The sequence below is a fragment of the Myodes glareolus genome, chromosome 9 (genome assembly GCF_982192425.1).
Source record: "Myodes glareolus chromosome 9, mMyoGla1.1, whole genome shotgun sequence".
Lineage (NCBI taxonomy): Eukaryota > Metazoa > Chordata > Mammalia > Rodentia > Cricetidae > Myodes > Myodes glareolus.
The window spans coordinates 69,409,135-69,525,212 of NC_142034.1; the positions used below are offsets into that span (position 1 = coordinate 69,409,135).

Genomic DNA, 116,078 nt, shown 5'->3' on the forward strand with positions numbered 1-116,078 from the left:
TGCCCTGCTCCTCACAATGTGTTCCAATGTGACGCTCCCGCAGGTGCTCCCTCTGGAAAACCAGATGAAGGACGCCCGCCGCTTCCCAACCATTCTGTCTCTGGGGATGTCAATCATCACCACCCTATACATCGCCATCGGGACCTTGGGCTACCTGCGGTTTGGAGACGACATCAAAGCCAGCATCACTCTTAACCTGCCCAACTGCTGGTACCTTCACGGCTCTGGGTGGTCAGGATGGAGAGATGGAGAGATGTGTAGAAATGTGTGGCTCCTGCTCTGCCTGCCAGAGCAGGGCGACCCAGGTCTAGAGACACTCCCACTGGGAGAGGTGGAGCCAGCACTGGAACCTGGGCTACAGAGGGGCAGCAGGGTATCTTAGCACGAAGGCCACACAACTAAGAGGAAAGGACAGCAGTGAGGCAGAGTCCTTGGTCACCTCAGGGGAGGAGAAGGGAGTGCTGGGAGAAAGCATAAGGCTTCCGTCTGTGGTTCGGAACCTTGTTCCCCTTCCCAGGCTCATGAGTAAGTCTCTGCTGCCACTCCAACACACACACACACACACACACACACACACACACACATACACGTCAGGGAGTATTGAAAACTTGAGACAGAGCCATGGAGAAGGTTCAGCAGGTAAGAGAATTGATACACAAGCAGGAGCACCCTGAATCTGATTGCAACACTCCCCCAAAAGCCAGCATGTGACACGTGCCCATAATCCTAGCACTGGGAAGGTAGAACCAGAAGCCCCCCCAAGGTTCACTGCCCAACTTGGGCTGAACTGGTGAGCTCCAGATTCAGTGAGACACCTTGTCTCAAGAAATAAAGTGCAAAGTAACTGAGGAAGGCATCTGATGTCAACCTCTGGTCTCTACATGCAGGTGGTATACACACTCACATGCACAAATACAACACACGCGCACGTGCAACACACCTGCACAATGCAACGCACATGCATGTGCGCACACATACATTACACATACATGCACACATACAATACATGCATGCGCGTGCACATACAATACACACACGTACACACATACAACACACACATGCACACCACACCACACAAACACACACAGAGGAAGGAGTTCAGGTCCCTTGAAGCCTCACCGTTCCTCCCTGCCCTCAGCTTCAAACCCGCCCTGATCCTGCTTCTCCTTCCATCTCTCCACACAACCCCACAGATAATGTCTTTCCCTCTCGTTTATTAAGAACTTGGCAGTTCTCCAAACCAGGCAGAGCACTTGTGGAGGGCTCCCGATATGCTGAGCACTTGGGGTGCACGGACAATTACTATAGACTCTAGTCACAAAGGACTTTAGACCCAGACTTTAGGACCCTAGCTACTTTCCTGTTGAATCTTCCTGGGAGACCTATCTAGCGTCAGCCTGTCTGTCCTCAGGCCTGACCTGACCACACGTCACAGAGTGGCCTGTGGAGGCACCATGGGTGCACACGCTCAGAGCTGCTTGCCTCGCATCTTCATGACCCTTCCCTCTACTGCCATCAGATCCCTGGTGCTTCTCTGTTCTGTCCACTCTGGTGAGACCCCTCTGTACTCCGAGAAGGCCCCACACCTTCATCTTCAGAGAAGACACAGACCCAGGGGACTGTCCCGAAATCAGAGGCTGCTGTCCCCAGGAGGCCAGGTACGGGAGTGTCAGGCCGTGGAGAACACGGCTGTGTGTTTTGCAGGCTGTACCAGTCAGTCAAGCTCCTGTATGTCGTCGGCATCCTGTGTACCTACGCCCTGCAGTTCTACGTCCCTGCAGAAATTGTCGTCCCCCTTGCTGTCTCCCAGGTGTCAAAGCGCTGGAAACTGCCCGTGGACCTGTCCATCCGTCTCGCCATGGTCTGCCTCACTTGTGAGTAGAACAGAGTCTCAGGGAGCCTCCTGACCATTTCCTGAGGGGTGTGTGTGTGTGTGTGTGTGTGTGTGTGTTCAGTCATACGTGTACATCCATGTAGAGGCAGAGGACAGCTTAGGTGACATTTTTCAGGCACTACTACCTTTTATTTTTAAATATGGCCTCTCATTGGCCTAGAACTCTCCAGTTAGGCTAGGCTACCCAGCCAGCAAGTTCCAGAGATCGGCTTGGCTTGTCTCTGCCTCCCCAATGCTAGGGTTACAAGTGTACCCCGCCAAATCGGATTCTTTTTAACCTGTGTTCTAGGATCTACCTCAGGTCCTTGTGCCTGCAGGGTAGACACTTGACTAACAGAGTCATCACCCCAACCTCCATTTAATCCAGTCCTACATGTTCCCTAATTAGACAAGTATGTTGATGCCCAGCCAAATGACAGATTCGCTGATAGCCAGTATATTATACAGTGACGGCACAGAGGGGGTGCCAGGCACTGTGGTAAACCCTCCCTGGCTATATTTCATAATATTATATTCAGTCCCTATGAGAAGGCTCGTGAAGTAGGACACTGTCACATAACTAGCAGGTGAGTGTTGGGAGCTGGGGGCGTGGCCCAGTTAATAGAGTATTTGCCTAGCATTCATTCATTCATTCATTCCCCAGTACCTCATAAAGAGGGTGTGTTGGTGCAGGCCTGTGATCCCAGCACTCTAGAGGTGGAGCCAGGAGGGTTAGGAGTTCAAGACCACCCTTGGCTATATAGCAAGTTTGAAGCCAGCACGACTTATGTGAGCTACTTTCTAGATAGTTAATAGTAGCAGTAAACGGGCCAGTGAGATGACTCCATTGGTAAGGACATTTGCTGCCCAGCCTGACAACCTGAGTTCAGTCCCCAGAAGTCACATGGCAGGAGGAGAGCATCAACTCCTAAACGTTGCCCTCAGACTTCTACACATGTGCTGAGATACACTCCACATACATATACTCAATAATTAAAAGGAGTTACATTTGGTAAAAATAACATTAATAAAGAAAAATAAACAGGTCATGAAAGCCAGCACCTCCCACCTCCAAGGCCGACACAGAAGGTCGGGAGCCAGGGAGAATGCTCAGACAATGGGTGCTGTTTGTCCCTGAGGATTTTGTGTAAATTTAGGTCAACATTTAAAACAAGCACGATACCCATGCTCAGGCAGGCAACCCTAATTAAATCCACAGGGTCGTCTTTAAAAAGATATGAAAGGGGGGGTTGTTGAGAAAAAGAGGCCAGGGATAAGTGGGAGGGGGACAAGAGAGGGTAGTGGGGGTGAGTGTGGCCAGCATTCCGTATATACCCACAGGAAATTATCAAAGGATAAAAAAATGAAAATATGCACAAAAATCATTTGATGGGGAGAGCAATCAGCACACACAAACACACACACACACACATGAAATAGTAAATCAGAAGATTGTATGAAGCTATTGACATTTGAACAGAGGTTGAGTAAAAAGTGTGATCTAAACCGAGTTTACTGACTAGATAGTGCGTTCTGAAACACAACCACTGCTCTCTCTCTCTCTCTCTCCCTCTCTCTCTCTCTCTCTCTCTCTCTCAAGCACACACACACACACACACACACACACACACACACACACGCCCACACCTGTCTGCAAGGCCATCCCAGCAGGAGGCTAACCATTGTCATACTGGAATCAAGGAACCATTTGAACCTGGCCTGCCTTCCATTTCCTTTGGTTTTGGGGGAGGGTGGGTACTGCTAGAAGCCCATGTATATGAGTCAAGCCTGCTTCCTTCGTTATCTGCGTGTCCAGAGCCATCACTTGGGCTCTCCTGGATTCAGTTCACAAAGGAACATTGTGTTTTCTCTTGATAATATCTCCATCTTCAGAGCCCCAAACACAGAACCTAAGTGGGCAGAGAAAATCCGCAACCCCTACAACCGAACAATATGAACACACAGTGTTATGGGGAACCCACCAAAGATGACCACTCGGACACAGTAGCCGATTGAAAGCTTTGATTCTAGTCCACTGGGACTATACTGAGGTATTCGGGGACCCAATGTAGCCCTGAATACTTAGAGCAAGAGGCTTTTAAAGGCAAAATCCTCATTCTGGGGTCTTGCTCCGGAGTTGAAGTGGAGAGGAGAGTTACAGAAGCAGGTAGTTTAACGGAACTTAAGTTAAGTCAGCTGGGGCATCTTGACTTCAGGTTCCTAGAATAGAGCTGGGTTCTCCACCAAGGAAATCAGACTCTAATTAAACCTGAAATAACTTCAGCAAGAACAGTGGAGGAACCTCTGCACTGTCTTACCCTGTCACCCTTGATCTCAACAAGAGGAATGAGATGCAGCAACCATTTATACGGCTCCCCCTAGATGAGAGCAGGTGCACTGGGAGCTCTCCACTTTTTCCTTTCTTTTTAATTTTTTACACTCATTTATTTATGTATCATTCGCATATGCGTGTTGACACATGTGTCTAGGTCAGAGGACAGCTTTTACCGTGTGTGTCTGGGAATCAAAATCAGATCATCAGACTTAGCAGCAGGTGCCTATACCCACTGAGCCATCTCCCATTGGTTTGTTGTTGCTGTTGTTGTTTGCTTTTATGGGGTCTCAATATGTATCCCTGGCTGGCCTGGAATGCACAGATTCACCTGTTTCTGCCTCCCAAGTGCTGGAACTAAAGGCATGTAGCATCACACCCTGCCTCTTTTTCTTTACTTCTTTCTTTCCTTTTTATAAATCTCGTACAGCACAGGTTGGTCTCAAACTAAACTATGTAGCCAAAGAAAACCTCCAGCTCCTAATCCTCCAGCCTTCACCTCCAAAATGCTGGGGTTGTGGGCGTGTCACCATGGCAACCGGGGATAGATGTCGGGGATAGAACCAGAGCTTCATGCACGCTGGCCAGGCATTCTACCAACTGAGATACATCCCCAGCCCTCAGCTTTTATTTGCAAGACTGGATGTCGGTGGGAGGTTTGGTTTCTTTTAAAGGTGACTTCAGGGACAACCTTTAAAGGCGTTGATGCTAAAGATGAGGTTCTCCATCTGTCCCCCTCCACCTCCCATAGGCATGCTGGCCATCCTCATCCCACGCCTGGACCTGGTCATCTCCCTGGTGGGCTCTGTGAGCAGCAGCGCCCTGGCCCTCATCATCCCGCCCCTGCTGGAGGTGACCACCTACTATGGGGAGGGCATGAGCCCCCTGACCATCACCAAGGATGCCCTCATTAGCATCCTAGGCTTCGTGGGCTTCGTGGTGGGGACCTACCAAGCTCTGGATGAGTTGATTGAGTCCGGGAACTCTCTCCAGGTTTCCAACTCCACTATGTTTATTCAGTGACAGAGCCTTCCCTCACCCACGGTGACTTATGTGGTTTCACTTCGCCTTTTCTCTGGTCCAAGACACGAAAAATTCACCAGACACAAGGTGCAGCTGGTCATTTTTTAAAAAAAGGACAAACCTTGGTCTTGGTCATCCTCTAGTTTTCCACCCAGTGGAGAACTCTTCCAAGGAAGCTTTTAGATCCCGCTCTCATTTTTTTGGTCAGTAGTGGAGCTATGCAAAGAGCAGCCACTAGGGGGCAGCAAGGGCCAGCTTTTGGTAGAAGAAACTCTTCCTGTTCATTTAGTAAATAGGTCACATCCTTTTCCTGTCAGTGACTGGAAACACGATGCTCACCTCAGCATCAAGATAGAGAAAGCCGAGGTGAGTCCCATGCTCAGGTAAAAAGGCACCGTCTGTGTTACAGAGAAGGACGCTGAACTTTCTAAACCACTAAAGTTTTAGCCCACCTCAGAAACCCAGCAGGTGAATAAGAAAAAAATCAGGGTCCAGCTGATGAGCCAAGGGCAGGAGGCAGCAGACACAGACGGCACTGGAGGTTTTATGCCTGAATTCTTGCAACTGCAATAAACATTCTCGATTGCCTGCTGGTCACCAGACATGATATGCGGTTCTTACATAATAGTTTGGGTAAAAGTGTTATAAGTACCCTGTGACGATGGAATGTTGCAGCTCCAGCCACCAAGTGGTGGTCTACATGTCACCCCTTGAGTCTTGACCTTGTAACTTGCTTTGACCAACAGTAAATGTTTGGTGAGGGCTTCCACCCTGAGACTGCCATCTCTTTCTGCTCTGTGAAGCTCATTTGTTTTAGGGGTGTGTGTGTGTGTGTGTGTGTGCGCGTGTGCGTGTGTGTGTGTGTGCATGTGCGTGTGTGTGTGTGTGCGGGCATGTGTCCTCAAAGGCCAGAGAAGAATATCAGATCTCTTAGACCTGGAGTTACAGGTGGTTGTGAACGAACTCAGGTCCTCTGCGAAAGCAGCAAGCGCCATTAACCCTTGAGTCACCTCTCCGGCCCCTGATATTATTGTTGAGACCTAACTGGCTATAGCTAAGTCTTGGAATGCATAAAATAAGAAGCCCTGTTGTAAGGGACGGATGCAAGCTAGGGCTCATTAGCAATTATCCACATCGTCTCAACTACCGGTGAGCGTAGCTGAGTGACAGCTCTATTTCCAAGTTGTAGGTACTATCTCTTTACTCAGACCTGTACGTGAGCAAGAATGGACACGTGACTTTTCCCCATCTCGACTAGAGAAGCCTTCCTCCTCCTCTTCCTCCTTTGGGGCAGAATTTTCTTGGTTGTCAGGAGGCTGTCCTCGAATGCCTAAACTTCCTGCCTCCCTCTCCTGGGATTACTAACACGTTTCACCACACCCAACTCAACTCCCCTTAGTCAAGGAGTACAGAAGATTGTGTGTAATCACCCTGAAGACACACCCACAGACGAGGTGTGTTTCCAGAGAGGATTGACGAGAGAAGCACAAACCCCTCTTGGATATGGGCAGCTCCATCCCAGGGGCGGGGCTGTGCACTGAATAGAAAGAAACAAACAAATTAAGTGTGAGCATTCCTCTCTCTCCTTCTCTCTCTCTCTCTCTCTCTCTTTCCCTCCCGCCCCCTAGCTCTTTCTCTGTGTCTCTTTCTCTCTTTCCCTCCTCCTCCTCCTCCTCCTCCTCTCTCTCTCTCTCTCTCTCTCTCTCTCTCTCTCTCTCTCTGTCTCTTTCTCTCTTTCCTTCTGTGTGTATGGTGTGCACGTGTGTCTGTGTGTGTGTGTGTTTCTTGATTGTGGCATATGCCCAGGTGCCCCACGATCCTGCCACCACGCTGTCCCCACCTTGATGAACTGTGTCCTCAAACTGGGAGTCAAAATAAACCCCTTCCTTCCTTGAGTTGCTTCTGTCAGGCATTTGTCCCTGGAGTGAGACCAGCTCCTGAGGTCTGTATACATCGCCATTTTCGGTTGGGGAACCAGGCTCAGTTTGCTGAGGACCAACAGAGTGACAATAGGGGTGTAAGCCAGGCACTGAGTGTCGTAGCTCCTGCTGCTCTGCCAGGCCTAAAGAAAGGTCCTTGGACAAAGTGAAGGTGGAAAGTCAAAGAGGAAGTAGAAAAAGATATTGTGTGTCTGTGTGTGTGTCTGTGCATGTGCGTGCGTATGTGTGTGTGTGTTTGTGGGTGTGTTGTCTGTCTGTGTGTGAACTCAGAGGGCAACTTTGAGAATCTGATTTTGTCTCTCTCCATATGAATCCCAGGGATCGAGCTCAGGTCATAAAATTGGAGGCAAGTATTTCTACCTACTGATCCATTTCACTACCCTGTGCGCCAGATTTGGTTTTGGAGACAGGGTCTTAACTCTGGCTAGCTTGGAACTTTCTGTGTAGACCAGGCTGACCTCAAACTCAAAGAGATCAGGTTGCCTCTGTCCCCCCCACCACCACCACCCCATGCACGGCCATGCCCACTCATCTGAAAAGTCTCTGTGAATTAACAGCCCTGTGAATGCACAGTGAACCATGTGCTTGGTGACAACCAATGGTGAGACGATGGTCTCATACATATACTAGTACCATAAACTCTTTTCCAAAAGCAAAATTGCCACATGGTGTTGGTGGCTGTCTGGGGAGCAGGGGACGCATGCCAGCACTTGGACACTCCAGAGAAGACTGTTGACTCTGGGGTGTGGTTTCTACCACCTTCTCCCTCATCCTTCCTATAACCTGAGCACAGCATTTGTGACCTGTGACCCTGCCCCTTAGCTGAGTGTTTATTGTCTCCTTGTACAACCTGCGCAAGTGCTGATTCCTTAACCCAGAACCACAGGAAAGAGGAAGCCTTCTTCACCGCTGATGGGACTGCCAGCTGGTGCTGCCATGGTGAAAATGGGACAAAGCAAAAGCAGCAGAGCTTTTGTGACCCTGTCAGACTATTTTCAATATAATATCTGTATTAATTCCTTCAGAATTTCACACATGCATACCATGTATTTTGATCATATTCTCCTTTCACCCCCACGACTTAGCTGGGGCTTTTATTGCTGCAAAGAAACACCATGACCCAAAAGCAAGTTGAGGAGGAAAGGGTTCACTTGGCTTGCATTTCCACATCTACTCCATCATTGAAGGAAGCCAGAACAGGAACTCAAACAGGGCAGGAACCTGGAGGGAGGGGCTGATGCAGAAACCATGGAGGGGTGCTGCTTGCTGGCTTGCTTTCCATGGTTTGTTCAGTCTGCTTTCTTAAAGAACCCAAGATTACTGGCCCAGGGATGGCCTCACTCACAATGGGTTGGGTCCTCCCCCATCCATCACTAATTAAGCAAATGTTTTACAGGCCTGCCTACAGCCCAATTTTATGGAGACTTCGTTTTAATTGAGGTTTCCTCCTCTCAGATGCTTTAGCCTGTATCAAGTTGACATAAAACTATGCAGCACATTCCCCCAGCCCTTCCAGATCCACCCTCACTCCCCACTTTCCTCCCAACCTTGCTGCTTCTTCCTTTGTAATTACCCACTGAGTCCAATTTGTGCCGCCCATACACTCATGCGTGTGTGGCTGTCCACTGGAGCATGTTCATCCTATTAAAGCCACAGCAACTGCCAGGAGCCCTCTGTGTGTGTGTGTGTGTGTGTGTGTGAGAGAGAGAGAGAGAGAGAGAGAGAGAGAGAGAGAGAGAGAGAGAGAAAGTTCTAGGCAGGGCTACTAGAGATCCTATCTCAAAATTTAACAATAACAACAACAGCAACAACAATATAGTATCCAGAGGGGTTAGCAAGATGGCTCAGCTGGTAAAGGTGCTTGCTGCTAATTCTTCCAACCTGAGTTTGAACTCCTGGCTGCACGTTTGGATGCTGAAAGGAGAAAACTGACTCCACAAGCTATGCTGACCTTAAGCACACCGTGGCATGTCCCAAATAAACAAATCTTTTTACAAAAAGAAAAAAAGAATAAAAAAATAACTTCAGAATTCACTCACTTTTTCTCCCTGCCATCTTGCTGTAAAATCACTGCTCACGGCACCCTAGGCAGGAGCTCCCTGGGTGATCTCATTGTTAAAACCACAAATAACGGACAGAAGTAGTTTATGGTGGGAAAGGTTTATGTTGGTTTGTGGTTCCAGAGGGCTTTCAATCCATCCTAGTGGGGATTATGGGTGTTTGTTTGCTTGTAGAGACAGGGTCTCACTATGCCCTGGCTGACCTGCAACTCACTCTGTAGACCAGGCTGGTCTCAAACTCACATAGATCCACCTGTCTCTGCCTACTGAGTGTTGGGATTAAAGACTTCTGCTACCATGCCCCAGTCAATTGTGTGTGTGTGTGTGTGTGTGTGTGTGTGTGTGTAAAGAGCTCTCACAGCCTGAAGTTTGCCAAGTCGACTAGGCTGGCTAGTGAGCCCGAAGAATCCTCCAGTCTCCACCCCCCAGCACTGGGATTGCAGGTGTGCACCACCACACCTGATTGCTTTCCATGGATTCTGGGCGCAGAACTCAGGTCCTCCTGCTTGCATGGCTAGTGCCTTACTGACCAAGTGCTCTCTTCAGCTCACAAATGGCTTTTTAAAAGTATACGCTTACCTGCTTCCTAATTAGGTGGCAGTCCACACGGTCCTCCTATACAGAGGATCTGAGGGGTTGGCATGTGAGCTGGCACAAACCATTGTTCACCTCCAGCATGAGACGCTGGGACAGGTGACACTCTGCATCCCGGGCAGCCGCTTATTGCCTGGGCAGCCTCCATTGTGAGGTAGCTGTGGCTTGTTCCCTGCCAGAGGCAACCAACCCTGAGCCTGAGCCCACAGCCAGGCGCCAGAACTTCCAGTCTAAAGATCCCTTCCTTCTCCCAGTCAGTGTTCCCTGGAGGCCACGGCATCAAGGGCTGAGCTGGGAGACAGACTGGAAGCCTGTGCAAGTCCTGGCAGGTGTCAAGGCAGTCCTGAAGGGGACCTGCGACCCTGTTCTAGGTGCCGCAGGAGCCTGGAGAGGCACCCTCAGGCCAAGCTTCTCCAGTCACTGTCCTGACTCCCCACATCCTGGGTTTCACCCAGGGCCAGGCACACCCAGGCATCGGGAGCCAGCCTCTGAGACTTGCTGGATGGCTTCTGATGAGAGTCCACTGAGGGCTCGTTCCAGCCTGCTGTAGCTGAGTGCTGTGCCTCTGCTACCTGTTCACCATGGTAAAGCCGCCTCTGCCTAGAAAAGATGCCAACTGTGAGTGGAATTTTTTCAGTGTGTCTAAGAACTCTTCACAAAGCAGCAGCAGTAGCAGCAGCAGCCACAGAAGCGTCTCCCCCGAGAAGGACCCTCAAGGGGAAGTCGATGGACTACTGTGAGTGATCCCATCACCCTTCTAGGGCAAGTACAGCTGGACCCCAGCTCCAAAGGCCCTCCGCATGCTCCCTGGTGACACAGCAAAGCTCCAGAACCTAGGAATGTTGACTGTAGCTCTGGAGAGCTGTCTGGGAATGCCACACTTCCCAGTTCTTGCAAAGAACCCAGATAAGGCAGCTGTCCGGAACCAGAGCTGCGGGCCAGAAAGCACATTCCTGACACTAGGAGAGTGTTCCTCTGTTCCTGGTCTACCCCAGTCCATTGTTCCCACAGACGTAGATCTTTCTGTAAACAAAGGATCACCCAATTACCCCATGTTCTACTTTTACCACCCCAAACTCAGGCATATAAAAGATTCTCTCTAGACAGAGTCTCACTCTGTAACCCAGACTGGCCTCAAATTTGCAATCCTCCTGCTTCAGCTTCCAGGGCGCTAGGATTACTGTAATGCCTCATCCCTGATAAGCAATGGTGATATTTTGTAACGAATCCTCAAATGCCATTTATGTAAAGCCTACAACTACTTATGTGGTATGACTTTAAAAGTATACAGACAGGCTAGAGAGAGCTCAGGCTACAGCCCTGCCCACTCTGCACAAGGACTTTGGTTCCAGAGATGGGGAGAGAAACAGAGAAAGAAAAGTGAAAAGTACACACACACACACAGAGAGAGAGAGAGAGAGAGAGAGAGAGAGAGAGAGAGAGAAGCGACCATGGTTTCTGAGGAAGATGTGTGGTAGGTCAGGAGACAGGAGAGTGAGCAGCTTTATTCACAAGGTTCTCTGTTACGCTCTTTAACTTCCGAATCTCTTACGATAGTGGAGCTGTCTAGTTTCTTCCACTCGTCTGTGTGAACACAGAGGGACTCTATAGACACCAAGAAACCCACCATCCACATCATTCACAAGAGAATCCATCCAGGACACGGCAAGTGCTGCAGGCCCTTGTGTAAAACTTCTGGACACTTAGAAGTAAACAGGAATGGCCACCTAATGTGTGCTTGTTTTGTCATTGGTAGGCCACGGGCATTTTCCTTACAGCAGCAATGTCTTGTTTTCCAAGGAAAGAATAGAAAGTTTAATTTTCTAAATGTCTCATCATAGCCCCCAGCCTATGTGTGCTGTCCAACGCCCTATGACCCAAGGCATAATGCTGTTACCGAAGATGCAATGGTTTCCCATAATGCCTCATCTTTCCCGGAAGGTTGGGTACAGTGAGGCCAGTGCTGTCTGTGATCATGCAGAAGGGAGAAGAGAAGGGAGGAGAGTCTATAAGACAACTTACTCCTGAAAAACTGACAAAGTGAAAAGGAGTAAGTGGGAGGAGATATATTTCCCAATAATTGTAGTTGACGAGAAATTACTGTATAGAAAGACTGGTGTCACAGAACTCCTCTATATTATGTAGCCGTTTGTAGAGATCTGTGTGTATTTATTCAATGAACATTGGTTAAGTTGATGTAGGAAGGGCTGGCTAGAATCAGCAAATTCTTTATATATCTACCAATCACTGTCCTTTCTCTAGTAAGTTAATGATCCAGTAAGCAGACATGGCGGCATTCCACCTTTCAGAGATGGAAGCAGGAAGATCAGGAGTTCAGTGTCACCCTGGACTACATAGCAAATTTGAGACTATCCTGGGTTGGTTACGTAAGACTCTGTCTCAAATGACAAGTCTTTAAAATTTTAAATTAAATTAAAAAGATCTGCCAGCAAATAGTCTACAGATTGGAGCAGTGGCTACCAATGTCTTCACTGTCTGTCTAATGTTAGCAGTGTATAGGCCTCAATGATTGTTGTTTGGGAGAATAAACCCCAAGGAGTCTCCCAATTGGTGGCAATTTCTATTTGCTTCCCCTTCAGAGTTTCCTGCTTGTTGAGCCTCCTGAACTGGCACAGCCCTGGATCACCTGATCCAGGACAGTACCCTGGGATTGAGAGTCATGCTAGAGTGAACACACCTGGCTCTGTCCTCTCCCAACACACACACACACACACACACACACACACACACACAGATGCTGGGACAGGGGCGGGGAGCCAGCCCTGCCTTGCCTTCCCCTTCTATTCCCTCTCCTCTTTGTTTTCCTCCGCTCCCCTCCTTTCTCCTGCCCTTGCCTCCCACCCCCTCCCCCACAATACCCTCTTCTCTCACTTTCTCCCCCACAGGTTTATGCAAATCTTTATCCACCTGCTGAAAAGCAACATTGGCACAGGGTTCCTGGGGCTTCCCCTGGCTGTGAAAAATGCCGGATTGTTGGTAAGAGCCTAGAAACGAGACTCATCCTAACTGCTAACTGCCGTAGGGGTAGAACAGTCTCTAGACCTCTGTAATGGGTGACCCTGAGGGACTGGGCTCTGAAACAGCAGCCGTGCCCATCAATTTCCAGCCAGTAACCAACCAGGAAACACACTGAGCGCTGCTGGAGAGGGCAAGGATCCCCATTCACCCTCCTCCACTCCAGCCCCTGGGGTGTCGAGTCACCCACCTCCCTTTTACGCTGCACTGACCTCGTCCTTGTACACTTGCATGCGTGTGTGACCCCTGTTTCCTTCCACCTGATGAAGTGCCAAGTGACGCTGGAAAGCTGCGACAAGAGGCTCTCCAGGTCAAGGTCAACCTAGACTATGTAGTGAGTTTTGAGGCAGCCTGGGCTACAGAGCAAGACTGTCTCAAGAAGAAAACAAAACAAAATACCCACAAGGGTGGAGGATGTAGCTTAGTTTCAAGACCAGTGACACGAAAGCCTGGGTTCAGTCCAAAGCACTGAGAAATAAAAATAAGGATAAAACCACCTGATGGTACATGAGATGGGGCTAGGCGTGGGAATAAGCATGTCCCTACAATCCCCATGTCCCCTACACCCAGCTGACACATCTCCTGGCTTATGCCCCCTCTTAAAAACTGTACCACGTCCTACACACGCGAAAGCTGTACCTTACATGTGTCTTCCCTAGAGTCCTTAGGGAGCTTGCAGAAGTCTAGCATACTTGCTCTGAATTTGTGATTAAAAAACCACATGGCCACCAGGTGGTAGCAGATGCCTTTAATCCCAGCACTCAGGATGCAGAGGCAGGGGAATCTATAGAACAAGTTCCAAGAGAGCCAGGACTGTTTCACGGAGAAACCCTGTTTCGAAAAAACAAAACAAAACAAACAAGCAAAAAAAGAACCACATGTCCCTCCACCCCTTCCTCCCCACAGTCCCCCTCTGGAGACCTGCACACAGAAAGCCCCAATGGTGCCCATGAGGACAGGTTGGTGCCTCATGTAGAGCTTCTCTTTAGCCTGCTTGTCTTCTCTGGGCCTGAGAAGTGGCCCCTTGTTTCCTCCCACCTGATTTCTGATGACGAACAGCTCCAGCCAGAGGATGGAGCCTCTCCTTCAGAGCCCTCCAGGTTCTAGATGTCTGCAGAAGAGCATTAAATCCATGTGGCCTCAGCCTTACTGCCTTGGCCAGCATGCTCTGTGATGCCCTGCTAGCTCTTTAGACTGCCCTCTGTATCCCCTCTGTTGTTGGGTGATGTAGAGACCCTCCATTCTCCTCTGATGGTGGCCTGTACAGCGAGTCATTCTAAGAACGTGCCTGCCCCAGGGTTAAAGGTTGCAAACAAGGCAGAGGTCCTGCCATGTGAAGGCTGCCTACTAGTGGGGGCGAACAACATTCTTGACCCCTCATTTGTTCCTTTGTGACAATGATGTCACACAGGACCTATCTATAGTCTCACAGTGTGCCCTTCGGTCACATCCAGAAGATTGATGCACAATCAATCAACCTTGCTTCTTAAATGGGGTCTAACAAGCAGACTTGCAGAAGCAATGATCCTCAATGGGAGAGCGTTCTGCGCCAGCTCCACTCCCCTCCCTCAATAGTCTGCAATGTCCAGGAACAGCTTCAATGATCACATATTGGGGGGATGCTCACTGTCCGTGGGTGCAGCCCCCCACACCCTGCATTGGACAAGGTGGCACTTCACAACAGACCCACCTGCCATAATGTCCCTGGGGCCTGCTGATTAATGATCCTGAGAGAAGGGCACTACATCACAAAAAGAGCCTTGGTCTTTGAGACTCTTAAAAGCCAGGGCTAAGGTGTGTAAAGGAATTAAGTTTAGCATGGGGGTTTTGGAATAGTATACCTGAAGGCCAATGAAAAGGGCCTGGGCTGTGTGATGGGGGTGGGCTCATTGTCCCTGGAAGAACACCAGCCAGTGTGGGGCAACCCCTCAGCAACAACACTAAATAGGATGTTTGAACACAGCCTCCAAGGGCAGAGGACATTGAGCTAACTGCTCATCATGGGCGACTTCCTGTTGGTTAGTTAGCCAGTTGTTGGTTGGTCGGTCGGTTGGTTGGTTGGTTGGTTGGTTGGCTAGTTGGTTGGTTGGTTGGTTGGTTGGTTGGTTGGTTGGTTGGTCGGTCACAGGGTCTTACACATAGCTCAAGCTTGCCTCAAACTCACAGTGATCCTCCTGCCTCAGCCTAAGCGCCAGCATTATTGACATGTGCCTCCAAAAACAGCAAATTTTCTGTCTATTTGGGGGCAGTGCTAGGATGGTCTCCAGGGTGTCACACACACTAAACAAGGCCCCACCACTGAGCTACAGCCCAGCTAGAGACTTTCATTCTACTGTACCAGGACTAGGCTGTGAATGGAGCCAGATGTCATCTCACTGTCTTCCTGTCCTGTCCCTCTAGGTGGGGCCTGTCAGCCTCTTGGCCATCGGGGTCCTCACAGTGCACTGCATGGATATCCTGCTGAACTGCGCCAGTCACCTCACTCAGAGGTCAGAGTCCACATCTCTCACCCCATGGGCTCCATTCCAGGGCCACTTCTCCTGTCTACCACTTCTGCTGCTCTGAATCCTCCAGAGGTGGCAAGGGGTTTGCAGAAGAGTGTTGTGGAATAGAATCTGTTTACGTAAAGATGTGTTGCATTTGTTTAACTATGTAAAGATGTGTTGCTGTTTCACCTTGCCTGCCTAAAGCACCTGACTGGTGTAATAAAAGCCTGATGGCCAATAGCTAGGCAGTATGAGGGATAGGTAGGGTTGGCAAGTAGAGAGAAAAGGGGAGCCAGCCAGCCAACTGGGGGTAAGAGGACTGGAAGCCAGCCAGTAGTGGGGGAACAACCAGATGCAGAGGAAGTAGGAAAGCAGGGTGGATGGTATGCAGATGAGGCAAATGAGCCTCAGGATAGCACACAGAAATGGGATCATTTAAGTTTTAAAAAAAAAAAGCTAATTAGAAACAAGCCTAGACTAAGGCTGGCCGTTCATAACAAGTCTTCATGTCATGTACTGGCGGTCCAAGAAAGACCTCTGCAAAAGAGTCTCAGACAGAAACTGCCTTGTAGTCTGGGGAGAAATGACCACATAGGTTCATGTATTTGAACACTTGGTCCAGCTGGCAACACTGTTTGGGGAGGCTGTGGAAAGTTAGGAGTGGAGACTGGGGGAGGAGTGGGCCTTGTGCTGCCTGCCCACTCTGTTTCCTGGGTCTTCCGTGTGAAGCTCTAGTCTCACACTGCTACCCATGAACTCTATCATGACTTTCTCAGCATGGCAGACTGTGTGCCCTCAAACTGTGAGACAAAATAATCACTGCCTCCCTTAAATCAGGGTTTCTGCTCCTTCAGCAGTGATGCAAATGATGTGATTCTCTTGAGCCAAGAGCTTTGCAAGATTTCTGGGCTCCTTCCAGGAGCCCCCTGGGATAGAGACGGTTTTTATTCCCATTTTAGAGGTGAATAAATTTAGGCTAAAATACCTTGCCCTGGGTCACATGGTTGGGAAATGGCAGAACTGGTCTTTGAAGACCTGTCTGACTTCATGACTTCATTCTTTAAAATAAAAAAAAAAATAGTTCTCTGAAATTTTCATACAAAGTAATTTGATCATATTCACCCTCCTTCCCTGGTTCCTTCTGGATCCACTTCCTTCCCCATTCTATACTCTGTATTTCCCTCCCACTCTATACTACCCCTTTTCATTTCTTTTCTTTTTGCTTCTTTTTTCTTTTATTTTCTTTCCTTCCTTCTTTCCTTCTTTCCTTCTTTCCTTCTTTCCTTCCTTCCTTCCTTCCTTCCTTCCTTCCTTCCTTCCTTCCTTCCTTCCTTCCTTCCTTCCTTCCGTTTTATTATTAAACCTATTCGTAACCACCAGTGAATCTCTGAATGCCCCGCAAGCCCTCTGGGCCTCCATACCTCCTGCAGGCACCAACTCGCCCACAGTTGCATCAGTCTGACTTTGTCCTTTGGCTGATGGTGTCTTTCCTTTCTCTCTGACATCAACATTTTAGGACAATGGTCTTTTATCTAACTAGGGCCTTTTGCCATTCTTGTTTTGGTTATTTCCCAGATTGCCTCTAACTCTTTATGCCGTCCAGAATGAACTCGATCTCCAGATCTCCTGCCTACCCTCACATTCCTGAGATGACAGGCACACACCAGGTCCAGGGGGATGCTGGTTTAGAAGGCTCCATAAAAGTCCTGAGCCTCCTCTCTGTCCCCCAGCCCTGTAGTTAGCACTGTGCACGTGGCGTCAGGCCAGCGCAGCAGTTCCTCTCTGTTCCCACCCAGGACCAGAAGGGTCCTACTGATGAGTCACCCATTCCCCCTCAGAAAGGAAGAGATCACCTTCTCAGGGGCTCCCAAACCTCAGTGTAAAGTTTACATTGTAAACCAAAACAGTCACAGGCTGGCCACGCCCACTCTGCCTTTCCCTCCACCTCTTCTGCTCTGCTTCTTTAAACCAGTGCACAGATATTGCTTAATCCAAAGGACAAAACCAAAGAGATCTACTCAAATAATGTGTTTTTTTTTTAAGATGTATTTATTTATCATGAATACAGCGTTCTGTCTGCATGAATGCGTAAGGCCAGAAGAGGGCACCAGATCTCATTACAGATGGTTGTGAGCCACCTGTGGTTGCTGGGAATTGAACTCAGGACCTCTGGAAGAACAGCCAAGTGCTCTTAACCACTGAGCCATCTATCTCTCCAGCCCCCAAATAATGTGCTTAAAGCATGTTGCTGAGCGCATGCCTGAAGGGAGGTGGGAGAAGAATCAAGAGTTCAAAGTCGTACCCAGATGCACAAATCCACCCTAGTCTACATGAGACTCAAAAAAAAAAGCATAAGTGTATAAAAATTGTATAAGCTAATAATTAGCCTCTGAAAGTTGCACCAATGGTACTACTATTAGAAAATTCACAGACCACTCCACGCTATCACACACACACACAACAGTCATCACACACATACACAACAGTCACCAACTCAGGCACAATACTATACCTTCAGCAAAAGTGTCTTAACTTACGCATCCGTTGTCCTTTCTCCCTAGGCTGCAGAGGAGTTTTGTGAACTATGAAGAGACCACGATGTACAGCCTGGAAACATGTCCAAATCCTTGGCTGAGGACGCACTCAGTGTGGGGCAGGTACCGGTCACAAACACAGTGATGAAACCATGATTGAATCCCCTGCCTTTATGTCTGATCCCACACGCTTTTTTTTTTAAATTTTATGTTCAATTATATCTGTCCATGTGTTTATATGTGAGCATACATGAGTGCAAGTTCTCAAAGACACCAGAAACAAGTGCCAGATCCCCTGGAGCTGGAATTAAGGGTGGTTATAAGCCACCTGATGTGGGTGCTGGGACCTGAACCTGGGTTCTCTGCAAGAGCATGTGCTCTTACTGAGCCCTCTCTCCAGCCCCCGGTTGCACAGGTTTTTGAGTAGATATGTTCTCTTTGGAAACTATCGAGCAAGATAGAGGATCTCCCCATGGCCTCAGTCCTACCTTCTTCATCATGGTTCATAAATATCCTTTCTGGAGCTGGAGAGACACCTCAGCAGTTAAGAGCACTGGCTGCTCTTCCAGAGGACTTGGGTTCAGTTCTCAGTACCATATGGCAGCCCGTAACTTTCTGTAACACCAGTTCTAGGGAATCTGACACCTTCACACAAATGCACACAAAATAATAAACTTAAGCAAAATTTTAAAAATAAATAAATAGCCCTCCCAAGGCTATCTTTTTCTGTGCATATCAAGATGTGTGTGAGTGTGAAAAGGTATGTGTTAGCTGTGTTTGCTTTTTGAATAAAAGGAAGGAAGGAAGAAAGGAAGGGAGGGAGGGAAGGAGGGAGGGAGGGAGGGAGGAAGGAAGGAAGGAAGGAAGGAAGGAAGGAAGGAAGGAAGGAAGACAAGAACTCCTATAGCCAGGGTGACCTTGAGCTTGCTAAGAAGCCAAGGATGACTTTGAACTTCCCATACACTACCAAGCTGGGTTAATACAGGACTGAGAAGCGAAGCTTTATAAACACTAGGCTAGAACTCTACCAGCCGAGCTACAACCCCAGCCCTAGTTTGTTTTATGTTTTCTTTTATGTTGCTTAGAATCATGTTGCTTACTGGCTTGCTTGTTTGTTTGTTTGAGACAGGGTCTTCTGCTTATTAGGCTGACCTCAAACATGCTTTGTAACCTCAAGATGACCCTGAACTCCTGACCCCTCTCCTCCTTCCCAAGTGCTGGCTGCGCACTTCGCAACTAGCCTGAAACTAGATTATCTTTATCTAACAGTGTAACAGTTACCTGCCCTGTTGCTGCAACAGAGTATCCGAGGAAAAAAAACTTGAAAAAGGGAGAGTTATTTCTGCTCACAGTTCCAGACAATTCTATCTACAGTGTCAGGCACAGCATGGCAGCTGGGACAGGAAGCAGCTGGTCCATACATTGTGTCCAGAGTCAGGAGACAGAGAGGGGAGGATGCTGGTACTCAGCTCATATTCTCCCTTGCATTCAGTCTGGGATTCAGCACATAGAATCGTGTTGCCCACATCCAATGTGCCACTGTGGGTCTTCCCATCTCAGTTAGCTTGTTTCTGTTTGTTTGTTTTGAGACAGGGTTTCTCTACATACCCCAGGCTGTCCTGGAACTCATTAGGTAGTCCGGGCTGGCCTCTCATTCAAAGACTCCACCTGTCTCTGCCTCCTGAATGCTGGGATTAAAGACATGTCCCACTAAACCCAGACAATCAACTTATTCTAGAACGTCTCTCACAGACATGCCAAATACCTGTTCCCCTTGTGATTCTGTATCCTGTCACTGTGACAGCAGAAATCGGCCATCACACACAATCTCCCTCTTTTTTCATCTCGAGACATACACATCTCATCCTTTGAAGGCTCACAGAGTTCTCTGGTGGGGATGTTTACCGTTTCAGCTGATCCCTGGGGGTAGACATTTAGCTTGTTCCCTTTATTGTGGGGTGAAGACCCAGAGACCACTTGACATGACCAAAGTTTGAATTGAGAGTCTGTATTTCGTTGGCCTGCAACTGCCTGGGGGGAGGAACACTTCTCACAGAGCAGCCCCGGATGCATATTACAGGGAGTTTTTAAAGACAAAGAACACAGAAAAACGATATCCTGGCTGTCAGGGGAAGTTAGCCAACTGTTTAAGGAGAGCCAAGAACACGCAGTTAGCTGGGGCATTTCGACCCTAAGTTTCTAGAACAAGGTTGGTGCCTTCCCAGGGGACTTATCAGGGCAGGGGGTAGAAACCAAAGATGGCTTCAGCTGAGACAAGATGGAGAAACCTTTACCCTGTTGTACCTCGTTTGATAAGAAGGTAATGGTGAGCCAGTCCTGGTAGCCCAAACCCGTCATGCCACTGTCCTGGTCAGCTATAATTGTCAATGTGACACAGTGTAGAGGGGAAAGCCTAAACTGAGATATTGCCCTGATCACATTGGCTTATGGGTAATTATCTTGACTGTTAATTGTTGTAGGAAGGCCCAGCCCACAGCATCATTCTCTGGGTCTATACAAGAAAGCTAACTAAATATGAACCTGTGAGCAAACCAGTAAGAAGCATTCTCCCATGAGTTCTGCTTCAGGTTCTCACCGTGCTCAGGTCCTGACTTTTCTCAGTGAAGGACTGTGACCTGGGGGTGTAAGATGGAATCAGTCCTTTGCTATCCTATGTTGTTTTGACCAGAGTGCTTTATCACAGTAACTGAGAAAGCTAGGACAGCTACGTTCCCTGACGGCTGTCAGAAACACCCAGAGCTCAAAGCCTGCTTAAATTCAAGACATAGTAATGTAGGGAGACCCCTGTGCCAGGATTTCAAGAGTCAGGGATGCTGGGCTCTGTTGGAGCACACCTTTGATCCCAACACTCAGGAGGCAAAGGCAGGTGAGTCTCTGTGAGTTCGAGGTCAGCCTGGTCTACAAAGTGAGTTCCAGGACAGTCAGGGCTACACAGAGAAACCCTGTCTCAAAAAACAAAAACAAACAAAAAAAGAAATAGGTATGTAGCTCAGCAGCAGAATTGGAGGCCCTGGCTTAGATCCTCATCACCACATACTTGGGCACGCGCGCACGCACGCGCACACACACACACACACACACACACATACACACACACACGCACACATTGGTGATATGTTCAAAACATTTTTCTGTTTGATCATTGCTGGCCTTCTAACCAATCTTGAAAGGACTCAGAGGGAGACTTCACTGCTCTAGAAAAATGGGATTGCCAGGGCTTTCACCATAAAATGACACCTCAAAGGTACAGAAAACCCCGGTAGTGGAGGAACAGAGACATCCCAAGACCCCTCAATGAGGCCTTCTCTGACAATCCTTCTCCAGGCAGTGAGTCAACACTGAGGGAGCCCTCAGTGAGTGCCCCTTCCGCACCACCCACCCCTACCTCAGGCCCCTCAGACGGGCACTGATCTCCCAGTCAGGAATTGTTCTAGTCATCAGCCAGATGAGGTCAGCATCCATGTCTGATGACATCTTAAGTAGCTATGTAGGGCAAAAATAGCCCCTGGATTTCACTGTACCCATGCCTGTTGAGATGGAAAATTATACAGTTCGGAGAAAACGAGCAAGTCGCTGAAAGCCACACAGGAATCTAGTGTCGGAGCAAAGACTAGAACTCAAGATCTCTCTCCTCTCCAGCCATCAGGATTTCCTTGTCCCATTTCTTTAGAGTTCAGTAACTGAGAAAAGTCAGAAACACTCGGAGGGAAGTCTCTCTTCAACCAGGGATGCTTCATTTTCAGCGTGTGAAGAGGAACTCAGAGGCTTGCGCAAGACCAGCCTGCCCCACATAGTTAGCAGTCGTGGATGGATGCTCAGCCTTTAGATGGACAGTCAGTGGGGAACTTCATAAAGGAAGGTGCAGCGATGTCCCCGTCACACCGGTCCATGCCACAGGTGTCTTGTGATCGAATAGTGTGTATAAAGATCCAATCTGGTGTCTTGTGATAGAATAGGTCTATAAAGATTCGATCTGAAATCCTCTTGCCAGTGGGGAAAAAAAATCAGTGAAGAAACCTCATCTAATCAAACCTCCTGACCTGCGATCAGCTCACGAGAAGACCAAGATAAATGACGCACAAGGTCAGCGGGACCTGTAAAACAGGACATGCCGACTGGACAGATGGTCTGTCAACTCAGGGTACCACCAAAAAAGTAAAAAGTTGCAAGACAAAAAGAAAAACAGGACTTGGGTGTAGCTTAGGGGTGGAGCACCTGCCAAGTATGCAGGAGGCCCTGAGTTCAATTCCCAGTACCAGAAAACAGGAACCAACTAAACAAACAACGAACGAACCCCCCCCCACACACACACACAAAGCAGGAAGAATATGGCAATTTTTCAAACTTAAGCATTGTAATAAAGTGTAATGCAGTGGCTTGCCTGGAACCAGCTTTGTGAAGGAGTGTCACAAAATCCTAAAGTCTTGGGTGTGAGGGGTACATGTATGAAGAGAGACCCAAAACCACAGGCCAACAGGGCGTTGGCCTCCAGTGAGTTGAAAGAGGAACAGCGTTGCTGCTTTTATCATGCATGCCGCTTGAGGTACTTTCAGAATTCTAATCTGGAGGATACAGCCACACAAACAGCATGTAGGCAGTTCATAACAAGGCCAGCCTGAAATGGATGGAGCTAGAAAACATCATTTTGAGTGAGGTAACCCAGACCCAGGAAGACAATTATCACATGTACTCACTCATAGGTGATTTTTAAACATAAAGCAAAGGGAAACCAGCCCGCAAATCACAATCCCCGAGAACCTAGACAATAATGAGGACCCTAAGAGAGACATACATGGATCTAATCTTACATGGGAAGTATTAAAAAACAGGATCTCCTGAGTAAATTGGGAGAATGGGGACCATGGGAGAGGGCTGAAGGGGAGGGGAGAGGCAGGGAGGGAAGCAGAGAAAAATGTAGAGTTCAATAAATAATAATAATAATAATAATCAAAAGAAGACCAGCCTGGAGTTTCCAAAATAACCTAGCATAAATCAGCTTCACACACTGCCTTTAATCCCAGCACTCAGAAGACAGAGCCAGGTGGATCTCTGTGAGTTCTGGTCTACAGAGCTAGTTCCAGGACAGCCAGGACTACGAAGAGAAACCCGGTCTCAGAAAGACAAAACAAAGCAAAAACCTAACAGGCACCACATGCAGGCAAAATTCTCCATGTTGCAGGGGGTTAAAAAGGCTAAAGAGGTACAGCTAAATACAACATACAGCCTTGGAAGCCTTTTAACAAAAGTAAAAGTTAAGTCAGGTATAGTGGCACACCTGCAACCCCAGCACTCGGGAGGTAGAGGCAGGAGAATTAGGAATTCAGAGGCAGCCTGATCTACATAGGGAGCCTCGGCTACATGAGACCATGCCCCCCCAAAAGAAAACAGTATTTGTGAGGTAATTAATATATCTAAAATATAGACTGTATATTTGATGCTAAAGTTGATTTCTCTCTATCTAGGATTAAGAAAAATCGGCGTGAGGTATTCCAAGTAGATGTTTCATGACTTTTGAAATTTTCATTGAAATAATTCTAAAACAGTGTGTGTGTTTTGTTGTGGTTGGTGTTGGTGGTGGTGGTGGTGGTGGTGGTGGTGGTGGTGGTGGTGGTGTGTGTGCGCGCGTGCTTGTGTGTGTGTTGAATATATATGCCCAGAATGTAAATCAGGTCAAAGGTAACTACTCAGACATTCACTAGAGTGTGTGGATGTGGTGGTTGTGGTGATGTCAGCACTGTTGGGGTAGAAGCTAGAAAATCGGGAGTTCAAGGTCACAGTTAGCTACCTGGCTAATGAGAGGCCAGCCTGGGCTACATGAGGCTCTACCTCAAAAAACAGAACAGAGCCTAAAGCCAGAGTTTATGGGTATTAATCCTACCATACTATCAGCTTCTTCTGAGGGGCTGAAATCTCTCGAAATGCAATCATCAGAAACAATGGCTTTGGAAATGAAACCCATTGTAAACAATGACTCTTTTCCCTTGCTGTCCTCTTCCTTCCCAGGTACATTGTGAGCTTCCTGCTGATCATCACTCAGCTGGGCTTCTGCAGTGCATATTTCATGTTTATGGCAGACAATCTGCAACAGGTAGGGAGGGCTCTTCTGGGTAGAGTGGGAGCAGAGGGAACCTCCCAATGCTGGGGCTATTGGTGGGGCCATAACATCTGAGCCTATCTGCCCCATATTAGACCACGGTTGGGACCAAAGCAGAGCCAAAGCCTCTCCCCCTTCCGTCTGGAAAGCATAGATGAAATCTACCTTAGGCATCTCAGGTTGTCACATCCCAAAGGTCTAACAAGCTGTCGTCTTCCCCTCATCATGTTCCTAACATGAGACAAGTCTGTGAGAGCATTCTTTTATGGCTTTGCGGGACGGAGGAGTACACCCAGCCATCCCGGAAGAAGAGGGAGCTGTGTAACTAACAGAGGGCCTGGTGGGGGAGCGGCTGCTCAGCTCCCAGCCCTGCCCAGCTTCAACCGCTGAGTCTAAAGAGGATGTAACTGAACCCTCTCCTCTAGTCATGTGAGGGGAAACAAAAATTGCCACTTCACGAGGAATTAAAGATTGTTTAGCAGATAAAAAGACCGTTGAGTCCTTGGGCTTTAGCATGCTCAGGGTTTCCGGTTGTCAGAATCACATACACTATCATTAAGGTGGCTAGAGTTACCAAATAAAAACACAGGTCACCTAAAACCAGACATGGTGGCTCACATCTGTAATGCCAACACCTGGAAGGTAAAAGCAGAGTGATCAAAAGTTCAAGTCTGAAGCCAGCATCAGATATATAAGATTAGATCTCAAAAAGTGGGAGGGGCTGAAGGCATAGCTCAGTCAGTAAACTGCTTGTCTTTGCGAGCACAAGGCCATGGGTACCGTCCCCCAGAACCCACATATAATAAAGCTGGGCTTGGGGGCATACAGCTGTAATTCCAGTGCTGAGGAGGCTGAGAGATGGGTGCCTGCTGAGCCCTGGATGCCCAGCCCAGCCCAACATACCCAGTACCAGGTTAATGAGAGACCCTGTGTCAAAAAACAAGGTGGGAAAACCTGAGAAACAGTCCTGAGTTTGTCCTCTGGAGCCCCGACTCCCCAGAAACACATATATGTCAGTGCACAGACTCCCAAAAGACACCCAGCTCCGGAGCTGGAGAGATGCCTCAGCAGTTAAGAGCATTCGTTGCCCTTTCAGAGGACCCAGACCTGGGTTCAGTTCCCAGCACCACGTAGTGGTTCACAGTCATCTGTAACTCCAGTTTGGGGAGATCTGACTCCCTCTTCAGACTTCTTCCAACACGAGGCATGTACATGATCCACTTACACATATACATATATACACATATACATATATACAGACAAAACACTCACACAATAAAATGAAACAAATCTAAATTTTCATCTGAAATTACTTATTTTAGATAAAAAGCTAAAATTATTTATTTTACTTTCATGTGTATGAACGTTTTGCCTACATGTATGTGTGTGCACTCTATGCCCATGAATGTCAGAGAAAGGTGCTGGCTTCCCTGAAACTGAGGCACCTCTCTTGCCTCCCAAATAAATGTTTTCAAAGGCATCTGGTTATGCTGACATTTCACACAAGTCATGAATAATACCTTTTCTGCTGGGGCAGTAAGTCGTCAGTTGATCAACTGAAATCCTAACTGAAGTGGTTCTTCGTGACTCAGGATTGATGTCCCGCTTTTCCCTGTGCCTCTTTGGCAGATTGTGGAAGAAGCTCACTTCACCTCCAACATCTGCCAGCCCAGGAAGAGCCTGGTGATGACCCCCGTGCTGGATGCTCGCTTCTACATGCTCACCGTCCTGCCCTTCCTCATCCTCTTGGTGCTTGTCCAGAACCCGCAGGTGTTGTCTGTCTTCTCCACCTTGGCTACCATCACCACCCTGGGCAGCCTGGCTCTGATCTTCGAGTATCTCATTCAGGTCTGTGTCTGAAGCCACACGGAAGAGGGTCAAGGTCCAAGGCTTCCAAAGCATGGCAGGGTTATGAGCACGGTGGGAAAGTGCTCAGTCCCCTGCCCTGGGCCTAGATGATTTCTAGAAATACTTCTGTCCCACAAGCTGTGAATTAGGCATGATTATCAGCAACCCTCATCTTCAGTATCAGGGTCATATCCAAAAATTGGATCACTAAGTAATTTAGTGATTCTGTGATCAGATGTTGTTTGAGAAGATGGGGATTTGGGGCTCGATAGCGAGAGATAAAGAAGGATGTCATATTCTCCATCACGTCAATGAAATAACAAGAAATAGCATGATGGAGGAGGGTTATCTGTCTATTGTGTTATTTTCATTGGTCAATAAAGAGACTGCCTTGGCCCCTTGATAGGACAGAAAATTAGGTAGGCGGAGTAAACAGAACAGAATGCTGGGAAGAGGGCTATGAGGCAGATGCCATGGAGCCAGCCACCAGGTCAGACATGCTGAACCTTTTCCGGTAAGCCACCACCTCGTGGTGCTACAGATTATTAGAAATGGGTTAATATCAAGATATGAGAGTTAGTCAGTAACTAACTCTCTAGAGATAATGGGCCAGGCAGTGCTTAAATGAATACAATTTGTGTGTTGTTATTTCTGGGACTAAGCTAGCTGTGCGGGAGCCGGGCAGGATGAAAAGCAGGCCTGCCCGCAACTCCTTTCTACAATAGCACAGTGTGGAGACTGAGAGGGCAGCAGATGAAGTGCTTACTGCCCTAGCATACGGACCTGAGTTGCCATGCCCAGTATCCACATAACAGCTTAGCACAGTGGGGCACACATGGTACCCCAGAACTAAGAGAGTGGAGGTGGGTAAGGGTTTGTTGGCCAGACAGTCTAGCTAAAATGACAAACTCCACGTTCAGTGAGAGACTCTTAAAAAATAACAGCAATAGAGGAAGACAGCAGAACAACTCTGACCTCCGCATGCACTGGCATGGGTACATGCACACAGATGCATATATACTACGGGTGGGCACACAACTGTACACACACACACACATGTGTCAGTGGACAGTGAAATGGGTAGGGCTGGCTGGATGGCTCAGATACTTGCCTCCAAACTTGAGGACCTGAGTTCCTCAGAGTGGAAGGAGGGAACAGACTCCCACAAATTATCCTTTTACTTCCACATGCATACTGTGGCACACATGCCCCACCCCCAGGAATATAAGTGTATTAGAAACTTTTAAAATAGATAGAATGATAGATAGATAGATAGATAGATAGATAGATAGATAGATAGATAGATAGATGAGAAATTTGATCTACTTGGTACCAAGAACTTTACACAACTTCCCCAACCTTCAAAATAAAACAACTTCAAAATACTATCTCTATCCCAGTTTCCAGGAAAAGACAGTAAGGAGAAGGGGCAGCAGGTGAGCAGATCTTTCCGGTTGGGCCAGCTGGTTTCCCGCCCATCATTGGCCTCTAATTGTTGCTTCATGTCTTTGAAGCATGGAATTTTTTGGAATTATATTAGTGTCCTGTTGCTGCTGTAACAAATAACCACAAATCTGGAAAGACGAAAAGAATAAATACATAAGACAAAACAAAACAAAAACCCAGAGTCTTATGTAGCCCAGGTTGGCTTTATAGCTAAGGGTGACCTTGAGCTTCTGACTCTCCTGTCTCCACTTCCGAGTGCAAGCTAGGCTTACTGGCATGTACCTTGACACCCAGCTTATGTAGGCTTCGTATCTGAGGCAGGCACTCTACCAACTGAACTATAACCCAAGACAAGTTTTCGCTTGTTTTTGCTTGATTTTGTTTTCTTTGGTTTCAGGGTATTTGTCTTGAAATAGGGTTTCATAAAGCCCAGGTCTACTTCAAGCTCTTTGAGTATTGGAGGGTGACCTTGAATTTCTGATGTTCCTGCTTCTACCTCCCAGGAGCTGGGTTTAGAGGCATGCACTACTGCATTTGGAGCTATGCAGAGCTGGGAATCAAACTTGGATCTTCCTGCATGCTGGGCAAGCACACTACCAACTAATCTATGCCCCCACCCCTAAAATGATACAGATTTCTTCTACAGGACTGGAGGGCTTACTGAGCTAATCAGAGATCAGCAAGGCTGTAGCTTTCCCAGAGGTATCAGAGTCTGTTTTTTTGCCTTTCCCAGCATGCTTTGGCCCATGTCCCTTCCATGGCCAAAGCCAGCTGCATCAGGCTGTCTCTCCATGCTACCGTCTTGTTTCCTCTTCCATTCCTCTCGTCCTCTTTTAAGGACCCTTACTTATCTGACTCAGATAATCCAAGTTTGTCTCCCTGTTTAAGATCATCTTCTTGACATCCTAAATTTCTTTTGAAAGCTCAGCTCTCTAGCCAAGCATGGTGGTATGCACCTGTAATCCTAGCACTTGGGAGGCTAAAACAGAAAGATAGCTTGGTCCACAGAGCAAGAACCTAACTAAAAAAAATAACATAATAGGTCCAGTTTTGGTGGTACATGCCTTTAACTTCAGTACTTATGAAGTAGACAATCGGATCTCTGTGAGTTTTTTTTGTTTTGTTTTGTTTTTCTGTGAGTTTTGAGGCTAGCCTGGTCTACATTGTGAGTTTCAGGGCAGCCAGGGCTACATAGAAAGACTGTGTCTAAGGTGAATGTCTGTGAGGGCCAGCCTGGTCTACAAGAGCTAATTCCAGGACAGGCTCCAAAGCTACAGAGAAACCCTGTCTCAAAAAACCAGAAAGAGAGAGAGAGAGAGAGAGAGAGAGAGAGAGAGAGAGAGAGAGAGAGAGGAGAGATCATGTCTATAAACAAACAAATAGCATAATCTGCTCATAGGTTCCAGGAATTAGAATGTGGACGTCTTTGAGAAACCTTTGTTTATTCTAGTCAGCCTGGACTACAAAATAAATTAGCTAATTAATTAGAGCACTTTTGTTTTTGTTTTTCGAGACCGGGTTTCTCTGTGTAGCTTTGGAGCCTGTCCCGGAACTAGTCCAGGAACTAGACAAGACTGGCCTTGAACTCACAGAAATCCACCTGCCTCTGCCTCCCCAGTGTTGGAATTAAAGGCAGGCGCTGCCACCACCCAGCTAGAACAGTTTTTTAAAGATAAGACAGTAACAGCGCTCTTTCTACGGCCACCAGATGTGACCCGAGATGCCCTCCCCACAGCAAGGCCAGCCAACACCCTGCCTCTCTTTTCAGGAGATCCCGCGTCACAGCAGCTTGCCTCTGGTGGCAAGCTGGAAGACTTTCCTGTTGTTCTTCGGCACAGCCATCTTCACCTTTGAAGGTGTGGGGATGGTAAGAAAGATGAGGTGCCCTACAGGGCGGCCAGCTGTTAGTCCCCATGTCACCTAGCAGTGTTGGGGCCAGCGAAGCATAAGGACTTCCTGGTGACAGGAAAGCCTGAACTAGTGAGGGCCGCTCCCAACCCAGACCACACCTCAAGCTCCCAAGATGAAGACAAAGATGGAAATTGTACTAATTAGCCCGCCCTGAGCAGGGTGTTGGGGCAATAACAAGTGGAAGACAAGATGAAGGGGGAGTGAGCATCTGGAGGGGGGGTGTGGCCATTTGGAGTGATGAGGCAATTTAACAAATGTGGCTGTGTGGAGGGTGTGATCTTGTAGAGGGGTGTAGTCTTCTGGAGGGGTTGTCCTTGTAGAGGGGTCCCTGATGATTCAGTCGACCAGGAGAAGAACACCAGTGCCTGTAAGAGAGCCTACACCCACATAATGGCTCTGCTTGGGACCCTGTCTTTCCCAAACCGTCTGCTTCCAGGTTCTTCCTCTCAAAAGCCAGATGAAGAGTCCACAGCAGTTCCCTGCCGTGCTGTACCTGGGCATGTCCTTTGTCATCTCCCTCTACATCTGCCTGGGGACTCTTGGCTATATGAAGTTTGGCTCAGACACTCAGCCTAGCATCACCCTCAACTTGCCCAATTGCTGGTAGGAACCTGCCAGCCTCAAGTGGGACAGGGAGGGGTGGGAGGTGAGCCTTAGTGGCAGAACGCGCATGCGTGGACCGGTCGCGTGGTTACCTTGAGCAGAAGAAATGGGCTGCTGTGAACTGCGGACATTCGCGTTAATTATGATAATGAATGAATGTGGTGGTCAGACACTGGGCTCCCTCTCGGTTTCTCTCAGTAGCCGTAAGCATCGTCACTGAGGACTCCATAGAACAGACAGTGCTACATTAGAGGTTGTCAGTGACCTTCCCAGCTCACACTGTCTAGTGGGAGTGGAGACCGGAGTTCCAAGTTTGACCCTAAAATGCAAAGGCCCTAAGGGGGTCAGTTTGGAAAGTGAAAACTCCATGGTAGAGCATTTGTGCAGATTGTCTGAGGCCCTAGGTTGGATAAGAATAATAATAATAGTTTTTAAATTTTTGAGATAGGGTCTCATGTAGCCCAGGATAACCTCAAACTTCCTTTGTAGCCAAAGCCAGCCTTGAATGCCTGACCCAATCTGCCTCTCCTTCCCAAGTACTGGGATTACAGGCATGCACTACCATTACCTGGGACTGCTACTTAGACTCTTGAGTATCCCCAGCTGGAACTCAGCCTGGAATCCTTACCCCCAGTCGTTTGTTCTTTCATCCATCTATCCAGGAAACACCCAGAGGTGGGATCTTTAGATCCTAGTGACTAAGTACATGTTCTAAAGCTAACTAATAGGAATCCGCATTCTGGTTCCTCCATGGCCGTGGGTGAGCCTCCCACCCTTCTGTACAGTAAGGCTTACTCACGTGCCTCTTTGTGTCGGTCAGGACAGCTTCATGATGCTCCGATCATGAACCATCACCACGGCTATCACACAAGTGTTTAACTCTTTGTTCACACCAACCCATTATGGGATGGCCCAGGCTCTTGTTCTAGTGAATCAGCCACACTCCAGGATGTTGCTGGTTGTCATGACAAAGAGTCACTGAATGCCACCTGCCCTTCCCAAGCAGCTAGTGCAGGAACTTGAACTACCTTAAGCTAGATGAGACAGCCCTCCTGCCAGACTCCTCACCCTGGCAGGAAAGGGCCTGGAAACCTTGGGCAAACAGCCCTCTACTGCACTCCCTGGCAGAGTGTGTGCTGGCAGCGATTGCTTTCATATACAGAAAATGCTAGAAAAGTGTTTGGCACGCAGAGAGCTCTGCGGATTATCAACTGTTACCATTGTTATGGTCCTTACAGGCTTGGGCTTTCAGGTGGGCGGGGTAATGGTGTCATCCATGTTCCCCAAAGCCAGAGAAGTAAAATAAGGAAAATGTCACCAGACCCACCCACCTTGCTGTGCCCTGCTAATGACCAGATGAGATCATGAATGTGGAAGCTTTGAAGTTATGCCTTACTTTATGAAAGCGAGATATTATCTTAATATGTGGGTCTTATTCTTCTCGGCTGATTGCACTTCCTCTGGCTATCATGGGCAGAGCCTTTTCATGCTGAAGTTGGCAGCTAAGTACATGGGCAGTGAGCTCCAGCCAGGCTTTTTACACAGGCTGGTATAAGCCGGCTGGTGAGTGGAGGGAGAGGAACCCACTCTTGAACAAACAACCCTTCCCAGTAAAAACACCAACAATTCCAGTCAAAAAGGGGAGGGGGTGATAAATACACAAAATAACAATTTTATATACAAAAAGGTCCTCAAAACATACAGAAGAAATGCCGGTTTAAAAAATTACAGTATTGAGGCTGGGGGATAACTCAGCTAAGCACGCTTCTCACAGAAGCATGAGACCTGAGTTAGGCCTTCAAAACTCACACAAAAATCTGGGTTTGGAACTGGGCGGTGATGGTGCACACCTTTAATCCCAGCACTCACGAGGCAGAGGCAGGCAGATCTCTGTGAATTCGAGGTCAGCCTGTTCTACAAAGAGAGTTCCACGACAGCCAAGGCTAAACAGAGAAATCCTGTCTCAAACACTCCCTCCTCCCCCAACACAAAAAATCTGGGTTTGGAGGTGTACATTTGCTATTCTAGCGCTGGGGGTGGAGACAAGCAGATCCCTGGTGTGCCAAACCAGTGAACCTCCCAGGGCCCACAGAGAGATCCCTCATCAAAAACAAGGTGCCAGCTCCCAAAGGGCAACACCTCTCCATGCTTGCACACGTGTGTGTATGTGCATACAGGAACACACACACATACTACAGTGTCAGAGACTGACATGATTCACATATTATTTTGGCACTTAGAGATGCCGTAGACTAGGACAAAAGGGCGATATCAAAATTTAAAAACATAGCTGGGGTCTGATGCCTAGTTCAGTGGTTGAGCGCTTACATGGCATACACGAGGCTCAGGGTTCAGTCCTCAGGACTACATACACCAGAGTGGTGGTTTGTGCTACCAATCCCAACAATTTCAAAATGGAATCTGAAGGTTGTTCTTGGCTGCATATCCACCTGGAAACCAGCCTGGGATACAGGGTGAGATTCATGTCAAGAAAAAATTAATTTAAAAATCATTTTTACTTTTGGAGTTGATGTATAGATAAGGAATATGGGGTGTGAGAGCTATAGATGCTGAGGTAAACAGATGTGGGGCATGTGGGTGTTTGTCATATATGCTGAAATATGCAGACATAAGTGCATTATGTGTGCTATGGTAAACAGATCTATGCAGAGATAGTCTTTGCAGCATTGTTTGTTTCTTTGGCAAAAGACGGAATAATCTAAGTTTCTTATTAACTGTCGACTAGTTGAAAAACTGAAAAAAAAATCTCTGTGCTGTTAAATAGAAATACCAGACATGTACTTACAGGGAACGACTTTTACAAGAAATATTTTATTTATTGTTTTGAGATGGGATCTCACTGAATAAGCCTTGTTGACTTGGAACTCACTATGTATACCAAGTTGGCCTCAAACTTGTGGCAATCCTCCTGCCTCTGCCTCCCAAGATCTGGGATCACAGGCATGTCCTGCCACATCTGGTTTTATATTTGATGAAATAACAAAGGTCAACAAACAATTCATAGAGACGTGCCACCATGCTTCTGTGGGTGTATTGTGGCTCCCCTAAGAGTAAGATTGTAGGCACAGGGCTGGGAGGATGACTCAGTGGATAAAGTGTTTGCCACCCAAACATGAAGACCCAACTTAGAACCCTAAAGCTCCATATAAGAGCTGGGCACAGTGGTGGATGTCTGTAATCCCAGTGTTCCTAAGTGAGACAGGAGTCAGGGACAGGAGAGTCCATGTGGCGCAGCTAGCCTGCACATGCGGCAGTAACAAACGGGGCAGACGCTGCTCCAGATATGGTAGCAGGCTGGGATGGACACTTGAGGCTGTCATTTGACCTCCACATGGGAGCCACAGCAAACTCTGAGGGAACTGCAGTGACAATCAGGGCTGGGGAAATCCTTGTGGCCGTATGACTGCTACACTCTGAGTTGTATTACACGTACATATGGCATAATTTTTAAATAAAATATTTAAATGAAATACTTGGAGGTTCCTCTAGCTCCAGAACTTACAGGGATGCATGGTTCCATGTCCCCTCTGAGCCAGGCTGACCCGAGTCACTGACCCTTGACCTGTGAAGCTTCCAGTGAGTCCCGAGCCACCGTCCTGGAAGACTGGTGGCGTCACACATCCTTTCAATGTTCTGTCTGCAGGTTGTACCAGTCAGTCAAGCTGATGTACTCAGTTGGCATCTTCTTCACCTATGCCCTCCAGTTCCACGTCCCAGCTGAGATAATCATCCCCTACATCATCGAGAGAGTGTCTGAGAACTGGGCTCTGTTCGTAGACCTGACCGTTCGCACAGCCTTGGTCTGCCTGACGTGTGAGTTGGGGAGGTGACGCTTATACACTCAAACCTATGACATGTGTCCTACCCCAGTATAGTGCCCACCCCAGCAGCCTTGGCTCCGCCACTTGTCTCTGTGATCTACAAGGTGTTTGTCTCTTTGCTTCTCTTCTTTCCATCTGAAGATGGCTTAGAAAACTCACAGAAAGAAAGCCACCCCCAGTCCTCTTGCCTAGGCAGTGGGCACTGACCGAATCATGGGAGAAGGCAAGATTTTTCTTGCACAGCCACTTGCCTACCTGCTGACCACTGTACTTGCTCATGTGTCTGCCACTCATACCAACCTTGTGTTGCTACCACCTGAGGGAGCCACGGCCCAGAGAAATCGTCACATCCCCACATCACACAGCTCCATGACAGATGGGGGATCTGGTCCCCTAGAGTCTCTCTCCTTCCCATTTTAGGTATGATCAAGTCCCTGTGTCATCAATTATTTAATTGTGAAGAAATTTATATATTTAATTGTCCCCAAAGGGGACAATTAGTTAGGCTGATTTGCTAAAGATCTGGGGGTTATTTAGGACTTCCCCCACCCTCTTTCTTCCTTCACCCACCCCTTTTGTTCACAGCAAACATAGCTTAGGAAGCATTGGAAGAAGGGCTGGGTCATCCTTTTTCTGGAACATTCTAGGAAGAGAGGATCAAAAGAGGTGCCCAGGAGGAAAGAGCAAAGAAACTGGGGATGTTTGACCTAGAGAAGTGAGGTTACTGGACTTCTAGTGTTTGATAGAGTACGAGGCAGAAGAGACCCTTAGTGTGTGAGAGGGAGATTTGCTGGCTGCCAGACTAGCTCCAGATCCAATGAGAGACCCTGTCCCAAGGATGAGACACAGAGTGCTAGATGACAGAGCAGGACACTTGATTCCCTCTGCTGGCCTCCACACTCATACACACACACACACATTCACACACACATAATATACACACATATAACATATACATACACACACATAATATACACACATATAACATATACATACACACACATGTACACACACCCCATTTTTTCTCTACAAAAATGATAATTTTAAAAAAGGACTGGGGGACAGACAGGGAGACAGGGTCTGGAGCCATGGTGCCTGATCTAATCCTTAAACTCCAAAGCCAAGCTTGTTGGGTACTCCCCTCTTTGAGGCACACTCAGCGAGTCTACATTCCCCTCTCTTTCTGCAGGTTTCTCGGCCGTTCTCATCCCTCGCCTGGACCTAGTCATCTCCCTGGTGGGCTCTGTGAGCAGCAGCGCCCTGGCCCTCATCATCCCGCCCCTGCTGGAGATCACCACCTTTTACTCTGAGAACATGAGCTGTGTGACCATTGCTAAAGACGTCATGATCAGCATCCTGGGCCTCCTAGGGTGTGTATTCGGGACATACCAGGCGCTCTACGAGATGACTCAGCAGGCCCACCTTTCCATGGCTAACTCTACAAAGGGCTACATGTAATTGCCTATTTTTATTTGCATAGTTCTTCCTTCCTCCCATGCTCTGTTGGATTCCCATTATATACGTTTCAAAACCCAGCATCTCTATGCTAATTAGTGGCTTCTTTATCTGCCAAGAGGAACATGGTACTGGTGTGAGAGTCGCGACTGATCCCTGAAAGGTGCCCTGCTGTTGGCTTTGGGTTTCTTGGGTAGTTCTTTTGTGCCTTGAAGCCCAAATGAGGCCAAATTTTTGATACCATCAGCTTCAAAAAGCCAGGCAAGGTTGTGCATGTCTGTGGTCCCAGTGCCAGAGAGACGGGGAGGCAGAGACAGATGGATGCCTAAAGCTCATAGGCCAGTCAGCCTAGCCAAATCAGTGAGTTCAGGTTCACTGAGACACCCTGTCTCCCAAAAACAAGATAGAGTGCAATCGAAGAAAGATACCTGATATCAACCTCGGTCTCCACACATGTATATGTATGTGTACACACACCCACACTGATAAGTACACGTATCACATAGCCAAAGTGGGGGAAACAAATAACCGAATGGGTGGGGATGGGTGTAGAGGTGACTCATCAGTTAGCAACATTTGCTGCCCTTGCACAATTCAGTTCCCAGTTCCCACATCGGGCAGCTCACCATGGCTGACTCTAGCTCCAGGCAGTCTGACACCCTCTTCTGGCCCTGTGGACACACACACACTTCAATAAATTAATAGTAAATAAATATTTTTTAAGGAAAATGAATGGCGCACACACACCTCTGTTGCCCTGGAAATCCCACAAGTGTAAGTGTGGTTGCTTTCCCTATGTCCACAAAGGATTTTCTGAAGTAGCGGGCTTAGAAAATGTGCCCTGGAGGAAGATGAATCTCCTGTTCCCGTAAGTGTCTCAGGAAGAAAGTGGTCTTAGCTTTGTCCAGCCATGAAGTCAAAACTCATCACCCAAATGTTTAAAAAATAATTTCCCATAAAATAGTTACTCTGCTGCCCTGGAGATCTGAGGAGAGCCAGAGATAAAAGCTCACTTCTTCAGAGGTTTTCATTATATATCCATCTTTCAGAGAAGACACGTTCTCATTGCTACCCAAAAGGAACGGCTTTCCCATCTATACTGTTTCCTTCTTTTCCTCCTACTTCCCTTCCCTCCCCTCTCATCTCACCTCTCCCTCAGCTCTCCTTCCCTCCCTTCCTCTCCCCAGCCTGTCTTCCTCCCCTCTTTTCTCTCCCCTCCTCTCCCTCCAGTGGAGAAAGAGATTTTCATCCTCAGCAAGGATTACTGACCTACTTTTTAAATAACATTTGGCTGGGGGAAGGGTTTTAAAAAGACAGTGCTCTCTGCAGGCACACTGCTATTGGGTTCCTTGTCCAAGGACAATTTTGTAGCGTGGAAGTCTTGACACGTGTAGCATTCCTGGGCATTTGTCCCAAGCATTTTTTGTGCTTGAAAAGATTAACATAACATAGGAGAAAGTTAGAAATACACATTTCGTGTAATTAAAATAATGAATCATAAAAGCTAGCATGCCACCTGACTTGGAGCACACTGCTAGGTTACTCTGACTTACCAATGAGCAAAAGCTGCTTGAAAAAAACCAAACAAAGAGGTGAGCCATCCAGGCCTGGAGGTGCGGGCCTATAGTCCCAGTGACAAGGAGGCTGAGGAAAGAGAATGACAAGTTCAAAATCTACCTGTGCTGTTTATTGAGGGGGTTCGAGGTCAGCTTGAGCAACAACTTAGTGAGAGCCTGTCACCAAAATAGAAACTGAAGGCAAAGAGGGTGGGTTGTGACTCAGGGGCAAAGCTGTTGGCTGGCATGTGGAAGACCTGAGGTTAAATCCTCAGTAGAGCAAAAATCAAACTAACGGAATGATGTGAGCCACAGCTGGATAAAAGCATTATGGGAAAATAAATAACTGGGACTGGCGCCCAGAGCCTTGTGCATACTAGGCAAACACTGTACTAACAGAGCCACTGCCCAGGCTTACGGTGACTCTTTTAAGGTCTTTGTAGAGCTTTTCCCTTGCATTCCTAACTCGCTAGGCGTCTGTTGCAAGAGGCCTATTGTCTGGCCTGTCTCTGCTTGTGACATGCCTCCTCGCTAACCACAAGCACTCCTGACTAGGTTTAAAGTGAGAAACGTGACTCTTTGCATTTGCTTACGTACTTAAAATCATTGCATGGTTATGAGCCGTGTGGTGGTTGGAATGAGAATGGCCCCCAGAGGCTGATACATTTGAAAGCTTGATCACCAGGGAGTGGAACTGTTTGAAAAGAATTAGAAGAATTCGGAGATGGGCCCTTGTTGGAGAAGGTGTGGTCTTTTAGGAGGAGGGTGTCACTGGAAGAGGACCTTAACACATCGAAAGCCCAAACCAGGCCAAATTCTCTCTCTGCCTACTGCCTGTGGATCAGGATGTAGGGCTCTCAGCCATTTCTCCAGCGCTGTGTCTGCCTACTGGCCACCACACTTCCTGCTGTGATGATAACGGTCTAAGTCTCCAAAACGATAAGCAAGTCCCCAATTGAATGTCTTCTTTTGTAAGAGGAGCCTTGGCCATGGTGTCTCCTCACAGCAATAGAACAGCAACTGAGACAAGCTGGCTATTTTTTGTTATTGTTGGGTTTTTTGTTTGTTTGTTTATTTGTTTTTTGAGTCAGAGTTTCTCTGTGTAGCCTTGACTGTCCTGGAACTCACTCTGTGACCAGGCTGGTCTCAAACTCACAGAAATCCATGGGCCTCTGCCTCCCAAGTGCTGGGATTAAAGGCATGTGCCACCACCACCTGGTAAATTGACTATTTTTTTAAGTGTGTGTGTGTGGTGTGAGATGTGTGTTTGTGTATGTGGTGTGTGTGTGTGTATGTATGTGCGGTGTATGTGGTGTGTCATGTGTGTGGTGTGCTTTGTGTCTGGGTGTGGTGTGGTGTGGTGTGTGTGTGGTATGTGTGATGTGTGTTTGGGTATGTGGTGTGTGTGTGTGGTGTGTGTTTGTGCATGTGATGTGTATGTGGTGTGTGTGTGGTATATGATATGTGTTTGTGTATGTGGTGTGTGATGTGTGTTTGTGCATGTGGTTTGTGTGTGGTGTGTATTTGTGGTGTGTGTGTGTGTATGTGGTGTGTGTGAGGTGTGTGTTTGTATATGTGGCATGTGTGTGGTGCGAGGAGGTGTGTGTGTGGTGTGTGTGTGTGTGTGTGTGTGTGTGTGTGTGGTGTGTGTGTGTGTAGTCTATGAGCTTCCCGAGAGTTTTGTGTCTCTTTCTCTCTCCTCACTGTTGGGGTTACAGATAAACTACAGCACACAGCTTTATGTGGACTCTGGAAATTCAAACTCAGGTCCTCACAACTGCTCAGCAAGTGGTTTACCAAACCCCTAATGGATGAATTATAGCACCTTCGTCTATCAAAGAACAGAAAGCAGGGGAAGAGTGAGGAAGAAATGGCGTACTCATCAATGAGTAGCAAGAAACCCTCAAAACAATGGCAATAGTAACACAGGATTGCTGACAGCAGGCACCGTGACCTCAGTGACCTAGGCCTGTCAACCCTGCACTGGAGAAGTGGAGGCAGAGAGGTCACATGTTCAAGGTCACCCTCCCAGTGACAAAGAGGATGCCCTTGAATAAGTGGGTCAAAATCCTCAGAGAAATAAAGAACTCTCCCTTGGAAGAACGCTTGCCTGGTGTGTGGGTTAAAAGCTAAAAGGGGAGACAAAGGGTGAGAGATAGGCAAGTGTGTAGAGAGAGAAGCCTTTGAAGGAGGGGTCTAGTATAGGAGGCTGGGGTACTTACAGAGAAAAAGGGAAGGGGACTCACCCGACACCCTCTGAAAACTCTCTCAACCCACCCATAGCTTCCCTAAGCGGTGTGACTCCAAAGCCTAGAGCACCTTTAACACCCACTCAAGATGAAGCACCCACAGCACACAGGGAGTCAGCAGAGTCAAAGACAGCTAGCCCAAGACAGAGCCCGACAGAGGGGATCCAGGCCTGGTCCCCAGAGGACGGGGAACTGGGGTTTGAGACTGGCTGGTGTCCATTTATCTCTTCCACATATGTGTTTTTTAACCTTCAACAAATTATTTCACTTTCCATGATCTTGAAGGAACCTTAACTTTCCAAACTGTTGATGAGCATAAAATTGAGGAAATGAAATGGTCAATGTTTTTGTTATTAAAAGTAGAATATAGATGAGGTACTGCACTAAAATGCATCTAAGAGCTACAGATCAAAAGTACGGATGTTTCTGTGTAAGTCCATCCCAGCATACAAATGGTTAACATCCTAGTTACCTCTCAAATGCTGGTGAATACTATTTTTGACTAGATTAGAGATCAAAGATCTTTATCAAAAGCCAATGTTCTGTGGTGGTGGTGGTTGTGCATGCCTTTAATACCAGCATTTAGGAGGCAGAGGCAGGTAGATCTTCACAAATTCAAGGCCATCTTGTGAGTTCCAGGACAGCTGGAGCTACAGACTGAGATCCTCTCTCAAAATGAATGAATGAATGAATGAAAGAAATAGGGAAAAATCTCTGACAATTTAAGAAGAAAAAAGTGTCACCCCCACTCTAAAACACCATATCCCCAGGAGCTTGGGGTTTTAGCAGGACTGGGCTATGAAAAGATTCCTATTGTCCTCAGAGCATGTCACGCGAAGGGGAGACTTCCAGGAATCAGGATGTCACCTTTTCTCGCCCCTAAACGTTCGGATGTTCTGGGATTTCACTGGAAGCATGGCTCTGTTATTATTATGAGGTTCTGATGAGCCCAAGGTTATCTGGATTGACAGACTAAGCGAAGATGAGATTGGACCAGTCCCCTGCCCTCCTACCCTTGGGAGGATGAGCTAATGCTATGTACCCTGGGGGCACACCATCAAGACCTCAACTTCCGCAAGCAAGCAGCCTCTGATTAATAAGGTCTCTGGGAAAAACTGGGACCTGATACTGAAAACAAACTATCTGGGATACAGAAGCGGGGTTCAGTCACGATCCCCAAGACTTTCAAATATCATTCCCATTGCATTTTTCTTCTGTGCAAATGTGGCATCGTTGGTTCTGAGCTGCACTATGTTTAAGTCACAGAGAGGAATAATGTCCCATCTGGCTGATCTGGATCTTCACCAAGGTTACCGGAAAAAAAAAGGAACAGGTAGTTGAAATGGCTGAATAATGTGATCCCGTGAGTGGGAGGCCGCGGATGTTGTCCACGTGAGGATGACTGTTGCGGAACAGCAGGAACGGGTGGACAGACAGTGGCGGGACTGGGAGCAAAAGCAGCCAGGTTTAGAAGGACAAATGTCAAATGCTTTCTCTCATCCATGGAATCTGCATTTTATAGACACATACATCCACACCAAGAAAAGCAGAGGGGTATTTGGGAGAAGAAGGGGAAACAGGAAGAGGAAGAGCCAGGAGCAGATAACAATGAATAAGGCCAGGACACAAGATCTTGAATGATAGGTTGTTACTATTAAGCCAGAACTCTATACAAGGAAGGCATACTAATAAAACATGTCTTCTGATTTGATGCCAACATTGTGGACCCAGCCATGCCTGCCATCGTGCCTGCCTGGCTGTGAGGGACTGCATCCCTCTGAACTAACTCAGAATCACCCCCTCTCCCCTTGAGCTGTTTTCTGTCAAGTATTTATTCAAAGCTAAGAAGAGAAACCAATGCACCAATGGTGGTAGTTCAAGTGTGAACCACACACCCAGCTCTCTGATCGAAATATTGTATGTCCATAGTCTTCCCAGCTCGGCCTGGAGTTGGGCCCAAAGTTCCAGCTACTCAGGGATTAAGGTTTAAAAATTTATAGTGGAGGCTGGCAGTGGTGGTGCACTCCTTTAATCTCAACACTCGGGAGGCAGAGGCAAGTGGATCTCTGTAAGTTTGAGGTCTACACAGTGAGTGTCAGAATAGCAAAGGCTATACAGGGAAATCCTGTCTCAAAAAATCTTTTTTTATAAAGGGCATAGGGGAGAATGCCTTTAATCCCAGCACTCAGGGGGCAGAGGCAGGGGGATCTTTGTTAGTCTGAGGATAGACTGATCTACATAGGGAGTTTCCAGACCAGTTAGGGCTGTATAGTAAGACACTGTGTTTAAAACACAAACAAAAAACATCCAGTGTGTGTGTGTGTGTGTGTGTGTGTGTGTGTGTGTGTGTGTGTGTATGTGTGTCCTACAGTGTGAGTTCAAGGTCAGCCTAGGTAACTTAGCAAGAACCTATCTCAAAATTAAAATGTTTTAAGGTTCTAGTGGGGAGGGAGCACCTAGATAGCTCAATGGGTAAAGGAGCTGCTGTAAAACCTGACAACTCAAGACAGTCTTCTGTGCTTACGTGATGGAAGGAGAGAATCAATTTCTAGAAGTTGTCCTGTGACCTTCACACAAGCACTATGACACAGGCATGCACACTCAGGAGTGTTTGCATATGCACACAAACACTAAATTATTTATTTATTTATTTATTTATTTTTAGTTAGCAGGGTTGGGAAGAAGTTTCAGTGGATAAAGCATTTGCCACACAAGTCTGATGACCCAAGTTTGAATCCCCAGCACTGCATAAAATAAGCATGGTTGCATGAGTCAGCAATGCCAGTTCTCCTACAGATAGATGGGAGAGAGAAACGGGAGAAGCCTGGCACATACAGAGCTGAAAAACAGAGAGCCTGTCTAAAGGTGGAAAACAAGGACATCAAACCTGAGGTTGCCCTCTGAACTCCACAGATACACACCCACCCACACATCATACACAACACAGAAAAAAAAAAGACTTTTAAGATTAGCTACCAAGCAAAAACATAGTAGCACATGGCTGTTCTCCCAGCACTCAGGAAGCTGAGGCAGGAGGATCGTGAGTTGGAGTCCAGTCTGGGCAACATAGCAAGTCATAATATCAGAAACAAAAACAAATTAGCTACCAACTGAACATATACAGCCCAAAGGCAACAACGGGTTTCTAAGCTGTATGAATCAATAAAGCTAGCAGGTAATCCTCTTAGAGTAATAACAGTTACTGTTGGTGTTCTCCAGGGTGTGTCTGACTCAAACCTCACAAAGGTCCCATAAACTGGTACCCAATCCCATGTAAAACCTCTCTGCAGCATGAATGCCACTCCATTCGGAAGTAACTGATATCTCTAGAAATTGGACTTTGATGGTCTTGGGAACTAAGTGCCTCTCCCATCTTCCCAGCCTCTTCTGACACTAATAGCACCTCCTCATTGCAACCACGCCAGCCTGTCCCATCCCCAGAGGCACCAGGCTCCCCCTCCATTTGGGCCTCTTTTCCTTTCTCTCCACAGACTTAACCCCTTCTCATTCTCAGGTCTCGTGACAGAGCTGCTGCCTTCCCCAGAGCCTGTCTGTTGCAACACAGCCGTGTATCATCTCCTTCCCAGGGTGAAGCAACATAAGAGCAGGCTCAGATCTGTGGGTCTTCTTCCTCTTTAGAACGATCTGTGTGCATCGTGCGTGGGTGCAGATAATAAAACCGGAAAGGGGCCCGTGAGACAGACCGTGTTATTGGGGAGGGTATGGGGGAGGGCAATAAAGCACCCTGAGTGATGTAGACACAGCACTTACTAGAAAGTGAAGGACCCACAGGAGGGGGACACGGTGGTGGTGGTGGGAGAATCAGCAAATTTTATTTGAAAATGCAACAATGAAATCGAATAGTGTTTGCTAATTAAAAATAATTTTTTAATTATATGGGTATTGGGATGGCTCAGCAGGTAAAGGTACTTACCACTCAAACTGACAACACTAGTTTAATCCCCAAACCACAGTAGGAGAGAGACTGACTCCCAAGTTTTCCTCTGACCTCCACATATGTACCATGGCACAAATGCCCTAATACGCTTTCCTGCACATATACACTAAATACGTGTAAAAGAATTAATAGAAACTTCCACAAAGCAGTCTCTCAGCCTTTTATTTAAAAAAACTTCTAAATCAAGACAGAATAGTTTGCATGTGTTTCCCCTCCCTGTCACTAATGCTACCCACCCTCCACAACCACAGCCAGGACCGTGTCATTAACACGGCTAAAAGGCCATTCTGAGCCAGCGCCGAGATGGGGATCGCACAACACATCTCTACACTTTATTCTTTCCTGGAATGTGACTGTTTCTAGATCTTTCCTTATTATTCCTGGTTTTGACCTTGGAGAACTGTTCCAGACTAGCTGATCATGGTTATATTGAAATGACATACTTCTAAAGAGAATCTCAGGGAAATGACCTATGTCCTTCAATAATTGCTCATTTTATAGGGTTTTGTTTTTTGACACAGGGTCTCAGCTGTAGCCCAAGTTAGCCTCAAATTTAAAATCCTCTAAGGGCTAGATTGCAAGTGTTTGCCATCACATGCTGCAGGCTAAGATGTTTAAAGCATGCAGACACTTGCTCTGTGCTGGCTCATCCCAGGCTTAGCATCCACATGGCTAAATAAATGCCTGTGACATTTATTCCTGAGGCTGCTGATCTTTTTCTATTTGTTTTTCCTTGAGATCCACTGTGTTAAGGGTTCTATCCTGTGTTCTTATTTAAAAGGTTCAAATGAGTTATTGTCATTTTTCTTTTGCTCAAATAGACCAAGACTTAGTCATCGAGTTGGCTCCAAGTTGACTCATTTTCTTAATGTGGAGTCCATGCCTTTGATCTCAGCATCCTGGGGCCAGAGGCAGGCAGATCTCTGGGAGCGCAAAGCCAGCCTGGTCTGCATAGTGAGTTCCAGGCCAGCCAGGGATATACAGAGAGACCCTGTCTCAAAAAATAAAATTAAAAATTTCATATATATCAGTATTCTCAGCTTCACGGAAGCTTTGAGATTATTGAGGGCTACGTTGAGACCCTGTCTCAAAACAAAATAAATATAAGAGAAAAAAGAAACCCCACACAAAATATAAAAACCCACCTTCCAGACTGGGCATGGTGACACCCGACTTTAATCCCAGTATTCAGGAGGGTGCATGGCAGAGCAGAGTAATTTAACAGGATGATGTGGGCAGGGTTGGGAAATGGAGTACCAAGAGGGAATGATAAATACAGGGTTGAGAAGCAGAGTATCATGGTGGGATGTATGCAGGCGTGCTCACTTCATGTGGGCAGGAAGCAAATGGAGAAACAAGAAAGAGCTGGTAGGCCAACATCCTCTTCAAGTGCCTGCTCCCAAAGACCTCGTTTCCTTCTTTCTAGGCCTCAGAACACACCACTCTGCTTTGTTCCACGACCTAAGATGTCATCCTTCAAACTTACCTGCACCCCTCAAGAGACATCAAGGCATATTTTAATAAGAATGACAGGCATAAAAAGGTTTCCTGAGCTAGTAAGGTTCTGTTCTGAACGTGGGTGCCGATTTGGTGGCACATGCATATAATCCCAGCGAGCAGGGGGCTGGTACAGAAGGATTGAGTTCCAGGCTAATCTCTACCACCCAGTGAGAAACCAAAGCACAAAAGCAGAATGCAAACTAGAAATCAAAAGAGAGCTAAACATGGTGGAGTAGGCCTGTAATCCTGAAGGCAGAAGGAAGTCAAGTCTAGAGACATAGGTATTTGCTACATATGAGGTTTGAGGGCACTCGAGGCTAGAGCAAGACCCCGTCTCAAAATTAAAGAGTGGGGAGGGGCTCAGTCAAGTACTTACAAGTGTGAGGCCCTGAGTTCAGATCCCCTGAGCCATGTAAAACCCTGGGTGAGTATGATGGACTACATGTGTCATCTCAGCAATGGTGAGAAGTGAGGTAGGTGGAGGCAGGTAGATAGATACCTAGGACTCGCTAATCGGACATCCTGGCTTGCACAGTGAGTTTCAGGTTAATGAGACCCTGTTTCAAACAAAAAGCGGAAAACACCCAAGGGTGTCCTCTGGTACACACAGAGAGAGAGAGAGAGAGAGAGAGAGAGAGAGAGAGAGAGAGAGAGAGAGAGAAGAAGAAGAAGAAGAAGAAGAAGAAGAAGAAGAAGAAGAAGAAGAAGAAGAAGAAGAAGAAGAAAAAATAAAAGAAAATGAAGAAATGAAAAGAAGAAAAGACAGAATGGTGGGAAACTGTAAGTAAAGAAAGTAAAATTGTACCGGAGAGCTCAGATTCACCCTCAGAGCAAAGCAGAAATCCCAGCTACTACAGAGATAAACACAAGCACCCATGTTTGGTGATGTCTGGAGTCCCCTGTACACCAAGTCCTTCCACAGCAACAGCCCACCACAAACAAACTTCCAAAACACTCAGCCATGCCCAGTGAAGAATGCAACCAAGAAAAGGAGGGCACTCGGCAAGTTAAAGAGATTTATTGCCAGCCTAGGCTTCCCGTCCAGAACTCGGGCCGTCCGAGGCTCAGAAAGTTGTCATGGTGTAACCCGATGTAGGACCCACTCTCTTCATGGGATCCCTGTTCCACATGGTGGTTTCTGGGGGTCCCCCCTCCAGTGTGAACCCCTGTACTCTGATGGTGATGAACTCTGAGCTGGCACAGTGCCCAGCTCTCAGAGACCACCTGGACCTCCTCTAGTGCAGGCTGAGCCCTCTTTGAGGTCAGGCACGGTGGACTTGATCCTGAAGAGGGAAGAGATGATGCCAGGTAACTTGAGACTGAGAAGATGAACAGGTGTGAGAAAGCAGTCACCTGTGAGCCCGAGAACCCCCAGACAAGTCCTTGTGCCCCCTCTGGCCTGTACAGTATATAAAAAACATTTGTTACCAACAGTTAAAAATTCTAAGATTTCATATAAAAATCTGGGTTTGGAGCCTAAGGGAGAAAAAATATTGTGACTATCTGGCAACATTCTTACATGGCACTTACTGCTCACATTGGACTCCTCCCCCGAGGACTAGATTTGCCATTCCAGACCCTGGCCACCTGGCACCAGAGCACATGGATTTGGGGTTTGATTCCTTGTCTAGTAGAAGGAATGTCATCCCACTCCTTGTAAGTGTGTCAGCCAAAAAAGGAAAAGTGAAAGCCATGCCCAGAAGCGATTGCCTTGGCTCCTGAGGCCTTCTGCTTAGCCCTGCAGGCACCTGGGCTTTCACGGAGCTTAGTGGAACATGCCCATCATGACTCCCACGGGGTTTCTGCCGCACACCGCCCTGCCTCTCCTGGACCCATCCAGCCCCTGTGGTGGCTAGGCAAGCTGGGAAGAGAGTATAATTAATCGTGGCAGTTAATGGGGGGCAGACTAAGACGGATTACCTAGGTCTCTTCGTAGGAGGAGAAGTTTAGGGTGCAATGAGAAAAGTTAATACTGTTATTCTTGTTTTAAGTTGGTGACTCAAAAGAAGGGGTCGGGGTGGGGATAACTTCAGGAGGCCAAGGTTGGGTCAGTTTGAACTTAAGATTCCTCAAACATGTTGGTTCCCATTCCTTGACTGTTTCGGACAGGAAAGAAACTCTTAGAAAGTCGTAGGGGTGGGGAGGAGCTCGGCTCACAGCCCAGCAGATGTCGGCCAGCCTGGTCCATCCTCCCTCGGGTCAGGTTGCACAATGATTTGCAGAGAGAGAACGGTAGGAGAATGCAGCTAGGGGCGTGCAGGTCTGGGCCCTGGAACACAGAAGAGGAGGCATGTCTTCCTGGTGCCCCTTCATTCTGTGGTGGCTGCTGCCAGGCTATCTGCCCTTGAGAGAGACAGCGATCTTGAGGCAGCCCAGGCGCTTCCCACCGCTGCTCAGGACACTCTGGATGCGGTAGTTGCCAGTGCTCAGCCAGCTTGGCAGCTCCAGGTCAGGCACTGTGAAGTTGCTCGTGGGCAGTGAGTAGGTGCCCTAAGGGGAAGAAGTGAGTCCAGGTCAGGGTAGCCTACCCACCTACAGCTATGATTTGCCCCTCTCTCCATTCTGCTAAGAGCCAGGAGTGCTGCCATAACGCTTTTCCAGGCTGGGTAAACATAAAGGGCACCAGTGGTCACATCTAAGCACAAAGCTGTCCCATTCCACCGATGGATAAACCAAGGCCCCTGGCCTCCAGCATATACCCACAGAAGCAATATGCAGTATGGGAAGGCCACACCCTCCCTCTCTCTACCACAGAGGAGTAGTTAGTACCTTGACACTCCAGTACTCACTTCCTTGAAGGGGCAGTGGCAGGGTAGCCCATAGCTGTGCAGGGGTTCCGGACAGGACTCTCCGGGGGGGATGTACAGGTCCAACAGTTGACAGAAATCCTCATAGGTACAGCTGCCTATCTGCTCCACACAAGGGATCTTGACCCAGAAGCCAGCTACTTCCTTCTCCACCACGAGTTCCACCTGGCACAGGATTTGACCAAGGTGACATTGTGAGCTCCAGGGCACACGTTCCAGCTCCTGTCTCTTGAAGTTTCATCTCACAACCAGCTGCAATAGGCTCATAGACCAATCTCAGAGTAATCTATACATTTCCATTGGTTTGTTGGAGACAGGGTCTAGACCAGGATAGCCTTGAATTTACAGTTCCCCACTGTCTCTTCCTCAAGGGTACGATTTGGCTGGGGGGATGTTCACACTGAGTCCCAGTATTCACCCTTCCTGAGAGTGTGGTGGTCACAGATCACCAAATGTCCCTTCTCTCTGACCCACAAACCATCTTCCAGTTGTCACTTCCAATGTCACTGTCCACTAGCTGGCTGACTGTGGCACATGTGGGCCGCCATCCAGTCTCAGCTATAGGGTCTTTCTCTCTGTTGGAACACAGATGACAGGGTACAACATGGGAACACAGCTAGGCACCGCAGTGCACAGCTCCTGGCACCCTGGAGGAACTACAAGTTCAAGGCCAGCCTGGACTACACAGCTAGACCTTTCAAATAAACAAACAAATGGAAATGTATGGGGAGATTACTCTGAGGCTGGTCTATGAGCCTTATTGTGGCCGGTTATAGGAGCTGAATGACTTCCCCAGACTCACCTGGATGAGAAAGCTAGAATGATCTTCCCAGTGCCAAGCTACCCTGATCCCACTCCTGTTCTAATGACTGCCTACCTGACTGAAGAGAGCAGCCAGGACTCCCAGGCAAACAGCCCAGTTGCACTAGGCGCATGCAGAAGATTAACTCTATAAGTTGTCATGCATGCCAGTTGTCTCTCAGAGCCAGGATGCTGTGTGTGTGTGTGTGTGTGTGTGCGTGTGTGTGTGTGTTTTCTCAGGCACCCTCCCCTTTGGTTTTTAAGTCAGAGTCTCTTACTGATTCATCTAGACTGGTTTGCCAGGGATCCCCCCCATCTCTACCTCCTTAGGTCCAAGAGCATACTACATCACGCCTGGCTTTTTACATGGGTCCTGGGGATTGAATACAAGTCCTAATGCTTGCACAGGAAGCGTGTTATCAGGTAAACCATCTCCCAGACCCGGAAGCCACAGTTTTCAAATCCCTTTCGACATGCTAGCAATCTTCAGTCTCAACCTCACTTTATTTCAGGGTTTCACTTTGTGCTGTTTGGATTTTGGTGTTTTTGAGGCAGGATTTTATGTGGCCAAAGCTGGTCTGAAACTTGCTGTATAACATAAAATGACCATGACTTCCAAATCCTCCTGCCTCCACCTCCCAGATGCTGGGATTAATTATGGTTGTGGGCCATCACCCTGGCCGGGGTTCCACTTCTGAGAAATAAATCTTGGTATGGTCCTTATTCCTTCAGACTCCACTAGACCCAGGCTCCTGCCTGTATCTTCAAATGCCCTCATGTCAGAGTGTCGGCTGAGAGAGGGTGATGTCAGCATGGCCTGACTCCTGCTTGCCTCACTGACCTGCTCTATTAACTAATATGAATCCACCCTGATTGCACAGCACCATTTGCCCCAGCCTGCCTTCTCCTCTGGGCAAGCCTACTCCTCCTCAGATCAGGAAGAGCCAGAGGGCCTGGGTTAGAAGGTTAATTCTGCCCCTGAGGGAGTCAGTCAACTTCCTTCAGCCTCTACTTACTCAGTTCCAAGAGTTGGGTGTTTTATACAGTACCTACCTCTTTCTTGAGACCCCCTTCATAGGGTCTGCCCTGCACAGAGGTTCCCCAGTTTTTGTTTTGTTTTTTGACAAAGGGTCTCACTATATAGCTCCAGCTGTCCTGGAACTCACTATAAACATACAGGTTGGCCTCAAACTCACACTGATCCACCTGCCTCTGTGCCAAGTGCTGGGGATTAAAGGTGTGTACCACTCACTATTCCCAGTTTTAGACCAGAGAGACAGGCACTGCCAGCAGGAACCAGGCACTTGGGTTGTCAGGCACTTCCCGAGGACCTTGGCTACCCTCTCCTAGCTGGACCATTATTCCTCCACTTGGAGAGGGTTGTTTCTGGAATTTTATCTCATAAGGAAACCCACTAGGGTCAAGAATATAAGAGTCAGCAGGGCAGTGGTGGTGCACATCTTTAGTCCCAGCACTTGGGAGGCAGAGGCAGGTGGATCTCTGAGTTTGAGGCCAGTTTGGTCGACAGAATGAGGTCCAGGACAGCCATGGTTACAGAGAAATCTCATCTCAAAAAAATTAATTAATTAAAAATAAATGAGGCTAGGGAAAGACAAAGGGCCTGGCAGGCAAGCATGAGGCCCTGAGTTCAGATCCTAGGGCCCAGGCAAAAGCTGTGTGCAGTGGTGCAGGCCCAGCACCGAAGCAGCAGAGGCCGGCAGACCCTGGAGCTCACTGGCCAAAGACCTAGCTGGACTGACAGCTCCAGGCAAGGCACAGTGAGACCCCATCTAAAAACTAAGGTGGAGAGATTGTGGAGACCACTGCCTTTCCAATTTGGACACATTTTGTCCTTGCAGCCACAGGCCTTGGCCTCCTACTACTGGGTAACAGCTGAAGGAAAGGTGCTGGTCCAGCAAGGAGAAGCCATGGGCGGGGGGTGGGGGGAGGCACTGAGACTTCTAAAGGTCTTCTAGTCCAAGCAGAGGCAGGAAGACTGACAGTGATTGATAAGTCACCAAGTCCCCGCATGGACTGAGCACGTCCTGTGTGCTAGGCTCTCAGCAAAGCATCATCCACATTACTGATTAGCTCAGCTCTTGTTCAAGGGATGCCTAGATGCAGGAACTGTGATTGGGCCCAACAGCCCAGGCTGGTCTCAAACTGGCTGTGAGATTGAGGATTGCCTTGCACACCTGAGTTTCCTGCACTTCCTCCCAAGTGCTAGAATTTACAGGCATACATCACCATGCTAGGCTCCCAAGAATCTTTTATATGATCAAGACCAAACTTGTTCTAGAATAGGTCTGGACCAGAAAGAGATTGCAGGGCATATAAGAACATCCTAGAAAGGTAACGATCCTAACTAGAGAGTAGAGAACCACAATACCATAAAATATATATATATATATATATATATATATATATAAACACGTGCAAAAATGGGCAATAAGTGGGAATAAGCTAGTATTACCAAATAAATATAAAAGGCAAGAAAACTGTGAAAGAAACATTTGTCCTCAGAAGAGACGATACTAAAGCCTAGCAAAGACCCTGAATAAGCTTAGTGTCAAAAATAAACCAAAAACATAAAACACAAACATTTAGAAAAAGAAAATAGAACTGTCAGTTTAGGTGCAAGCCTGGTTTGACTGTTTGGAGACATTTTGGCATTGAAAAAAATCAAAAGACCTTGAAGACAGTGCATCTGAGCCAGCAGGCTGGCTCAGCAGGTCAAGGTGTTTGCCATGTCAGCCTGGTGACCTGAGTTCCCACCCCAGAACCCACAAAAAAGTAGAAGGAGAGAACCAACTCTACAGCTTGTCCTCTAACCTGTGTGCCTGCTGTGTTATGTGTGCCTCCCCCCACATACCATATGCATACACAATAATAATAAATAAATAAAATTAATGCGAAGCTACATAAGCATGAAAGTATGAATAGAACATTATAAGGACAAATCCTAGCCTTGTACGGTGTCTCCAAATTGATCACATTGTCTCATTAGTACAAATGTGTGACGATTCTGACAGGGTCCATAACAGCAAAAATAACTAGCAACTGAGGAGTTAGACTACAAGAAGATCTATAGAGTCAGGCAGTGGTGACACACACCTTTAACCCCAGCACTCGGGAGCCAGAGGCAGGTGAATCTCTGTGAGTTCGAGGCCAGCCTGGTCTACAAGAGTTCCAGGGCAATTAGAACTATTACACAGAGAAACTCTGTCTCGAAACAAAACAAAACAATAAAAAAAGACATCTATAAGAAGCTAGGCATGGTGGCAGGTTCATAGAGATGAACCTGGCAAGTCTGTGAATTCTGAAATACTTCACAACCCCATGGGTAGGCACCTTCTGTGGGGCCTGCCGGTTGCCCACTCCCTGCACCTCTTCCCCCTTGCCCAGGGCTCACCTTCTGAGGAGAAACGAGGGGGACAGCGGTCTTGCCCTCAGCACTGACAATCACATCTCCAGGAACGACGATGGGGTCAGGTTGGAGTGTCAAGCTTTTGAGCACTGCGGGGTCCTTTCCTTCATCACAGTTATCCCAGGAGAAGCTGCTGAGTCGGGGAGGCTAGGAAAAATCAGACAGCAAAGGGGGAAGTGAAGGAAAAGAAGCGTTTAGGCGCGGAAGACTTGGAGGCCTGCTCGCGCCCTTCTGAGACCCGTGGTAACAGTTACACTCTTCTGATCCATTCTTCAGGCAGGACTCCAAGGACAGCCTCCCAAAGTGTGAGGTGAAGGTCCATTAAAACAGACCTTGAACTTCAAAATGAAAGGGGCTGGGATTCAGCTCAGTTGGTAGAATGCTTGCCTGGCATGTTGGAAACCTTAGGCTCCAACCCCAGCATTGCACAGACCCAGTGTGGTGGCATAGGCAGCGCTTGGGAGGTGGAGGCAGGAGTGTTGGGAATTCAAGATCATCTTCAACTAGGCCATCACAGGCCAGTCTGAATGTGTAAGACCCTGTCTGGGGCAAGGGAGGGGAAACTTAGCTGGGTGTGGTGGTATGAGCCCGTAATGTAAGCACTTGGGTTGAGGCAAGATGATGGAATGTTTGTGGTCACTCTAGATCAGCCCAGGCTACAAGGAAAGAAGGAAGGATGGATTGAAGGAAGGAGGAAGGAAAGGTGGGAGGGAGGGGGAAGGAGGAAGGTCCTACCTCTGGCTAAAGAAGTACTGGCAGTTGCGGGGAATTCCTTATTTGTGTGTGGAGGGGGAGGTACTCATAGCAGCCCTCACCCTAAGTCATGCACACATGGGCAACACTAATTGGATCCAGCGGGTTATTATATTAAAAGGAAGGAGATGAAGCTGGTAGGCAGATGTGCTGGGCAATTGGAAGGGAAGGTGTGGGATTGTACTGGAGATGATCTAAATACATTGTACACAAGCTACCAATGAATAAATAAATATTCTTTTAAAAATGGAATTAACCCCACCTAGCTTTGGGGGTTCCTCCTCTGATTCTCCTGCCACCCATTTCTTTCCAGCCAGTTTTAGGTCAGCACAGGACAAGCTCCTGAAAACGGCACCCTTGTATTGAGCCTGGCCATGTCCCACCCCATGTCCAATCCAAGGCTAGCAAGAATGGGGAACACAGTATCCTGGGGGTGGGGAACAACAGTAACCCAAGCCTCATCCTTCAGGGAACAAACAGGATCCACAGGATGAGACCTACAGGGGTCCCTCAATGATGAGCAATCCCAGGAAATGACTTTTCCATCTTGCAGGCACATTCTTACTCCCATATCATGAACCACACCAGATCCCCAACCTGAGTCACCCACTACTCCTCTACACAAGACCTTTCCTGCCCTTCCTCCATGTGCCCCAGGTTCACCTCATGTGACCTCACCCCAGAACCTCAGGATCTAGAACTCATCCCACGCCTCCCTTCCCCTCTCCATCTCTCCTTTCATACACACTCACAGGCCTCAAAGGCCACCCACAGGGATCCTCAGCATTGCTATTATCCACACACGGGCTTTGGAAATCCTGCACCCCAGCCTGGTCTCCATCTTAACACATCCATAAGCCATCAGGACCCAAGGAACACCTGATCCAAGCTAAGCCACAACTTCTCCCTGCCCGGTTTTGGAATTAAGACACAAGAAGCTGTGTGGCCCTATGACATGAAGCTTGGCACTATCTTGGGTCCAAAGTTTTAATCTGGGTTCCAAACATGTACACCTGTGACTCAACACCAAACTCAAGTTGAAGAGACAGGGCTAAGGCCTCTTCTGTCCTATGGAAAAGGGACACAGAGTCAGTCACCCATACGATCTACTACAGCACTGAAGGAGACAGGCATGGTGATAGAACACCTGCACTTGGGATCTGAGGCGGGAGGGATTTCAAACTTGAAGCCAGTTTAGGCTACATAGTGAGACCCTGTCCTCAAAACAGAACAAAAAGCAATATAAAATCAGGCATGGGCCACAAGGCCTGTAATCCCAGGGGCATTCGTGAGGTGGAGACAAGCTCAGTAGTTTAAAGTCATCCTCGAGTACACAGTGAGTTCAATGACAGCCTGGAGTGCTACTCAGAAAAACTAGGCTCCAGTCAGACAGACCTGGGCTGAAAGCACAGCTTGGCACACATACTGCCTTGGAATCCTGACTTCTGCACCTTCTAAGTGGAGGCCCTTACAGCTTCCTCTCAGGGCTGTTGCAAAAAGATGAGAACACATATATAAGAACTCATGACATGGTGTCAGACACCGAGCATGAGCTGGCTCACTGAATGACAGTGCCTCCCTGTTTCCTGCCACCAACTCCATAAGATCCCTGGGAGCCTGTTAAACTCCATGCTCAAGCTTCTCGGCATGGGCTTCTGCTCCCTGGAATGAAAGGCCACACTGTGACTAAGAAAGGCAGGGCCAGGGTAGGTACCAGCAGATATTTTACTCAAACTTCATTCCACAAGTATTTATGAAGCAACTATTTCAGGTCCTGGACTAAGGGCTATGTAAACAATAGAAGCAGTCAGTGATGCCCAGCCTTGTGTGGCTTATGGTCTAATGTAAATAAACATTACCCAGGCTGGCGGTATAACTCGGAGGTAGAGAGCTTGCCTAGCATGCCTGAGGCTCTGGGTTCAAACCCGAGTACCAAAGGTTAGAAAAAGGAAGAGAGAAAGGCAGGGAGGATGGGAGGATCCGGAAGGTGTGGGGAGTAACTCAGGTCTTACTGAGGGCAGTTAAGAGGTGACACTTAAGATGCTCTTTCAGGATGAGAAGTCAGCCATTGCTACAGACGGAGCACAAGCCAAGATCCCGAGGAAGAAATTCAGCTGGATGAGGCACTGCAAAAAGACCAACAGACTAGCCATGTTGGACAAGGGACCTGGCTGATACTGGAGGGGTAGCAGGCTCATTTATGATAGGCCCTCACAGCTCACATTCAAGAAATGTGAGCTTTTCTTGAATTTTATCACCTTCAGATAAAAGTATTACGCTTTGAGGAGAAGGGTGGAGGGGATGATCATAAGACCAAGTGGAAAAAAAAATGATTGAGGGGCTGGAGAGATGACTCAGAGGTTAAGAGCACTGGTTTCACTTCCAAAGGTCCTGAGTTCAACTCCCAGCAACCACATGGTGGCTCACAACCATCTGTAATGAAATATACTGCCCTCTTCTGGCCTGCAGGGACATATGCAGGCAGACCACTGTATACTTAATAAATAAATAAATAAATAAATCTTTAAAAAAAATTGTTTGAGTAGTAACCTGGGCTGAAATAGTGGGGGAGAAGGGGAAGACCTGCTCCCCAAATCAGCAGCCTGATTCGCACTGAGGATTGATTTTGGGCATAGGGAAGTTTCCAGAGTGCCCTTACGGAATCCTCCACCCTTTCCTGAGCACCTCTTCACCCAGCCCTAGGAGCTTCTCACAAAGTGTTTGCCCACTGGCAGGGAGGGCCTGGGCGGCAGCAGCTGTAACACATTCCAGCACCTGAGTCCAGGCTCACAGGGAAAGGGAAGATGGAGATCAACGGTGCCTACCTGGGAGATGTCATCCCCAGCCTAGACTAAGGCTCAGGAAGGACAAGCCAGAATGTGACAACAGAAAGATGTGGCTACATAGGCAGGAGATAGGGCCAGCGATGAGCATAGGTTAAAGTCACATACCTGCTGCTGCCACTCTCCCTAGCAGGTGCCTCAGGCATGTTAACTAAGCCCTGGTCAACTTCTGCATTGTGCAAATGGGCACAACTATATCTTCTGCCAGGACAATGCCAGAATTAAAAAGTCTGTACACAGAAAGCAACAGGACTCCGCTCCTAAAGACAGCCAAGCTCATTTAAATGTCCCGTCCCAGGCCTGAGAAGAGTGGGACGATGTGACAGGGATGACAACACGGTCCCCGAGCAGGTGCTGGAACAGAAAGAGGACATTCATGGGAAACTGATGAGACCCAAATAAAGGCTAGTTCAGTTCACACTGGCTTCATGGTTTTAACGAGCATACACTGATAATCTGGGATACTAACAAGGGCAATTAGGCAAATACATGAAATTCTATCCTACCCCTATAAATTATTCCAAAGCTAAGATCATTAGAAAAGTTCCCTGTAACCCCAGCAATTGGGAGATAGAGGCAGGGAAGTCAGAGTTCAAGGTCATCCTTAGTTACGTACAGAGTTTTACATTAGCTGGGGTTACAGAGACCCTATCTCAAAATAATTTTTTTTTTCTGAGACAGGGTTTCTCTGTGTAACAGTCCTAGCTGTCCCAGAACTGACTTTGTAGACCAGGCTGACCTCAAACTTGAGAGATTCACCTGCCTCTGCCTCCCATGCGTGCCTCCACCGCCTGGCTGAAAAGAAATGTTTAAAAAGTACAAAGCTCAACCCATAGCACACAGTAGGTATACAATAAGTGATACCCACTATATAACACAGAGTCTAATAATTGCCTCCTACCTTCCTGGCATAGAGCCAGCTACTCTGCTATTATCCGAGAATCTCCACAAACCAGGGTCACAAGATCAGTCAACAATACAAGAGGAAGCCAGGGCTCCGGGAGGCTCACTCACTCACTCACTGGTCACTCCACAGCCTCCTTCAGCCCATGACTGCAAAGTCAGGTTCTGAGCACATAAGCCTACAGAGAAGATGTAGATGGCAGAAGGTAAGGTTCAGAAGGAACACTCACTGAGACATCTTGAGTAAGTCCCTAAGGGACAGAAGGAAGTTGGTGCCTCCAAATTGGCTATCTGAGCTCCAGAAGTTAAGCGGTACCCTCAGGCAAAGCACACAGGAGACAGAGAGATAACCTCCAGCCCAGTCTCTAACTGTTGAGGACACCAAGAGACAAGCTGCCTAGCCTCTGGGCAAATGAAGTCAAAAGGTCCTTCCTCCCACCTGTTACAGACTTCCTGCCTCCAGACTAAACAAGATGAAGGCCGTGCTGGCCTCAACCCTACTACTCTTTTGGCATTCTGCAAAATTATCTCCTTCATGAAAGCCCCCTGTGCTGGCATCACACCCATTTTACAGACAGCAGACCAAGGCTCAGGTTATCCACAATCGACAACAAAAGAGGAATCAGAAGTCACCGCCCCCCCACCATCACCACTTTCAGTCTCTCTCTTCCCTTTACCGCTCCAGGCTTAGACAAACCTCCCTGTCAGTGGCAGGAGGAAGAGGATCTGGAGGACAAAGATTTACCCCTTTTCGCCACAGCAAACGGTCATGGAACTGGGCTTTTTACTCAGAATGACCAAACTTCCCTTTCCCAGGGGTACGCAGCATAGGAGCAGAAGAGAGAAAGACTTGGGAAGTGAAAGATTTGGGGGTCCAGGGAGCCTCAGTAGTTCACAATCAGGAACAGCGGAATCCCACGGCTGATCCTCAGTCCCTCGGTGGCCAAATTTGGATCTCGATGTCTGATTCAACCGCCCCACCCGCAGGAAGACCTTCGAGTCAAGCAGAAAACAGGGGGGGAAACCAATGGGTAATGCAGCGAGTCACAGACTGAGAACCTGGGCCTGGGGCCGGTGCGATTGTACTGCTGCCTTGCACCCAAAAAGGATGGTACAGAAGCAATCGGAAGAGACGAGTCCCTCCAGAACAATCGGAAGCAAGCAGTCCTTGGCTGCAGCAGAGGGTCTGTTTCAGGAACGCAACTCCAGGGTTTGGGACACTCACGCGCTTCGGGCCGAGGCGCGCAGGGGCGGCGGGGCCCGCGAGCAGCAAGCCCAGCACGAGCAGCAGCGGTACACGATGCATGACGACGAAGGCCCTCACGGTCGATCTAGAAACTGCCGCTCACAGGTGCCTTTAAAGCCCGCTGGTCGCTCTGCAAAGCGGGGCCCGCGCTCAGCGCTCCGCCCCGCGCTGCCCAGATTGCAGGCCCCAGGAGGGACTTCTCCAGCCACGCCCCCAGAACCGCCCGCTTCAGCCCCACCCTCAACGGCCTACCGCAGGGGCAGCGCCAGTGGGCCAAGGGGCGGAGCTGAGTGCCGAGGACAAAACAGGCTCTACGAGAGGCGGGGCCGATTGAGGGCGGAGCTGAGGGAAGGGGCGAGGCTAAAAGGTCGGGGAAGGGACGAGCGCAAGGGGCGGGACTGCGTGAGGGGTGTGGCTAAGAGGAGGGCGGGGCGGGAGGGGGCGGGGCTGAATGTAGAGAAGCAGTTATCAACCCGCGGGTGGGCGGGGCCTGTCTGGGGGCGGGGCGAAGCGCTGGGGCGGGTCCGTAGCCTTCGGAAGGCTAGGGCTTCCATCTTCTTGAAGTTCTGATTTTTTTCCCCTCCCAAATTCTTATCTGTACAAATACAAAGGTCCCTGCCAGTTTCCCCGCTTCCATCGTACCCGTGACTCCTGGCGGCTGACTTTTAACAACTTTTGCTAAGCCCCTGAGGCTTTTTGAGAGTCAGGAGATTGGCCTCATTAGTTCGGAGGAAACATCTGCGCCTGGGGTTGAACTGAGAGTACAGTGGGGTTTACCGCGATCCGCGATCTTTTGCTAAAACATTGCCAAAGTTTAAAATCCAAAGCACAAACAAAATACCAGAAATGTCAATGTTGAGAGGACAGAGATAGCACATATTGTCGCCGCAGCAGCCTGAGGAGTTCGAGATCTCCACTAGGACCAAACCCCATGGACTTCGTCGCTGAAAGGAATTTCAGGACTAGCCGCATGGTGAAGCAGAGTTGGTGGTTTTATTAAAAAATATTTGAATATAGATTTAAGCATGAGGTTTATGAGACAAAAATGGTGCTCAGAAAAAAGTTAAGACACACTGGAGGATTGATTGGTCTTCTCAAAGTCTCGCGTTTCAAGAGTCTTCTTTTCTTACAATAGATTTCGGAAGCTTTTTGGAATTCTATTTCTCCACGTTTCTGGGAATCCGATTCCTGTTTCTTTATTTGATAACTAATGTTGCTGGTTGGCTACAGAAATGTCTTGGGCAGGGTTCCAAGCTGGTCAGCTAAAATCAGAAGCCCCTGAACTTGCACAAGGGGCTGAGTGCATGTGCTTCTTGGTAAATGGAGTTTCTAGTAAGATTGCTAGAAAATTGTAGACTTATATCTAGGAATGGGGGTTGGCGCCTTAGGCAATAGGTAATTCTGCTGGCATTCTTGCTTTTCTACTCCAACCAGATTCCAAGTGAAGGGGCTCCTTTTTCCTTATCTTCCCCTATTTTTCCCTATCTTTCTTTTTTATTGTTTTTTATTGATATTTAAATTGAGCTTTACATTTTTCTCTGCTCCCCTCCCTGTCTCTCCCCTTCTCCCTTCAACCCTCCCCCAAGATCCCCATGCTCCCAATTTATTCAGAGATCTTGTCTTTTTCTACTTTCTACTTCCCATGTAGATTAGATCTATGTAAGTCCCTCTTAGTGTCCACATCTTTGTCTAAGTTCTCTAGGATTGTGGTTTGTAGGCTGGCTTTCTTTGCTTTATGCTTAAAAATCACCGATGAGTGAGTACATGTGATAATTGTCTTTCTGAGTCTTTCTGAGTCTGGGTTGCCTCACTCAAAATAATGTTTTCTAGCTCTATCAATTTTCCTGCAAAATTCAAGCTGTTGTTATTTTTTCTGCTGTGTAGTACTCCATTGTTTAAATGTATCACATTTTTCTTATCCATTCTTTGATCGAGGGACATTTAGGTTGTTTCCAGGTTCTGTCTCTGACAAACAAAGCTGCTATGAACATAGTTGAGCGCATGTCCTTGTGGCACAATTGAGCATCCTTTGGCTATATACCCAAAAGTCGTATTATTGGGTCTTGAGAAAGGTTGTTTCCTAATTTTCTGAGAAATCGCCACACTGACATCCAAAGGGGTCGTACCAGCTTGCATTCCCACCAGCAATGCAGAAGTGTTCCCTTTTCCCCACAACCTCTCCAGCATAAGTTGTCATCAGTGTTTTTGATCTTGGCCATTCTTACAGGTATAAGATGGAATCTCAAAGTTGTTTTGATTTGCATTTCTCTGGTGACTAAGGATGTTGAACATTTCCTTAAGTGCCCTTCAGCCATTTTAGATTCCTCTGTTGAGAGTTCTCTGTTTAGGTCTGTACTCCATTTTTTTTTATTGGATTATGTGATCTTTTGGTGTCCAATTTCTTGAGTTCTTTATGTATTTTGGAGATCAGACCTCTGTCTGATGTGGGGTTAGTGAAGATCTTTTCCCATTCTATAAGCTGTCATTTTGTCTTGTTGACCGTGTCCTTTGCTTTAAGAAGCTTTTCAGTTTCAGGAGGTCCCATTTATTGTTTCAGTGTCTGTGCTGCTGGGGTTCTATTTAGGAAGTGGTTCCCTGTGCCAAAGCGTTCAAGTGTACTTCCCTCTTTCTCTTCTATAAGGTTCAGTGTGACTGGCTTTATGTTGAAGTCTTTAATCCCTTTGGTCTTGAGTTTTGTGCATGGTGATAGATATGGGTCTATTTTCATTTTTCTACATGTTGATATCCAGTTTTGCCAGCACCACTTGTTAAATATCCTTTCTTTTTTCTATTTGATATTTTTTACTTCTTTATCAAATATCAGGTTTTCGAAAATGTGTGGATTGATATCCGGGTCTTCTATTCAGTTCCATTGGCCCTCCTATCTGTTCTTATGCCAATACCAGGCTGTTTTCAGTACTGTAGCTCTGTAGTAGAGTTTGAAGTCAGGGATTGTGATGCCTCCAGAAGGTCTTTTATTGTACAGGATTGTTTTGGCTGTCCTGGGTTTTTTGCTTTTCCATATGAAGTTGAGTACCATTCTTCCGAGGTCTTTGAAGAATTTTGCTGAGATTTTGATGGGCATTGCATTGAATCTGTAGATTGTTTTTGGTAAGATTGCAGAAAATTTTAAATACTGTGCCTTAGAGATCCCGAAACAAAAAGACACCTCTGATCTGCAAGCCCCTTGCCCAAGAACAGATAGCTACTGAAATGCTGCAGGCCATTGTTTATGGGAGATAGCAAGTCACACATTGTTTTTCTCTACCCTAAACAAGTTTATTTAACCCTTCGTCACCAGAAGTGCTTGATCACACGTTGGCAGGAGATTGGCACCAGAAGAGTTTGATCACACGTTGGCAGGAGGTTTGCAGAAAATATGTCAGTACATACATTTGCCCCAAATTGGATGTAGGCTGGAGGTGTTATCAGGATGTATGCCTTCCCCTGAAGGACCTGATGGGAAATGAAGTGAATTATGGGTTTTCCTCCTTAAGCCCTTTCAAAACTTGATTGGAGCCATTTCCCAGGAACCTGGGTATGAACCTGGCCAGAGCCCATCCATCTGGCCTCAAACTTGCCTCAAATTTGGCTTTAAACTGTGGTAGTGGTCTTAATCTCCATCCATGGGATTAACAGCATTCCTATAATAACCCCAGAACTCTTGAGCCTCCTGCCTCCAGTTCCCCAAAACTTTACTTCATTTTGGGTTTTTTCTTTTGGTCTAGTCTTTTGCTTTTTTGAAACAGAATCTCACTATGTAACTCTAGCTGGCCTCAAACTTGCTATGTAGACCAGGCAGGCCTCGAACTCACAAAAATCCACCTACCTCTGTCTTTTTCAAGTGTTGGGATGAAGAGCGTGCACCACCTGCCGCCCAGCTTCTTTTATTTCCACTCACCGTTTGTACTTAATCTTTCAGGGTTAGATGACAGCTCTTATCTCTAAGCCATGTATTGGTGTACTTTTATAATCCCAGCAGTCCAGAGGCTGAGGTAGATTGCCAGGAATGTGAAGCCAGCCTGGGCTTCACATTGAGTCACAGGACTGAGATAATGGGTACTTTTCCGAGACACAATTGTTTTGTCTGTGGTGATGGGGCTCTCGACTTTAAGCAAAGTCAGGGAAATAAAGTGTTACTATTATCTGTTTTCTTTTTTATTTCTGTATACGAGTGGTTGTCTATGTGTCTATATGTACACAAGGTGCCCGTTCAGGAGATGACACTGGATCCCTTGAAACTGGCATTACAGATGTCTGCAAGCTACCATACAGATGCTGAAAACCAAACCCAGGTCCTCTGGTCCTCGGCAAGAACAGCCAGTGCCTTTAACCATTGAGACATCTCTCCCACCTCCTCTTTTGTTTTGTTGTTGTTTTAGGATTTTATTTCCTTTTTGAACAATGGTGACTATACTTAGCTTCTTACAACTGTGAAAATCCAAAGGATGTTTCCCCACCTCTCCTCCCACATCTTTTCTATATTGGCAGGGGGTCAGGGTTCTTGTGTGCACACATCCGGGAGTCTGAGAAGAACTTACAAGAGACCAGGTGGGTCTCGGGAACCAAACTCTTGTCAGATTAGCAGCAAGTGCTTCTAACCACTGAACCATCTTGCTGCCCCATCCCTCCTCCTCCTCCTCCTCCTCTTCCTCCTCCTTCTTCTCTTTTCTTCTTCTTCTTCTTCTTCCTCCTTCTCTTCCTCCTCCTCCTCCTCCTCCTTCTTCTTTTTCTATTTCTTCTTTTGTATTTTTAAGACAGGGTCTTACCCTGTAGTTCTGGCTGTCCTGGAACTCACCACATAGACCAGGCTGGCCTTGAACTCACCTGTCTCCCAAGTACTGGGATCAAAGGTGTGCACCACCACCATGAAAGGCATGGTCTCACTATATAATTCAAGCTAGCCTAGAATTCAAAACATAGCCCAAACTGACATAGAACAAGAAGCAATCTTCCTGTCTCAGCCTCCCAAGCACTGGATTACAGACCCAAGTTACCACACTCAGCCACCTAATCATTTTTTTGTTAATCTGTTTCCAAAGTTCCCATTCCATTTATCCACTCATGTATTTACTTGTGTGTGTACACCTGTGTATGTGAGTATGTGTTTAACACTAGAAGAGAGGTGAAGTATATCACAGTGATAGGGGGCTCATGCAGCATGAGTAAGCCCTGGGCTAAACCCATAGGAGAACAAGACTTTTTTCATCTCAAAGGATAGCCTGCATCCTGAGAGCGACTGGAGGCCTGACAGTGCCTCTGGGGACAGTATTGGGACTGGTTGGGCAGGCCAGACAGGGTTGGGAAGGAGTCTTGAGAACAATGCCCCTCAGTCTCATCAGCCACGGTAGGAGGTGCCTGTGTCATGGACCATGGCTTTGATTCAGAGTCCCATCTCACCAGCGCTTTCTCTGACACTGTAGTACTCACTTTGGGTTATACCCTAGCATCATCACCTGGGGAGCCCCAGTACCCTGGGGTGGCAACCACATCTTGGCACCTTTTCTAATTCCCTAGAAGGTTCCAGTAGCTTCCTATCCTTACAGCCCACTGTTCTATAGAACGAAAGTGTGTGCCAAGCACCCACGGACTCATTAAAAATGCAGTGAGCCAGCCTGGCAGTGGTGGCACTCACCTTTAATCCCATAACTTGGGAGGCAGAGGCAGGTGGATCTCTGTGAGTTCAAGGATCGCTTGGTCTGCAGAGTGAGTTCCAGGATAGCCAGAGCTAACAAAAAAAAACCCTGTCTCGAAAAACATGAAACAAAACCAAAACCAAAAAGCAGGATCATGGCCTTCTCCTCTCCCTGCCATGTCTTATGCCCCTGCCCTCACATCCGTGCACTCTGAAAAGGGGGAGTCATCTGACAAAAATGTCACTTTGTTCTAAGCTCCCAGTCGAGGCTGGGTGGAGAGTGGTGGTGCACGCTTTTAATCCCAGCACTCGGGAGGCAGAGACTGGTGGATCTCTGTGAGTTTGAGGCAGATCTGGTCTACAGGAGCTAGTTCCAGATTTGTAACACAGAGAAACCCTGTCTTGAAAAAACAAAAAACTCCCAGTCTATTGGATTGGATATTAAGAACTCCGTTCGCACCAACTTGAGGAAAAACAGCAGGCAGCCCTATGTGGTCAGTGAGTTAGCAGGTCATCAGACCCGTGCTGAGTCCTGGGGTGCTGGCAGAACTGTGACTCCAATTCCCAGAGTTCCAGACGGCGGGACCCACGATCCTGGCCATGGTGCCTTTGGAAGTATGTGTCGGTGAGGCTGTATGTTTGTTGGCACCACAGAAAATGAACCGAACCAAAAAATGATATAACAGGCCTCACCAGGTTTGACAAGGTCCTTGGAAGTCTGGGCTGCCTTTGGTGGTTGATGATTAGGTTGAAGGTTGAAGATAAGATAACGCGGAGACTACAAGCTGTTCAGCTGCTTAAGAAACTTAAAGCTTGGACTGTCGTCAAAAAAGTCTACGCCTCTCAGAGAACAAGAGCTGGCAAGGGTAAAATGAGAAACCAATGCCGCAGCCAGCGCAGAGGACCCTGCAGCGTCTCTCAGGAAGATAATGCGTACCATCAAGGCCAGAAAATTCCCTGGTATTACTCTGCTAACTGTAAGAAACTGAACAGTTTGAAACTTGCTCCTGGTGGGCATGTGGGATGATTCTACATTTGAACTGAGTGCTTCCTGGATGTTAGGTGAGTCCCACGGCACTGGCACTTGGCGTAACGATGCTTCCCTCAAAAGTAACTATAATGCCACAAGGTGGTGGCGTGGGCCTTTAATTTCAGCACTTGGGAGGCAGAGGCAGGTGGATCTCAGTAAACTCAAGGTCAGCCTGGTCTACAAAATGAGATCCAGGACTGTTGCACAGAGAAACCCTGTCAAAAAAACAAAACAAAACAAAACAAAAAAAAACAAAAAACAAAAAACAAAAAACAAAAAACCCCGGGCGGTGGTGGCGCACGCATTTAATCCCAGCACTCAAGAGGCAGAGGCAGGCGGATCTCTGTAAATTCGAAGCCAGCCTGGTCTTCAGAGCAAGTTCCAGGACTAGCTCCAAAGCTACAGAGAAACCCTGCCTTGAAAAACAAAACAAAAAAAAAAAAAGAAAAAAGAAAGAAAGAAAGAAAAAGAAAAAAACCAACCAAACCTTCCCCGGTACAAGACGATGAGCACAGACCTTGGCCCAGAGATGCAAAGGGCCCCCGAGCACCACACAAGAAGATTCATCGCAGAGTGCGGAAGAAGAATCCACCGAAGGACGTGAGAGTCATGTTGAAGCCGAACACTTAGGCAAAGACTACATGCACGGATGCCATTCTTCGCCAGTCCAGGACGCACAAACTCCACGTAAAGAAACAGGAAGCAACAGCTGCAGCAGCAACAACAGCAGCGCTGGCAGCTGAATCGGAGAAGAGGGCAGGGCCGGCAGAGAGGGGTCTGCAGAAACTAAGAAAGAAAAGTCAAGAGTCTAAAGAAGCCAGGAGGGAAAAGGTAAGTTACCACTGTCAAGAAACCAGCAGCTGAGAAGTCTACCACAGGGGAAAAAGAGACCGCTGTAAATAAACTATTAAAAATCTGTTTCAGCCTGTTTGCATCAAAACCTGATCTAAGATGCAATGATGAAAAACTGCAGCAAGCCATTCAGCAATCTGGATGGAGCCCAATAATTTGCATTAAAAAAAAATCACATAGCTTCCCTAGGCCCAGCCCTGTGGCTCACACCTGTGATCCCAGCATGTAGGAGGTGGAAGCAGGAAGACAGGAGTAAATGCAGGACATCCTTGACTACATTGAGATTGAGGCCAACCTGGGCTACATAAGATCTTATCTCAAAAAAAAAAACCTCATCAAATAATATATAAATATCCCCCGCCATGAGCCAGTGTCACCAGCCAATACTCAACACCACAGTTTCAGTAGTGCAGAGGCTCAGGAAATATTACCCAAGGTATGGGGCACTTTGGCGTGCTGGGCACTTTTAGCTGAAGGACACTGAAAGGCCTCCAGATCTGCCTGACTCCTCTCCTGCCCTTCTTCTGCTCAGTACCTTGCTCAAATCCAAGCTACGAAGCCTAGAATAGTCTCCTACCCAAGGCAAATCCTGGAAGCCAGAGCTCATCGCCCCCAAAGCCAACCATAAAACCTGGGAATACAACTGTTCCTTTCCTCTGCCTTCCTGCAGAGCAGCTCAGCACACACAGGTCTCCAACCTGCCTTATGTGACAGTGGATCATAAGACCCTCATTCTGGAATAGGTCTTTTCCCACATGGGGAGGACAGAATGACACACGCATACACACACACACACACACACACACACAGAGAGAGAGAGAGAGAGAGAGAGAGAGAGAGAGAGAGAGAGAGCATTGATATCTGAGTAAGCCTTTCAGAGTGTCCCCATCTCAGTCTATCACTTGACAAGGAAGTAAAAATTTTACATTGGTATGAATTTTGGTTTACTGATACAAATTTAAGGTCAATTTTGTTATATGTATATTTCTGCTCTTGTATAAGGTATTATGTTTATACAGCTCATTTGAAAGTACAATGTATAGTTAAGAAATACAAATTAATAGTCATAGCCAGGTGGTGGTGCACACATCTTTAATCCCAGTACTCGGGAGACAGAGACAGGAGGATCTCTGTGAGATCAAGGCCGGCCTGGTCTACAAGAGCTAGTTCCAGGACAGGTTTGATAGCTATAGTGAAATTCTGACTTGGGGTAGGGGTAGGGACAGTCCTTCAGGGTTCCTGCTTCACTGAGAAATCTGCAGAAGATGGATGCCCCAATGTTACAAAAGAACTTTGGGTGACTATCCAGGCAGCTAGATATCTCTGTCATTTCTAGAATTTTGGAAGTTGCTTACAGTGCATTTCCTGTTTACTTAGGTAGTATTATATCCTTCTGGAGTCTTTGATGGAGATAAAGACTAACTAGTTATAATTATAATTTTCCTTAGTTATAATAAAAGATAAATTAGATATGAAACTTTAGACTCACAAAGATAGGATAGGTAATAGAGTATTTAGTTTGTCAAATACAAATAGATTAAATATTCTAACTTAATCCTTGCTTGATAACCATTTTTATACGTAATTTTAAAATGTCAAAGTTAAATCCTTCCTTTTCAATTAGACAGAAAGGGGAGATGATGTGGGATGCCTTTCTGTGTGCTGTGAATGTGTTTTATTAGCATTGGTTACTAAAGAAGCTGCTTTGGCCTATGGCAGGGCAGAATATAGCTAGGTGGGAAGTCCAAAAAAAGATAAAGGGAAAAAGAAGGCAGAGTTGGAGAGATGCCAGCAACCAGAGGGGAAGCAAGATGTGAAGTAACAAGCCATGAGCCTTGTGGTAAAATACAGAGTATTCGAAATGGATTAATTTAAGTTGTAAGAGTTAGTTAATAACAAGCCTGGGCTAATAGGTCAAACAGTTTGTAATTAATATGTTTCTGTAATTTCTGTAATTTTTTGTAATTAATATGATTTCTCGGGACTGAGTGGCCAGGAAATGAAAGCACAGTATCTGGTTATAAATCACTGATAAGTAGCTAGGCAGGTAAGTCTGACTTGAAAGTCATGAGGCTGTAGCCCTCCCCTCATAAGCAGGAGTATATAAAGCCAAGAGCCAAACTACAAAATTTGGATTGATGGCCAAAATAGTGGGATTTGGGTCCTATCTCTGGCTCTTGGTAGAAGCATGTTCTAAACTGTCTCCAAAGATTACCATCTAACCAAGCCTCTCTGGTGAAGAATAAGGATATAGCATCGGGTGGTGGTGGTGCACACCTTTAATCCCAGCATTTAGGAGGCAGAGGCAGGCAGATCTCTGTGGGTTCAAAGCTAGCCTGGTCTATAGAGTGAGTTTCAGGACAGCCAGGGTTGTTACACAAAGAAACCCTGTTTTAAAAAACAAGCAAACAAAAGGGACACACCATTGTCCCCTCTCTTGAGGGTTAATTCAAATGGGCCTGTCAATCACCGAAAGAGAAAAACACCCCTCAGAGTACCTGTCCCCAAAACTGCAATGACAGTGGTCTCGTGGTGCTGTCTTGGCACCATCCATTGTCCACCCTCAGCTCTCGAGGGTGCCTTGCTCTGCCGTAATAAACCATGTGTCTTCCACACTACTGTGTGCCATGGGTTTCCTCTGGATTCCTTCTGTAGACCGAAGAGAGGCCGGAGCAAGGTCCTGCTGACATTCCAGTTAGGTGGTTCCGTTTTTTCCTTCAGTCACAACTCTTTCTGGCTGTACCACTCTCCACTCTTCACCCCAGTCAAAGCAAAAGACGGTTGTCCCAGGACCATATTCTAGAGGATGAGGGGTTTGGGTATCAGAGATTGAACACAGGCCTCACTTGCTAGCTGAGCACCCCTCCACTGAGCCCTTTTCTGTGATTTTTGGTTTAAGACTTAAGACTTATTTTTAATCTCTGCAGATGGGTGGGGAGCACCACCTGTAGGCAGAAGAGGTTGTCTAGTCCCCTGGAACTGGAGTTACAGGCCGCTGTGAGCCTCACAGGGTAGGTGCTGAGAACTGGACTCTGGTCCTCTAGACACACGACAAGTGCTCGCGGTCACTGAGTCATCAGCCCCGAGACAGGGTCTTGCAGCTGGTGTTTTTAGCACAAAACCCCCAACTTTAGCAGTCCCCACTTCCTATCTCTGCCACCTGCCTCACCAATTAAGAGAAACAGTGAAAAGCAGATTTCTTCAACGTGGTCATACTAAGAAGAGGAAAAGACAGAGGATCCAGTGGCCCAAGTCCATTTAGGGGGGTACTTTTTATGGTTCTTATTGAGCTATACATTTTTCTCCACTCTCTTCCCCTCCCATTTCAAAAGAAGGAACGGAAGTGTGCTTAAATTCTCTGTCCTTTGGTCAGGGTAGAGCAAATCTAGCTCTATGGGCCATCTTAATGTCCAAAACACCAAGTAACCACACCCTAGGTCAGGATCTCTTGTTTTGTAGCCACACTTGCTGTCAACAACTTTGAAAGAGCAAAAATAAGCTCAAACTCTCTGACCTTCAGACAAGGTGGAAGAATAGACTCACATTTTTGGGTCTCTACAATAGTTACCCTCACTCAGGAATCCAAGGTGACCTTGAGACAAGGGTAAGGACGATGATACAGCTGTACTTTAGCCAAAGTAAAGGAGACAGACAGGAGATTTCAAGCTTACTTGTTACTAGGACTCATGCAAGGGGCCACTGCTTCTTAGAGTAAACAGATTCTAAGCACCTAATCTGGTCTCAGGACGTTGCCCAGCTTGACCTTGAACTCACTCTATAAACCCGGTGGACCTTGAATTTGTGTCTTCCTGCTTCACTCTCTGAAATAATTGCTGTCACAGGCCTAGACCACCACACCCCATCAACTTTGGGTCTTCAATTTGAAGGTTCTGGACACAGGTAAGACTTTGATTGAACAAATTCATTATGTTTTTCTGTTTTTTAAACAAATAAAAACAGTGTCATATGTATGCTGTGCTGGGGATTGAACCCAGGGCTCCATGCATGGTAATCAAACACTCTGCCCACTGAGCTACACCCTCAGCCTATGTTTCTCTCAATATAGGAGCTAATCTTTCCTTTCGTTATTTTAAGATATGGCCTAATGTAGTCCAGGTGGGGCTGGGGTGGTCTGGGGCAGCTCCCTTATCCCCCGGCTTCCACCTCTGGGTGACAAACCTGTGTGCTTCCTTGCAGCACAATTAATAAAAACCCAGAGACTGATACTGGGGTTCAACCTGAAGGTCAGAAAAACAAGAGTCAGCCACAGACTCTGACCTCTATCTCAGTCTGAAATGGCTCTCAGAATGAAACTGCCTGAGAGCTGTCTCCTCCCGTTTTATATTCCTCTCTAGGGCTGGGATTAAAGGTGTGCACCACTACCACCCGGTTTCTATGGCAAACTAGCATGTCTACTGGGATTAAAGGCGTGTGTCACCACTGCCTGGTCTGTAAGGCTGACCAGTGCAGCTGTTTTACTCTCTGAACTTCATACAAACTTTATTTATTTATTAGAATACAAATGAAATATCGCTATACTTCCTGCACCTTGTTTTAGACATGGCTTGGGATCAAACCCGGGCCCCCAGGCATGCTGTGCTGGCCCTCTACCCACTCAACTCCACGACTATCATCATCTTTCCATATGGGAGTGTAGGCTGTGACTTTTATGGTGGACTAGAACTGTGTTGTGTCCCTGAAGTAGCAGGCGTCATGGTTAGACTGACTTTCCCATTCTTGGTCAAGTCACTATTTCTTCCTAAAGAAAGCCACCCAGAAATCCCCCCCACCCCATCCCCACCTCCCCACCCCACCCCCAACTTCAACAGGGCAGGAAGGACAAGGTCCCAGTTCTTCCAGGTTCTCTGTCTGGTGAGGGAATGGATCCCAAGATGCCTCTGAAGTGGTCCAGTTCAGTATTGTTAAATCAGGTCCGCAATCTAGCTCTGACAAGTTGCCCAAGAAGAGATGGTGTCCAAGCATTTCTTCCACTCTGCCTTTCTGATGGGCTGTACCAGGGTCAGAGACTCTGTGTGTGCGTGCGTGCGTGCGTGTGTGTGTGTGTGTGTGTGTGTGTGTGTGTGTCACGAGCACATGAGTGAGCGCGAGTGTGCGTACATGTGTAGGTGTGGGAGTAAAGGGGTACACAAGCCTCTGGGAAGCGGCTACCATTTTGCCCATTTTTCAGCTCTCATTCTTACCTACTGAGAAGTCTTTCCACTGAGCGTTCAAAGTCCCTTCTTAAGCCTTGAGGGCTGGGTTCAAATACTATATCAATTTACCAATCTGTAGTCACAAACTCTTTGAGAGCCCTCTACAATTTCCAGAGCGCTATACCGCCCATCTCATCCATTCATTCTGCACGCATTTCTCGGGTAAGACAGTACCAGGGCATCCAATATGAGATTGCACAACAGACAGTGCCCCAGAAGCAGCCGCAGCATCCACTGTTGACCTCAGAGCTGCGAGGATTCGGTCCGCTCACAGTCACCTGCAGTGCACGCTATTTTCCAGCAGGGGGCGGCCGCGGCCCAATTCATGCCTTCTCTAAAGACGCACACTAGCCTAAGGTGATTCTTCAAGACTACGGAGGAAATCCGGACTCTCGCTTGCACTCTCCAAACTTCAGGGCAAGCAGCTAAATACAATCTTTATGAAAGACTTCATGAACTGAAAAAGATCCGTAGGACAGACGGACCCTAAAAATCTCAGTGAGGGAAATAGTTGCTTACTCAGGTTTGGGAAATGACCCTCAGCTCCTGACTTTGGGTCCTGGTCCTCTGGTGTCTGCAGTCCCCAAGAAGGCCTGCCTGGCTCTACAGCTTCAGAAAGCCAGTCCCACTGTGAAACCAGAGCAAGAACCACACTGTTGTTAAGGAGTCCCTATGCCCTACACAAATAGGTTTCCAGTTCTAGTTAAGAATAAGTTTCTGTTTCCTAAATCTGGTGTGCCACACAAAACATGTTTTTAAACCGGGCGGTGATGGTGCACACCTTAAATCCCTGCGCTCAGGAGGCACAGGCAGGTGAGTTGGAGGCCAGCCAGGTCTACAGAGGCAAGTTCCAGGACAACCAGGGCTACACTAAAAAATCCAGTCTCAACAAACCAAAACTAAGCAAACATAGTTTTAAACCTACACTGAACTCGTGACCCCTTGATGCATGGCTATGCTTTGCCTTACAAAATGTTTTCAGGATACCTTGATCTACACCCTTGACCACCTACCCCATGATGTATAACTTTGCTTTTATTCTTTTTCGTCGTATTTTCCTGACAGCCCCCATAAACACGCTTACAGCTGTTTTCTACTAACCTTGTGGCTCTTCCCTATAAAGGGGACCTCAAAAAGCTAGCCCCGGGTCTGTTCTCTCAAATCCTGACTTGGGGTGCACCTCTAAAATAAGGCCTGCTTTAATTGGTTAATCGTGGAATTGGTCTTTCTCCTCGCATATTTGGAATTAACACTACCACCACCAGGAGCTCTGTGGGCTGGGGAGGTCGCCAGGCAGGACTGGGAGTAGAGTTTATTTTTAGCTGCTACAGTGAGCCTCAACCTTATTTAGACATCGGGCGGGTGGGCCGGCAAGCGGGTGACAGGGTGAGCTGGAGGCTGCAGGACGGAGAGGTCTCCAGCTCCTCTTACCATTGCTCTGCCCTGCCTACCCTGGCTTACAATCCTTTCTGGGAGGCTAGAAACAGCAGCCCTTGCTGGCCATCCTTAGTGCCACGATGCTCTGCAACCTGACTTGCTTCTTCACCAACACTTGGCGCTCCTCTATGCCCCCAGGACTGAGTGCTGTCCCTTCTTATTCTGGTGGTTAGCGCTCAACTCATGGACTCCTACAGATCTAGGTTCAAATCCCCTGGATGACTCTAAGTGACTTACCCTCTTCAAACCCAAGCTGGACTCCCCCCCTCCCTCTTTCTCTCTCTCCTCTCCCGTTAGACAGTTTCTACTGGGGACTCTAACTTAGTAGAGCCTCCCACATACTAGGCAAGCACTTAGTCCCAAGGCCTAAACTGCTGCTTCATCACCCCACCTCCCTCATTGGTGCTGAAGACTGAAAGTGTCTGAGGAGACTAGAATCTAGCCTACCAAGGTCAATCCTCAGTCGGTGATGGGGCTGGAGGTTGAAGCCACGGGCCTTGTTACAGTGTGCCTCTGGAGTATGAATTCATGAAGCCATGTGCAGAGAAGGGGATCTGGGGAAGTGATTAGAACATGAGGCTCTGACCTCATCAGTGATAAAATTCACCGATGGGATGGATCTTAATCTGCCTATTGGGAAGCAGTGGGCACGAGAATTGGGACCTAACTGAAGGGAGTGGCCCTGGGAGGCTGCTATGATTTGAATATGAAATGCCCCCAATCGGGTCAAAATGATTGAACCAGCCGGTGGCCCTGTTTGGGACTGTTGGTGACCTTTCAGGCTGTGAGGCCCAGAGGAAGCGGCTAGCTAGGTGCCAGGCTTGAAGGCTATAGCCGGACTCCACTTCCTGCAGGAGCCGTCGTGGCTTCCTGGTCAGTCACCATGTGAGGGTTGTGGCCACCAGGAACTCTGCACCATGATCTCTGCTGTGCCTTCCTTGCCATGCTGGATTCCATCACCAGCACCCTCTAAAATGAAAAGGAGGGGACTGGAGAGATGGCTCCGTGGATCAGAGCATTGGTTGCTCTTCCAGTGAACCAGGGATTGGTTCCCAGTACCCACATGATGTAACTCCAGTTTGAGGGGATCTGACACCTTCTTCTAGCCTCTGAGGGCACTAGGAATACTCATGGTGCACAGACATACATGCAGGCAAAACACCCATGCACATGAAATAAGTTAAATAACTCTTAAAATTAATAAAGAAAGAAAGAAAAAAAATTAAAACTTTTTGTTGCTTTTTTTTTTTTTTTTTTTTGAGACAAGGTTTCCCTGTGTCATCTTGGCTGTCCTGGAACTTGCTCTGGAGACCAGGCTGGCCTCAAACTCAGAGATCCACCAGCCTCTGCCTCGGGGGTTCTGGGATCAAAGGTGTGCAGCACCACTGCCTGGCAGGAAAAAACAGTGTTATTGAGGTATAGATGGGTGCACAAAAGGCTGCAAACATTAAACGTGCGCGACTTGATAGAGTCTGTGCACAACCCGCATTCGGATCCACACATCAAAATTACAGTTGAGACCGAGACCGCCAAGTCTCTCTGCACCCTTTCAGTTTGCTTTTCTCTGCTTTGTTTTACAGGAGGAACGCTTAACATGCGAGATGGTCCAAGTTAAGTGCACAATAAAGTGTTTTAACTCCTCTGTGCTGCACAGCAGATTTCTAGTGCACATAGGTAGGTGTGTGTGTGTGTGTGTGTGTGTGTGTGTGTGTGTGATGCTCATGCATGTGTGTGCACATGTATAGTGTGAATGCATGCACCCACATGTGCATGTCAGTGCATGGGCATGTGGAGGTCAAAGGTAGTCATCAGATCTTGGTCACTCTCCACCTTATATTGAAGCAGTGTCTCTCAGTCGAACCCAGAGCACACCAATTCAGCGAGTCTGGCACTGGGGATCCCCTGTCTCCAACCTCTAAGTGCTGAAATTACAGTCAGCTGCAATACTCACCGGGCATTTACGTGTGTGCTGGTTAGTTTTTATCAGCTTAACACAAACTATAGTCATCTGGGAAGAGGGAACCTCAACTGAGAAAATGTCTCCATCAGATTGGTTAGTAGGCAAGTGGATGTGAATATTTTCCCGGTTACTGATTAATGTGGGAGGGCCCAACCTGATGTGGGTGGTCCTGGTTTGTACAAGAAAGCAAACTAGGAAGTCATGCAAGCAGCTTCCTCTGTGACCTCTGCTTCATTTCCTGCCTCCAGGCTCCTGCCCTGACTTCCCATTATGACAATTACCTGGAAGTGAAAGCCAAACAAACCCTTTCCTCCCCAGGCTGCTTTGGGTCACGGTGTTCGTGACGGCGATGAAAAGCGAGCTAGGACCATGTGCATGCTGGGGAATCTAAACTCGGATCCTCATGCTTGCATGCCAAGCGCTCTCAACACTAAGCCATCTCCCTAGCCCTGAGAATAAACTTCTCTGGAAACCAGTTCCGACTCATTTAAGGAAGAATATCTGCCTCTGAAAAGGGACCAAACACAAAATCCTGTCCAATCCCAATTAAATGGCCCTGGTTATCCAGTTCCTGGGGACCCATCCCCAAGCAGTCCCTTGCATAGTTATATGAACAATGCTGACCTGTGTAACCTCTGCTTGTACATCTCAGTGGGTACTCACTCTCTGTTAAACCACACCCCTGAATCAATAACAGGTTGAACAGTCCTGGTCAGGTAGTAGGTTGGAAGGGGGGAGGGTGAGGATACATTTCCCAGCCCTTCTACCCTCTGCTCCTAGATCTTCCAGACAGCTGGGAAGATGTTGCATTGCCATCAAATGCCCCTGACTCAAAGGTGCCTGGTGGTGGTGCATGACTGTTATCACAGCCCCCAAGTGGCAGAGAAAGCCCAGTCCAATTTAGTACATTCTAGGCCATCCAAAATTGCATTGCAAGACCCTGTCTATTTTTTTTTTTAAAAAGGTGGGTGCAGGGGAAAAGCTCAGGCAGTAAAGTTTTCCATGCAAGAATGAGGACCTGAATTTTATCTCTAGTACCCGTGTTTTAGAAAGCTGGTATGGTGTGTTATACAATAACCCTAGCACTGAGGGAGTGGAGACAGGGGGATCCTAGACACCTCAGCCTCCTGGGCCAGTTCCAAGGCCAGTAAGAGACCCTGTCTCAAAGCAAAATGGAACATGCTTGAGGAATGCCAGCCAAGGCTGTCCTCTGGTTTCCACGGATGGGCACACATGGGCACAGACACACACACACACACACACGAAGTGCCTTGACGAGGTATGGTTGAGGCTTCTTCTTGTAACCCTGCCCAATTTTCAAACTATGCCTGAACTTGGGGTCCCCCAGCTACCCAGGATGCCTAGGCTCTCCCTCTCTGTGCAGTTACTTCAGTAAGAATTGTCCCCAGAGGGCTGGTCCCGGCTACTGTCTTAAATTCTGTCTAGGCCTTGATTAAAGAGATACTGCAATATTTTTTTAAAAAATAAACGTGTTGTAACCAGAGGCCCCTGTAACCACAGTGTCCTGGCTGACTATGCCTCGTAGGCTGAGAGCCAAGAGAAGCTCTCTGGCACCTTGCATCCTGGGAGCTCAACAGCTAGGACAGGGTCTAAGAGGACCTGGGGGAGGCAGTCCTGCTCCCTCACCAACTCCCTCTAGAACCATTCAAGTAACCACCGCTCAGGGCCAGGGCTTTCCACCCACTCCTCCCCAGTGACCTTGCACATCACCTGCCTGACGCGTCTTGCCCTTGTCAACAAGATAGAGTCAAAACAGCTCGACCAGATCACCAAGGCCACTGGGAGTTTGTACCTCGCTCACCCAGCACTCTGGCCACACCACGGCACTGAGACCTCTGAAAATGCCTCACAGAGACTGGCTGAGAAATACTCTTTCCCATATGGATGAGAAACGCCTATATGTTGGGGAATGTTATTTTAAAGTGTGTTGCTTTTGTTTATGCTGCATTTGCTTAACTCTGAGAAGCTGTGATTTTATTATTTTATTATTTATTTATTTATTTTTGCCTATCCAAAAAAACGCCTGATGGTCTAATAAAGAGCTGAACGGCCAATAGCAAGGCAGGAGCAAGGATAGGCGGGGCTGCCAGGCAGAGAGGATAAATAGAAGGAGACCAGAGGACGAAGAGGAGCAGGAGAACAAGGAGAGGAGGGCTTCGGGGCCAGGCACCCCGCTATACAGCAAGCCACAGAGAAGTAAAGAAAAGGTATACAGAAACAGAAAAGGATAAATAAGTCCAGAGGCAAAAGGTAGTCAGGATAATTTAAGTTAAGAAAAACAGGCTAGGCATTCAGAACTAAGAATAAACCTCCATGTGTGGTTTATTTGGGAGCTGGGTGGTGGGCTCTCCAAAAGAATAAAACAGCACATAACAGCCATGCTCAGACTGCAGAGCCCAGTGCAGCCATCTCAGGCTGAGGCAGTGCCCAGCCTTCCTGCTCCCAGACAGACTCAGTCCTTCCTTCTGCTTCCGTGGTATTTTTTCATCATCTGTCCACCTGGACCAGATGCAATGGTGCTTCCTCCAAGTATTTTGTTCAGCTTGCATGGTGGAGACGGAGGTAGAGACGGGCGTGTGCATGCGAAAGACAGACAGATAGACAGAGACGGAGACCATTATTTTACATTTTACATGAAAAATTTCCAACTTTTGTTGAAAACTTAGCCAACTTGGGAGTCTTGGGAGTCTATGGGAGTCTATTGGCTCCAACTTGGGAGCCAATGGGATGATGCATTCCTGTCGTCCCAGCACTCAGGCGGTAAAGGCAGAAGGATCAGAAGTTCAAGGTCCTCTTTGGCTGCATAGTGGTTTTGAGGCCAGCCCAGAACACATCTCAAAGAAACTGAACAACTGGGCCAGTGAGATGGCTCTCTGGGTAATGGAACTTGTTACCAAGCCTGATGTCCTGAATTCAATCCCCAGTACCGACAAGACAGGAGAGAACTGGCTCACTCCCTCAAGTTGTTCCAGGACCTACACACAAACCCACATACAATTATAATAATAATTACATTTATTAAAAGTATTGTATTTGTCATTACAATAATAACTATTATAATAATATTTATTATGATGATAAATATGCTTCTGGGGGTACATTCAAGACAGGGTTACTCTGTATAACAGTTCTGGCTGTTCTGGAGCTCTTTGCAGACCAAGCTGGCCTTGAACTCACGGAGATCCACCTGCTTCACCTCCCTGGTGTTTGGACTACAAACAGGAGCCATCATGTCCAGCTCACTATTGTTTTAAGCTCGGTGGAGGGGCCCTGCCTTGGGAGATCTTGTGTTATTCATTACGCTGAGTCTATATGTCAATACGCTTCCAAAGAGTTTGTGGCCCTGACACTAATTGTCAACCGGCACCTAGCACTCTTCGGTCACGCTGATTTCCAAAGCTGCTATTGTCTCCCCACATGCTGCTCTCCGCAACCTCGGCCAGTAGCTCAGAGAAGTCAGATAAGAGCTCCTCGTCCCAGATTCTGCCTCCATTGTCCCTATTCCTGCTGCATCCGACTTGTCTGCTGCCAAGGTTGCTGTGTCTGTCCCGAGGAGAGAAGAACATGTCACAGATCTTGTGAGCTGGGAAAAGCTATTGACCCAGCTTCGTGGACACCTTGCAATGAAAGTGGGTGTCGTTTATTTGTTATAAAGCCAGGTTTGGGGGGCATTCTACCTGGGCTCTGGGTCTTACCACTAATATTGTCACTCTCTGAAGGATATTTTTATTCCACTTATTTATTGAGTTTGTGTGCCTGATAGAGAGAGAGGGAGGGAAGGGAAGAAAGGAGGGAGGGAAGGGAGGAAGGAGGGAGGGAAGGAGGGAGGGAGGGAGGGAGGGAGGGAAAGAGAGAGAGAGAGAGAGGATGGCCCACCTATGGAGGTCAGAGTACAAATTTCAGGAGCCTGTTCTCTCTTTGCATGATGTGGGTCCTGGGAACTGAACTCAGGTCATCAACTTAGTAGCAAACAATTTTACTCACTGAGCCATCTTGTCTGTCCATTTTTAAATTTTAATTAACTTTATTTTGAGGCAAGGTCTCACTCTGTAGCCCAAACTGACCTCCAACTTGTGGCTATCTTGCCTCAGCCTCCCAGGTGCTGTGAGCCATCTTGATTGACTTTTTCAGCTTAAAAAAAAAAGTATGGGGGCGGGACAGGGTATGAGCCATGGCATGTATGTTTATTCTCTTCTTCCACATATGGGTCTTGGGGATGGAGCCCAAGCCAGGTTCGGAGGCAGCTGCCTTTACCCACTGAGCCTTCTAGCTAGATTTAGACGCAGTTGTGAGCCACAGGATGTGGGTGCTGGAAGTTGAACTGTTTTGCACAAACAACCTGACTGTAGCTCTCAGTGATAGGGTATCGTATAGCCCCGCCTGACCTTGAACCCCTCCCTATAAGCCCCCAGACTGTCCTCGAACTTGTGATCCTCCCGCCTCCACTTCCCCAGAATTGGGATTACAGGCATGCACCACCGCGCCTGGCTTAATTGTTTTCGTTCTTTTCCCTCTCAGCTCTTTCTCATCAGGTGGTCTTGAGAACCATCTTTTGCTTCTCGAGATACCGAGGTGCTTCTAATGTGGAGCGCCTCTGGCACCTGCCCTGGCCCGGCCCCGGCCCCGCGCAGGCCCTGCTCTTCCGGCATTTAAGGCGCGTAGCCGGCGCGGCTGCAGCTCCGAGTAGTTGAGAGTCACAGCCGGCCGGACGCACGAAGCAGGATGGGCTGCAGGCACAGCCGACCCAGCCGCTGCAAGCGTGCGGAAAAGGTACTGGGCACCGGGACACGGAGGTCTGCCTTGGGGTGCACTCAGAGGGACGGCAGAGGACACCGAATGGACAACAGTTGGGGGCTGGCACGGAGGCCGGGGTGCAGGGACGTGGATGATCTGTTCCCGCCCCATGCTGAGCCAACCCGGCAGACAGCAGCTGAGTTGACACACTCAGCCCCAGGCAAACTGAAGCTGACCTCTGCTGTCCCGGCGGGGAGATGACTGTTGTGTCCGTGGCCGATGGTCTTAAGTGTGGGGCTGTCACTGTGTGGGCGAGGACGGGACGCTTGGCCTCTCTGAGTCTTGAGCTAAGGTCTAAGGCCCGCAATCTGAGTGGTCCACTGTCTTGCAGCGCCTGCATCTCTTGAGACCTGTTGGAAACCTAAACTCCCTGGTCCGCCCAAGGGTTGCTAGACACAGTCTGCCCCTTAAGGGAGCTTTGCCTTGGATCACTGCTCTCTTTAGAGCCTGGGAAGCGGGTCAGGGCCTCCTGCAAGCCCGGAGCGGTGCGTGGGCTGCCCTTAGGGTAACTGGGAGGGGCTAAAGAGGGAGGCGATCTGTAGGCTTCTGCAGCTCTCCCCGCCCTTCCTGTCCCTCCCCCAGGGACCTGAAGCTGGGTTAGGGCCCAAGAGACTGACTCAGGTTTCTGCCCCTTGAGTTCTGAGAAGCCCCAGGAGGTTGGAGCCCAGAAACAGGACCATGTCTACAGAGATAATAGCAGGAGGCCCAGAGAAGGGAACTGGGACCCTGGAGTCCTGGTCCTGTTTCCTAATGCTCTCTGCCAGTCCCTCCATCCCAGCCAAGTGGAGATGGATAACTCCTGGGCTTGATCAGCCCCCGTTGTGAAAATGATTAACTTTGTAATGCGCGTCAGCTCTTCTGTGTTCCCGTCATCTGTTTCTGTCTGTCCTTAGCTTTGTCAGTCTCTCTCTCTGCACCCTACCCTGCACTTTCAATGACTTCTTTTCTTTCATTTTTATGTTTTCCTGTCCTTTTTTTTTCTTTTCTTTTTTTGAGACAGGGTTTTATGGAGCCAAGGCTGCCCTCAAATTGGGTATGTAGCCAAGGCTGGCCTTGAACTACTAATCCACCTGTCTCTCTCTCCCAAGTGCTGGGATTACGGGCATGCCCCATCATGCCAGGTTGTATGTTTTTGTTTAGTTTTTGAGAAAAGGTCTCAATATGTGGCACAGGTTTGTCCCAAATTTTCAATTTTCTTTAGCTGTCCCAGTGTTGAAATTATAGGTATGGGCTACCATTCCTGGCTTCCAGTGACTACAAAGCCCTTCATTCTTGTTGCCTCAAACAACATGACATGTCTGCCCTGCACCTGTGTGCCTTTGCTGGGTTCTGTCAATACCACTGCCTGTTAGCAGGACAGTGTGTTGCTTCTTGGCTAAGTTTCTACCTATTCCTACCTCTCCTGGATGGTGTTTTTGCTTAATTTCTAACGCAGGTGTCAAGTCCTGAGCCCCCAATCCATCCCAGCAGGCTGCCAATACCCCTGGGGGATGGGACACCAGAATAGAGGCTCAGGGGCCATAGGGTCAGACCACAATAATGACTCACCCTGAGAATTTCACTTCCTGCTCAGCCTCATGAAGGCCCTGAGAACCAGGTTGAGTTATGGAGAGAAGCTTCCCACGTTACATGTGTAGACAGACACTGAGGCTCAGAGAGGAGCGTTGGCAGTCAGATGCTAGGGTAAGGGGGCTGGAGAGATAACTCAGTGGTTAAGAGCACTGACTCCTTCTCCAGAGGATCCAGGTTCAAATCCCAGTACACACATGACAGCTCATAACCATCTTAAAAATCAGTACCATGGGATCTGACCACCCTCTTCAGGCCTCTGTGGGCATTTGAGATGCATGTGGCACACAAACATAAACGCTGGCAAAACACCCATAGTCATAACTATTTTTTTAAAAAAAATGTTTTTTCCTAATTAAAAAAAATATAGAAGACTTGCTGGATGTGGTGTCAACTTTAATCCCAGCACTCAGGAGGTAGAGGCAGGTGAATCTTTGTGAGTTTGAGTCCAACCTGGCGTACATAGAGAGTTCCAGGACAATCAGAAGTACGTAGAGAGAGGTGTGTGTGTATGTGTGGGTACGTACATAAATGTGTATATATGAATATGAATGACTGGCTTTCTTCTCATGCCATCTAGCCTGTCATACCCCCACACACACACACATATTCCCCCACCCTCCACCGCCTTGTACAGAGCATGGAGCAGGTGCCGAGGAGTATGATGAGGGCCAACTGGGAGTCAGGCCAAGGCTTAGCCTGGCATGCAGCAGGAGAGCGTCCTGGACTGAGAGAAAGGCTTCTTGGGTGGGGCAGTTTGGCAGGAGTTCCCCCAATCAAAGCTAAGGGCTTAAGGGAAGTCCGAGTTACAGAAAACTCAGGATGCTGGGTTTGTGTAGAGTGGGGTGGCTGGCAGCAGTGCTGGCCTTGATGAGAACTCGCCAGGCTTGGGACAAGATCCTGACGGTTGGGACCTCCCTAGTACCCCCAGCACATAGAAGGTTGTGCCCTGTGGCTCTGCTGACCAGGCGCTCTAGGCCTTACCAAAAAGCCCAGCCTGGGACTGTCTCTGCTGACTCAGGATATGCTGATATCCTGGGAATAGGAGCTGGGATGTAGCTCAGTGGCTAGAGACCTGGCTTCCATCCACAGCACCACACAAACTGGGCACAATGGTAGACGTTTCTAACCCCAGAGTTTGGAAGGTGTGGTAGGAAGGTCAGAAACTCAGGGTCATCTTCAGCTACAGTGAATTCAGGGCCAGCCTGGTCTACATAGAACGTTTCAGACCAGTCAGAGCTATACAGTGAAAGCTTGTCTCAACAAACAAACAAAAAACAGCAACAAGAAAAACTTCACCCCCCCCCATATAGGCTTCCTTCTCTCATGTCCTGTGTATATATTTTTTCATGTATTGTGTGTTTGTGTGTGTGTGTGTGCGTATGTGTCTACGTGCACACACATGCCACTTTGTGTGTGTGTGTGTCTACGTGCACACACATGCCACTTTGTGTGTGTGTGTGTGTGTTTGTGTGTGTGTGTCTACGTGCACACACATGCCACTTTGTGTGTGTGTGTCTACGTGCACACACATGCCACTTTGTTTGTGTGTATGTGTGTGTGTGTCTACGTGCACACACATGCCACTTTGTGTGTGTATGTGTCTACGTGCACACACATGCCATTTTGTGTGTGTGTATGTGTCTACGTGCACACACATGCCACTTTGTGTGTGGAGGTCCTGCTTCTCCTTCCTGGGGATCAAATTCAGGTGGTCATTGTTGTCAGAAGGTAACCTTATCCACCAAACCATCTCAAACACACACAACAAAACATGCTTGTATGTAATAAATGCATAAAATGTCTTCTTAAAGAACTTGGTAACCATTGGTGTGCCCACTCCCCTGGGTTCTGAGCCCCCGTGGTCTTGCCTGAGGTCACAGATCGACTTGAGTGACCTTGCCAGAGACCTGGCTTCTCTGGCTCAGTGTAAGGGAGTCACAACCTTGGTTCCTGTGTCTAGAGCTGGTCTACAAAAGCTGAGGAGAGGTTAAGTGTACCAGACCCCAGAGGCCTGATTGGCAGGTGGTGAGGCATAGAATTAAAGTTGCCATCTAAGGACGCCACTGCCTGCGGCTCACCTAAGGGAACAGGAGATTGCGAGGACAACAGACAGGTGTGCTTGCTGCGTTGGGCAGGTGCGGGGGCCTGCAGCCCAGGTCGGGCCTTGGAACCTCTGTTCTCAAAGAGTAAAAGCATCTGCTCTTTGCTGAGCTAGGACTCAGGATCTTGGCCACTGGGAGAAGCTAAAGGGAGCCAGATTTCCATTTCTTGTGTGGAACTGGAGAGAGGGAGAGGGAGAAATGAGTTCATCATTACTAGAGGGCTTCAAGCAAAGGCCAGTTGGCCTTTGGGTACGAATAGTAGAGGTAATACAAGCCCCAGATGGCAAACATTTACAAGTCCGCTGTGGAAACCTAATTATTCTTATCATTGCAATTTAAGGGTGGTGGTGGCGGCAGTGGAGGTGGCAGCGTGGCAGCGCACGCCTTTAATCCCAGCACTCAGGAGGCAGGGGGATCTCTGTGAGTTCAAGGCTAGCCTAGGCTACAAAAGCTAGTTCCAGGACAGGCTCCAGAGCTACAGAGAAACCCTGTCTTGAAAAACAGAAAGAAAGAAGGAAAGAAAGAAAGAAAGAAAGAAAGAAAGAAAGAAAGGAAAATAGAAAGAAAAAAAGAAAAAAATAAGTTTCAAAATTTAGAAAGGTAGGAAGAAATTTGGAAATTGCTTCTAAGCTCACCATTAAGAAATGGCCTCTATAAAATACATTGGGTAAAATTCTCAAAGAATTAATATGATTTTAGAAAAGTAAAAAGAAATAGCCTGATTTTCCCACATATGTCATATAGATGAGGGTGACTATTTTTATAAACCTAGTAGCTTTAAGATTTTTGTTGTGGGGGAGGGGATACATGCCACACATATGTCAGCACCCTGAACACATACATCTCTGAGCTCCTTGCAAGCTGTAGTTACAGAACGTTGTAAGCTGGGAACTGAACTCCTGTCCTCTGTTAGGCCAGCAAGTGCTCTCCACCACTTGGCCTTCTCTCCAGCCCTGAATCTGGGACTACGTTGCATTGTGTATGGCTAGTGCTCTCCTGGGGGCATTTTTCTCATGTGGATTAGTCTGCAGAACCTTTTCTTAATGGCCACCTAAGGTCCTGGCCACAGTCCTTCTTGTTTAGCCGGTTTGTGTGTGTACACTGATTCTTTACAGCCCTCCACCTTTGCTAGTGATGAGCTTCCTGTGTTCTCCTCCTAACCTGGGGCACAGTGACTTTGTCCCTAGATCAGCCAAAGTCTCATAAACAATGATGTCTTAGCTGGGACTTGACGGTGGGTAAGGATGATCACTGGCTAACCGTGATATGCAGGTGAGGGCCCCAGGCAGAAGACATGCAAGGTGCATTTGACCTTTTCTCTGTTGTTGCCAAAGGCGTGCTGGTCAGGGAGCGTGAGACAAGCTGCCGGCCTGGTCAGGCAGCAGCCGTCACCGCACCTTCTGCCCTAGTCACTACTGACACATCACACTGGCACGCACATGGCCTCTGTTCTGCACATCACAACAGCACTGGCCCTCACATGGCCTCTGAGCTAATGCTTTTAGCCAGAAAATAATGTCCCATCAATCAATCATGCTGGATGAATCCAATGCAAGCTTCCATGCACAGAGCCCTCTCAAAGACTCATGAGGTTTAGCCACATTTCTGTGTTAGACAGCTAGACCTTTCAACCTAAAACGCACCAGAAAAATTCCTAAGCATTAGGTCCTGGGAATGCAACCTATTCTGGGAGGACACTGACCTAGCATATTCAGGTTCCTGGGTTCCATCCCCACCACTACGTAAAGCTGGGTGGTGGTACATTTCTATAATCCCAGCACGAGGGAGGGGGAGGCGTGAGGATCAAGAGTTCAAGTTGCCAGGCTGTGATGACACCCCTTTAATTTCATCACTTGGGAGCAGAGGCGGGTGGATCTCTGAGTTTGAGGCCAGCCTGGACTATAGAATGAGTTCCAGGACAGCCAGGACTACACATAAAAATCAAACCAACCAAACAAAAAAGAATTCAAAGTCAAAAAAAAAAAGAATTCAACGTTATCTAAAGCTATATAGTGAGTTTGAGGGTAGCCTGAGCTATATTGTAAAGCAACCTGACTCAAAAAAAAAAAAAATCCCTAGGAATCATTGCCTTTGAGACACAACCTTGGTGACATGCTTTCTGAGCTCATGCATGTTCTTAATTATGCTTTCCAAATTCGTGGTTGTACTTACAGGAGGCTAGAATCTTTCCTTAAGAGCGTGGCATGCTCCAGCCTCCTGTAAACACACCCATGTTTGCCTCCATTGGTGTCACACCAAGCCTGCGCTTCTGTCGGCTTGGGGTTTCTATAGCAATAGCTTAAAACGGTGCAAGTTCAAGTTCATTGCCCAAGAGAGCTGTTTTGAGCCCAGCATGTGCATCATTGGCTGACAGGAACTACCCCTGACATGGGTGTTCATAGATCAGACGATGAGAATTCTGTAATCTGCCTGGAAACAAGCAATGGTCATAGCACTGGGGAGGCAGGGGCAAGAGGATCAAGAGCTCAACGTCATCCTTACTGTATAGCAAGTTGGTGGCCAGTCTGGGCTACGTGAGACCCTGTCTCAAATCAATCAATCAATCAATTAATCAATAACCTAAACAAAGCCTGCCTTGGGAAGAATAGGCCTGTGCTGCAAAGCTAAGTGACCACCATTCAGGCTGACACCTCATGAGGACTTAGCTTTCCATCCTCAAGGCCTGCATTGTCCCCTCGGTGTGTCCCACCCTCAGCACTGTGAGTGGTCTTCCCAGGATGGGTGGAGCACCTCCTGGGGATGGGGCTATGGTCCACTCTTCATCTCTTCCCTTCTGGGTCCTTCGGCTTCTCTCTCTGTTCACTGACTGCCTGAGCCACTGTTAAATTCCAAGAGAGCTTGCTTCTGTTTGGCACAGAGCCTCACTATGTAGTCCAGGTTGGTCTAGAACGTGAGTTTCTCCTGCCTTGGATGACAGAGGTGCGCTGCCACACCTGGCTCTTTTAGATGAGCGAATGGCTTTAAGTGATACGGGCCAGGAAGCTGACTTCTGCACTTTCCAATTGCAAATGTCCTGCTCTGGGCAGCCTATAGTCTCTGTTCTTGATAAAGGGGCCTCTCCCTGCTTGCGGTGAAACTATGTGACCAGGGCACACTGAAGAGAGGTAACAGTTGTACTGACACCCTGTCCTCCTAGGCTAGTGGTTCTCAACCTGTGGATCGAAACCCCTTTCAAAGTCAGACGATCCTTTCTCAGGAGTCACCTAAGACCATCAGAAAACACGGATGTTGGGCCAGGCAGTGGTGGTGCATGCTTTTAATCCTAGCACTCAGGAGGCAGAGACAGGCGGATCTCTGAGTTCAAGGCCAGCCAGATCCACAGAGTTCTTCCCAGGACAGCCAGGGCTCCACAAAGAAAATCTTATCTCAAAACAAAACAAAACAAAACAACAACAAAAAACAGAGAGGAACATAGATATTTACATTATGATTTATAACAGTAGCAAAATTATAGTTATTAAGTAGCAATAAAAATAATTTTATGGTTGGGGAAGGTCACCACACACACAACATGAGGAACTGTATTAAAAGGTCACAGTATTCAGAAGGCTGAGAACTACCATCCTAGGCATTTGACTGTCTGTTGTATTGTTCTGGCCTGGGCTGCTGGGAAGCAGGGTGATGTGAAAGACTCCAGGTTTGCCCTCATCCCCATAAGCAAGGACCCTCTTTTCCTCTACTCCAGAGATGCCTCCTTCATGATGCTCAAGCAGCTGAGTGTGTCAAACCTCCAGTCCCCTCTCTGTTCAAAACAAACACAGGCTGGGATCGATGATGGATGAGACGGCAAGATGACATCACCTGATCCCCGATTCCCATCTACAGCATAGCAAAGCCAGAAGGGCTCTTTGGTTTCCTATGGTCCAATGCCTGCTTCCTAATGTCAGAAGCAGTGGAACCATTCATCCCAGGCTCCTGCTGCCATGCCTTCCCTGCCATGATGGACTATGCTCCTCGAGCTCTTAAGCCAGAATAGATCTTTCCTCCTTTGTATTGCTTCTTGTCAAGCATTTGGTTACAACAATGAGAAAAGTCACTAAGAAAGGGTTGCACCAAGGCCTCGTACAAGCCCTGCCAATGAGCTATGCACCATCCTTGCTCAAGCTTTTGTAAACCAGTGTGCTCATAAAATATAATTTGATCATTAAAAATAGGAATAAAAGGGCTGGAACGATGTCTTGGTGATTGATAGCAAGTACTGCTCTTCTAGGGGACCTGAGTTCTATTCCCAGCTCCAAGGTTAAGTGGCCCTCCACTACCTGTAATCCAGAAGATCTACACCCTTTTCTGGCTCCATGGGCACCTGCGCTCACATCCACATCCTAACACAGACACACACATATACACATAATTAAAAATAAAACACATCTTTTAAAAAATAGAAATAATGTCAGATATGGTGCATACACCTTTACCCCCAGCACTTGGGAGGCAGAGATAGGTGGATCTCTGAGTTTGAGGCCAGCCTGGTGAACCAAAGTGAGTTCCACACCAGCCAGGACCTGCCTTAAAAGAAAATTGGTCGTGGCAGTTCACATCTGTAATCCCAGCACTTGGGAGGTAGAAGCAAGAGGATCATGAATTCAAGTTCATCTTCAGCTACACAGCAAGTTCAAGGCCAGCCTGGGCTACATGAGACTCTGTCTTAAGAAAAACAAAAATCAAAAATAGAAATAAGGGGCTGGAGTGATGGCTCATTGGCAAGAGCACTGGCTGCTCTTCCAGAGGACCCAGGTGTGAATCTAGGCACTTGTGTGGTGACTCACAACCATCTGTGACTCCATTTCCAGAGGATTCACAGTGCTGTGCTGTCCTCTCTAGGTACCAGACTCATATAGTGCACAGACAGACATGCAGACAAAACACTAATATACATATAGTTAAAAAAATTTTTACATTATTTGTTTTATGGGTATGGAGGCTTTGCCAGCATGTATATATATGTGCCGTGTGTATCTGGTGCCCAAAGAGGTCAGAAGACGATGTTGGCTTCCCCAGGAGCTGAAGTTACCAATGATTATAAGCCACTTTGTGCTGAGAACCAAACCCCAGTCCTCTGGAAGAGCAGCAAGTACTTTAAAGCACTGAGCCATCTCTTTAGCCCCTAGAAAAAAAATTATTTTTTGTTTGTTTGTTTGTTTATTTTTCGAGACAGGGTTTCTCTGTAGCTTTGGAACCTGTCCAGGAACTAACTCTTGTAGACCAGGCTGGCCTCGAACTCACAGAGATCCGCCTGCCTCTGCCTTCCAAGTGCTGGGATTAAAGGCGTGCACCACCACCGCCCAGCTAGAAAATAATTTTTTTTTTATATTCTGCAGGCATCGGAGGGTAGGAACACATGTTTTTCCTGATTTGTCTTTATTTACACTTGATTTTGAGTCTGCTTATACCATGACAAGTAGTTGGATTTTCTCACTATGTCTGAAAAATTATTCATTTGTCCTTTTAATGTGTCAGTTTCATTCCAGGTGTATTTGGGAGCATGTTGCTATATTCATATAAAATTTAAAGAGTTATAGGTTCCTGGTGCGAAGCCCCGAGACATCATGACATTCCTCTTTATCTCAGACTCAGTGTTTTATTGAGACGAGGTCTTGCTGTTTAACTCAGACTAACCTGGTGCTTCTATATGAGCTTAGGCTAGGCTGATCTCAAACTCACATCACTCTGCCTCAGCCTTCCTGACTATATAATTACAGGCATATACCATCTGACCCAGCTTCCTAGTAAAGTCTAAATTATATGCTCTAGCCAAATAAGATTTGTTTCAGTGAAGTAGTTTCATAAAAAATAATTTTTAAAGAAAGAAATAGCCTAAACACCTCACAGTAAGATTAAAAAGCTAGGACTGGAGAGGTTAAGAGCAGTGGCTGCTCTTCCAGACGTCCTGAGTTCAATTTCCAACAAACAATCACATGGTGTCTCACAACCGTCTATAATGAGATCTGGCGCCCTCTTTAGGCATGCAGGCATACATGCAGGCAGAACACTATACACAATAAATAAATAAATCTTTTTTAAAAAGATTTAAAAACTAAGTTTATTCCCAGAATATTTCACTTAGATCATTATAATTAATATGTTTGCAGACCAATTAATGTGACATGATAAATATTCATAATGTCTGAGAAATTAAGGTATTAGAAACCATACATAACACCACAGCTCCAAATATGGATATGCAGGGTATATATAATATGGCAGGTATATATACCCTGCCATATTCCAGGCTTATATATCCCAGGATTTCACTTTTACATTTTTCTGTGTTCTCCCTAATTTCTAAAACAAATGCTGACTCCTGTGTAACTGGAAAAAAAATGCATTATGTATTAATGTTGAAGAAAGTGCCAGGGGCCTCAAGGGTGATGTAGTTCAATGGCAAAGTGCCTGCTTACCACACACAAGGCAGAGGATGGGGAGCGGAGACTAGGAACTGCCTGGAGGGAGCCCCAAGTGTCACTGTGCAAGTACTAGCCTGGAGAGGCTTTTGTCCGGCCCTGGGAAGGCTATGACCTTCTTGCCACTGGCAGATGTTCCTGGAGACAAGGTCTCCTCTCTGTAGTGATTGTTACATGGAAGAACACAGTGTTTCCTGAGTTTGTGACTTTGTTTCAGATGATATACTGTGAAACCAGAGGCAGCCTGGGAGCTCTGCCACGCTCTGCAGGGCCAGTGCCTGCTGTGTTTCTCAGACACACAGCCAGAGCCTCCTGCATCTGAACTCTGTGTTGTGTTAGATCCTGCAGGTGTTTCTACTATTCTGAGGGAACTGAGGTCTGGAAGCTCATGCAGCAACACAGTCTGAGTTTAGGATCTGAATCCAGAGCTGGATGCTTGCAGAACCCCAGCCTTCTTTACAATTACTTTAACTAGTATTTGTCTGTGTGGTTCTGCACTGACTGCTTGTTGTCTGGTGTCATTTTTAAGAGTTATTTTTATTTATATGTAAGTGTATTTTTATGTAAGTGAATGTCACGTGAATGCAGGTTCCCATGGAGACCAGAAGAGGGTGTCAGTTCTGGTGCTAGAGTTACAGTCAATCATGAGGTGCCTGATGTGGGTGCTGGGAACTGCACTCTGGTCCTCTGGAAGTGCAACAACTAAGCCTCTCTCCAGCCCTGGGTTGGTCCTACTTTTTGTTTTGAACTCTCCATGTAACTCTGGTTGACCTCGAACCTGCAATCCTCCTGCTTTAGCCTCCTGAGTTCTGGGATTATAGGCATGCATCTCCACCCTGTCAAGATGAAATCTAGTTTGAAATACCCCCATGAGGCCTTAATTTCCTTGTTTGTCGTAAGCAGAGCTTCATAATGCTATTTTTTATTTCCTCTGTGTATGTGTGTGTGCGCAGGCACGTGTGTGTGTGTGTGTGTGTGTGTAGTGTAGTATATACTCACATGCAATGACACACAAGTGGAGGACAGAGGACAACTAACAGCTAACGGCAATCAGTTCTCTCCTTCCACTATGTGGCTCCTGAGGATTGAATTCAGGTTGTTAGATTTGGTGGCAAACTCTTTTACCCACTGAACTATGTCACCTGTCCTACTTTGGCTATTTTTATAAACTTCTCATAATCTTTTTGCCAAGAAGAAAGCCTTCCTTTGGGGCCAGGGACACAGACAGCTCAGCAGTTAAAAGTACCCACAACTCTTCCAGAGGAACCAAGTTTAATTTCCAGAACCAACAGGGTAGCTCACAACTGTCTATAATGCCAGTCCCAAGGGATCTGATGCCCTCTTCTGGTCTCATCAGACATCAGGCACACACATGGTGCACAAATACACATCCAGACAAAACGCTCATACACATTAAATAAATAAGTAAATAAATTAACTTTTTAATTAAAAAATAAAATTTAATTTTTTAAAAAGGGGAACCTTTGGGACTGGTGAGATGGTTTAGGAGGTAAAGGTGTTTGCCTCTAAGACTGATGACCTCAGTTTGACCCCCAATGACTCATGGTAGAGAGAACTGACTCCCCACACTTGTCCTCTGTTCTCCACACAGGCACTGTGGCGCGCACACACACACACACACATGTGCACACACACATATTTATAAAAATAGAAGAATAAAAAGGGAACCCATGATCTCGGGGCATTTGCTTCAGGGTGCATTGGCTGCCTCCCATAGAGCTAGCAGCCACTCTCACCGAGAGTAGTCATGACAAAAGCCAGTCCTTGGTGCTGATAGAGTCAATGCCTTTGTATGCCATTGGCGTGGTTGGGTTGGGTTGTTGAACTAATTCTAGAGGGTGGACGGAGACAGAAAGACCAAAATCAGTTCCAGACACATCACCTCTGGCCTGCCGACTTCCTGCATTTAGTAGTTGGCTCAAGACCCCTAAGGTCTCTCAGTCTAAGCAGGGCCTGGCATTGCTGAAGTCACAGCCACTCCATCTACTTCCTCACGGTGTCATCCACGATGATGACGGCACAGTTGAAGGGAACATATAGTGAATGAGAAAGCTTTGGTGTTAAGCTCCTTTGCCGTGTGAACGTGGCCACATCATTTCTTCTCTCCTGGCTGAGACAAAAGATCAAATGTTAAATACAACTGCAGCTAAATATGGTGATATTCTCCCATAATCTAAGGATTTGGGAGGTGGAAGCAGGAGGATCATGAGTTTGAGGCCAGCCTGACAACCAAAACAAAACAAAACAAAACAAAACAAAAAACAAAGCAAACAAAAAACCCAAGCACAGTGCTTCAAAGATGATTTACCGGCAAAGGGAGCTTGCTGCTTTAGCAGAGGACCCAAGCATCCATGACTCAGGACTGACAACTGTCAGTCACTCCAGGTCCAGGAGACAAAATACCCTCTTCTAACCCCAGAAGCACCCATATGGATGTGGTACACACACACACACATACACACACACACACCTCGATCCACTTATGCATAAATAACAATGAAGCAAACAGGGGCTGGGTAGATGACTCAAGAGATAAGGGTCCTTACTGTCAAGGCTGATGACCTGAGTTTCATCCCTAGGACCCACATGGTGAAGGGAGAGAACTGGCTCCCAGAGGTTGACCTCTGGCCTCCACACATGTGTGAGACACACACATACCCACGCTTGCTAAATAAAGCATAAAGCAATTTTATAAAGCATTTTTTGGGGTGTAGCTCTCTGGTCAAATGCTTGGCAAGCTGGGAGATATTTAGAAGATTGAAAGTCCAGGATAGATAACAAGCGTGAGATTAGAGGCATCCATGGCATTTTCTGTGGCACCTCCATGGCACAGAGGCTTGAAAAATTATTTAGAAATAAAACATGCAGGAGGTTTTATGCAATGATCAGATTGTGTTAGTCAGAGGTCAAAGGGCATGGGGACATGAAGAACGTGACATAGAAAATTCTGATTAAAACAACTCGAGCAGCCATGGCCCAGCGTTTCCTGTTCTTCCTCCTTAGTTCAGTCATGAGCCCTTCCCATCTATCTGCCTCAGTTTCCTCTCTTGCTCTTGAAGCAGTGGGTAAAGCCTTAGGCAGAATTATGAGTATTTTCTCACTATTATCAAACTGGCTGTCTTTAACCATACATAGGAAACAAACTCAGTCTTCAAAATTCTGAAATTTGAATCTCTGCAAATGAACCTGCATAGTTTGAAACGAATTGCTTCATTACATTGGGTAGCCTTCTGTTTGTTGTTTGTTTGGTTTTTTTTTTTGAGAGAGAGTCTCAAGTACCGAGGCTAGCCTCAAGTTCACTATGCAACCAAATATGACCTTGAACTTCTGGACCACCTGTCTCTACTGCCCCAGTACTAGGATTACAGGGAAATGTCACCATGTCTGGCTTTAAATTGATGACTTTAAAAATGTTTATTTTGTTTTTAATCTATGTGTGTAAGGGGGAAGGGGTATACTCATATACATATGGATGTCTATAGAGGCCAGAAGAGGGCATTGGGTCCCCTAGAATCAAGTGGGTGCTAGAAATGGAACCCAGATTCTTTGGGAGAGCAGCCAGTGCTCTCAACCATTTAGCCATCTCTCCAGGTCCCAGGGTGACTTTTAAAAAAGAATCGTGGGAGCCAATGAGAAAGCAGAGTACATGATGATGTTGCTGCCAGAGGCTGGAAACCTGAGTTCAGTTCCCAGAACCCACGTGCTGGATGGAAAGAACTAATTCCACAAGCTGCTCCCTGTTTTCCATGAACCATGACTGGTGCACACTCACGGAAGTCACACATACATACATGCATACCTACATAGTTATTTTAATTACATTTTGTGTATGGGAAGGGCACACACACACACATACCACAGTGATTGTGTGGTGATCAGACCACAGCCAGCAAAAGTTGACCCTCTTCTTCCACGTGTGGGTCCTGGGATCAAATTTAGACTGTCAGGCTTGATGGCAGAAGCCTTTACCTACTGAACCATCTCAATAGCCCAATAAATATTATTTTTAAATTTAAAGTAGTTTTGGACTGGGGAGAGGACTCAGTGGATAAAGCGCTTGCCATTCAATTATGAAGACTTGCGTTCAGATCCCCAGACCCCATTTAAAGACAGACCTGATGGCACACATCTAAAATCCCAGCCCTCCTATAGTGAGTGACACAGACAGGAGACATCCTGGAATCTTTCAGGCAGCCAGCCTGGAGGATACAGCAGACATGAGACCCCGTCTCAAACTGGGGGAAAGGTGAGGACTGACACTTCTGACCTCTACACACCCAATGCACAGCGAGATTTTTTTTTAATTTATTTTTATGTGAATTCATGCATGTGTGTGTGTGTGTGTGTGTGTGTGTGTGTGTGTGTGTGTACATGTGTGTGCACGCGCAGTTGTCTGTGGAGGCCAGGAGGAGGGTGTCAGATCCACTGGAGCTGGCGACACGGTTGAGCCACCAGGTATGGGTGCTGGAAAGAGAAGTCAGGTCCTCTGGAAGAGCAGGGAGGACTCAGCCACTGAGCCATCTCTCCAGCCCCGCAAAGATTCGTTTAAAAGAATTTCTGTTGGGCTCTATTGGTTTAGCAGACAAACTTGAGGGTGCTGCCTCAGATAGTGCCGGAAGACAGGGACTCGTGTCTTCTGGGAGCCCCCTGAAGACATTGAAACATTGTTTGCTTAGATGACCTTTCCAAAGCCCACCTTTTCTGAAAGGGTGAGTCAGATGTGCACATCTGTGGGGCCATCGTGTGTTTTGATAATACAACTGTCCTGATGTTGCTGGCCCCACCCCTGACCTGCAGCATCCTTAACTGTGAGACTTATTTGAAGAATGCCTGGGGGTAGGACTGGAGGAGCTGTCCCCAGGGCACACAGGCTCCTGATAGAATGCTGTCATCTGATCCTGGCCCCCAAAGTTCAGTGGGACTGCCACACATCTCAGGTGTGGGACAGTGAGACCGGCTGCGAGCGGTCAGCCGGGAGAAAGTGGTCCGGACTCCTGCTGCTGCTGTTCTCTGGTCTCGTGAGCCTGTCTGGGACACGGGGAGCGGGGACCCCAGAGGGCAGATCAGGAACCTGACAACATAAGACAGAGCTGAGCTGTAGCCTTTAGAACTTGAAGTAGCATCAGGTGGGGGGGGCATGCTCCATGTAGACCAACAGATGCCTGTCCTGCCCCGTGGAACATCAGCAATAAAAGATTCCCAAGACCCTTCCTACCCAGGCAATCCTCTGGTAACTTATCTGAGCCTAAGGACGACAGGCCCACCGGGGGCCTGCTATGTCTCAGGGGGGGCTCTATCCTGTCTCCATCATCTTTCCCATCAGGCATAGAGGAGGCGGGGTGCTGAGCATGCAGGCCGTACGCTGTGAGCAGTTGAAAGACTGCTTTAGCTCATCCCGTCTCACTCCTGACCCCACTCTTCACTCTAGGTGGAGGAAACACAGACAGAACTCCTGGAGACACTGGACAAAGAGGGAAGGATCCTGCTGGAAGGACGGCATGAAGCGGCTGGGCAGGGTGAGGACCGAGAGGGCCCAGGAGGCTCCTCAGGGGGCCCTTGGCCTCAGAGGGGTGATGGGACTTTCCTCTTGGGGTGTGCCTTTAGCATTCTGTCACCAGGCTCTCTTTTATTCTCTGTCTTCCTTTATTCGAGCATCTCCCCCACCACGTCTGTTTCTCTTTCGTTTTAAAAGCATCTATAGGAAGTCGACCCACCTTAGGTGGGCGTAGCAGCACACGCCTATAATCCCAGCAGTTGGGAGATGAGGCCACACAAGGATCAGGAATTCAAGGCAAGCCTCTGCTACACACACACACACACACACACACACACACACACACACACACACACTGGAGGTCAGCTTGGGCTACTCCAAACTATATCTCAAAAGGGGAGGGGTCAGAGTCTAGAAAACCCAGACAAACGAAATCACTCTTTTTATAACCACCTTCTATCCTTACAATGATGACTCATAAAAATTATGACTAGGATGGGGCTAGGGAGATGGCTCCGTGGATAAAAATGCTTGTGGCACAAGTGTGAGGACCTGAGTTCAGATCCCCAGAACTCGTGTAAAGGTGAACCACCGTGTGCGTCTATAATGAGATCGGAGGGGGAGACAGTTGAACTCCCAGGATCTCACAGTCCAACTAACCTAACGTCTGCAGGGCAAACAAGATCAACAGCTGAGGCTACCCTCTGACCTCTGCTGTGTCTGTGCTCAACACACACCATATACACACACAGACATAGAAGAAATTTTGGCTAGGATAGTTAGATATGGTTCAGGGCTCGCAATCCCATCACACACAAAGCTAAAGGTAAGAGGACCACTGTATGTTTGAGGACATTCCAGGCAATGAAGTGAGTTAAAAAACCGACTGAGATACACAGCAAAAACATGTCTCAAAAAAATTAAGCCAAGACTGGAGGGACAGCTTAGCAGCTGAGAATATGTTCTGCTCTTTTGGAGGACCCGAGTCTGACTCCCAGCATCCACATCCAGGAGTTTACAGCCACCTGAACTCCAGTCCCGAAGAAACAAATCCTCTCTGCCAGCTTCCACAGGTATATGGTCATGTCATATACCCCACACAATCAGACAGACACACACGCACATACACACACAATTAAATATTTTTAACTAAATCAGTTTTTGTCACATTCTTAGTTTTTAAATAATTTAGAATTGAAATGAGTAAGTGCATGCGTATTTATTTTTTCAGATTAGCAAATCACACCTACAGCATCGGTATGTGCAACACTGGTGACGGGTAGTGCATTTACCATGCATGCAATCATGATTACCACTCCGTTCCAGGACATTCTTCTCCTCACCCCAAAAATAAACACCCAGCAGTCGTCACCCCACATCTTCCCACCAGCCTCTGGCAACTGCTAAACTGCTCCCTAATTTCACAGTATCAGATAACCTGGCTTACTTCACCCAGCAAGATGCTTCCATGTTACAACATACATCCGGGCTCCACTTCTTTTTTATGGCTGAGTAACACACCACTGAATAGACATACCATGCTTTGTTGACTTATTCATCATGTATATCTAAGCTGTCCTGTCTCCAGTGACCGTGAATGGTACCACTGGCCCAATGTACTTTGCCTCACCTTACATGTAAGAGGAAGACGATGGTATTTCTATACTCACCCTTTGGAGAAACTTCCAGACTCTTTTCCATAGTAATTGTCCCACTTCGTGCTCTTCCCAGCGAGGTCTGAGGGTCCCAGTGGCTCCACAGCCTTGTCAATATGTGGGCTTTGTCCACTGCTGTCCTCATTGTGGTGAGCATCTCGTTGAGAGTGTTTGGAGTTTTGTTTGTTTTATTGCTATTATTTGAGACATAAGCTCACTGTGTTACATAGGCCAGCCTGGAATGAGTAGCCCAACCTGGCTTCCAGCTTGCAGTGTTTCTCCTGCCTCAGCCTTCTGAGTCTTGGAATTAAAGGTATGTGCCACCACACCCAGCCGATTTGTTTACTTTCAAGACTGGGTGTTAGTAAACCCACCAGCCTGGCCTCAGCCTCCTAAGTGGATGTGTAATGCCACAGAGGAATGAATGACACAGTTCCCAGATTATTGGGGCTTTTTGTTTTTTGGTTTTTGGTGGGTTTTTTTTGTTGTTGTTTTTTGTTTTTTTGAGACAGTGTTTCTCTGTAGTTTTGGAACCTGTCCTGGAACTCACTCTTGTAAACCAGGCAGGCCTCAAACTCACAGAGATCTGCCTCCCTCTGCCTCCTGAGTGCTGGGATTAAAGACTTGTGCCAACACCACCCAGCAACTGAACTTTTGATCTGCATTTCCCTGACTACCAACTGGTTGATATTTGTTTTGTATACTGTTGGCATTTGAGATAGCTACTTTGGAAAAGTTATGTAAGTTTTAACAACATTGAAATTGACTTTGAAAATGAACATATAGGCTCTTGACCCTTCTCCAGAATTAATGCTTACTTGTTTTTGTTCTGTTTTGTTCTTTTTGAGATTGTGGGGGGAGGTCTCACTAAGTAGCTCTGCCTGTCCTGAAACTCACTATGTAGACCAGGCTGGCCTTGAATTCATAGAAATCTGCCTATCACTACCTCCCGAGTGCTGAGGTTTAAGGAATGTGCATTAAGCATGTTACCAAATCCAGCTATAAAAAGCTGGTTCAGATTAAACTTCTTGGTTCGTACTGTAATCCAAAACTCAGGAAACTGAAGCAGGAGGATGATGGAATTGGAGGCCAGCCTGGGCTACAAGGTGAGGAGGCCCTGTCTCATAAAAAATGAAGCAAGTCTAGACCATCACACCCAAGGGTTGCTTGCTTCTTGAGAGTTTAGACATTTAGATTTGGTTCTTAAAAGTGATCCTTTTCATGAAGACTTGCTTCTCGGCTGGCAGTCCATCCTTCTTCCACTCTCAGTAACATAGTAACTAGGACAGAGGTCTGAACAAGTTTCAAACTTTTGAAACATTGACATTGACACAGAATGTTTGGCAATAGAATTAGAATCCCTAGAAGACAGCTTAACACTAAGCACCCCCTCACAAGCATAAACTGCTGCTCAGCCTCTGTCCATTCTGCCGATTTCTGTCTAAAATCTACCTTCTCCGCCTACATGACTACGTGGGAAAACCTCGCCCTGTGGGCACTGGTTTAATAATATTTAGTAAAATAAACATATAGATGCAAAGTGACCCACTATGGGGCCCAGGGGGATTGCCTGTAGGGGATCCTCCCAGTAGTCAGAATTCTACTTTTCTTTTTTTTATATATATATAAAGTATATTGCATTTATTTGTGTGGTAATTGTGTGCATGTGTGTGTATACGTGTGGGGGGTGTGCACACATACCACAACATGTGTGGAGGTCAGAAGACAAGTCAGTTCTCTCCTCCTGCTACATGGGTCTTGGGGATCAAACTCAGATCATCATAGTGAGACCCTAACTCAAGCAAACAAAGATTTATTTGGAATTGTTTTTGCTAATAGTTGTGGTTGTCATTGTTTGGGCTACACAGGGTCTCACTGTGTAGCCCTAGCTGGCCTGAAACTTACTATGTAGACCAGGCTGGCCTGGAACTCACTGAGAACCACCCGCCTCAGTCTCCCAAGCGCTGGGATTAAAGGCGTGTGTTTAAACACCTGGTTTTATTTTGGTTTTTTTTTTTTTGTATGTGTGTGGGGGGGAGGGAGGGAGAGAGAGAGAGAGAGAGAGAGAGAGAGAGAGAGAGAGAGAGAGAGAGAGACTCACTATATAACCTAGGCTGGCTTTGAACTCCTGGTAATCCCCCTGTCTCAGCCTTCCAACTACTGTTTACAGGTGAGAACTACCTGTATCTAGCTGTAGGCTTTCTCTTCTGTGACTCTGGCTCTTTGGCTGTAGTTAACTTCCTTCCCAGTCACCCCTGTGGCACTTCTCTGCCTGGTCATTGGCCGTTTCTGAGTGATCAGAGGGGCCTGGGGATTTCCCAAGAGGGTTTCTGGGAAGGCGGAGTGGTATCTCTCACCAGACTCATAGTGGGATGGGTGGATCTCCAGAGCCCTGCACTGCCCATCTGGGAAGACCTGGCAGGGCTCTTTCCCCTGGACCCTGCCCGTAGAGACAACCTGGTAGAACTTCTTGGCCCCACTTCACAGATGAAGTGATGAACTTTGAGCATGTGCCGTCACGTCTTACCGTCTCTCAGTCTTGAGATAGGGGAGGTGGGAGGAAGGACTACAGGGATTCCTGCCACAGATGCCCTGTCCTTTTTGTGACTTTACGGCACAGCTTCGGCTGCATGCCTTTCTTTCCCCTGGCCTGCTGCAGCAGGACACCATCAGGCCTGGGGCAGGATCCATGGCACTGCCGGTCCTCCTGCAGCATCCCTGCTGCAGGGTCCTTGTGGCTGAGCCTCAGGGACACAAGAGCACCCACTGCTCCCCTTTATGTTCCCCAGGGATTTGTGAAGCCCCTCGAAGGTCTCTGACTCCGGTCCTGCTTCCTTTCTGTGGCTGTGATGCAGACTGACCAGGAGCAGCTTCGAGAGGAAAGGGTTTATTTGACTTACGCTTCCAGGTCACACTCTATCATTGAAGGAAGTTAGGGCAGAAACCTGGAGACAAGATCCACGGAAGAGTACTGATTGCCAGCCTGCTGTCTGGCTCTCATTTGCCCATGCTCAGCCTCTTACAATAGCCCAAGCCTCCTGCCAGACCACAGTGGGCTGAGCCCTCCCATATCAATTAGCAGTCAGGGCAATGGTCCACAGGATATACCCACAGGTCAATCTGACCTAAGCAGTTCCTCAACTGAGGTTCCATTTTCTTTGTCTTTTCTTTTCCTTTTTAGTTTTTCAAGACAGGGTTTCTCTGTGTCACCCTGACTGTCCTGGAACTCACTCTGTAGACCAGGTTGGCCTCAAATGCAAAGATTCGCCCACCTCTACCTCCCAAGAGCTGGGATTAAAGGCATGCACTATTACCATCTGGCAAGGTTCTCTCTTCTTAAGTGACTCTAGGTTGTATTTAGTTGATAATATAACCAGCACAGCTCCTGAGAGCAGAAGATGAAGCTCCTGAAAGAGACAGCTGAAGACCATTGCAGTCCAGTCCAGTGGGCCCCGGGGTGATAATCAGCACCTTGTAGACCTCAAGGAGCTTGGCGGAGGTTTTGTGGAAAGTTTTTGAGTTTATAGGGATCTCCTGTCTTCACAGCCCTGCAGATATCAAGTGTACAGGAGAAAGACTCTTCTAGTGTCTCCGTCCAAGAGGCTAAAGCCTCATCGCAGGTGAGAAGGGCCTGGTCATTTGGGTTGGGTTGGTGGGGAAACGCAAGGGGGACCCACATGGAGCTCCAAAGTGGCCAAAATGATGCCAGTAGGTTAAGGAGGACTGGGGTGCTTGCTTTCCATGTATCCTGACCAGATGGTTGGCTAAGGGGACGTGGCATGCTATCAGGGTTGCCCTCCTTTTGAATGGTATCATCTGTTTTGTGGGGTTTGAAGGGTAATTAAGAATATTATTATTATTTGTGTATGTTTTTGCTTCTATGTGTGTCTTTGCTCCATTTATATGTGTGATGCCCTCAGAGGCAGGAAGAGGTTGTTGAATACCCTGGAAAGAGCTATTTTAGACAGTCGTGAGCCATTCTGTGAGTGCTGGGAACTGAACTCAGACCCTCTAGAAGAGAAGGTAGCACTCCTAACCATTGAGCAATATCTCCAACCCATCAGCTTTATTAGCTTGACACATCCTAGCACAGCTGAGGTAGACCGTTTTGATGAGGAGCTGTCTGCACTGGGGTTGGCCTGGGAGGTATTGCCTCAGTTACACTAACTGATGTGGGAAGACCCAGCCTGGTGTGGGCGACACCCAACACCCAGGAAATTCAGAGGGTCCTGGACTGTGTAAGGGTGAAGAGATCAAACTAGCACAATTGAGCAAGCATGTGAGTATGTATACATTAATTTCCCTGTTTTTTTTTAATACTGTGAATGTGCTGTGACTAGCTATTTAAAGTTCCTGCCTTGACTTCTCCACAATGATGGGCAGTAACCAGAAGTTGTGAGCTGAAATGCACCCTCTTCACCCCTTACTCCTAAGCTGTTTCGTGTTGAGATGTTTGGGTTTTGTTGTTTTGGTTTGGTTTTTAGAGCCTGTCCTAGAACTAGCTCTTGTAGGCCAGGCTGGCCTCAAACTCACAGAGGTGAAACACACTTGCCTCTGCCTCCTGAGTGCCGGGATTAAAGGCACCGCCGCCCAGCTGTGTTGGGATGTTTTATCACATAGCAGCAGAAATGAAAGCAGAGCATTTCCCAAGACTGTCAGAGGATCTTGGGGATGGCATGGACTGTAGAATGGGGCTGGCATCATGAGGTCCAGGGATGGCGGTGTCCTGAAAGCAGATGCTGAGAAAGACTTCTCGGAGGGATGAGGTCTAAGCCCGTAAGATACTTAGGATCCTTCAGTGAAGGGAAGCCCTCAGCAGCATCAAGTAACCTGCTCAAAAGCATGGAGGAAGGAGAGAAAACAGGGTGTCTAAGGAAGTCCAGGACGCCAGAGTTGTAGGAAGGCCAGGGGTGAGCAAGGGCCATAGGCAGGGACTGAGCCTAGGAGTATAGGAAGAGGTTGGCCTCTGTCACAAAGGGAATGGCTGGGAAGATCTCTGTCAGGGGAAAAGTACAGAGAACGTGCCCTGAGTATGGAGTACAGTGTGATGCTGAGCCCCTGCATAGACAGAAGTGGAGGATGAGAACCAGATAGAGCACAGCATGGCTGAGCTTTGAATGTAGCTTGACTTTGGTCTGAGATAATCATGACGTCATCCCAAGAGTGTAGGGACAGTATTAACTCTTCTCACTACTGTGGTCAAATACGTGACAAGAAACAACTTAGGGAAGGAAGAGATCACATTGGCTCATGGTTTGAGTCACTCCATCATGGTGGGAAGGTGTGGCAGCTGATCACGTTGCACCCACGGTCAGGAAGCAGAAAAGCGATGAGCCGTGATGCTCAGCTCGCTCTGTCCTTTTTATTCAGTCCAGGACCCCAGCCTATGGCATGGTGCCACCCAGACCTCAGTGAACCCGATCTAGAAACATTCTCACAGGCATGCCCAGAGGTTTGTCTCTTGGATGATTCTAGATCCTGTCAAGTTATCAACCAATATTAATCACCCAAGAGCCATGAAAGGCTATACAGTGAGAGGTGGGGCTGGGATATTTCAAATCCTAGTAGCCGTGGGTTCAACCTGCTCTGCTAGGTGGTGTATGATACAGGCCAGAAGCACACTGAAGGGCCCCAGTCCTTCCCTTTAAGCTGACGTAAAGAGAATCACCTTGACAAGCCCAGCTCTTTGCTTCCTGTTCCCTCCTCCAGAACTCCTGTGCAGTGCTGGCCTCATCACAGGAGGCCACCCACGCCCAGATGAACAAGGTGGAAGGGTCCATCCTTAGCCAACTCTATAAGAACCACATCCAGGTGGGTGCAGAACCCTGGCCAGCCTTTATCCTTGGTGCTGTGGGGAGGTCATGGGCAGACAAACATAGAGGACAGGCCTCAATCCTGAACCACACCCCTCACGAGAGCCCAGCAGCAAGAGGGGCCTCAGTTCACACCAAGAGAGGCAGGCGGACAGATGGTTGGAGCACACAGCTCTATGGGTTCAGAGGGAACTTGGAACAACCAGCAAACCTGACGCAAGGTAGCGCGTCAGCCTACTGAACTACTGCTGTGGGCCCAGCAGACACAGGGCTCAAAGGGGCCCCTGGGAGGATGAGAGAAATGCAGCCTTGGCTGTGAAAGGAGATCACGCCAGACCAGTGCCGTGAGCTGCTGGCAAGATGGGGAGGGGGGTAGGGGAGACCCACGTCCCTCACTACCTGCTGATTGATGGGGTCCCTCTGTGTTCTTCTCTAGGACTATGGGAGCCCCGGCCCATTCTGGGAGCAAGAGCTCGAGAGTTTGCACCATGTTATTGAGATGAAAAATGAGCGAATTCATGAGCTGGAGAGGCAGCTCCTCCTGCTAGAGATGCTGGTCAGTGCTGGGCAGGCAGCAGGCTACCACTTTCTGGACATTTCCAGTTCCGGCTTATCCCACACCCCGCCCCTCACTCCCCAGCCCACTCCTGAGAGCTTGTCTCTGCTATTCCTGCCAGGAGTCTGGTTTGGGTCAGGCAGCAGCTTCATGTCACCTGACTCCTGTCTTTTCTTGGGCCGTCAGGTCGCTGTAACTAGGGCAGCGCTGGGGCCCCGGCAGCCCCTGCTCCTCAGAAGGGGTGGCAGCTGTCACACTGCAGGCAGGGGCTGAGGAAGGAGGTGAGGCCCGTAGGTCAGGCAGGCAGAGGAGGTTAGCCTCAGCAAAGATAGAACTGGGGAACTGAGATCCTTCAAAGATCCAGAACTGACGCCTCAGAACCCTGGGGCAATGTCACCCTTAGGTTCTGTCAATTTGCAGGATTGGTTCTTTGGGTTTTTATTAGATTGATTGATTTTGTGTACATATGGGTGGGTGGGCGCATGCCTGGCATGCATATGGAAGAGGGCAGATGACAATTTGCAAGAGTAAGTTTTCTTCTTTCACCATGAGAGTTGCTGGGATTGAACACAGGTTATCCAGCATGTCAGAAAATGCCCTTTACACCCTAAGCCATTTTTCAACCTTTTTGTTGTTGTTGTTGTTTAAGATTTATGTGTGTGTTTTGTCTACATGCATGCATGTGCACCACATGTATGCAGTACTCACAGGGGCCCGGAGAGGGTGTCAGATTCCCTGCAAGAGTTACAGGCAGTTATAAGAAGTCTTGCGGTGGCACTGGGAATCAAACCTGGGTCCTTGGCATGAGCAGCCAGCTCTTAACCACCGAGCCATCTCCCCAGGCCCGGCAGAGCCATCTTACCAGCACTGGTTTTGTTTTTTACACTCTCTAAGGTCGAGTCAACAGTTCCACCTTAACTCGGGCCTTGTTTCCAGTTAGCGGCTCACTCCATAAAGTGAAGGACTAGCCTAGAAAAAAAGCAGTGGCCGGGGGAGAGGCACTGGCACCCACTGTGCCCAGTGAGTGAAACAGCTTTCCACGCTCCTTCTCGGTTTGTTTCAGAAAGAAAAAAATCTGATATTAGCCCTGAAAAACACCACCCTGCGGCAGGAGGTTGAGGACCTTCAGTTCCAAGCTGGGAACAGGCTGACTGTGTCAAGGTAGCCACCATCCCCTTTCTCCCACTCCCAACCTTCTGCCAGAACTTCCAGCTGGGCGGGACCCGGAAGAGCCTGGGGACTGGATGGACAAGTGGGCCCAGGTCCTGTCTTGGGAACATGACTCCTCTTTCCTTGGGAGTCAGGAAGTCCAGTTTCTCAACAAGAGAAAGAGGAAACAGGAAACAGTCCACCTGAGCAGGCATGTGTGGAATGAATCGGTCCTGAAGCTTTGTAAGTGAGCGCTGATGTCCCATGACGTGGGCAGTTGAATACGTGACCTAGTCTCTGGTGGAATCCTGCTCTGGATCCTAAGAACTAGGTCCCGTTATCCCCGTTTGCTTATGAGGAAACTGAAACAAACACACTCCATGTCACCTAAGGTGACCCAGCGAGGTGTGAGGCTCGGTCTGGAGTCACCCAGAGCTCCACCTGTGGGGATTTGGCAATTGGCCAACAACTAGAACACCCCTCACATACAGGCAGTAAGGAGGGGAGTGGTTGGGGGGACACCTTGGAGAGAGCTGGTGTCACACCCCTTCCCCACATGTGTGCCTCAGGAATGATTCCTGGGGGAATGAGTTGGTTCAGGCTCCCTGCTCTGTCGGTACCACAGGCAGTTCCGGAAAGATCTACTTCAGGACCTGGAAAAGGAGTCGCAAAGCGACCACTGCTGCAGCAGACGGAGGAGCCACTGAACCGTCTGAGTCCTTCGGGCCTGTGCCTCCTCCATCTTACCGTGCCCTCCGCTGCACCTCAGAGGCCTCTGTCCTCATCATATAGACACGGGCCCTGGACCCACCATGGCTCCTGGATTCACCACTTCCTCCAAAGTCTGTGGAGAAGAGGGCAAGACTCCATTCTTCTCCCAGGACGGACTAGGTGGGCAGGAGGAGATGTGTATAGGTAACAACACTCGTGGCAGAGGTTGGGCCACCAGCATCACCCAAGAAGTGCCTTCCCTTAGTTGGTCCAGAGAATAAACAAGTACAGTTACAGCCCCCACCCGGTCCTTATGAGGGCATCCAAGACTTCTCCAACGGCAGCTGGCGCCTCTTTGACCATCTGACAAAGGGGACAGTCCCCCCCCCCCCCCAGATCATCAGCTTTACAGGCAACTCACGGACCCATCCAAGTTCTTCTAACCACACCCGTAATTCTCACTCGGAGAAAAACTGTGAAAGACGCCATCCAAGAGAAAAGAATACTGTATTGTTTTTGTTGAGATGGGGTCTTGCCACATAGCCTAACTTTGAACTCAAAACCGCCACGCCTCAGCCTCCTGCACACTGGGAACACGTGGGGCATGCGCTGCCACACTCAGCGGGATAAAGCACTGAATTTGCTGCGTGCTCAGCACTGTGAATGTTTTTAAGCATATGTAGCTGAGGTCTTAATGTGAAAATTAAATCTTTTTGTTAAAAATAAAATTTTGTTTTCACGTTCTTCTCCGTGAGGATGTATTTCATTCTGCGTTGTCTGCTGCGGCGGTGAAATTCGCTGACAAAAGCAACCGAAGGGAGGAAAGGCTGATTGCGACTCAGGATCCCAGGGAGATAGCATTCATCATGGTGGCAGGAGCATGAGGCCTGCCTGTCACATGACATCAGCAGCCAGGAAGGAGTCCAAGGCTATTAAGCCTGAAGGCCCACTCCCAGCAACATACTTCCTCCAGCAAGGAAGTGACCTGGAGGTTCCAAAACCATCCGAAATAGGGCCACCACCTGGGGACCATGTGTTCCAAACATGTGAACCTATAGGAGACATGTCATACTCAAACCAGGTTTGTCAGGACATGCTAATCCTCTTACATGCTATGTTCTTGGAAGGTGTGTCTCACAATTTCTTCAGTGTAGGGCAATGGTTCTCAACCTGAGAGCCTTGGGGTCATATATCAGATATCCTGCATTTCAGATATTTATATTGCAATTCATAACAGTAGCAGAACTACAGCTATGAAGTAGCAACACACACAATTTGCAGTTGGGGGAGGGTCACCACAACATGAGGAACCGTATTAAAGGGTAACAGCATTAGGAAGGTTGAGAACCACTGGTGGAGCGTATTTAGACAGTTTCACATCCTAAGCCACCCTAAAACAATTCTAATTGAAATATCTTGTGTAGCCAGCCATCTTTGAACAGATCGTTTTCTTATGTTGAATTTGTCAGAAGGGTCACCTCTGGTGGGCTGCAGTAGGGGTCTTATGCACTTTTTAAAAAATGTTTGTTTTCGTTTATGTGTGTGTGCTCACTGTGTGCAAGTGCCTGCAGGGGCTGTTAGCATCCAGGCACACCTTGGCCCTGCCCCTTGGGAACCTGGCACAGTGCATCACCTCCTGTGTGTAACAAGCAGGTCCCTGACTGTAAGCAGGCCCCAAAGCCCTTTTAAGATGCAAGTCCCACCTCCTCCCCATCTTCCTGCTGCGAGCAGGTCTTTGCCTCTCTTTCTCTTCTCTTGCTCCTCTCTCTCTCTCTCTCTCTCTCTCTTTCTATCTCTCTCTCCCCTTCCCTTTACCCTTCTCTTAATAAACTCTACACTCAAGCTCTGTCTGCATGGCATATCTATCTCTTGCCCTTGGCCCTCGCCCACTAAGGTCCCAATTCACAAGATATTCACAACTAATCATAACGGGCCACAACTGGGGGCCAGATCCCCTGAAGCTGGAGCCAGAAGTGTGAGTCACTTGACATGGGTGCTGGGAACTGAACTCAGGTCCTTCAGAAGAGCAACAGGTGCTCTTAATTGCTGAACCATCTCCCAAGTCTCTTTAGAAAAAAACAACTGCTCAGAAAAGAACCGGGGACCTAGGCCTGAAAGGAAGAACTGGGAGGGAGCATTGGGGTCACAGAAAGGTCATGGGGAGGGGCTAGGACAAAAATAAAGTGAGTAGAGCTGTGGGAGGAGGTGAGACTTATGCTGACCATTACCGCTTCTGCATAAGTTTATTTTTATATAAACAATATAAATTATAAGCAATATAAATTATTTTATTGTTTTATGTTTTTTGGGGGGGTCTGGTACTCTTGATGATTGTGAGCCAACATGTGGGTGCTGGGAATCAAACTTGGGTCCTTTGGAAGAGCCCCTAATGTGCACTTAACTACTGAGCTGTCTCTCCTGCCCCTCTGCATATTTTATGAGGGAAGAAAGACTTTAACTTTGTTGTTTGCTTTGTTGAGATAGGATCTCATTCAGTCCAAGCTGGCCTCAAGCTCCATTGTGTAGCTCAGAGCAGCCTTCCACTTCTGATGCTCCTTGCCTTAGTCTCCTGAGGGCAGGTGTGACAGATGTGTGCTACTACACCTGACTAACTTTAAAATGTGTGCATGCACCTGAGTGCCTGTATGTTCATGCACTTGAACAGGTGCATTTGCAAGTGCTCCTGGAGGTCAGAAGAGGGTCCTGGATCTCCTGAAGCGTTCTGAGTCTGTCAACATGGCTGCTGGGAGTGAACACCAGTCCTTAGGACACAGCTGGAAGTGCTGTGAACAGCCGGCTGAGCCATTTCTTCAACCCTTCTGACTTTTTCTTTCTTTCTTTCTTTCTTTCTTTCTTTCTTTCTTTCTTTCTTTCTTTCTTTCTTTCTTTCTTTCTTCCTTCCTTCCTTCCTTCCTTCCTTCCTCCCTCCCTCCCTCCCTCCCTCCCTCCCTCCCTCCCTCCCTCTCTCTCTTTCTTTCTTTTTTGAAACAGAGTTTCACTATGTAGCTTTGGCTAGTCTAGAGACTCACTCAGTAGACCAGGCTGGCCTCAAATGTAATTAAAGTCATGACCACCCCCAAAGTAATGTTTTTAAATGAAGGGAAAAAAGTATTTGACGACAAGTGATCTGAAGCAGGTGACTCGGTGTCCATAAATGACGTCTTGGAATGGCCACAATGTCTGTGGTTGTGTTTCCGCTGCAGCAGAAGCCTGGCTCATCCAACCTAAGGCAGTGGCTGTCTTCCTCATCCAGAAGGAGCATGCTGACACTGACCTTTGCTCTCAAAGTTGATGTCCCTCAAAGCATTTTTTTTTTACTTAAATGACATAGAAAGAACCTTCTCAAAGAGCAAACCACACAGAAAAAAAAAATACAAAAAAACTTTAAGCTGGGTATGGTGGCACATTCCTTTAATGTCAGCACTCAGGAGGCAGAGGCAGGCAGATCTCTGTGAGTTCAAGGCTAGCCTGATCTACAGAGTGAGTTCCAGAACAGCCAGAACTATACAGAGAAACCCTGTCCTGAAAAACCATTGAAATAAAAAGAAAAGAAAAAACAAAAACCTTAAGTAGTAAGATTGGGATGTAGGACTTACCTGGCATACACAAAGCCCCGGGTTCAATCCCAGCATCACATAAGCCCAGTGAGATAGCACAAAGCTGTAATCTCAAGCATTTAGGAGGTGGAAGCAGGAAGATCAGAAGTCAAGGTCATCCTGGATTACGTAATGAGTTTAAAGCCAGTCTGGGGTACTCAAAGCTTCATCAGTACTGGGTACTTTAAAGCTTCATCTCACACAAAAGGAAGGGCATATGACATAGTTCAAAGAGTTCATTTTTCTTCAGCTTTTACACTTTGAATATTTGGACGGTTTGGGTTTGGGCTCTTTGTTTTTAGATTTAGATTTTTGCTTCTCTGCACATAAGGATGGCCTGTCCCTGGAGAATCCCTCTGGGGTTCTATTCTGAGGAGACAGAGCTCCCTCTGCAGTAACATGGCAACCAGCCCGGTAAAGTGCAGCCTTAGCAAACCGAGCTCACAGCTTGGCCTGCCCCCTGCTGGCTAACCTTGCCTAGGCCAGGCCTAGGTTCCCTGTTTAAGGAAGGTTTTAGCCTCCCCAGGCTCTAGGGTTCTTCAGTGGCTGATCCCACAGTGTTGAAAGGAGATGCTGATCCCACACCTCAAAGGAGGTCCTAAGATTTGTCCAGACCACATGCGCTAGCTGAGAGTTTCCAGGGGATAAGGTTCTCACAGATAGTGCCCATGTCTCCCAGATATCCAGCACGCAGGATCTGCTCAAGGCCCAGGGAAGTGAGCCTTTATGTCCTCGAGTGTGCTGTAGTCTAGTCTGTGGACCGCGGAAGGTTTTCAGAGCACCTGTTCCTCTCTATCCCACCGAACTCTTCACAGTGTACAACTGTAGAAGAACCTATGTGATTACTCGAGGACCATTTGCCTCTGGCTCTTCTGGGGTGAGCATGTGACTCTCAAAGCTGGGCCTGGCCTGGATTACTCATGCTTGATACCCAGAGCCTTAGAAAGGCAAGAAAGGCACCTGGCACTCTGTGACCTTAAATACATATTGGTGAATGGATGGATGGGTGCGTGGGTGGGTAGACGGACAGGTAGATGAGTGAGTGGATGGATGGATGGATGGATGGATGACGAATGGCTGGATTGGGAGTTAGATGGATGAGTGTATAGATGGTAAGTTGATCAGTGGATGGATCAATGAATAGATAGGTGGCTATGTAGATGGATAGACAGAATTGGAGAATGGCTAGATAGATTTATGGATGGATGAGTGCACCAATGAGTGCATGGATGGATGGATAGGCAAGTACCCCCAGAGTGGTTTTTACAGCAAGGACACAGCTTCACCTTCTTTTCTAATCCCAGAATCCCCAAAGGGACCAAGGGTAGATGAGGACAGAAGAACAGGACACAGTGGTCCAGGCTACATTATGAAACTGGAAAAGTCACTCCCTTCCTGGTGTTTGGGGTAAGTCAAGGGGTGGGGAATATGTGTCTGGAATAGGGAGCCTTGGAAATAAACCATCTTGGAAAGTCCAAGTTCTAGAAATTGTACATCAGCTGTTTTTCATCTGTCATGTATTTACTAAGTGTATGCCAAGAATGAAATCATGGTGGGTGTGGCAGCACACAACTTTATTCCCAGCATCGGGAAGAAAGGCAGGTAGATTTCCATATGTTAGAGGCCAGCCTGGTCTACATAGATACTTACAGGAAAGCCAGGGCTACAGAGTGAAACCTTGTCTCAAAAGCAGATAAAACTAATAACAATGAATGGATCGTTGTTGGGGGCTGCAGACCCTTGGCCCCTTGACTTTCTTTGCCTGCCTCAGACCCTTTGTCTGCTGCAGTAAACTGAGCAAAACACCTGTGCCTGGAGCTGCTCTGAGCACGAGACCCTGATGGCAAGGGAGTGGGTTCCGATGAGTCTGCAGCTGAAAGATCCCAAGAGCTGGGGCGTGACTATCAGTTAAGGATCCCTATAGAAGCTTCCCTGGAGCACAATAAAGTTGGCACTCTTGTATCAAGGATGACCCGTGTCCCGGTGTCTCTGTCTGTGTGCGTGTGTTTTTAAGTCTCCAGCTTAGTTCCCGGCTCACGTACCATCCCGTCCCATAGTGCAGGCGCTATAGATCATGAAGAAAGCAGACATTAATGATAAGAGCTAGTCAGGAATGCTGCACACAGGCTTAGAAGCACTTTTACTTTTTTGTAATGTACTTTGTGTGCTCATATATATTTGTGTGTGTGTGTGTGTGTGTGTGTGTGTGTGTGTGTGTGTGTGTGTGTAGGCCAACCTTGCATGTCATCCTTAGGAATGGCATCCAGTGCCATTGAAATAGGGTCTCTTGTTGGCCTGAAGCTCACGGTTAGGCTAGCCTGGCTGGCCATCCAGTCCTAAAGATTCTCCTATCTTTGCCTCCTCTGCACTGGGATCACATCTGGATTTTATTGTGGGTTCTGAGGATTAAGCTGAAGTTCTCATGCTTGTAAGGCAGGCGCATTACCCACCAGGCTGTCTCCCAGCCTAGAAGAACTTTTACCCCATGCACCCATGCACAGGACATTATAGGGAGATGCAATCCTTCACTAGACCTTCAAGGGTATTGCGATATCTTGGAATCCCAGAGAGGGAATCTCAGAGTCATAGAATCTTGGGAGATCCTTCAAGGAGTAAACTGAAACCTTATAATGTTTAACACTCCAGCCTTAACACAGGAAAACAAGAGGAACCTAAGACGGAACTCATCCCATTCTCCTACTACATAGACAAACATGTAAAGTCAAAGAGCCCAGCAGAACTCTCACCTTCCGTTATGAAGAAATCAGGATTCTACTCATTCAGTGAACAGGAACAGCAACACGCAGCGGTGTGCTGGGTCCGCCTGCAATCCCAGCACTGGGAGGGGGAGGATTAGGAGTTCAGTAATTATGTTTAGTCTCGTTGCCAAGAGCTGGTTGATGCTGTATCCCTCAGAAAAGAGTCAACAAATGCCCTATGGTCACTCGGTGATTAGTTACTGTTCTATGACTGTGACAAGACACCATGACCAAGGCAACTCTTATGAAAGAACGCATTTAACTGGGGGTTTGTTCACAGTTCTAGAAAGTTAGTCCGTGTCATCATGGTGGGCAGTAGCTGAGAGCTTTACATACTGATCCACATGCAACAGGAAGAGACAGAGAGAGAAAAGATATACAGACAGACAGGCAGACAGAGACTGGGACTGGCATGGGATTTTGAAACCTCAAAGCCCACCCCCAGTGATACACCTCTTCCAATGAGGCCACACCTCCTAATCCTTTCTGAACAATTCCACTAACTGGTGAGCAAACATTTAAGCCTATGAGCCTATGGGAGAGGTGCATTCTCATTCAGAACACCACACTCGGCTAGACTATGGTAGAACCAGAAACCCAGAGTTTTTTTTTCTATTGATTCGCTTTTTATTTCAAAGGCTACTACCCCACCAACGCTGCCTTATTTTTGACAGGGTCTCACTTACACCATAGCCTCAAACTCACTGAATGGCTAAGGATGACCTTGAACTCTTGATCCTCCTGCCTCCACTTCTCCAGTGGTAGCAATAGGAGCCTGCATCACCATGTCTGATTTATGCTGGGGATCAAACCCAGGACCTCTTGTATGCTAGCCAAGCATTGTACTGACAGAGTTACATCTCTGCTCCATCAGAAGTCTTGGGAACAGTGCTGCAAACCACTGGTCCAAGTCTTTTGTGCTCTGGTGCAGGGAGAAGCCAGAGCCTTCAAGGCTATCAGCCAACACTTTGCCAGCCTACTACAGGGGCAATAAGGACTCTGGCTTCATCTGGCTCCTCTTCCAAGATACATTTCTGGATTTCTATAGCATTGAATGACATACAGATGTTTCCAGATGTCCTTCTTATTAACAACTCTCCAACACATGCTCCTTATATGGATGATTTTGTGGTTTATATTTTGATGCAAAATTTCCTGCAGCCCAAGACTGGCCTTATCTTTGCATCTTTGCTAGAGATAGCCTTGAACTCTTTGATCCTCCTGTCTCCACCTCCCAAGTGCTGGAATTAGAGGTGTGTAGAATCATACCCTGTTTATGGCAGTGCTGAGGATTGAGCCCAGGGTTTCATGCAAGATAGACGAGCCCTCTACAGACTGAGCGGTATCCCCAGTCCCTGATCATCTTGGCCTTTCTCTCTTCACTGCCACCACTTCGAGTCAACCCATAGATGGGGCATCGTTTGCAGCTCTGAAGGCCACTCATTTTTAGAGGCCCTTTGCTAGGCTGTTGCTGCAATCGAGGAGCAGGAACATTGCGGCATCTCTGGAGGGATTCCAGCACCAGTGATTGCATCCAGAGCCTTGCTTGGGCTCCAATCATGCCAACAATCAGGGCATGCGTGGCATCTGGAAGAAGTGTCTTCAGAAGGCTTGCCAAGGGAGAAGAGACTGAAGAAATCAACTCCCTGTGGCTAAGCTGGCAAGTGACTTACTTCCTGGGACTGGGGCTGGCACTGCCGAGCTCCTGAACGTGGTTCCTGGGGAACTAACACGCAAGAACTTGATAATGCCAGAGCAGGAGCACAGAACTGAAGGCAATGCGAAAGGAAGGAATCTATAGAGCCACGAAGAAAATCACCAGCCCAGACATGGTGGCCCGGTGCTTGCAATCTGACCACTTTGGGAGGCTGAAGCAAGAAAATCATGTTGAGTACCAGGCTAGCCTGAGCTATGTGGCAAGAATAAGATTCTGTCTCAAGAGAAATAACAGAGAAAGAAATTCACAAGGACGGGTGCAGCCGACCTGCAGACCATAGCCAGATTTCAAGAGTGACCTGCAGACCAGAGCCAGATTTCAAGAGTGCGGGAATCTGACGGTGCCCAGAAGGCATGGTGGTGCGTTCCTGACGTTTCAGCGCCGGGGGTCCGCGGCTGGAGATGAAGAGTTAAGATCGGCGTGGGCAGCATAGCTGACACCCTGCCTAGAAAACAAACAAGCCCAGCCTTTTACAGGGCTGGAGAGATGACTCGGCAATTAAAAGCACCGGCTGCTCTACCGGAGGACCCAGGTAAATAGTCCCAGAACCCATAGAGCAGCTGATAACTAGTTCCAGTTCCGGGCTGTCCAGTGCCCTCTTCTGGCCTCCATGGACACTGCATGTGGATAGTGTACAGAAACTCTTTCAAGCAAAACATATATACACATAAAATAAGAATAAACCTGAGAGCCAGGAGTGGTGGCGCCTGCCTTTAATCCCAGCACTCAGGAGCCAGTCAGGTGGGTCTCTGTGAGTTCAAGACCAGCCTGGTCTACAAAGCCAGTTCCAGGACAGTCAGCAACCAGGTCTGCTACACAGAGGACCCCTGTTTGGGAGGGGAGGGTGGGGATGAAATTCAGAGAGCTGGACCCCGAAATCCCATCAACTCCCTTTAAGAGAGAGATGTTCACAAAGCAGTAGCTGCTTATCATAAATCTAGTATGTATTTGTTATTATTAGGGGGCATTTCACACATCAGTTTAAACCATAAAACCCAATATGGACAAATTCAACAGATCCACCATAAACAGGCTACCCATGCACGCTTCAGCACTGCCAGGTAGTAAATTTTAATTTCATTTCACACATACCACAGCAGGTATGTGGAGACTGGAGAACAATTTAGGGAGTCCCATTCTCTCATTCCACTATGGAATCCCAGGATGGGGGCTCAGGTCGTCAAATCCGCACAAAAAGAAATTTTACTTAATGAGCCATCTCCACAGCCCACCAGGTACAAATGTCAGCAATGACTCTTCCTTCGGAGGACCCTCGAGTTCTTCAGGATCATTCCAGAAGATATTGGCACAGGAGGTGACAGTTCCCTGCTGTCCTGAAGAACCTCCAGTTGAGGTGGTGACTTTCCAGGCTGGTCTTGAACTTCTGCCCCTTCTGCCTTCACCCCCGGAGTGCTGGTATTACAGTGTGTGACATCACACCTAGAAAAATGTATTGTAAACAGTGTAGCCCAAGAATGTTTACAAAGTCCATAGCAGTGCACTGTAATACTCTGGGCTCGCTCACTCACATCTGCTTCCTGACACCTGAGCAGAGCCGCTCTAGGCCTGTTCTGCAGGCCTCCTTCATAGGAGGCCCAAGTCCTGAGATTGCAGCATGAGCCGCCATGCCCAGCTCTCTCTGTTCCTTCAGTGCTGAGAACAGAACCCAGGGCTGCATGTGTGCTAGGCGAGCCCTCTATCACCTGAGCCACATCCCAGCCCTAGAGTGACCTCCTGTCCCAAAGTGAGTGTCTTCCTATGGCGAAATTCCATATCAGGAAATAATCTTCATGCCAAATGGTCAGGAACTATAAAGAGAATCAATAATAATTATTATTATATTTTATTAATTCTTTGAGAATTTCATACCATGCGCGTTTATCATATTGACCCCTAACTGCTCCAGATCCACCCCACCTCCAGTTGTATGTCCTTTTTTTTTTTAAGGTTCTTAACTCTTATGCAGGCTCTGAGAGAGGTCTTGAGGGCTTTTCAAGAGAGCATTTCAGGTTATTATCAGACAGGATTCCTGGGAGCCTGAAAGAAGGCATTGCATTGCCTGGCCATCATCCAGCAACTGGCCAGCAGGTGGCAGTATGTGTCCACTTTCAGCTTCTCCAGGCTGTGCTGTTTATAGGAATAAGATATTCCTATAAACAGTAAATTAAAACCCAGAGAAGAGGGTTAAAGAAAATCCCCAGTCCCGGTGCATTGTTCTGGTCTGAGTCATGGCCTCTCACCGTCTCCTACACAGACCTCTTTGGATCGATCAGTCGGTGGAGAAAGGGGCCCTCGAGCGTTCCAAAAGCATGATGTCATCTGGATGCTTGCTTGCTTCCTTCCAGGGTTTGTTTCCATCAGCCTGCAGAAGGCCATGACACCTGCTTACTTAAAAAAGCACAATGTTGCACTCAAAGTTTTCCCCATATCTCAGATTGTTTTCTCAGGACTGACTCCAAGAAGCAAAGACAATGACCTCAGCCAAGGAATGGTAACTGTTAATTAGCCATCATTCTTGCTGGTTGCTTCCGCTTCTGAATTAAGGCCCCAGCTATGCAGCCAACGGAACTGGCTCTTAATCCTGCCTCAGCCTCTTCAGCTGACTTCAGGTAAAAGTGATTATTTTGATTACATATACAGCAAGTTAGGAAAACTAAATGAAGCCGACGGCCGTACAGGCCTGTAATCCAGCACTGGGGAGGTGGGGGCAGGAGGATCAGGCATTTAGGGTTATTCTTAGCTACAGAGAGTTTGAAGCCATCCTCAGATATGGGAAACTTTGTCTCAAAAGACAAAATCAAATCCATCCATTATAATAGAATATATTATGCACACCTAATAATCCCAGAGTTTGGGAGGCCAATACAGTGGCAGTCCAGGCTGAGCAGGGAGACCTTGTAAACTCGTACACTCCATCCCATTCTCTACAAAATCTCTCGGGTCATTACCCCTCCCTGCCTCTTCTAGTCTTCTAGTGGTCATCAATTGACTACTCCTTCTAAGGTTTCCACAGCCCTGGTGGGCCTTGAACTCACTACATAGCTGAGGATGACCTTGAACTCCTGACTGTCGTACTTCTACTTCCTGAATGCTGGAATTACAAGTGTAGATTGTGTTGCCTTGCCCCACGGTGAAGACCTAAGAGCCTGTATGTATGCTTCTGATGATGACCAGAGACGGGAAAATCTGGACTGGGGTGTGTGTCTCAGCGGTTGGTGGAGTGCTTGTCTAGTACGCACAAAGACCTGGGGTAGATCCCCAGTCCACATAAAGGAGGCTTGATGGTGCAGATGAGGACCAGTAATCCCAGCACCAAGGAGGAGAGGCACATCTGGAGTTCTAGGCCATCCTCAGCTACATTGCCAACTGAAGGTCAGCCTGGACTCCAGGAGACCCGGCTAAACAACAAAAAACACCAAAATAAATCAAATCTTTTTTTTTAATTTTTTTATGGTTTATTTAACTTTATTTTATGTGCATTGGTGTGAAGGTGTTAGATCACCTGGAACTGGATCTTCAGACAGTTGTGAGTTGCCATGTGGGTACTGGGAATTGAACTCGGGACCTCTGGAAGAGCAGTCAGTGCTCTTAACCACTGAGCCATCTCTCTAGCCCCATAAATCAAATCTTGAGCTGGAGTTGTAGCTAGAGTAATTGACTAGCATGCCAGGCCCATGGTTCTATCCCTGGCAAAGCGTGTGTGTGCGTGTGTGTGTGTATGTTGCTGTGGTAAAGATGGTGCAGTCACTGTGAAAATCAGACCTGTGCTTCCTCAACAAGCTCGACATGGAGGAATGAAGTTCAGTGGGAGAGAGAGTGTTGCCTGGCACACATAAGGTCCTGCCTTTATTGCCCAGTGCCGCAAGGAGAGGAGAGCCATATTATCACACAGCCATGCTGGTTTCACTTCCAAGGAAACACATGAGGGAATCCGCACACTGGCATTTAAGTAAGGGTCCCCAGTGGTTAGTAGTGGCTCAATTACAATAGCCAGAGAGTTGAAATGAGTTAACTCCCATCAGCCAATGAACCGAAATGCAAAATTCAGCAGACTTCCAAAACAGAACATTATTCAGCCATATAAATGAACTACCGACACATGCTACAAGGTAGATGAAGTAAGGGATGCTAAATGAGACTGAACCCCAAAGGGTAAAAGTGGGTAAAAGAATCCATAGAGACAGAAATCCAATCTGCGGGGATGGTGGTAAGGGGTGGGTGTTCACAACTATAAATAGGAGCACTTGAAAGGGAGAAGTGGTGGGTGACAAGTTCAAGGTCATTCTCAACTACACCAGGAGTTAGTTCATAGCCAGCTTCAAACACATAAGACCTTGTCCCTAAAGACCAAAAATGGGGGAGGAGAGAGGAAGGGAAGGGAAAGGGGGAGAAAAAAAGACAAGGTAGGACTGAGGAGGGAAAAGCAAA

At 47.6% G+C, this 116,078-nt stretch overlaps 4 protein-coding genes and 1 pseudogene across 5 annotated transcripts in view; 4 read left to right on the forward strand and 1 right to left on the reverse strand.

The window, feature by feature from the left end:
• Slc36a2 (solute carrier family 36 member 2) overlaps nucleotides 1-6,011 on the forward strand; it is a 27,111-nt gene extending 21,100 nt beyond the window's left edge. Inside the window, exons 8-10 of the mRNA XM_087910620.1 lie at nucleotides 44-210; nucleotides 1,705-1,874; nucleotides 4,957-6,011. Coding sequence (XP_087766746.1) covers nucleotides 44-210; nucleotides 1,705-1,874; nucleotides 4,957-5,228 — 609 coding nt within the window. The 3' untranslated portion in view covers nucleotides 5,229-6,011. The remainder of the gene's footprint in view (nucleotides 1-43; nucleotides 211-1,704; nucleotides 1,875-4,956) is intronic.
• Nucleotides 6,012-9,578: 3,567 nt separating this feature from the next.
• Nucleotides 9,579-35,627, forward strand: Slc36a3 (solute carrier family 36 member 3). The gene is made up of 10 exons (XM_048437733.3): nucleotides 9,579-10,558; nucleotides 12,729-12,819; nucleotides 15,259-15,347; nucleotides 17,906-18,001; nucleotides 23,903-23,987; nucleotides 25,623-25,841; nucleotides 29,056-29,154; nucleotides 29,635-29,801; nucleotides 33,466-33,635; nucleotides 34,833-35,627. Exons 1-10 carry the CDS (start codon nucleotides 10,404-10,406, stop codon nucleotides 35,099-35,101), a joined length of 1,440 nt encoding a protein of 479 aa, XP_048293690.2. The 5' UTR covers nucleotides 9,579-10,403; the 3' UTR covers nucleotides 35,102-35,627.
• Nucleotides 35,628-45,363: 9,736 nt separating this feature from the next.
• On the reverse strand, nucleotides 45,364-57,303 carry Gm2a (ganglioside GM2 activator). The gene is made up of 4 exons (XM_048437732.3): nucleotides 57,121-57,303; nucleotides 51,382-51,543; nucleotides 47,151-47,333; nucleotides 45,364-46,851 (listed from the first exon to the last, which is right to left on the reverse strand). The coding sequence occupies exons 1-4, from the start codon at nucleotides 57,199-57,201 to the stop codon at nucleotides 46,696-46,698; spliced, it is 582 nt and encodes a 193-aa protein (XP_048293689.1). The 5' UTR covers nucleotides 57,202-57,303; the 3' UTR covers nucleotides 45,364-46,695.
• A 5,650-nt stretch (nucleotides 57,304-62,953) lies between these two features.
• On the forward strand, nucleotides 62,954-77,980 carry LOC125402676 (large ribosomal subunit protein uL4-like; annotated as a pseudogene).
• Ccdc69 (coiled-coil domain containing 69) lies at nucleotides 77,703-104,322 on the forward strand. 2 transcript variants are annotated; one of them, XM_087910621.1, is made up of 8 exons: nucleotides 77,703-78,059; nucleotides 93,629-93,716; nucleotides 98,896-98,969; nucleotides 101,059-101,160; nucleotides 101,599-101,718; nucleotides 102,782-102,879; nucleotides 103,023-103,110; nucleotides 103,493-104,322. In XM_087910621.1, the coding sequence occupies exons 1-7, from the start codon at nucleotides 78,012-78,014 to the stop codon at nucleotides 103,072-103,074; spliced, it is 582 nt and encodes a 193-aa protein (XP_087766747.1). In that variant the 5' UTR covers nucleotides 77,703-78,011; the 3' UTR covers nucleotides 103,075-103,110; nucleotides 103,493-104,322. The 2 variants fall into 2 exon arrangements, with proteins under 2 accessions (XP_087766747.1, XP_048293686.3); XM_048437729.3 differs by lacking the exon at nucleotides 103,023-103,110 and having other exon boundaries at nucleotides 77,708-78,059.
• The last annotated feature ends 11,756 nt before the right edge of the window (nucleotides 104,323-116,078 follow it).

Excerpts from the sequence above, each read along its gene's own strand:
- Slc36a3 (XM_048437733.3), top strand. The coding sequence starts at position 10,404 with ATGGTAAAGCCGCCTCTGCCTAGAAAAGATGCCAACTGTGAGTGGAAT. Across the intron at positions 15,348-17,905 it reads GCCAGTCACCTCACTCAGAG|GCTGCAGAGGAGTTTTGTGA; the intron begins GTCAGAGTCCAC and ends CTTTCTCCCTAG. Across the intron at positions 23,988-25,622 it reads TGGCAGACAATCTGCAACAG|ATTGTGGAAGAAGCTCACTT; the intron begins GTAGGGAGGGCT and ends CCTCTTTGGCAG.
- Gm2a (XM_048437732.3), bottom strand. The coding sequence starts at position 57,201 with ATGCATCGTGTACCGCTGCTGCTCGTGCTGGGCTTGCTGCTCGCGGGC. Across the intron at positions 51,544-57,120 it reads CGCGCCTCGGCCCGAAGCGC|CCTCCCCGACTCAGCAGCTT; the intron begins GTGAGTGTCCCA and ends GATTTTTCCTAG. Across the intron at positions 47,334-51,381 it reads CCCTCGTTTCTCCTCAGAAG|GTGGAACTCGTGGTGGAGAA; the intron begins GTGAGCCCTGGG and ends ATCCTGTGCCAG.
- Ccdc69 (XM_048437729.3), top strand. The coding sequence starts at position 78,012 with ATGGGCTGCAGGCACAGCCGACCCAGCCGCTGCAAGCGTGCGGAAAAG. Across the intron at positions 98,970-101,058 it reads AGGCTAAAGCCTCATCGCAG|AACTCCTGTGCAGTGCTGGC; the intron begins GTGAGAAGGGCC and ends TCCCTCCTCCAG. Across the intron at positions 102,880-103,492 it reads AACAGGCTGACTGTGTCAAG|GCAGTTCCGGAAAGATCTAC; the intron begins GTAGCCACCATC and ends TCGGTACCACAG.